Here is a 144179-nt window from a genome sequence, read left to right as displayed (position 1 = left end):
GGCCCGCCTAAAATCCACCAGGGATCGGGCCTTCTCAACAGCGGCACCTTACTGGTGGAACCAGCTGCCGGAGGAGGTGTGGGCCCTGCGGGACCTAGGGCAGTTCCGCAGGGCCTGCAAGACAGCCCTCTTCCGGCAGGCCTATAACACCTAACTGATACTTTGGATGGAACATCTTTGGATGGAACAAAATGCTCTTATAGACCGCTGGCTTTATTTTATCTTGTTTTATTAACTATGCTTTTATTGTATCTGTAAATGTTTTAAATGGAATTGTATGAATCATTATGTTGTGAGCCGCCCTGAGACACTTCGGTGAGAAGGGCGGGATATAAGTTCATTAAATAAATAAATAAATAAATAAATAAATAAATGGATCAATTCCCCATTATTCCCTATGGGAATCGCTCTCCATAGGGAATAATAGCCCAGTAGACATTTCCTTTCCCCACCTCGCCGCTTTCTGATGACACTAAAGCGGGGGTGGGGGAGGGCCTCCAAACCTGGGGATTGGCAACCCTCTCTCTTTCACACACTCACACACTTACTGGGTCAGGTGCTGCTCCCTCTCTCACACACACACACACAGTTGCTCTGAAGCGAAAGCAAAACAAGTGTTGTTGACCCTTCCCATGAAGTACTTCCTGCTCAACTTTAAAGGCACAGAGACATGCACACATTTTGAAACGGATCTCTTTACAGGTTTCTAAACCTGCCTAAGACCTAGAACTGCATGGTGGCTGAAGGGGCAGGCTTCCTCCACCGGCCAGCTGGCTGGGGGTGGGGGGAAGCCTGTAAAACCTGGGGATCCCCTGCTGGGACCTGGGGATTGGGAAGCCTATGATGGAACCTCTCCATCTGTTTACAAGATACAGTATCAGCCTCCCTATTACTCACTCCCAGCACATGCTTAGCCAGTAAGAGTATATTAAAACAAAAGCATTGCAGTGTAAAGGCCCTTACCAGCATAATAAACCTAGGAGACATGGAGGTGAAAGTGATGCTGTAACACCCTCTACCCTAACTAGGGCAATAGCTAATCCATCCCCCATGCACATTCAACTTGTTGTGCTGACATGGGCATCTGTGATGTGTCCTGTGCTTATGGGGACCCAGGGGCAACAGGCAGACCCCAGAGCCCCTAAGGCCACACACACTGCTGTGCAGCATGTAGGCTTGCCAATTCCTAGGTTCCAGCAGCAACTTCCCACTCCCAGTCAAATGGCTGGGGGGGGGGGAAGCTCCACCCCGACAGTCCACACCTCCCTTTCCACTTTAGAACTAGAGGAACCTTGGAAATGTTTGCTTTCTGGATGGTGTGTCTGTGCCTTTAAATCTAGGACCTAACCAAGCTGAATGGGGGTGGGGTGAGCCGGCAGAACAAGATGGTTGCTTCCAGTTAGCTATGAAGCTGAAGCAGTCAAGAGACCCTCCATTTGTTTCACAATCCTTTAGAAGTTATTTGCATAGTAAAAGATAGAACTTGCAACTTCAGCAACTCATGAGTAAATTGCTCCAGTGAGACCACACAAGTGTAGGATTGCAGGAATCGTGGATGGATCTATGCAGCGGAAGTTGGTATACTTGGTACCCAGCTCTGCAAAACACCCTACAGACTATAAATTGCAGAAAGTCTCAGAACAACCAGCAAATTCCACAGAACAATCAGCACAGTCAACAACCATCTTCCTTATCTTCAAACCCCTTCCAACCCTCCCAGCAATTAACACGGAACAATGGTCACATTCAACAGCCAGTTTCCTTATCACTACCCTTCCAGGAAGCCCCACCAAACAATGGGCACATCCACAAACCAATTGCCCTTTCATCACACCCCCTCCAGCCTAGAAATAGCAGCTCTCCAGCAGCCCTGGCCCCACTCAATGCACAGCAGCCAAGAAGGTCTGAGCGCCTGCTCCGGCTGCAACGCCACTGAGGATGTTCTCCACAGCTGAGAATGAAACGTCTGGAAGGAAAACTTTCTCCAGTAGAACACGGCACTTGATCCCGAAAGATTCTACAAACCCTAATGATGTTACCAGCCGTGAAAAACGGAAATCTTTGAAAATACAAGAGTTTGGGGAGTTAGCGGGACTTTACATAAATAAAGAAAAATCTAAAATTTTGTGTAAGAATATGCAGATAAATAGACAACAAGAATTACAAAGACTAACGGGCTGTGAAGTTACCTCTAAGGTAAAGTAACTAGGGGTAGAAATAACAATGAAAAATATTGATTTGTTTAAGAATAATTATGACAAGTTATGGCGTAGAATAGAGGAAGATGTGCTAAAATGGAACAAGTTCAATGTCATTGCTGGGCAGAATAGCTGCAATAAAAATGAATATTCTACCAAGGATAATGTATCTGTTTCAAACTATTCCCATTGTGAAAGATGCTAAACAGTTCGATAAATGGCGAAGGAAAATTTCAGAATTTGTGTGGGCTGGGAAGAAACCAAGGATTAAAATGAAAATCTTGACAGATGCAAAAGAGAGAGGTGGATTCCAATTACCAGATTTGAAATTGTATCATGAAGCAGTTTGTTTAGTATGGATGAAAGAATGGATAATGTTGTTAAATAAAAAACTTTTAATGTTGGAAGGCCATGGAAAAAAAATTGGCTGGCATTCATACTTATACTATGGAAAAAAGAAGATGGATGGCCTTTTCTCTCACAATTATATAAGAAGTAATCTACTAAATGTATGGATAAAGTATAAGAAATATGGTGATGAGAGGAGACCTTTGTGGATAGTGCCAGCTGAAGTGATAAAGATAATGGCTAAAACAGCCAAAGAAAAATGGCTATCATACAATCAGCTACTAAAAATACAAAGTGGAAAAATAGAACTGAAAACTGCAGAAGAACTGAGTTACAAGTATGATTGGTTTCAAATGCAACAAATAAAAAGTTTGGTGGAGAATGATATCAAAACTGAAGGAATAAGGAAGGAGCAAACAGAAATGGAAAGAGTTCTGCTTGGAGATAATGAGAAATTAATTTCAAAAGTATACAAATTACTTTTACAATGGTCTACAGAAGATGAAGTAGTGAAATCTCAGATGATAAAATGGGCAATTAATGTAAATAAATAAGTAAAGATGGAATCTTGGGAATATTTGTGGGAAATTTCTATGAAACTCGCAACATGTCATAGTATTAAAGAAAACTGTTTTAAGATGATGTATAGATGGTATATGACTTCAAAAAAATTAGCAAAGATGAACAACAAGATGCCAGATAGGTGTTGGAAATGTAAAAAGCACAAAGGTTCTTTCTACCATATGTGGTGGACTTGTGAAAGGGCTAAAATGTTTTGGCAAATGATTTGGCAAGAGATTTCCAAGATTTTGGGATATGAATTCAATAAAGTGGCAGAGACTTTTCTGTTGGGATTACAAATGGAAAAATTTCCAAAAGAAGACAGAACTTTAATATGGTACTTGCTCTCAGCTGCTAGGACATTGTATGCGCAGCTGTGGAAGCAAGAAAAAATACCAGAGAAATGGGATTGGATTACAAAAGTTATGTCATGGAGTGAAATGGACAAATTAACAAGAAAATTAAGAGACTATGATTTGGAACTTTTTAAGTTGGAGTGGAAGAAATTCAGAAGATACGTAGAAAAAGAGTGGAAAATAAAAGGACATTGGACAATCTTTGATAATGATTAAGGTTTTAAAAATAAGAATATAACTGTTGGTTGTTGTTTTTTTCTTTAATAGTTAAGCGTACCTTTAATATTTGTTTCCTTTAAGTAAATAACACTGGCGGGGGTCAAGTAACAAGGGGAGGGGTGGGGGAAAAGTAAGATATGGGGTAGAAAGTTTTTTTTTCTTTTACTTTAAATTTTTATAAGTTGTAGATATAGTTTTGCTACCATATGTTACTAATAAAATTGTTTATTACCAAAAAAAAAAAAAAAAGAGAGAAGCGCCATTCTTAAGTTTCTACCCCCATCCCAGGCATCCTGATGCTGGGGTCAGTGTCACCTGCCTCTTCTTCCTTCCAGGGGAGGCAGACAAATAAGTGGGTTTTATACCAAATCAAGCCTGAACTCTCCCTAGAAGCTAAAATGACTAAACTGGGACTATCTTACTTGGTCACATTATGAGAAGACAAGAGTCACTGGAAAAGTCAATAATACTAATAAAAATTGAAAATAGTAGGAAAAGAGGAAGACTGATTGCCATGACTACTTAATATAACAGTTACTTAACTGAGATGGATTGACTTATTTAAGGAACCTAAAGGCAAGACATGGGAATGGCTGCTAATGATAAGGCATTTTGGAGAACATTAATTCATAGAGCCACTGTAAATCAGAATTGACTTGACATTCAACACATTTACAATATCCACAAATATTAAATGATAGAGACTAATTCCGCAGTAACAGTTGTTTTGCTTTCCCACCAGTTCCTGCACGGCCACATTTTGACCCTCAGCTCCCTCCAATCCTCAAACCCTCCACACACACACACTTCTTCATGATCTCTAAAAACAAGCCCAGAAAGGCGCAGATCAAAATGCAGCCATGCAGAAACTGGTGAGGAATCAATCCACTGAGCTGGGGAAAGTGGAAGCCTGAGGGCGGAGCAACTCCTGCTGCTACTGACTGCAGTATCCATCAGATTGTCAGTGACAAAGCTTGGGGAGCCCATTTAAGTAACTGTTATAAAATAGTCATGTCAATTGACAGCTAATAGGATTGTCAGCTACTCTAAAGGCTACCAAGTTTCATCTCTCTGTTTCTTGGCCTCTGAGCCAACCGATGATCTTCTGGCGAAGTGGGCCGCCCAAAAAATCATGCTGTGCCCGCACACGAGGATCCTCAGCCTCCTCTGACGAGCCACAGCGCCTGAAACGAAAAACACAGTTAAACACAGAACAACAAGAAACTCCCCTTAGGGAAACAACAATGGACGCATGTAGGTCCGATAAGCCACGGACCTCCATCGTCCAACACGGTGGATGGTGGGTCCCGGATAACCCATGGCCACAGCGGTTGATGTCACCCCAATCCTGAAGGAATGTGTCCCGAACTTGAATCCCCCCAAACCCAACTTATCCAGAGCTCGTGAGGTCACTGTCCAAAATTGGTATTTTGTGAGGGGGGACCCACCCTCATGACGGAAAAAGGGGCCCAGCACATCCCCCCGGACTTTGACATAAGTGGATAAGGCTTGAACCGGACGTAGCCCTTGCTCAGCACAAGGGCCAAGCTTAATTGTAGTGCCCTTCTGTTGCTGGTCCATTTTTGAACGGCGCACTTGAAGCAAGACATGCTTCCCCTTAAATGATACATCGCCTCTCTGCAAGGCGTTGTCACCCGGGTCGCTTCGCGACGCCTGCACTAGCTCGCTTACCCGCAGAGCTCCAAAAAAGGCTGTGAGTGCCGCTGCATGGAACAGAACGGCTTCATAATCAGAACTGCAAACCGTGGGCCAAACTCCACCCAGACCACGTAGGATAGAAGGGGAAATGGGCTGCTTCGGGTCCGCCCTCGACCTGTGCTCTCTGGACCAACCCTCGAGCATCTTTTTAACCCAAAAGTCATCCCCAGCGGCTGGAAATCCTTGCGCCTGACTAATGAACGCCAATGCCGCCAACTGGCCCCGGATGGACTTAACTGTCAAACCCCTCAATTTCTGCTGTACACAGAATTGCATTAAATGAGCAACCGGGATGGGCCAGGCCTCTCCCAGCCCCGCGGAGTTGCGAAATACCTTGAACTGTGTGGCTGCACGATCGTAAGCCCTCTGTGTACTTGGGGCCAAAGCTAAAAGGATTGCCCTACCGGCTTCAACCTGCCAAGCTGCGAAAGGTCGGGTGGCATCCGGAACGGGTGGGGATCGGCCTCCGGGTCCAACTGTCGAAATTGCTCCATCTGCTGGCAAGACAGGGCGTCCGCCACCCCGTTATTAACACCCAGCACATGTTTGGCTAAAAACAAAATATTTAAGCGGAGGCAACGTAAAACGAAAACTCTGACCAGCGCCATAACCTGTTTGGACTTAGAGGACAGTGAATTAATCATGTGCACCACTGACAGGTTGTCGCACCAAAAATGTACGACCTGGTTGGCCAACTGATCCCCCCATATGCAGACTGCCACAACAATCGGGAAAAATTCCAGGAAGGTTAAATTTCTGCAAATGCCGCTACCGTGCCAGTCCTGCGGCCATTGCTCCACACACCACTGCCTCCTGAAAAAGACGTCAAAACCGGTGGACCCTGCGGCGTCCGAGGAAATTTGAAGGTCCTCTTCGACCTTCATATCCTCCCTCCAAAAGGAAACTCCATTAAATACCTCCAGGAAATTTTCCCAAACTTCCAAATCACTACGCATACTCTCAGTTATGCGTGCTCTGTGGTGAGGTAAGCGGAGATTTACCATGGCATCGCAGAGTCGCCGTAGGAACGCCCTGCCAGGAGCAACTACCCGGCAGGCAAAGTTTAAATACCCAACAAGTTGCTGTAACTCACCTTCAACGCGGCTAACCTTGTCCTGAGCTGCTGTACCTTCTCCTCAGGCAACCGGGAGGCCTGCTGCACGGTGTCCAGCTCGATGCCTAAGAATGTAATGCAGGTTGCAGGGCCCTCCATCTTCTCATGGGCCAATGGTACCCCAAGCTCGTCGGTCAGCCTAATAAAAAGGTCTAGCAGCCAGGTGCAACGCCCCGAGCCAGGCGTGCCCCCAAACAAGAATTTGTCCAAGTAATGAATGACCTCGGTGCGGCCCGACCTGGCGGGGCCTTGAAAGGACCCAACACTCTCCCTTCAGTGCACTTGCTCCATTCCCAAAATGGAAGGCAAGTTGGATGCCCTGGACGGGGCCCTCGGCCCCATATACGGGATCCGAAAACCAAATGCAAATCCCTCCAACAAATAAACTCTGTCGGCAACCCTAGGGTAATTCTCGAGCAACTGCTCAAGGACCCTCAGCCGAATGGGGCTGGGACCCTTTACCCATAGGTTGCGAACTACCGCCTCCTCCGGGGCGCTTGGGCCCACCTTTTGGCTTTGCTTTACTGCATGCCGAAAAGGCGTGGGGGCCACTGCATAGCGGGCATTCATGCCTAAATTTGCATGACTTTCTGGAACATGCTCCTTGTGAGGTAAATTCCCAACATAACAGCCGGGGTTGAACCGGCTGACCTGCCGTAGAGCGGGCTGTTGGGATACCTGTCTGCCTATGTACCAAATGCCCGCTATCCGCCCTATCCCCCAGATTGGGTTTAGCCGGGGCCATCAGTTGTAACAACAACTGTTAGTTTATTTGATCCCACGGTAACAAAGGCTTAATCGCCGCCCTCATGCGGAAAGTCTCATCGTACTGTAACCAGGCCGCACCCGTGAAGTCAGTGTAGGCCCTGTATATTATGTCACAGTACTGAAACAAGGGCGCAGCCCTATTTGGCTGCACCCTCGTGATAACCCCTGCATATATAAGGAAACCTGGGAGCCAGTTGGCCCAGGTACTATCCACCCTTCGCCGCCTCAACTTCTCCTTCTCCTTTTAGTCTAATTCCTCCTTACTCTTCTTCTCAAGCTCTCTATACAGGAGGCTGAAGACGTCCACGTATTCCCCCCTAAGGATCTTCTTTCTGGTAGCGGGAGTGAGGTGGTCCCCCAGGGGCATCGCCGGGTCTCCAAATGGAATTGACAACAAGGGAACAGACCCATATGGGTTATGTGGATAACCCCAAGGGTAACAACTCATGGCAGGCCAACCAAAGGGTTGGGCCACTGGCATTTGGCCACCCCAAGGGAGGACCCCTGTTGTTGCCACAGCTGCTGCAGGCCCATGGGCTGCAGTCGCCCCTCCCATAGCTGGGGACACCTGGCCCCACCCAGTCTGCATGCAATGAGGCCGGCCCATCGGTAAACTACTCGACGCCCAAGATGGTCCTTGTTGGGCCGGGGGCGGCCACTGCCCACCTTCCCCAGGCATGAGTGTCTGACCTGACTCCCCAGGATACTGTGCTGCCCTTGGGCCCCAAACCCCCCATGGCCATTCATTATGTCGGGGGGGGGGGAAATGACGCCCTACCTTCCTCCGACGCCAGTGTCACCGCAACCGCCACAGGCTGGGCTGTCTGCTGCAGGTCTTCTACCACATCCTGCTCACCGCCCTCCTCATTCGACACCGCTTCTTTGGCCGCACTGACATCCTGACCAAGGTCATTCCTCGGCCTAGAGGCCATGTTTTCCTGCAAAAAAGACAGCCTAGACAGCAGCTCCGTTTCAAAAGTGAGCGTCCCTGACCACCCGGTGGTGCTGTGGCGCCCTGGCCAGGCCACCTGTGAACTGGACGCCCCTTGCTCCCTTTCCATGACACATACCCTGTCCAAAATTGCCTGCCTAATCACTGTGCAATCAAGTTCGTCCCCTGGGGGGTCCTGACTCCTCCGCTTTGGAGCAGCCTTAGCTGGCTGCTTACCCTTGGAAGGGCCCTGTCCTTTTTTCGGGCCCATGCCTCAAGTATCTACGACCCCTCAAAAATCACTCACAGCTTGAAGCCTGGTGGGAATGAGTGGCACCCTGCTAATAAGGGGGGAGGGGGGCGACTGGAGCGCAAAAGAAGGGGGGAGCCTAAAATGGCACAGGTCGAGCACAACTGAGAGAGTACACCCCTCTCTAGCCCTCACCCATAAAACTCTAAACCTCCTGACCCTCCTTTCCAGTCACCTCCTACAGTCTGTGAGCCCTCCCAAGATCCCCCAAATCCCACACTAAATAGCCTTACAAGGCTGTGTCCGAAAAACAAGGTAAAGACCTCAACGGGGAGGAGGGGGGGGGAGGCAGAGCCTACCCCCTCAATCCGCCCCCACAAACCGTCCAGCTGCCGCTGCGCAGACGCGAGGGCCGACGCCCGCACACGCTCGATTCGATTCGCCGCCTCCTCAAATAGCCCCCAAGCCGCAGAATAAAGCCGGCTGCCACGGAGCCAGCTGACGCTCGCCGCGCTCGGAGCAGCTTCCCGGCCGAGTGACGCAGTCCCAACGATCGGGGCAGCAATGTGCCTCCAATCACAGCCAACAACTCCCCAGGACTGCGTGGGGAGAGGCGGAGCTGAGGCTACTTATAGCCTCAGCCCCCGCCCGCACCGAGTTCCCGGATGCCCGGGAAGCAAGCCTCTTATCCTGTCGGGGCTGCAAAAGGCGGAGCCGGACTTTTGCAATAATATGTTCAATACAGAAGAATAGTAATGGAAAAATTCAGAAAGTTCAGAAAATTAATACAAAGGAATATCTAACTCTGTGTGACTCCAGAAGGCTTCCTTAAAACTTCGGCCATACGTAGAACAGCCAGCCTCCGGGTGTGGCTGGAGCAGGGCTGCTGCTGAAGCTCAGGTGCGCTGGACCTGCTTTTAGGTAAGTCCCACCAGCTATAAGCTGCTGACTTTTAACAGTCTTTACTGGATGGCTTAAGGCTGGATAGGGTCTTTACAAAATTCTAAAGTCAATGGTTTCCCTGCAACTGTCTGTGCTTTCCAGTGATCTTCAGCTCACTTTAAATGAGACCAATAGATCCATGCTGCTACTCCTTGGACCTTGATGGCTGTAGGAGAACTTAAAAGGACAATAAAGGGGCCCTTCCACTTAGGCTATAAGGTCTTTTCCCTCCAGCTTTTAACCCACACACTGTCTCCTGGCTGGTTATTTATTTATTTATTTATTTATTTATTAATTACATTTGATTTATATCCCGCCCTCTCCGCAAGCGGACTCAGGGCGGCTCACAGTATCTACACAATTAAACAAATAAAATATAAGCATGTACAGGAGAATAAATTTGATATGGCAGAGTCTCAGACACATATCTTTTCACATCTTTTACAGCTTTGCCCAAGGCTTGCAATTCCTCACAAGTTATGAGGCTCCCCAACTGTGAGAGGTCTCCGAACTCCTTGGTCTATAGGGGGTGGTCTTCCCATCACCTCTTAGCAATCATGTTCCAATTACATTAATGTATTTGTGGATTGAAGGAGCAATCTTGGTTTTAAACAATTTATTGGTAGCATATGGTTACAAAGCTTTTCTATTTCTTAATTTTTTTTTCTTTTTTCACATTAACCCATATGACATTTCCATCCCCCCTCCCTCCAATGTTGACTTCCCCGAGGTTATAAGTTCAAATCCATACTAAAGGCACTTCTGACTGCACAAAGTTCCATATATATATTCTTACAACTAAAAAATTGTCCAATATTTCTTTACTTTCCAAGTTTTCTCCATATATCCTTTAAATTTTCTCCACTCCCTTTTGAATATCTCTAGATCATAGTCTCTTAGTGTTCTGGTTAATTTGTCCATTTCACACCACGATAAAACTTTCATGGTCCATTCCCATTTCTCTGGTATTTTTTCTTGCTTCCAAAGCTGCGCGTACAAAGTCCTAGCAGCTGATAACAGGTACCAAATTAAAGTCCTGTCTTCTTTTGGGTATTTTTCTAATTGTAATCCAAGTAAAAACGTCTCTGCAATTTTCTTAAAATCATAGCCCAGAATTTTGGTGATTTCTTGTTGTATCATCTTCCAGAATTCTTTCGCTTTTTCACATGTCCACCACATATGGAAGAAAGAACCTTCATGTTTTTTACATTTCCAACATCTATCCGACATTTTCTTACTTATCTTAGCCAATTTTTTCGGAGTCATATACCACCTATACATCATTTTAAAACAGTTCTCCTTAATGCTTTGACAAGTTGATATCTTCATTGAGTTCTTCCAGAGGTGCTCCCATGTTTCCATTTGTATTTCTCTATTCACATTAATTGCCCATTTGACCATTTGAGACTTTACTACTTCTTCTTCTGTAGACCATTTCAATAATAACTTATATACTTTTGATATCAATTTTTCATTGTCACCTAACAGGACCCTTTCCAGTTCTGTTTGTTCTCGTCTAATTCCCTCTGATTTTATGTCATTTTCCATCAAACTTTTAATTTGTTGCATTTGAAACCAGTCGTAATTGTTATTTAACTCTTCTGAGGTTTTTAATTCAATTTTGTCTCCTTGAATCTTAAGCAGTTGGTTGTATGACATTTCTCTTTTTTCTTCAGAATCAGCTGTTATTTTTATTACTTCTGCTGGCACTATCCATAGTGGTTTTCTCTCATCCCCATATTTCTTGTATTTTATCCAAGTATTTAGTAATGTATTTCTGACATAGTGGTGAGAGAAAAAACCATCCATTTTATTCTTCCCATAGTACATGTATGCATGCCAGCCGAATCTGTTTCCGTGAGCTTCTAACCACAAAGGTTTTTTGTCTAACAGCATTATCCAATCTTTTATCCATGTCAAACAAACTGCATCGTGATATAATCTTAGATCGGGAAGTTGAAAACCTCCTCTCTCTTTGGCATCCGTTAGGATCTTCATCTTTATCCTTGGTTTCTTTCCGGCCCAAATGAAATCAGAAATTTTCCTTTGCCATTTGTTGAATTGTTTTGCTTCTTTTACAATCGGGATGGTTTGAAACAAATACATTATCCTTGGCAAAATATTCATTTTGATTGCAGCTATCCTGCCCAGTAAGGACAAGTTGAGTTTATTCCATTTCATCAAATCTTTGTCCATCTTACACCACAGTTTTTCATAATTGTTTTTGAATAAATCAATGTTCTTCGTTGTTATCTCTATTCCAAGGTACCTAACTTTGGTTGTGACTTCACAACCTGTCACCTTTTGTAGTTCTTTTGTTTTATTTGGTTGCATGTTTTTACAGAGGAATTTCGATTTCTCCTTATTTATGTATAATCCTGCTAGTTCTCCGTACTCTTTTATCTTAGCTAACAGCAGTGGTGACACTTGAACCGGATTCTCCATTATGAACACTATATCGTCTGCAAAAGCTTTGTATTTATAAGAGAATCTTCTAATTTTTAGACCTTCTATTTTTTCATCTTTTTGAATTTGTTGTAACAGAATTTCAAGAGTCATTATAAACAACAATGGTGATAGCGGGCATCCTTGCCTTGTTCCTTTACTCACTTTCAATTCTTTGGTAAGGTCTGCATTTATACACAATTTTGCATGCTGATCTGTATATATTGCTCTTGTCATTTTTATAAATTGTTCTCCTAAATTAATTTTTTCCATTACCGCAAACATAAAGTCCCAATTTAAGTTGTCAAAGGCTTTCTCTGCGTCAACAAAAAATAAGGCCACTTCTTTTTCCGGGTGCTTTTCATAGTATTCCACGACATTAATAACAGCTCTTACATTGTCCCTTATTTGTCTTTTAGGAAGAAATCCCGCTTGGTCTTTGTTTATAAAGTTGGTCAGGTATTGTTTCAGTCGCTCTGCTAAGATTCTTGTATAAATCTTATAGTCATTATTCAACAATGAGATTGGTCTATAATTTTTCACGTTTGTGCTATCTTTATCTTCCTTAGGAATCAAAGAGATTACAGCTTCCCTCCAGGTCTTTGGGATTTTCCCTTCTTCTCTTATCATGTTTAACAACTTCAACAGTTTGGGTGTTAATTCATCCTTAAGAGATTTGTAAAATTTTGATGTAAATCCATCTGGCCCTGGAGCTTTACCCTCTTGCATTGCTTTTATTGCTGCTTCTATTTCAATTTTCTCTATTGGGTCATTTAATATCTTTTTCATATATTCCGTCAAAGGTGCCACCTGGATGTTTCGTAGATACTCTTCCACTTTTTCTTTACTTACGTTCACACCCTTGAATAAATTTGCATAGTATTTAAAGAATTCTCTTTTAATTCCTTCTTGATCCACTACTGTTTTCCCATTTGCCATGATTTTATTTATAGTCTTATTTTCTTTCTTTCTTTTTAATTGCCAGGCCAGGTATTTACCAGGTTTGTTTGCACTTTCAAACGATTTCTGTTTCAAATTTTTTAAATTCCATTCTAATTCTTTATTCAGCAAATGTTTAACTTGGGATTGTAATATCGTAATTTCTTTTATTAATTTTTTCTTCCCTGGTCTTTTTTTTAAGTCCTTTTCTTTTTTATTTATTTCATTTTGCAGTGCTGACAGCCTTTCTTCTCTTGCTCTTTTGTCTTTATTATTCAATGTAATTAATATACCCCTCATTACTGCTTTATAAGTGTCCCATACTGTTTGATACTCCATATCATCCGTTTCATTTATTTGGAAGAATGCTGCAGTCTCCTTTTCTAAAAATGACACAGTGTCTTTATTTTGTAGTAAATCCTCATTAATTCTCCATCTTCTTGATTTTCTTTGCAATTTTGTGGACCAGCATATTGGATTATGGTCCGCCCAAACCTTTGGAAGAATCTCAGTTTTTTTTGTTATGAGGCCCAAGCCTTGGGAACCCCACAACATGTCAATTCTGGAAAAAGAATTATGCCTTGCTGAGAAAAATGTATAGTCTCTTACCTCAGGGTTGAACTTTCTCCAAATGTCTTCTAGATTTTCCTGTTTAATCAACTCAAAGAAAGAATTGGGCAGCTTCCCTTCTTTATCATTCTTCTTTGGACTTGATCTGTCAAGGTTATTTTGTATTGTCCCATTAAAATCGCCCATCATCAATACCTGGTCATAGGTCTCTTCGTCCATTTGTCGATTTATGTCTTTAAAGAATTTGTCTTTCGCTCCATTGGGTGCATAAAGTCCTAGTAGTAACGTTTTTTTCGCTTCTATCATCACCTCAACAGCAATATATCTTCCTTCTTTATCTTTAAAGATTAATTTTGGGTCAAGTTGTTCTTTAATGTAAAAAACCACCCCTCTTTTCTTTTGCTCTGCTAGTGAAAAAAACTCCAACCCCAAATTTCTATTCCACAAAAATTTACTGTCCTTGCGTTGTATATGAACTTCCTGTAAACAAATTATATTACATTTTTGCTTTTTAATCCAATGAAATGTTCTCCTTCTTTTCTGTGGTGAATTTAGTCCATTTATATTCCAAGATAGTAATTTGTACTCCATTATGATGTTGGTTCTTTATTTTCTTCAAAAAAGCTATGCATCTCTTGTTCGCATCTTATTGTAATCCTTTTGCCATTTTGTTCAAATCCAAGACCCTCTGGTATTATCCATCTATATCTTGTGCCCTCTGCACGCAACTGATCGGTTAGCTTCTTGTACTTTTTCCTATCGCTGATCACTTCTCTTGGTAGCTCTTTCATTATTTTAACTCTGCTCCCTTCTATTGCCCAGGCTTTTTGGTACCCTTTCCTCAAGATTTTCTCTGCCATCTCTTTTGATCTTAATCTTATGACGATGTCTCTTGGCAGGCCTTTATTTTTCGCATAAACTGAGTTGACTCTATAGGCACCCTCCAACATACTCTTAAATCTGTCAGGGTCTTCTTCTATGTACTCAGTGATGATATCCACCATATAGCCTTTTAAATCTGTCTCTTCTTTTTCAGGTATCCCTCTTAGACGCACTTGTGACTCCAGCAACTTACAGTCGTGTATTATGACCTTTTCTTGGATTTTTAGCAAGGCAGAGGCCTGTGTATCCACTTTCATCTCTACCTCTTTCACTTTATTTTGAGTCTCTTCCTTGAAACTCTCTATCTCCTTCCTAAGGTCTCCAACTTCTTTTTTAATATCTTTTTTTATTGCCAAATGCAATTTGTCCATAGCTTTTAACATTTTTGCCTCCAGAGCGTCAAATTGAGACTGCATCTTGTCAAATGATTGGGCCCTTGCACGTGTTATTCTTTCTATTGACATATAAAAAATCACCAAACCTTAAAAAAATCCCCACATAAAGTTTGGCATCCAATCCAATAGCTTAGAGCCAATTCTTTCAGATGAGACTAGTTTCGTTTTTCTCCCTTCTTCCTGAGCAAAGATATTGAATTTTAACAATTTTGACAGTTTTTCTCCCTTTTAAAATGGCAATCGTTATTTCTCTATGGTACAGTTCCAGCCTAGAGAGGTCTCTCTTCGTCTTTCTTGGTCTGAATCTTGGACTCAATTCCTTCCTAGTTCAAAGGTCGGATGTCACAGCTCTTGTTATCCTTATAGGCTCTGATTTATTGTCCAGCCCCTTTTAGTTTCACTTCCTGTCACAGCTTAGACTGATCTCGTGTCTAATCTCGCAGTTTTTTGAGCTGCATGAAGAAACCGCAACCACAAAAATCCAAAACAATATGTCTTTACTCCAGATATCTTTGAAGGCAATTATTTTTACGGCGTTCAATTTTCACTAGCTGAATTCTTCCTACTATGCCCCCACTCAGCTCAGTTCATTCAAGGTTCTGCAGTTTATGGACATATATACACGGCAACTCTCTTTTCTTTCTTCTGCGTCACCAGCCTCCGACTTCCAATTTTCACTCTTATCTTGAAGGTTTTTTTTTATTTTTTGCTGTTATTCACTTCCAAAGCCACAGAGCTCAGCTTAACAAGGTAAAAGTTTTTTTTTTTCCATTCAATTATGCTTTGCCTTCGTCTGTTGTTAATCCACTCAGTGTTTAAACTATATTCAAAGTCTCTCAGAGTGAAGATAAGAATGATAAGAGTACCTTTTAGATGTTCTCAACTCCCTCGGCTGTTATTTTCTTGCAATTAAAATCAGTCCTTCTAGAGTGCTTGGATTCCGACAGCCTTAAGTGACCGAAGTCACTTTAGAGTCACTGCAGATGATGGTTGACAAATTCCATTGCCGGACATCAAGAAATGAAGGAGTCAGCTTCCTGACTCTTCCAGTTAGATATCAACAGCATTAAAGGAAGATAAGTCGTCTTGGATTAACCCTTGCCTAGGGTTAATGAGCATAGACCTTATCAGGGGTCTTTAATACCCTGAACAGTGACAATAAAATCCCCCTCTGTTAGGGAGCTGCAGACTGTCTTCCAGCCAAACAGGAAGTCCACACACACACACCGATTGAAGGAGCAATCTTAACAGGCACCACAGATCGTGCAGCTCTAGTATCTATAAGGAATGGAATCTCCTGACCCCCAATATCAACTGTGACCAAGGGCTCCGCGGGGCCAGGACCATCGGTGCCCAGTCTGTCCTAGGCATCCCATCCTTCCAGACCAGCCAGGCCATACATAGGCTTTTCTTCATTCCTCCAATATCTGCAGCTCTGGACCTGGCCTCTTCCTCTGCCTCTTCCTCTGACTCCTCTGGCCTCTAAACTCCAGTCCTGTCATCTGTCTAGGAGCGCTTTGGATCTCTTGTGTGCAGAGGGGGGGGTTGATTCGGGCATGAGTCTCTAGTGCCCAAATTCTTTACAGTACACACACTGGTTTGGGTCTAAAGTAGCCATTGCAGATCTTTGATTTCCACCATTTTTATTCCTTGCTCCCAACAGCCCTTCTGCCTCTCTTAGATGGCTGCCCAGCCAAAGCCGCTGCTAACAGATCAGACTTCTTTTTTATCTTTCTTTCTGCCTCCCACTTCTGGTCTACATCCCAATTGGCATAAACTTTCTGGGAACTCTCTAGCAGTTGGGATAAATTAATGCCAGCAAAGCCATCTTGCTTCTGGAGCTTTTTTTGCAGATGTCAGCACAGGCATGAGTGACAAAAGCTGTATTCTGCAGCCTCAGGATCTAATGGAGTATACATTTGAAATGCTTGCATCAAGCACTCAGCAAAAGCTTCAGGGCTCTCATCTGCTTTCTGGAGAACTTCACTGACTTTGGACATATTAATCAGCTTCTTGCCTGCCTCTTTCATCCCCTCTAAGATTGCTTGCCTGTATTCTGGTAGACGCTCTTTGGACTCGCGGCCATCGGGGGTCCCAATTTGGGTCTGTTGCAGGAAAACGGGCCTTTATCCACTCTTCTCTATCTGCAGTTTCTGGGGGGACTTTTCCTTCTACATGTTAGGGGAGGGACGGTGGCTCAGTGGTAGAGCATCTGCTTGGGAAGCAGAAGGTCCCAGGTTCAATCCCCGGCATCTCCAAAAAAGGATCCAGGCAAATAGGTGTGAAAAACCTCAGCTTGAGACCCTGGAGAGCCGCTGCCAGTCTGAGAAGACAATACTGACTTTGATGGACCAAGGGTCTGATTCAGTAGAAGGCAGCTTCATATGTTCATATGTTTTTGGGCATGATGCAGGATGCGGCTTCTCTCCTCTGTTATAAAGAGGGCCAGTAAAAGCTGTTGACAGTCTGCATAGGTAGGCTGATGTGTAGCCATGATACTGGTTAGCAGATTTGTCATTGGGGCAGGATTGTCAGAAAATGCAACAGTATGGGTTTTCCAGTTTACTAGATCACTTAAAGTGAAAGGCACATACATATATCGGGTCTCAATGCCAGGGCCAGGCTGTTGAGGAATGTGAACTTCCCAAAGGGGAGCTAGCAGTAAGCCCTCTGTGCCAGATATAAAACCCGGAAAAGATGTGGGGGAGGCCATGGAGGAGCTGGAAGTTTGCTGAGTGCTGGGAGAGAGTTCAGTGTTGGAGGAAAGCTCTAGGGGCGAATTAAAACATGCAACTAACCTCTGGCTATTAGACACAGGTGTGGAGTAACAGGGGGCTGTTGCATGAAACGATCGTTCAGAAAACAGCTGCTGGATTGGATTTAAAGTTCACAGGAATCTTGTTCACCCTTTCACAGCCCCGGCTCCCTCATTCACCTCTGCTTCCTGGTTCTCCTCATCAAAGGATTCTGGAGCACCTTTAACTGGCTGTACTTGGCTCTTGCCATCAGCCTTGCCTTCCACTGCCCCATCGCCTCCTCCAGCTGGCAGAATTGGGAGAGGTGGGTATGCTGGGACATATGGCAGGGGACTGGCCAAAGGGTCTTTGGGTCCGGCATCTAACACTGGGGGCTTTTCCTTCTTTGCAGGAAAAGTTGTTTTTATTAACACATCCCAGTGCAAAGCCATAACTTGACTTGCAGCTTTATCAGTGGCCCTCTGATCCCACTTTTTTTTCATCCTCTGCAACTTTTCTGGCCACCAGTAAGACTTTTGCACCATTGCTGTCCAACTGTTGATGTAGGGAAACTTACTTTCGTGACTCGGGGACTGTACTACACTTTTATAAACTTGATGAACCAAGCCTTGGTCAAAGCTACCCTCAGGTGGCCATTCTACATGTAAGGCCACCCAGTCTTCCTGATATAACGCTTTCAGAGTTTTGGGCTTGATTCCATAATCATCACAAAAATGTCCCTTAAAGTTCTGACACATGTATTCTAATGGAGTTTTTGACTGATTTCCACCCATGGCACCAGGTGTTTAGACAAGACACTTCTTGGGAGAACAGAAAACAGCAGCTGCCAGTAAGGGGTCTGGACAGCCAGGGAGCCCTGGGGGTTTTCACTATCTCTCTCTCATGACCCAGTGAGGTCGCCCTACTGGGAAATGCACAACAGAGAATCTGCTTTTGCTTAGAGGCTGCACCTCCTCTTATTCACACACACACCACAGAAATCCTCCCAGATCCTAGCCTCTGTGCTTCAGCGCCAGAGCAGAACCTACTGGACAGGGCTTAATGGGTGATCAGACCCTTCTTCTCTCCTAAGGAGAGGTAATTCCAGATTCCCAGACAGCTCATACTCACAATCCTGAAGATCTTCCGATTCCCTGCACATGTCGGTTCAACCAGGTGCAGGATCTTGGTTGGCAGACCAGGCACCTTCCCCCACTGGGGCAGAGAGAGCTGGATTCGATCAAAAATGTGACCGTGGCACCTAGTCTGATCTTCCTGCTGTGAGGGTGGAAGGCGGACATTTATGCAGCCACTCCAGTTTGGTGTAGTGGTTAAGTGTGCGGACTCTTATCTGGGAGAACCGGGTTTGATTCCACACTCCTCCACTTGCACCTGCTAGCATGGCCTTGGGTCAGCCATAGCTCTGGCAGAGGTTGTCCTTGAAAGGGCAGCTGCTGTGAGAGCCCTCTCCAGCCCCACCCACCTCACAGGGTGACTGTTGTGGGGGAGAAAGGTAAAGGAGATTGTGAGCTGCTCTGAGACTCTTCGGAGTGGAGGGCAGGATATAAATCCAATATCTTCTATCTTCTTCTACTTCTTCCAAGGGGAAGGAAATATCCTACCCCATTATTTTCCCGGCCAATGTACCAGGTAAATGTAGCAGAAAAATAATGAGGTTCACACAGAATTTCTGGTATGAAGCGAGGTATTTTATTCTGGTACCAGAGAAGATCCAAGTTCAGGCAGCATGGCCCAACAGAACTGAGATGCCTCCCCTTGTATACACAGAGTTTTCTGGCAAGCAAGCTTATCTGATTTCAAAGATGCCTCCTTCACAGAATTCTCCACAGTAACATTCCATGACATCATTCCCTTACTTATCTATTTCAGCAAGGCACCTCCAGCTTTAAGAACACATCTGCTCAGGCAGGAGTTAGTGCTCCAACAGATAATTACATCAGACATTTTAGTTTTAGAGGCAAAGCATGCTCTTATTCATTATATTCATTATTATAGGAGTATTAATTAATTATTCAGAGGTTCCGCCTTCATTTGTCCTAGGTCAGCTTAAGAAATGTTTCTGACTGCCCTTAGAGTTAGAGAACTTTACAATATCTTTACTTTTACTTCAGGGCTTTTTTTGTAGCAGGAATTCCTTTGCATATTAGGCCATACACCCTGATGTAGCCAATCCTCCAAGAGCTTACAGGGCTCTTAGTACAGGACCTGCTTTAAACTCCAGGAGTATTGACTACATCAGGGTTGTGTGGCCTAATAGGCAAAGGAGTTCCTGCTACAAAAAGAAAAGAAACACCCTGTTTTACTGTATAAGTCTTCCTTCTTCTTTCACATAAAACTACATATATATATATATATATATATATATATATATATATATATATATATATATATATATATATATATAAAATTTGGAAGCAAATATATAGCAAATATCTATATAGCAAATATACAGCAAATATCAAGAACAAATATTTATTTAAGAAGTTGGCCATAGTCTTTATTCTACTAAAGCAATGTTAATACAGTGGAGTCTTGTGAGTAAAAGTTCTACTTTGTGAGCTACTGGCATTAAAGTTGTAAGTTACTGCATACATTAGTTTGCTGTGGGGCCATTATTCATGAGCTAAGATAAAAATGCGTAAACTGAAGGCTAAAAAACTGTGAGCTAGTTCACACCAACTCATCTTAGAGGGAACGCTGGATGGGAATAAGGTTTTATTATGAAAACTATAATTCAAGAAGCATTTTAAGGTAGATGCTGAGCTGATATAATTTAGTATACCTTCCGGTGATGTCAGGAATGTGTGGTATTTGAGTTATGCAAATGTTGTGCTAATGAGCTCCAGCACCTCTTTTTCTACTAAATGACCCATGCTGCAATACATGCCATTGTCAAGATTCCCCCAGGCCTCAGGAATGGCTTTGGAAGAGAATAAATGAGACACAGAGGGAAGGAGGGAGGGGAAATCTTGCAAACTGTCTAATTGAATGTGGAGGAGATCCATCCCAATTTAAATGAAATCAAAGTTTAAGACAATGAAAATATGAAAATTGCAGTTGGAGTCAAATACTAAAAAAGACAAAACATACAAAAAAACAAGAGCTAAACATACATGCAGATAATCTACCAAAGGCTTTATGGGCCTGAAAATATTTTTTTCTTCACCTGGTGCCTAAAAGATATTAACATTAGTGCTAGTCAAACACCCCTTAGCAGAGTGTCCCGGAGCTGTGATAGTACACTGAAGTCAGCTGAATCAGAATGAAGCCTCTGAACAAGGTCTAAGGACTTATCTATGCAATACAATGTTCATGAGATCAGACTGAGATTCCTGACATGACTTACAAATATATGTTCATAGAGGGACTCACCTTTAAAAAAAACTCCACTGAGTGACAATCAACCTGCAATTGAGGACATGTGAAGCCTGAAGAAGTAGCAAACAGGCAAACTTTAAGCTGCACAGAAGGGGAACCTGAAGTGCCCCCTTTACAGTGCTTGGACCCTCCATGAGAGGCAGTTTGTTTTGTAAAGGTGAATCCCTAATGCATGTATAGTTGTGAGTAATGTTGAGGCATCCCTGCCACAACTCATATACGTTGTAATGTATAGGTAGGCCCTAAGAGGATGAACAGGTTGATATAGAATCGAATGATCTTTTACTGTGAAAGCCTAAGAAAACTTTCCTGGGAGTAAGCCCTTTTGATAGGCATCATAGGATTCTAAGCAGTTTCTAGCATACCTGAAGAGAGGAAGATGAATAGAGAAGACAGAAAATATTTTTACTGTTGCTAAATTCATACTGCTATTGGTACAACATGGCAACTGCAACTCCAGTTGGGAGAGAAGAGATGAAATGGTGAAGAAAGTTTTCCAGTTAAAATTAGCATCCAAAATGAAGGTCTTTCATGTTGTGCTGTTCACATTGGACCAGAGGCAAGCATGATGAGCTGCCAACACTTGTATTCTAAACCAAAGAATTACAGACTTCTGTGGTATCAGAAAAGACAGGTGGCAAAGAAGTTATGATATCAAAAATAGAGCTACAGGTTGAGTTATGAACATATTTTTGTTATGATGTGATTGATTCTCAGTTATATTCCTCTTAGGATCCTGAAATAGTCTGAAAATGGATAGTAGCATACAGTACAGATTGTTCAGAGCTGGATCAAGACAGAGAACAGGATAAGGGAAAACGAGAGTAGAGAACTGTCTCAAAGCCGCTTAGCACATTGGAATCCTTTTTTGCCCCCCCAAGTCGGAATAAAGAGGCAGAAACAATTAGATTGGTAAAAACTATGGGCCACTTTATTAAAATAACACAGCAATGGCAAGGGCAACCGAACTGCGGCCAGGTCAGAGCCAGGGGTCACCTCAGACCGCTCCCCTGCCTTTTCCAGCGGGCGAGAGACCCAGCCCCCCAGCCGAAGCTGTGTGTCACAGCTCCCGTCAGGCAGGCCCAGCAGGGAGGGCCCAGACACGAGTCTCAGCAAAAGGCACCCATCCAATCGAGTCTCCAGGACAGTCTGCATTCACACACCTCGGGCCACACCCAAAGGTTGATCCTGCCAGACCCCTAACTCCCCAAAAGGGGGAGGCTAACCGGTCCTCCCCAGGCTGCATGGTGCCATAATCCCTGTAAAATCTGCCCTTAAAAGTGACCAATCTATACAAAGGCACCAACCCGAAGCCAATTCCTCAATCCACTGATATGCTATGCAGGGTAGGCAAAACACACCCCCCAGTCACCAGCCAAACAGCCGGGGAGTAAAAAATTCCTACACGGCCCCTTCACAAAAGAGGCGACCAGTGATTGTCTACATAACAAACAGGGTGGGTGGGAGGGTCGAGCACTAGACGAGGACTGCCGAAAGGGAAGAAGAGGCTTCAGAGCAAGCGCTGAAGCCCCGCCCCCTCCAGACGCACCTAAAAGTGCACCGAAGCATCCGCTCTCCCTCTGGGGGGGGGGGAATCTACCCGGCAGCCATGCCGCAATGCGACGGGCTGCCGGAGGCTCCATGGCCCCCCCAAGTCAGAATAAAGAGGCAGACACAATTAGATTGGTAAAAACTATGGGCCACTTTATTAAAATAACACAGCAATGGCAAGGGCAACCGAACTGCGGCCAGGTCAGGGCCAGGGATCTCCTAAGACTGCTCCCCTGCTTTTTCCAGCGGGCGAGAGACCCAGCCCCCCAGCCGGAGCTGTGTGTCACAGCTCCCGTCAGGCAGGCCCAGCAGGGAGGCTTGCACTGGAGGGCCCAGACACCAGACGCGAGTCTCAGCGAAAGGCACCCATCCAATTGAGTCTCCAGGACAGTCTGCATTCACACACCTCGGGCCACACCCAAAGGCTGATCCTGCCAGACCCCTAACTCCCCAAAAGGGGGAGGCTAACCTGTCCTCCCCAGGCCGCATGGTGCCATAAACCCCGTAAAACCTGCCACAACTAAGGCCAAGTCTCTACTTAGGGCTTAGCACCCACCGAAAGGCCCAATGCCAACACAAGCCCTTGCCGCAGATCCCTCAGGAAAAGCATATTACCCTTTTCCGAGAGATGCACTCCATCCCCTCTGTAGAGGTCGGGACATTCATTAGAAATATCTGGATGGGGCAAATAGTGGTCCAAACCACCCTCCAAAACCTTGCGAATCTTCTTATTCGCTCTGTAACAAGCCCTCTCTATCCCAGCTGGATTCCAAGCACTGCGCCACACCAAGCGTGGAATCATGGCCGACCAAACCATCATGGTACCAGGCCATCTCTTCCTTATGTACTTGAAATCATCTCGGGCTTGCAAGATCAAAGCCTTGCCTTTAATCAACCCGAGATCATTCCCTCCCAGGTGAACAATTAATACCTGCGGAAAAGGGCCAACAAGCCCATGAAACAAAAGGGGGAGCAAGCCAGGCCACTGAAGACCCCGGCGTCCCCGCCATGCCACCATAACATATTTGCTGAGCCCCAGCTGAGAGCCAACAGCAGTTCTCTGAGTTTGATGTGCCGCCCAAAACACAACAGCATCTAAAAAGAGAAACAAACAAGTTATAAAACCAAAACCTTTACCCACCCCAGCTCCCTCTAACACAACTAAGAGTGGAGCAAAGGGCGAACATAACGTTTAAAAGCCTGAGACTGCCAACAACCAAGTCGCTGGATGGACGATGAAGAGTAACCCAAGGCCATGGCCGTAGAGGCCGCTCCAATTCTAAAAGAGTGAGTACCAAACCTCACTCCAGACAACCCCAATAAAGCTAAGGCCCTAGACTGCCCAAAACTGATGTTTTGTCAGAGGGCTGCCTCCAAAATGATAAAACAACAACCCTTCGCAGCCTCCCCGCACGGCCAAATAATCAGCCAATGCAGAAACTGGGCAAACCTGCGCCTCAGAACATGGACCCAACTCCACCATGGTCCCAATACCGAGTTGATCCATCTTGGATTGGCGGATGGTAAGAGCCGCCTTACCCCCCTTAAACCTAATATCCCTTAGTGACAAGGCCCTACCGGAAACATCATTCCTGGAGCTTGCCACCAATTCACTAATCCCCAGTGCCCCAAAGAAAGCCACCAAAGAGGCTGCGTGAAACAAAACAGCCTCAAAATGAGACGCACAGACTGCGTTCCACACCCCCTTCAAACTCCTCTCAGGAGACATAGGGGTCCTAGTATCAGGCTTAGGCCCAAACACTCTGGACCACCCTTCCAGCATCTTTCGAATATGAAAACCTGCTGTTTCCTCTTTATGCCCTAACGCTTTGCTAATGAATGCCAGCGCAGACATGTGTCCCCTAATTGATTGCACGGCCAGTCCCTTACCTCTTAAGGAAACACAATAATGGAGCAACTGCTCCACCGGGAGGGACCAAACAATGCGATACCCTACCTCAGCCCTAAAGTCTTCAAACTGCCGTACAGCACGTTCGTAAGACTTCCTGGTGCTAGGTGCGATGGCTAGGCCTATCGCTCTGCAGGCCTCGGCTCTCCAATCAGCCATAGCTCCTGGGGCATTGGCACCGCCTCCAGATCGGCATCCGGGGCCAGCTGACCAAACCTTTCCATCTGTTTATGAGAGAGAGTGTTAGCCACCCCGTTATTCACCCCAGGAACATGCTTGGCCAAAAACAAAATGTTAAGCCACAGGCGACACAGAGTGAAGGCCCTCACCAACCTCATAACCCACTGCGATTTGGATGAAAGGGAATTAATAACATGAACAACAGCCATGTTGTTGCACCAAAAATGAACAGTGAGATTGACCATATCACTTCCCCACAGCCAAACCACAACCAAAATAGGAAAAAATTCCAAAAACGTGAGATCCCAGCTCAAACCGGCCTGGACCCATGACTCCGGCCCCACCTCCATGCACCAATGTCCACGGAAGTAGACCCCGAAACCTAATGACCCAGCAGCATCAGACATGACCTGAAGCTCCACTTCAAGCCTCATGTCCTCTCTCCAAAAAGAAATCCCATTGAAGGATTCCAAAAATTCTTGTTATACCCGCAGATCCTCCCTCATGCTGCTAGTAACCCTGGTCCTGTGTTGGGGCAGGCGAAGGCCCGCCATTGCGTCACAGAACCTACAAAGAAAAGCCCTACCTGGGGCAACCACTTTGCAGGCAAAGTTAAGATGCCCCACCAACTGCTGCAGCTTAAGAAGCATAACCTTCTTCTTGAGGAGGAAAGAACCAATCCTTTCCTTCAAATCCACCAGCTTCTGGCAACGTATCCAGCTCGATCCCTAAAAACACAAGGCACTGAGCAGGGCCTTCGGTTTTCTCCTCAGCCAATGGCACACCTAACTCAGCGGCCAACTCAATAAAGCTGGACAGCAACTGAGCGCAGCGTCCAGAACCAGCAGGGCCCACAAATAGGTAGTCACCCAAATAATGAACAACATCCTGCAAACCCACTTTCTCACGCACAGCCCATTCAAGAAAAGTGTTGAAACGCTCGAAAGCCACGCACGATACAGAGCAGCCCATCGGCAATGCCCTGTCCATGTAAAATTGCGCTGTAAAAGAGAAACCCAAAAGCTGAAAATCATCCGGGTGGACAGGGAGAAGACAAAATGCAGATTTGATATCGCATTTAGCCAACTCAGCCCCCTGACCACAGCATCCAACGACGCCCACGGCCTGATCAAATGTGGTGTACCTAACAGAGCATAGCTCCTCAGGTATACCATCATTAACAGAGGAACCCCTGGGGTAAGAAAGGTGGTGAATCAAACAAAATTCACCAGGCGCCTTCTATGGCACCACCCCTAATGGGGAAACCCTAAGATTAACCACCGGAGGACTAGCAAATGGGCCCAAAATCCTGCCCTCCACCAGTTCCTTGGCAATCTTAGCCTCGACTATGTGTTCTAAACCCCTAACTGAACTGAGGTTCCAAGACCAAGTTGGTACCCGAGAACCCTGAAAAGGGATTTTAAAACCCAACATAAAACCGTTCAACAAGTATAAACCGTCCTCCCTACGTGGGTACCTTCGAAGCCATCGCTCAAGAGGTCCCACTTTTATCAGGCTGGGGCCCTTTTCCAGTTTGGGAAGGACCCCCCCCCCCAGTCTTTTCTGACCCTTGTGTGGCCGAACTCTCGGACAGCTGTTAAACAAGTGTGGGCCAGCACACAAGAGGCATTCGTGCTTGAACTGGCAAGCTTTACGACTGCACGCCCCCTGTGACCCAAACTCTCAGCAAAGCAAGCGGGGTTGAACCGCCTGCCCTGCAGAACTGCGGGAGGATGATGATGCACTGGAAGGAGAAGAGGAACTCCTAGTTACTAGGTGACCACTGTCAGATCGGTCCCCCAGATTGGGCTGCGCAGGTGATATCACCTGCAGCCACAACTGTTGGTGAATCTGATTCCAAGGGAGTGAAGGGTACAAAGCAGCCCTCATCCTGAACTCCTGGTCGTATTGAATCCAGGCCGGGCCACTAAACATCGTATACCCTTTGTATATGATGTCCATGTATTGTATCAATGCTGCAGCCCGCCAAAGCTGCGCACGTGCTATCACTCCCGCATATATAAAAAATCCTGGAAGCCAATTGGCCCAAGTCCGATCGACCTTCCTCTTATTAAGCTTCTCCTTCTCCTTATCATCCAGTTCCTCTTTATCCTTCTTTTCCAATTCCCTAAATAAGAGGGAGAATATGTCAACATATTCCCCTTTTAGGATTTTGTCTCTTGTGGCAGGCAACAGGTGATCGCCTAGAGATAAGGCGACCTCTCCAAAAGGCATAGTGCCAAAGGGGATCGCCCCATAAAGAGATGGAAAACCCCATCTGCCCAACAGAGCTGCACCTGCCCCCTGCTGCCCCGCCCCAGGCCAATTTCCAAATGGCCCAAACTGACCCTGCAGCCATATCCAATTGTTCTGCTGACCTAAGCCCAAGTTTGAGGGAGCCCCTGAACTACCCAATGTAACACCGGCCCCATTAGGAACGGCAGACCCCCAAGCCCCCCAGGGCCACACAGGCCCAGTGTAAGGCAACAAACCGTCCCCCGACTTACCAGGAGGTAGACCAGGCACCAACTCTGACCCGGCACCAACCACTCCGGATGACGGGCCCGCTCCAACATCCGAGCCAACAAGCCCTACAGCTCCTCCCATAGAAGACGCAATGGACCTGCCCTCCAAAATAGGCAAACGGGTCAATATATCTGCCTGCAAGGCCCGTATAGGAACCTGCCCCTTCTTTGGCATCTGAGAAGGTGGAAACCCAGATGCCTGCTCCAAAGCCTGCAGCCTCTGAAAAATGACTGCATTCACATCATTCTTCCAGAAGCCATACGGGCCCTGCGGGATCTGTCTGCGTTCCGCAGGGCCTGTAAGACCGAGTTGTTCAAGCAGGCCTTCGATGCTTGACAAAAAGATGGCTGCCACCGGACATCACATAGAATGCCGGCGATCACTGTTTGGAAATTTAATGCCGCCTTTAATGTATGGATTCGGCACTATATAATGGTTTTAAAAATTGTAATATGTTTTTAAATACTGAAAAATGTAAATTATGGTTTTATATGTTTTATTGTTTTAATCGTGTGTATATGATGTTGTGAGCTGCTCTGAGTCCGCTTGCAGAGAGGGCGGGATATAATAAATAAATAAATAAATAAATAAATAAATAAATAAATAAATAAATAAATAAATAAATAAATCCTCCCCTTCCTCATCAGAAGATGAGGGGGGCGGAGGACGCTTCTGGGGCGGCTTAGGAACCTTATGTGCGGGCTGCTTCCCTTTTGATTTTCTACTGCCCTTATGCCCTGACATGCTCGCCGTTAATTATGGCATGAGTCAAAATTAAAGGGGGGTTAATTAAGAATGGACTGTGTTATAGCAGCTCACCATTCCATGCAAAGGGGGAATACACAAAACCTACAAAACCCTTCAAGTATCTTACTGGAAAAAAGGGGCCAAAAATTACTCCTAAAATGGCTCCTGCCACCCAAATCTTAAAATGGCCACTGCCTCACCAAATCCCAAAATGGCTGCCAAGAAGAAGGGACAAGGGGGAAGAACCCAACAAAAATGGCCGCCAAGCACCAGAACAAGAACAGCCACTCTAGTGCATATAAAATGGCTGAACCACTCCACCCACTAGCACCACCTCAGTCCCACTTAAAATGGCTGTCAAGACCACAATAATGAAGCCCCCACAACCCGCCAAAAGGTCAAAGGCACTGGGAAAAATGCTGCCTCTTGAAGACCAGGCTAGCTCCCACAGGCCCTATGACCCACCACCGCAATCCACCCCTTGTCAAGCACCCTCCCTGGGCTGAAGCTCAAGCCAGCAGCCCTTATACCCCAGTGCCCCAAGGGGAAGAATTAAATGGAAGAGCAAGCCTAAAAATTGATCCCACGATGCCTCAAACCGACGCTATGATCCTCAACGAAAGCGACCTCTCCCAGGCCTAATCCTCCCCAGCACAAGCCCAGAGCATGAAAGCACGCTGTGTTCAGCACGAGCACTATATGAGGACTGCCGAAAGGGGAGTGGAGGCTTCAGAACAAGCACTGAAGCCCCGCCCCCTCCAGACATGCTTAAAAGCGCGCTGAAGCGTCTGCTCTCCCTCCAGGGGGGGGGGGTAAAATCTCCCTGACAGCCATCCCACGATGCGGTGGGCTGCCAGAGGCTCTGATGTGGCAGTCAGCAGTTGTAGAAGCAGTTGCGACGCTCCAAGCAGCCATATGTTACCTGCAGAAGAATCTCTCTCTCAGCTGGATCTCCCCATCCTATCTGGAGAATTACAGAACTCAGCGGGGCCATACACAGTGATCTCTTTGCTGGAGAAAAGCTTGGTATAAAAGTGAAAATGAAATGCTTTTAAAGCTCTGACAACTTGAGAGTTCTAGTACATATCTCCTTTTATATGAACCGCAGTGCAGTGGCTTTTATTTGAGCTATCATCATTAAATAAAAATAATTATGAACAGAAAGACAGACAGCTGAAATTAGGATGGTTACATATTTTGATCTTTAGAAAGAACTCATGCCAAATATTCAGTATGGAATATTCAATGGATATTTGGACACAAGTTTTTGAGGAAGATGTACATATGCCTGCATATATAGACAGACAGCACACACATTTATCTTACTGTGAAACTTATACCAAACACCATGTTTCCACCAAGTTTATTATTGGCTCAAAACAAATATTTCAGTCTCTGAAATTACCTGCTTGAGCTGAATACTCTTGAACACCTCATATGGCCCATTGAGGATTTCTTCCTATGCTGTTGGTGGTATTCATCATATCAGTGCATACTTAAATATGAGCTGGTGCAAACTACAGTTAGCAAGTGGCACATGAAAATATGTAAAGCATTTGTGATCCATTTTAGAATACTTCATGAACTTGAACCTGCTTGACATCCATAGTCAGGCAGCCAAAATGAAGAAGCCTGAAATACTAGAGAACCAGGCCATGAGACCCACCCTCCATTATCTAGCAAGATCAAGGCAGCTAAGGAAAGCACTTTTTTGTACACTATTTGCGTGTGCATATGCACATGAATTTGAATGTTGGATGGTATGATGATGATGATGATGATAGCCACAGGACTCAAACTGATTATGATGATAGTTATAGAAAATGAGTATGAAAAGACATATATAAATTGTATGTTGCAATATAACTCAGAACTGCTTTCAAAAATAATATTTTATGAGTGTTCAAGGGCTCTGCTCTCAATTTGCATTCTGAGAGGAGGAGTATTGCATATCACAGGTCAGCAATAGTTTTGGAGTAATAGATGTAAAAGAAACTTCAATAAGTAATAGATGGAAAATATTTTGTGATGTTATTCTCCTTTGTTGATTCTGTTCTTTGTCATTTTTAAAGTAATGTAGTGAACAAGATGACATTGCACAATATCAACTGCAACCTATCAGACCGTAACTATATTCTGTTGAACTGAATATTGTAATTGGTTTTTTTATTATTATGCTGCTGTGATTTTATTATGTATGCTGTACTCCGCCCTGAGCCCCTACAGGGGAATGGGTGGAATATAAGAAGAAGAAATGCAGATTTATACCCTGCCCTTCTCTCTGAATCAGAGACTCAGAGTGGCTTACAATCTCCCATATCTTGTCCCCCCACAACAGACATGTGGGTAGGGCTGATGTGGGTAGGGCTGAGAGGGCTCTCACAGCAGCTGCCCTTTCAAGGACAACCTCTGCCAGAGCTATGGCTGACCCAAGGCCATTCCAGCAGGTGCAAGTGAAGGAGTGGGGAATCAAACCTGGTTCTCCCAGATAAGAGTCCATGCACTTAACCACTACACCAAACTGGTAAATAAACAAAAAAAAACCTATATAACATTTCTGAATGAAAATAAAGCCAAGGATGTGTGAGAGAACAACAATGGTCAGTAAATATGTAAATATTTGGTGAATTAAAGCAACCAGTTTACTATGTCAGAAACAGTGGAAGCCCCCTACTTCTTTGGGTTGTAAAGATTACCATGGTTGGCTCTGGGATACTATTCTTAAAACTATTAGTCAGCTTATAGCTGCTCTATTTATAACTAGTTCTACTTCTTTCTCTATGTGTTGCTGTAATAGTTTCTCACTTCATTCCAGTTCCCTATTTGCAAAAGGAAATGGCTGGATGGGAAGTTAAAATGTCTCAACTTAGTGGTGGTAATGGAAGGTGCCATCATGATGATCCCATAGGGTTTCCAAGAAAAGAATAATTCAGATGTGATTTTAAGAATGGGCAGGAATCAAACTATGAAGTAAAATTCACTGTGAATTTTGCCCTGTCCGTGGTTCCTGAACAGAAGTTTGTGATGGGTTCGTTGTCATGAACTTTCATGAACTTTTAGAGCAGTTCATGCAGCTCATGGGTGGAGCAGAAAGTGGGAGTTTAAAGGAACTTTGAGTTCCTTGACACTCCTGCTTTCTGTTCCCAGCTAAAACTGCAAAAACAACTGAGAGGTGGGGAGCCTCCCTGAAGCACAGCTGTCTTAGGCTGTCTTGTGCAGTTTCTTTAAACTTTAAAGGACTGCAAAAGAGAGAGAGCTGTGCAGAAGAGAACATAAGAGAAGCCATGTTGGATCAGGACAATGGCCAAAAAATTATATATACACACACACTGCGGCTAATAGCCACTGATGGACCTCTGCTCCATATTTTCATCTAACCCCCTCTTGAAGCTGTCTATGTTTGTAGCTGCCACCTCCTGTGGCAGTGAATTCCACATGTTAATCACCCTTTGGGTGAAGAAGTACCTTCTTTTATCCGTTCTAACCTGACTGCTCAGCAATTTCATCGAATGCCCACAAGTTATTGTATTGTGAGAAAGGAAGAAAAGTACTTCTTTCTCTACTTTCTCCATCCCATGCATTATCTTGTAAACCTCTATCATGTCACCCCGCAGTCGACATTTCTCCAAGCTAAAGATCCCCAAGTGTTTTAACCTTTCTTCATAGGGAAAGTGTTCCAACCCTTTAATCATTCTAGTTGCCCTTTTCTGGACTTTTTCCAATGCTATAATATCCTTTTTGAGGTGCAGTGACCAGAATTGCATACAGTATTCCAAATGAGACCACACCATTGATTTATACAGGGGCATTATGATATTGGCTGATTTGTTTTCAATTCCCTTCCTAATAATTCTCAGCATGGCGTTGGCCTTTTTTATTGCAATCACACACTGTCTTGACATTTTCAGTGAGCTATCTACCACAACCCCAAGATATCTCTCTTGGTCAATCTCTGCCAGTTCACACCCCATCAACTTGTATTTGTAGCTGGGATTCTTGGCCCCAATGTGCATTACTTTGCACTTGGCCACATTGAACCTCATCTGCCACGTTGACGCCCACTCACCCAGCCTCAACAGATCCCTTTGGAGTGCCTCACAATCCTCTCTGGTTCTCACCACCCTGAACAATTTAGTGTCTTCTGCAAACTTGGCCACTTCACTGCTCACTCCCAACTCCAAATTATTTATGAACAAGTTAAAGAGCATGGGACCCAGTACTGAGCCCTGCGGCACCCCACTGCTTACCGTCCTCCACTGCGAAGACTGCCCATTTATACTCACTCTCTGCTTCCTATTAATTAGCCAGTTTTTGATCCACAAAAGGACCTGTCCTTTTACTCCATGACTCTCGAGCTTTCTAAGGAGCCCTTGATGAGGAATTTTATTAAAAGCTTTCTGGAAGTCAAGGTAAACAATATCTATTGGGTCTCCTTTTTCCACATGGCACCTCCCCCATCATGCAGCTGTTTTTCAAGCTGTCTTTTGCAGTTCCTTTAAACTTTTGCAGTTCCTATAAACTTCTGCAGGGACTTCAGAAGACAGCCTGAGACAGCTGTGTGGCCTGGAGTGCCTTCCCACCACACAGCTGTTTTTCTTCCTGTCTTCTTCAGTCCCTTTAAACTTTAAAGGGACTGCAGAAGACAGCTGGAGAGAGCTAGAAATTATTATTATTTTAAACTGTCAGCGAACTATGCTAATAGAAAAATACAGTTAACTGTACAGAAGACATGATTTTATGGATTGAAAATGGAACATGAATTACACTTGAGATTACTAAAGATGCTTTCACGAGCATAGAAGGTCCTCAGAGTTAACTAATGGACTCTTAATATGGCATTGATGAGGCTTTCCTACAAGGTGATATGACAGCTGATAAAAATGGAAGATATAAAAGTAATGAAAAACATATTTACTAAATAAATCATCAGCACCGCTGGATACTTTATTCCTATACACTAAGGACCCAACAAGACACAACAGCAGCCACAGGTCCAACCCATGCCTGCCAATGCCATTTTAAGAGGATTTGATTGTTTTAAAAATGTTGCAAGAGCTCAAGAGCCCAATCCTGATCATGCCCACAGCATGGTGGTTCTAAGAGTTCTTGTTGCCTTTGACTGGGAAGGGGGGGGGGAGATCTTCAGGGGGCATCTCTATACCCTTGCAGCAATTTTTAAAAGAGAAAATCTTTCCCAAAAATGTCATTGGTGATCAAGAGATCTGAGGAGGGGTTCCAGTTCTGGTGTCGATCCTCAGTCGCTCCTCAGCTCACCAGCTATTTTATTGTTTTTAAACCCTTATTTTTTAAGCTTATTTATTATTTTAAGATTAATGAAGCCTCCAAAAGCCTGCTGCATCGCAGTGTGGCTGAGGAGGTAATTTTGCCCCCCCTTGGAGGGAGAGCGGATCTGTCAGCGCGCTTTTGAGTGCGTTTGGAGTGGGCGGGGCTTCAGATCTGTTACTGAAGCCCCGTCTGACGCCGCGGCAGTCTTCCCGGCGTTTTTGGCTTGTGCGGAGCGTGCTTGCACGCTCTGGGCGGTTGGAAGCTGCTTCGGGGCCGGGAGGCTTGAGCGCGGTGTTTCCTGCTGTGATCGTCGTGGGACTTTCCAGTTTGACAGCTTTAGCGGTGTCTGGCTGGGTTCTTATTAATCGGGCTCCCCTAATAGCCTCTTGGCGGTTGGGGGTGCCTTTTGGGCAGTTGGTGGCTGCTGTTTATAGGCTTCTGGCTGCAGGGGTTTTTCTACCCCCCCTCCTTTCCCATTCGCCACCTAGGGAGACATTTGGGGTCTTTTCTTGAAGGTGGGGAGGTCCTGTGGGGCTGTTGGTCCAGGGCCGGGGGGTTGGCTGGGCTGGTCGGCCATTTTGCTGGGAGCCATTTCTTCACCAGTGGGAGGTTGTTCTTTTCTCCTTTCTGGTGCGGGCAGCCATTTTGGATCCTTTTTTCCCTTGTTCTTGCCTGGGCCTTTTAGGTGGGTGAGGCGGCGGCCATTTTAAAGGGTTGTGGTAAAGGTTTGAGGAGTGGCGGCCATTTTAGGGACAGGTATCGGCCTGTTCGCCCTTCACCCCCCCCCCTTTTTGATTTTGCGACTGGCCGCTGCCTTGAGGTGCGCATTTCCTTTTTGTGCTTAAGTGTTCTGTGCTCTTCTATACAGCATGTCGGGCTGTAAGGGTTCTGGTAAGCCCAAGGGGAAGCAGCCTGCCCCTAGGGCCCCTAAGCCGCCACCAAAGCGTCCACCGCCACCCTCATCTTCGGATGAGGACGGCGATGACGATGTTAATGCAGTCATTTTTCAGTGACTGCAGGCATTAGAGCGGGCATCGGGACTTCCTCCTTCTCAGATGCCCAATAAGGGGCGGGTTTCTAAGAGGATGTTACAGGCTGATATACTGACCCATTTGTCTCTTCTCGAGGGTAGATTAACAGCGGCTGCTGGTGGTGCTGTAGGGCTTGGTGGCCTTGATGTCGGTGCTGGCCCATCGTCCGGTGCCGGTGGTGCTGGGTCTGCTTTGGTGCCCGCGGTGCCCTCCGGTAAGTCTGGAAATGGCTCCTTGCCTCACATGGGGCCTGCATGGCCGTGGGGGGTCTGGGGGTCTGCCGGCACTGGGGGGGTGGGCTCTCCGCTAGGGGCCGCTTCAGCTATGGGCTTAGAGCAGCCAGGTAACTGGATTGGGCCTCAGGGTCAGTGGGGCATGTTGGGTCATTGGTCTGGGGCTGGGCAGCAGGGGCCAGGAGGGACTTGGCCGGGCGCCTGGGGTTTTCCTTCCTCTTATGGGACGGTGCCATTCAGTGCCATGCCTTCGGGTGAGGTCGCCTTACCCTTGGGCAATCACTTGCTGCCTGCCACTAAAGAGAAAATCTTAAAGGGAGAATATGTGGACGTATTCTCCCTTTTATACAGAGAGCTGGAGAAAAAGGACAAAGAGGAACTAGACGACAAGGATAAGGAGAAGCTTAGGAAAAGGAAGGTCGACCGGACCTGGGCCAATTGGCTTCCTGGGTTTCTGATATATGCGGGAGTGATTGCACGGGCTCAGCCCTGGCGGGCTGCCGCTCTGATACAATATTTGGACATCATATACAAGGGGTATATGATGTTCAGTGGCCCTGCCTGGAGCCAGTACGACCAGGAGTTCAGGATGAGGGCCGCATTGTACCCTTCACTCCCATGGGATCGGATCCACCAGCAGTTGTGGCTGCAGGTGATGTCACCGGCGCAACCCAATTTGGGGGATCGATCCGACAGCGGTCACCTTGTCTCCAAGGGTTCCGCTTCTCTTTCTGGTGCGTCCTCTTCCTCCCGCAGTGTTGTGGGGCAGGCGGTTCAACCCCGCCTGCTCTGCTGGGAGTTTGGGTCCCAGGGGGCTTGCAGTCGAAAAGACTGCCACTTCAAGCATGAATGCCCCTTGTGTGCCGGCCCTCACTCCTTCAACACCTGCCCCAAAGTCTGATCCCGCAAGGGTCAGAGAAAATCAGGGGAGGGGTTCTTTGCCTGGAAAAGGGTCCCAGCCCGATAAGGGTGGGGCCTCTTAGTGATTGGCTTCATAGATACCCACGTAGGGAGGATAGTTGTTATCTTTTGAATGGTTTCACGTTAGGTTTTAGGATTCCTTTTCAAGGTCCTCGGGTACCAACTAGGTCCAGGAACCTTAGTTCAGTTGCGGGTTTGGAACATATAGTTAAGGAAACAATTGCTAAGGAGTTGGCTGCTGGCAGGATTTTGGGCCCATTTGCTAGCCCTCCGGTGGTTAATTTTAGGGTTTCCCCATTAGGGGTTGTGCCAAAGAAAGCACCTGGTGAATTTCGTTTGATTCACCACCTTTCTTATCCTAGGGGTTCATCTGTCAATGATGGCATACCTGAGGAGCTTTGCTCCATTAGGTATACCTCATTTGATCAGGCCGTGGGCGTCGTGTGACGCTGTGGGCAGGGGGCTGAGATGGCAAAATGCGATATCAAGTCGGCATTTTGCCTTCTCCCTGTCCACCCCGATGATTTTGAGCTGTTGGGCTTTTCGTTTGCAGGGCAATTTTACATGGACAGGGCGTTGCCTATGGGTTGCTCTGTTTCATGTGCTGCTTTTGAGTGCTTCGGCACCTTTTTGGAATGGGCTGTGCGCGAAAAAGTGGGTTTGCAGGAGGTCGTTCATTACCTGGACGACTACCTGCCGGCTCTGGTCATTGCGCTCAGTTGTTAGCCGGCTTTGTTGAGTTGGCTGCTGAGTTGGGCATGCCATTGGCCGAGGAAAAAACTGAGGGCCCGGCCCAACGCCTTGTTTTTCTGGGGATTGAGCTAGATACTTTGGAGCAGTCATCTAGGATTCCCGAGCTGAAGCTGCTGGATTTGAAGGAAAGGATTCATTCCTTTCTGGGAAGGAAGAAGGTCACGTTGCTTGAACTACAGCAGCTGGTGGGGCACCTTAACTTTGCTTGCAAAGTGGTCGCCCCAGGTAGGCCTTTTCTGCACAGGTTTTGTGATGCTATGGTGGGCCTTCACTTGCCTCAGCACAGGACTAGGGTTACTAGCAGCATGAGGGAGGACCTGCTGATGTGGCAGGAGTTTTTGGAATCCTTTAATGGGATTTCTTTTTGGAGGGAGGACATGAGGCTTAAAGCTGAGCTTCAGGTCATGTCTGATGCTGCTGGGTCATTAGGGTTTGGTGTCTACTTCCGTGGACATTGGTGCATGGAAGAGTGGCCGGAGTCGTGGGTGCGGGCCGGTTTGGGCAGGGATCTCACGTTTTTTGGAATTTTTTCCTATTTTAGTTGCGGTTTGGCTGTGGGGAAAGGATATGGTCAATTGCACTGTTCATTTTTGGTGTGATAACATGGCGGTTGTCCATGTTATTAAATCCCTCACATCCAAATCGCAGTGGGTTATGAGGTTGGTAAGGGCCTTCACTCTGCGCTGCCTGCGGCTTAACATTTTGTTTTTGGCCAAGCATGTTCCTGGGGTGAATAACGGGGTGGCTGACGCTCTCTCTCGTAAACAGATGGAGAGGTTTCGTCAGCTGGCCCCAGACGCCGATCTGGATGCGGCGCCAATGCCCCAGGAGCTATGGCTGATTGGAGAGCCGAGGCCTGCAGAGCGATAGGCTTAGCCATTGCACCCAGCACCAGGAGGTCTTATGAGCGTGCCGTGCGGCAGTTTGAGGACTTTAGGGCTGAGGTAGGGTATCGTGTTGTTTGGCCCCTCCCAGTGGAGCATTTGCTCCATTACTGTGTTGCTTTGAGAGGTAAGGGATTGGCCGTGCGATCCATTCGGGGACGCATGTCGGCGTTGGCCTTCGCTAGTAAGGCTTTGGGGTTCAAGGAGGAAACAGCAGATTTTCGTATTCGAAAGATGCTGGAGGGGTGATCCAGGGAGGCTGGGCCTATGCATGATACTAGGGCCCCATTGTCTCCAGAGATCCTTAAGGGTCTCAAAGGGGTTTGGAGCGCAGTGTGCGCTTCTCATTTTGAAGCAGTTTTGTTCCACGCAGCCTCCTTAGTGGCCTTTTTCGGGGCTCTAAGGGTTAGTGAGCTGGTGGCAAGCTCCAAGAGTGATGTTTCTGGTAGGGCGTTGTTGTTGAGGGATGTTATGTTGCTGGGGGGTAAGGTGGTCCTTACTGTCCGGCGATCAAAAACTGACCAAGAAGGCACGGGGACGGTGCTGGAGTTGGGTCTGTGTTCAGAAGTGGAGCTTTGCCCAGTTGCCGCATTGGCCGCTTACTTGGCAGTGCGGGGAGGCTGCAAGGGATTGCTGTTTTGTCATTCAGGAGGCAGTCCCCTGACAAAGCATCAATTTTGGGCTGTGACGTCAAAGGCTTTAGCCCTGCTAGGTTTGACTGGAATGAGGTTTGGTACCCATTCCTTTAGAATTGGGGCAGCTTCCAAGGCTGCTGCCTTGGGTTATTCAGCTTCGGCCATTCAACGCCTGGGCCGTTGGCGTTCTCAGGCTTACAAAAGCTATATTCGCCCTTTGCTCCGCTAATGAGTTTTGGTGAGGAGCTGGGGGTACTTTGAGGTCTTGGTTGTATAACTTGTGTGTTTCTTCTTTTTAGATGCTGTGGTCCCTGGCCGGAGGAGCAGAGTTCTCATCTGCGGGCACAGTTATGTGTTTTGGGCGGCACATCAAGCTCGGAGAACTGCTGTTGGCTCTCAGATGGGGCTCAGCAAACATGTCACGATTGAGTGGAGGGGGCGCCGTGGTCTTCAGTGGCCTGGCTTGCTTCCCCTTTTGTTTCACGGGTCTGGGGCCCCTCCTCCGCAGGTATTGATTATTCACCTGGGAGGAAATGATCTCGGGCTGATTAAAGGCAAGGCGTTGATCTTGCAGGCCAGGGACGATTTCAGGTACATAAGGAACAGATGGCCTGGTACCATTATAGTATGGTCGGCCATGATTCCACGCTTGGTGTGGCGCAGTGCCTGGAATCCAGCAGGGTTGGAAAGGGCCCATTACCGAGCGAATAGAGAGATTCGCAAGGTTTTAGAGGGTGGTTTGGGCCACTATTTGCTCCATCCGGACATTTCTAAGGAATGTCCTGACCTCTACAGAGGGGATGGCGTGCACCTCTCGGAAAAGGGTAATATGCTTTTCCTGAGAGATTTGCGGCAAGGGCTTTTGTTGGTTTTGGGTCTTTCTGTGGGTGCTAAGCCCTAAGTAGAGACTTGGCCTTAGTTGTGGCAGGTTCTACGGGGTTTATGGCACCAGGCGGCCTGGGGAGGACCGGATAGCCTCCCCCTTTTGGGGAGTTAAGGGTCTGTCAGGATCTACCGTTGGTGTGGCCCGAGGTATGTGAATGCAGACTGTCCTGGAGACTCGATTGGATGGGTGCCTTTCGCTGAGATTTGCGTCTGGTGTTTGGGCCCTCCGGTTTGAGCCTCCCTGCTGGGCCTGCCTGACGGGAGCTGTGGCTCACAGCTCCGGCCGGGGGGCCGGGTCTCTCGCCTGCTGAAAAAGGCAGGGGAGTGGTCTGAGGAGACCCGTGGCCCTGACTTGGCCGCAGCTCGGTTGCCCTTGCCGTTGTTGGTTAATTTTAAATAAAAGTGGCCCATAGTTTCACCAATCCAATTGTGTCCATCTCTTTATTCCGACTTGGGGGGGCAACTACTTAGGAGTTCTGGCTGAGTAGAGTAGAGTGAAGTTGGAATCTGAATTTTCTTTCACGACTGACAACTTGAAGCAGAGATAAGGTTCCCTCCTACCCCAGCTTTGCTAATGAATAAGAATTTGCTGCTGCTACAGCAAAGTGTTTGATTGCTGACCTTGCTCGCTTTTTTCTGGAGGAAAAAAAGACTTTCACGGCTGGTTACATTTTGCAGCTGGTCTTTGAGCTCCCTAAAGTTTGGGGGCTTATTAACTTTAACAATAAAAACATCTACATGTGGGAGAGAGGAAGAGGACTGTGCCACACCCTCTTCCAAACAACTGAAGATTAACATTTTCTATTAATGTCAGATTCCTACCTGCAACCGGTTTGCAGTGTTGGGAAATTTAGCAGACCCCTTGGAAATTGCTGCTGAATTATATGTATCACTCCCTGAGCGGAAAGCTGAAGCTGGGAATTCTGCTATGGGTGAGAGCCAGCCAGACCATCTTAAAGGTACCGAGAATGTGGGTGTTGGGGCTGGGCTCTCTGAGATTTTACAACTGTCTGCTAGAACTATTGATCACCTTTGTAAAATGATCCATACGCTGCACCATAAAATGGAATCTATGAGCAGCATCCTAACAAATATGTCTGATAGGAAGACTGAAGTTCTTAAAGACGAAAAGACAAAGGTGCTTATACAGCAGTCTCCTCTTCTTCCGGAGGACATTTCTACCAGAGATAAGGAGCTAATAACTACACCTGGTTCACAATGGCTAGTGCTGTTACCTACCAAGGTTAATTTGACTCTCTGTAAATGGAAGCATCCCCCCCTGGAACTAAAAAAATGCTAGTAAAAAAGCACTTAAGGGCCTTATTGGGTAACCAGTTAAAGACATTTAACTTAAAAGACCTAGAACTGTTGCCCAGAGTGCATCAGACACAAGGAGTTATACTATGCTTCAGTACTTCAGGAATCCCCTCAATCCTTCTTAGAAACAAAGGGCACTTGATGTCCAAAAGGATTTTTCCAACCCGTGTTTACATGAACACTGTTTTGGCTCCTCTCTGCCCGGAAGTGAAATATGAAGAAGAAAGTCACCAGCTCAGATCACGCATGAGTCCTAAGAAGAACATAAGGGCGGCAATTAGTGGTGTCAACCAGAAAGACTCTGCTGTTTGCCAAGTCTTCAGAAATAATAAATCTGTGCCGTACTTATCAGATCTGCTATCAGATGTGACTCCAGTGGAAGCGGGTATCCAAGATGCATTTGTGGAACTCCCCAAGAGAGAACAGCAATGGATCATAGACAGATTAGAGCTATTGAAAACCCAGTTGCTCAAGTGCAGATCAGAGCAGAACTCACGTGCTAATTTTGCAGATGTTGCGCTGCATAAGAGCATGGAGGGCAGACTGTGCTATCCCTACTGCAGTCCTTTCTAACCAGGAGCCAGATGGAGGGCTGCTTAAGGGGTTGGCAATGCAACAAGTCTGCAACAGAACTGCGACCCGGCCCTGCAGGACAGTTCTCAGATTGGAGTGAATGACAATTGTACACTCACTACTGAGCCCAGCTCAACTTTGATCTCACTGTTCCCTCGTATGGAAGCACAAGTTAAATCCCCATGTTGTGACACTGGAACCTACCCATCTTCCCATGGTATTGATTATACATCACTATCCTCAATAGAGCCCCAAATCATCTCCAATTCTGATTATTTATTACATCTACCCTCAGAGGCTCCTCTTCCAATAATATTCAAAAACGGCAGTGTATTTCTTGACCAGGGGAGAGTTCTGGATAAGATATTGGAGTCCAACTGATTATGCAAAGGTGCCCAAGAACCAGTCCTAAAGATTTTATCCTGGAATATTGCAGGTTGGAAGAAAAAGATGGCTAGCATAGATTTTCGGACTTTCCTCAAACAATTTGATATTATATTATGCCAGGAAACTTGGGCTCAGAGTGAAATAAATTTGAAGGTTATAAATCCTATTCCACACCAGCAATTAAGCTTAAATAAATGGGTTGCTGTAGAGCAGGCCTGTGTTGTTTAATTTCTTACCAGATTTAAGCAGAAACTACATTTCTGCCCCCTTGCTCTTCACTGGCCCAGGCACTTTTGCTTAAACTATCAGCCCTAACATTAACAATGGTTAATATATATTTACCCCCTTGTCTAAACAGAGGAGACCTTTCAGCACAATGGAACAGTTTTAGCACGTATACTGAGAACCTGGAGCAGGAGTACCCCTCTGCCGAATTTATAATTATGGGTGATTTTAATGCTAGAATACGTAAAGATAATTATGTGTTATGTAAATCCTTGGGTCCTGACCTGCACGACTCCCTCCCCAAATTCCTGATTTTTCCAAGGAACTCTAAAGACCCCTATGTTAAACCAGCGGGAGTATTCCTGGCAATCTTTTTTATAACCTCTAACAGATCTATATTAAATGGGTCTATGCAACATGACTTAGTTGTAAAACAATTTTATTGGTAACATATGGTAATAAATCTATATCTTACATGTTTTAAAAAAGCTTCTTTTATCTACCCCATATATTACTTTCTACCCACCCCTCCACCCGTTACTTGACCGCCGCTGGTGTTATTTATTTAAAATGCAAATATTTAAAGGTACCCTTAACTATTAAAACAAAATATATATATATTCTTCTTCTTTTAAAACATAATCATTATCAAAGATTGTCCAATGTCCTTTTATTTTCCACTTTTTCTACATATCTTCTAAAATTTTTCCGTTCCATCTGAAAAGCTTCTAAATCATTGTCTCTTAATATTCTTGTTAACTTGTCATAACTTTTATAATCCAATCCCATTTCTCTGGTATTTTTTCTTGCTTCCACAACTGCGCATACAATGTCCTAGCGGCTGAGAGCAAGTACCAAATTAAAGCTCTATCTTCTTTTGGAAATTGTTCCATTTTTAGTCCCAACAGAAAAGTCTCTGCAACTTTGTTAAACTCATATCCCAAGGTCTTAGAAATCTCTTGCTGAATCATCTGCCAAAACATTTTAGCACTTTCACAAGTCCACCACATATGGTAGAAAGAACCTTCATGCTTTTTACATTTCCAACATCTGTCTGGCATCTTGTTATTCATCTTTGCTAATTTTTTTAGGAGTCATATACCATCTATACATCATCTTAAAACAGTTTTCTTTAATACTTTGACATGTTGAAAGTTTCATAGAGTTCTTCCACAAATATTCCCAAGTTTCCATCTGTATTTCTTTATTTACATTAATTGCCCATTTAATCATTTGCAATTTCACTACTTCATCTTCTGTAGACCATTGTAGAAGTAATTTATATATTTTTGAAATTAATTTATCATTGTCTCTGTGGAGAAACGCCATTTTAGTCAATGTTGGTGCTTCATTGGGAGGGAAAACATGAAACTCCTAAGCAGGCTTGGGCCTAGCCTTCCCCTCACTCCCCCCTCCCTTCCAGAGCCAAACCAACAACTCTAGGGGGAAAGCCTCCTAGAGAGGCAGGAAGTTCTTTTGTTCTTGGCATGTGTTAGGCAGGAAGAGAAACGAGTTCTCAGCGGCAGCTCGAAGGAAGAGGTTGCCAGTGTGGGGGCTCCTGCCTGTGCATGCGGCCTAGTCAGGAAAATGAGGCCTCCAGGCAGTAAGACCAAGTAAGTCATCCCAAAAGGCAGGGTGTGTTTAGATCAGGGACAGTAGGATGCGTTTATAACACATTTTCTTTGTCATGCTGTTTGCTGTGCGGGTGCTGTGCTGTGCTTACATGCAACTGTTTTTGTTTTGTTCTTCTTTTATTTTCTTTTTCTCTTTTAATTAAATATTTTTACTGTTTTAAACGCTGGCAGTCCATCTCTGTACCACATAGAAACCCAACCGCCTTAGACCACGCTGTTTTATAAAGGGGGCCCCAGGCAAGGGGGAAGGCATGCAGTTGGATAAGGTGCCAATCCTCCAGGGGTTCCCCAAAGAAGTGTTGAGGTCTCTGTGATACCCAAGTACAGGGTGGCAGAGGACTTTGAGGCCCGGCCTCATAGCTGGAGAGGGGGATTGGGAGTCCTGTTCCTCTCAATCTGAACCCCTAGACTGAGCAGGTGGTGGCAGCGAGCCCAAGGGGCAGGAGGAGAAATAGCTCCCTCCAGGAGTTGGCGACTCAAGAGGGAGCTGACGAGACCGGGTCTGAAGGCAGAATTGGGCCGGTTCCGTCACAGTCTCCAAGCAGAACTTTTTCCAATTCTGTTTGCTCTTTCCTTATTGCTTCAGTTTTAATATCATTCTCCACCAAGCTCTTTATTTGTTGCATTTGAAACCAATCATATTTATAATTCAACTCTTCAGCAGTTTTCAGTTCTAGTTTGCCACTTTGTATTTTTAATAGTTGATTATATGACAACCACTTTTCTTTGCCTATCTCAGCCGTTATTTTTATTACTTCACCTGGTACTATCCATAACGGTCTTCTCTCATCTCCATATTTCTTGTATTTAATCCATGTATTTAGCAAATTATTTCTTATATAATGGTGAGAGAAAAAACCATCCATCTTCTTTTTTCCATAATACAAATATGCGTGCCAGCCAAATTTATTTCCGTGACCTTCCAACACTAAAAGTTTTTTGTTTAACAAAGTTATCCATTCTTTCATCCACACTAAACAAACTGCTTCCTGATATAATTTTAAATTCGGCAGTTGAAACCCACCTCTTTCTTTTGCACTACTTGTGTTGATCCTGTGCTACTGTGCTTAGATTGTTCTGTGTATACTTACTGGTGTATACTGTTATCTACTGTAGTGTAAACTGATTATTGTGTATGACCTTGGCCTGGCAACAACTCTGAATATTGGATATTGCCCTGGTAAATATATTCCACTGTTGAATATAGTTGTCTCTCTTGTCTATTAATTCCTGTGTTCCCTGTCCCTCTTCTTCAGTGTTTTCTGCTGCGTGTAAATTCTCTAACATTGGTTATGGGCCCAGAGCTCCCAGTGTTCCCAGTGGTGGTGCTGTTCTGAAGACAGAGGAGGTGACACAGTGTTTTGGAAGAGACAGAGGCAGACTGCCAAGTTGCCCAGGTGTCCAGTGATAAGTAGCAGAGATGGAAGTGGCAAATGTTGTTTCTTTTCTGGGCTCAGCATTACTAAGCTGAATGGGACTAACTATGCCACGTGGTCCCAGAAGGTCAGTCTGTTATTAAAGAACCAAGAGCTGTGGGAGGTGGTGGCTGCTCCTTTAAGTGGGCTGGAGGAAGGGGCTGAAGACAGAAAAGCTGTAGACCTTTTGCGTAAAAAGGATGTTAAGGCTTTGTCTTTAATAGGTCTTTCTCTAGATGACTCCCAGCTGGTGCATATAGCAGGACTGGAGACGGCTAATGGCTGTTGGAATGCATTGAAGCAAATTTACGTCCGAGGCATGGCCGGCTCTCAGATACGTCTGGTGAGAAAACTCCTGCATACCAGTTTGGCAGCTGGTGCAGATATGTTATCTCATATAGAGTTTGTTCATAGAATGCTTCTAGAACTAAGAGAGCACAACCAAATGTTTTCTGAATCACAGGAGGTGTGCATACTTTTAAGTTCCCTAGATGCATCATATGACGCCATGATAACAAGCCTGGAGGGTTTGCCTGACACAGTGTTGACAATGAATGTCGTGACAGGAAGGCTTCTTGATGAGTATAGCAAATGACAATGCAATTCCTCTCTACATGCAGAGAAAAAGCCTGTCTGGAAGCCAGAGAGGGGCAGTGGATTTACTGTTAAGGAAGATCCTGACTGTCAATCTGGTAATGTCATGGCTGTACGTAAAAAATGTTTCCGGTGTGGGTCAAATAAACATTTGTTTAGGAACTGTCAAGTCCAGAAAGGGAAGGAGAGACGGTCTGAAAAAAGTTCAGCTGCTGATAAAAGTGGCAGTGTGCATTTCATTGCTACTGGTAAGTCCACTAACCAAACTCATTCTTTCTTAATAGACAGCGGTGTGTCGGAGAACCTCGATAGAGAGAGGAGTTTGTTTACTTCTTACATATCTGTTGATAACCAGTCTGTTATTTTGGCAGATGGCGTTAGATCAGCTGTTATTGGCAGAGGAAAAGTGTTCCTGCCAAGCCTAAAGAAGGAGCTGCTTATGGGTTTCGTTCCTTCGCTTAAGATGAATCTGCTGTCTGTGTCTGCTCTGTGCAGGGAAGGTTTCAAACTGCAATTTGACACCTCGTGCTGTGAGCTGAAGACCAGAGACGGTGTGTGTGTGTAAAAGCCATGCTGAAGGAAGATTTATACCTCTTGAAAACCAAGGTACAAACGTGTAATAACGTCTGTGTTAATAAACCAGTGCATGATAATTGCTGTCATCTTTTACACAGGAAGTTAGGTCACGCTGGTTTTCCTGCTCTAAAGAAGACTGTGGAACAGGCAGAAGGCATTAGTCTTAAACCATGCAAGGAATTTCTTGACTGTGAAATCTGCAAATTAGTTAAGTCTATGAGGGCTCCTGTTTGTGTTCCATGTAAATTCAGTAGTAAAAAACCTCTTGATCTAGTGTTCATGGATCTGATAGGGCCCTTTAAGCAGTCTGTAGGAGGGGCCACTACTCCAGGTATGGTTTTGTTTACCCGTTAAAAGCTAAAAAAGAAACCTTTCAAAATGTGCAGAATTGGCTAAGGTTTGTCAGGAGAAAAACTGGAAATGTGCCTGCTTGCCTTTTATCTGACAGAGGCTCAGAGTTTGTTAACAGACAATTTCAGAGTTTATTTGCAGAGCTTGGAATAGAGCACCGATTGACTGCTCCATACAGACCAACCCACAATGCCTTTTGTGAAAGAAGGGGCCATACATTGCAAGACATGTGACAGTGTATGTTACGTGATGCTGATATGCCCTGGAGATTTTGGGCAGAGGCTATGTGCTGTGCCAATTATAACCTGAACAGAGTTTGGTGTTCCTCTATTGGCAAAATACCAGCAAGCCTATGGCATGACAAGGTAACTAATCTGGCAAATTTGCATGTATTTGGCGTTACAGCTTTTGTTCATATTCCTCAACAGCTCAGACGTAAAGGCCAGCTGAAGGCTAGACGTATGAGGTTTCTCAGATATGAGAGAAATGGGAGCTGTTATTGTTTTGGCACGTTAGACAGCTGTGAGGTGGTGATTAGTGCTTCAGCCATGTTTCTGGAGAGATCTGAAGGTTGGAATCGTTGCACACAATCGCCAGCATTCTGTCCTGAGGGTGACCAAGGAGTCTGGTTACAAGTCAGCTTGATCCCCAGCAACCCAGAGGAGGGAGAGGCGGCTGAGTTAACCCCTGCTGTACCTGACGAGGAGATGCCTGACGAGGAGGAGATGGATATGAAGCCTACAAGTGAGGAATTATCCAGGAGGAATGTGGCAACTGATGAGCCTGCATTGAGGAGATCTACACATGAAAGAAGAGCTGCTGATTGATTTAGTCCTGTGATGTCTGCTATATATGAGCCAGAGAAATATACTGACATTTTCTCTTTTGTCCAAGGAAGAGCAGTGTAACTGGAAGGCTGCTATGGAGATGAACTTTCTTCCCTGAAACGTTTAAATGTTTATGTTGAGACTGATACTGTTCCTGCTGGTGTAAAACCCATAGGCACTAGATGGGTATACAAGGTGAAAACAAACCAGTCTGGGGGAAAAAAGTATAAGGCGAGGCTTGTAGCACAAGGCTGCAGACAGACTAATGAGACTTACGACGAAGTATTCGCTCCTACATTAAAAAGCAGTTCACTCCTAACTGCCTTAACTGTTAACTGCCTTAACTGGCAGCTAGAGAAAAACTCCATTTTACCCATTTGGATGTCTGTGTGGCATACCTAAATGCTAATTTGGAGCACCAAATTTATTTAAAGAGACCAGAAGGTATTCCTAGTACTGGAAAGGAATACTGGTTGCTTAATAAGAGCTTGTATGGTCTAAAGCAAAGTGGTCATCAATGGTCTAAATGCCTAGTGGGTACACTTAAACAGCTAGGATTTACCCAGAGCATTGCTGATCCATGTGTGCTCACCAAGGGAAGTGGTGAAACAAGATGTATTGTTCTTACTTTTGTAGCTGATTTGGGGATTCTAACCAAGACAAAGAAACAAACAGATGATATTGAACATATGAACATATGAAGCTGCCTTATACTGAATCAGACCTTTGGTCCATCAAAGTCAGTATTGTCTTCTCAGACTGGCAGCGGCTCTCCAGGGTCTCAAGCTGAGGTTTTTCACACCTATTTGCCTGGACCCTTTTTTGGAGATGCCAGGGATTGAACCTGGGACCTTCTGCTTCCCAAGCAGATGATCTACCACTGAGCCACTGTCCCTATTGTTTCAGCCCTAAGTAAGAAGTTTAAACTGAGAAATCTTGGTACTGTACAAACCTATGTGGGTGTAGATATAGCAAAAACTACACAAGGTTTTAAACTGTCACAAAAACCTAAAATCATAGATTTGTTGAACAAGTACAAGATGCCTGATTGCAAAACTGTTTCAACCCCTATGGTGATTGGCTTTTTTTAAATGATGTTACTGATAGCCCACCATGTAATGTTGAAATTTACAGGTTGTTAATTGGTAGTCTGAGCTATATCAGTAATTGGACATGGCCAGACATATCAGTAGCCTGTAATCTGTTGGCTAGAACTACCCAGAACCCTAAGCAGAATCACTGGATTGCTGCTAAGAGAGTTTTGAGATATTTAAAAAACACTGCTGACTGGTGTCTTTATATCGAACCGAAGGGGGAGCTAGCACTGAAAGTATATACAGATGCAAATTTTGCAAGTGATTGTGAAACCAGAAAGTCAACAACAGGTCTTTCCATTTATTTGGGAGAAGTGTTAGTATGCTGGAGGACACAAAAGCAGCGTGTGGTTGCACTGTCCACAGCTGAGGCAGAGTTTTGTGCGCTTTCTACTGCATGTACTGAAGTAGAATGGTTTAGGCAGCTACTAAAGGACCTGCAAATAGAGGCAGAGAAACCTGTTGAAATTCTGGAAGACAATCAAGCTGTGATTGAGATTGCAAAAGCAGAAGGAGTAAAGACAAGGAATAGGTACACTGACATATGGTACCAAAATGTCAGATCATGTATCATAGAAGGGTTGATAAACATAAAGTATTGCGATACTGGCCACAATACAGCAGATATGTTTACTAAACCCCAGACTATGGAAAAGCATAATGAGCATTGTAAAAGGCTCGGATTGAGAAATGAGCAGAGCTATTGAGAAACGAACAGAACTATTAAGAAGATAATGTTGGAAATCAGTCCTAAAATGGCTGACTGACTCCATCTTAGTAATAGTAATGTTGTTTCTGCAAATGTCATTCTGAGTCATGCTGCATCATGGCCCAGCTGTTTCTTGTTACTGAGGTAAGGTGGAATGACCTCACCTGTAATTAGGCTTTGTGCTGACTCACAGAGCTGATGCAACCTCTGGTGAGATTGCATGATTGATGTGTGTATTTAGGGAAGCTCAGTGAGCTTGCTCTTCCTGCCTGTAAGGATTGTGTGTATCGTGTTACATACCGTCTGGGTGGCAGCGAACACTGCTTGTGTTGATCCTGTGCTACTTTGCTTGGATTGTTCTGTGTATACTTACTGGTGTATACCGTTATCTACTATAGTGTGAACTGATTACTGTGTATGACCTTGGCCTGGCAACGACTCTGAATATTGGATACTGCCCTGGTAAATATATTCCACTGTTGAATATAGTTGTCTCTCTTGTCTATTAATTCCTGTGTTCCCTGTCCCTCTTCTTCAGTGTTTAATGCTGTGTGCAAATTCTCTAACAATTACTGCAAACATAAAGTCCCAATTTAAATTATCAAATGCTTTCTCTGCATCTGCAAAAAATAATGCTACTTTTTTTTTCTGGATGTCTTTCATAATATTCTACAATATTTACAACAGTTCTAATATTGTCTCTTATTTGTCTTTTGGGAAGAAACCCTGCTTGATCTTCTTTTATAAAGTTTATCAAATGTTGATTAAGCCATTCTGCCAAGATTCTTGTAAATATTTTATAGTCATTATTTAATAGCGAAATTGGTCTACAATTTTTTACATTCGTGACATCTCTATCTTCCTTAGGTATCAACGAAATAATAGCTTCTTTCCATGTGTTTGGTACTTTCCCTTTTATTCTTATTGTATCCATCAACTTCTGCAGTTTTGGTATTAACTCATCTTTAAAAGTTTTAAAATATTTAGCTGTATATCCATCAGGACCAGGTGCTTTTCCATTCTTCATTGCTTTAATTGCTGCTTCAATTTCTATTTTTTTCTATTGGATCATTCAAAACTTTTAGCATATTTCAGTTAAGGGCTCTATTTTTATCTTTTGTAAATACTCATCCATCTTCTCTTTCTTTATTTTAACACCTTTAAACAATTTGGCATAGTACTTAAAAATTCTCTTTTTATTTCCTCTTGAGTAAACACTTCTCTTCCGTCTACCACAATTCTGTTAATAATTCTATTTTCTCTCTTTTTCTTCAATTGCCAAGCCAAATACTTTCCCGGTTTATTTGCTCTCTCAAAGGATTTCTGCTGAAGTCTTTTCAAACTCCATTCCACTTCTTTATTTAACAAATGTCTCAATTGAGTTTTTGATATTGTAATTTCCCTTAAAATTTTCTTTTACCCTGGCCTTTTTCTCAACTCCCCTTCCTTTTTCTTTAATTCATTTTGAATGTCCAACAACTGTTTTTCTTTTACTCTCTTATCTTTATTATTCAAAGTAATCAACATTTCTCTCATTCCTGCTTTATAGGCATGCCAGACCATCTGTAATTCAATATCCTCTTTGTCATTCACTTGGAAAAAAAGCTTTAGTTTCATTTTCTAGGTATGTCACTGTTTCTTTATTCTGTAGCAAATCTTCATTCAATCTCCATCTTCTCACCTTCTTGGACAATTTTGTAATCCACATTATTGGGTTATGATCAGCACCAATTTTAGGTAAAATCTCTATTTTTCTTGTTATAAGACCTAAATCTTTAGTTCCCCACAACATGTCAATTCTAGAAAAAGTTTTGTGTCTTGCAGAAAAGAAAGTATAGCCCCAAACATCAGGGTTAAATTTCCTCCATATATCTTCCAGATTTTCTTGTTTAACCAGTTCAAAAAAAGACTTTGGCAATTTCCCTTCTTTACTATTTTTTCCCTCCCACCTGTCCAATGAGTTCTTAACTGTTCCATTAAAATCTCCCATTATCTACTTTGGTCATAGGTCAATACATCAAGCTGTTGTATAATGTCTTTTAAAAAAGCATCCTTTGCACCATTAGGCGCATACAATCTCAATAACAACGGGTTTTTTCCATTTAATATTGTCTCTACTGCTACAAATCTTCCATCTTTATCTTTAAACACTATTTTTGGCTCCAATTCTTGTTTAATATAAAAAACCACTCCCCTTTTCTTCTGTTCAGCCAATGAAAAAAATTCCACTCCCAATTGTTTGTTCCATAAAAATTTATAATCCTTTTGTTTGATATGCACTTCTTGCAAACAAATTATATATTATAGTTTTGTTTCTTAATCCAATGAAATGTTGCCCTTCTTTTTTGTGGAGAATTTAGTCTATTTACATTCCAAAACAATAATTTGTAATCCATCATGGTGCAAATTCTTTATTTTCTTCAAAAAATCTATGCATATCCTGTGCATTTGTAATTGTGATTCTTTTCCCCTGGAGTTCAAAGCTCAAGCCTTCAGGTATTATCCATCTAAACCTCATTCCATTATCTCTCAATTTTTCTGTCAACTTTTTATATGTTCTTCTATGATTTATCACTTGCCTTGGCAGCTCCTTCATGTTTCTCACTCTACTGCCTCCCACTATCAATGTCTTTTCAAAGTTTTTACTCATAATCCTTCCCACCATTTCCTTTGTCATATATCTTATGACAACATCTCTTGGTAAGTTATTTTTCTTGGCATAAAGTGAGTTCACTCTGTACATGTAGTCATACATGTTTTTAGTCTCTTCAGGGTCTTCCTCTAAAAATTCTGCAATTATTTTGTTATATATTCTTTTATATCACCATCCTCCTTCTCAGGTACTCCTCTCAGACGTATCTGAGTCTCCATCAATTTGCAGTCATGGATTGTCACTTTTTCTTGCATTTTCTACAAGGTGGAATCATATACTTTCATTCTGCTTTCTACCTCCTGCACTTTCTTAGATGTTTCCTCATTTTCCTTTCTGAGATCTTCCATATCTTTTTTAATCTCTGCAATAATTTCTTTTTTTGATTCATTTATCATCTCTCTCACCCCTTTCATTATTCTGGCCTCCATTGCCTCTAATTGGTCCTGCATTTTTTCCAATGAAGTAGCCCTTGTATGGGGCTGCTTGTGTTCAGACATTTAAAAAATAGCGAAAATTTGGACCTCACCAATTTCTAATTCGACTATCAGATTCAAAAGAGTAGGCCTTGCCCTTTATAACAAGCCCAATTTCGCCATCCTCGGAGCTCCCAAAGTCAAGATATTTATTTTTAAAGTTTTAAATCTTCAAAAATGGGGGTTGCAACTTTTTACCGCTCCTTACATTTTTTTCCCCTTTTAAAAACATCCGAGGTCTACATAAATAATATGACCAATAGTATTTATCTTCTTACCCTCTTCTCAGTTAGCTCCAATAATTTTTAATGTCCCGAATTCTTTAAAAACATTGTTTTTTATTTTGACCTCCCAGCAATGGCCGCCGATGTTTCTCAATGGTAGTAAATTCCTAGAGTAGGTTTTCCTTCCGCTACTTCCTGCTTTTGTTGCCATGAAGTCTCATTCACACTGGTAAGGAGATCTCATGATACTTGACGTACTTCCTGTCTTGCTTGAATGTGCTGCAGGTCTGTGACGATGGTGCTCTTTTTTCAAAACCACAAATAGAGTAAACAATAAATTCCTTTCCACTTTTTAGCACTTTTTAGCACTTTTACATTTATAAAGTCCAATTTCACCTCTTCCTCCCCTCTTCTTCCAGACTTTCTAGATTTTCCTTTCCCACCTTTTAAATTTATTCCATTACACTGTAAATAGTTCCGAAATGAAAGATAGTAATTTGTACCTTCTCTTCCAATTATCCAAGTTTCCAGTGGTCTTGCAAAGCTTTAGATGTTTAGCAGTGTCCAAGAAGGTTAGGATCCTGTCAAGCTTATGTCAAATAAATGACTCTGAAAACTTCTGCAGATGATGAAAATGCAACTCTTCCCAGAGACCCCTCAAAGGACGCCCCCCCCCCCCCGGTCTCCCTTTTAGCCAAGGTAAATCTCCTCAAAGTTTCCTGTGCATATCTTGGACTAATCTCTGACTGAGAAAAGTAGGCAGTAGGCATTAAATTGCCTTCCACTACCCTGAACAGAAGTTCCAGCCTGCTCTCATTATGAGAAGCAGCTCAGCTCGACATTTTCCTCCCCTGGAAGTCCTCTATGCCACATGACTTGTTGGGGAGTGCACATTTAGTTCCAGATTAGGCAATAGTGTTGTTGATTACGTTATCGTTTCTCCCAATCTGAGAAAACTTATTGTGGACTTTTTAGTGGGTGAGAGCTTGGACAGTCACCATTTTCCATTGATTATCTTACTAAAATTTGAGACTGTTAGCCATTCATCTCTGGTTCCTGTCGATATGCCTGCCCCTCCAAGAGTCAGATGGACAGAGACAGTTTGAGATAGCATTAACCTGTTGCTCCAAACAAGTAAATTAATGGGATTAAATCAACAACTGGCCAAAGCTGCAAACCCTTCTGAGGCTCTTCAAATTTATAGCAATATAACTTCTGCTATAATTAACTTTTATAAACAGTAGTCGACTGCTAAATCCAGTTCTCTTGTTCAGAAGACAGACTCATGGTATGATAAGGAATGCCAAAAACTGAAACACCAACTGTGTGCAGTATATCACACTTATCATAACAGCCTTGCTGCTAATATCCCCTTGAGCTACTTCAAACTGAAAAATAAGCTTAAAGATACAGTGGCTCATAAGAAAGGACAATTATCTATTAAGAACTGTGATTTACTTATTAGTGCCTCTGCTGCCTCTAACAGCAAGCTTTTCTGGTCATTAGTTCCTGGTGCTTCTGATGTGAAGAGCCACTGTTCTAGACATTCCATTCCTGCCGAGGTCTGGATAGACCACTTCCATCATTTTTTGACCCTCTGACCATTGTATCAAACCATTGTATCAGCAAGAACAAATCCCCCCTGATCTATCTGAATGGCCACCTGTTAGTCCTAATGAGATTAATAGATCATTTGAAGGCAGGGAAGGCCCCAGGCCCAGATGGACTCCCACCAGAATTATTTACGAACAATTATGATTGGTGGGCTTCCCCTCTGGTGATTCTCTTCACAGTGATCAATAAAACAGGGACCATGCCTGAATCATGGACAAATTCCATAGTTGTCCCAATTTATAAGAAGCACCCACAAGCACCAGAGAACTATCGCCCAATTAGTCTGCTTGACATAGCAGGCAAATTATATGCGAGACACCTCTTGGGAAAACTCACTTCATGGATGAAAGAGCAAAATCTCCCAAGTGGGGAACAGATCAGATTTTGTCTTGGCAAGTCTACAATGGACCACTGTATAATTCTTAACCATCTGATAGAGAAATACAGTGGTAGAGGGAGAAGAAGGCTGCTTGTGGCCTTCCTTGATTTAAAAGGGGCATTCGACCCCATTCAAACGGATCTTCTCTGGAACAAATTGGACATCATGGGTCTGGATAAATGCCTACATTTTCTTATTCATAAAATGTATTCCGTTAATAGCTGTCAAGTGCGATATAATGACCGAGGTGCATTAACTTCAAAGAGCCTTAAGGGCATAGTGATCCGACCATGGCACTGCTCTAGCAGTAATATCGTTCACTAAAACTCCCGTTGCGAAGACCAGGTTTAACATGTGCCCCGCCTGATGAGTGGGCATTGTAACAACTTGGGAGAGTCCCAGTGTTGCCATGGATGACACCAGGTCCATCGCCTGACTGGAGGCCGCGTCATCGGCATGAACATTGAAGTCACCCAAGACCAATAGCCTTGGGTACTCCAATGCCCAGCCTGCCGCGGCCTCCATCAGGGATGATAAGGTGCCGGCCGGTGCGTTAGGCCAGATCGCCAACCCGTCCCCAACGTCCCACATCAGGCCGACATATTCAATACCCCTTATCTCCGGGGCCGGGAGAGCCCTAAAGGAGTAAGCCTCTCGTATGAGTAGTGCCACTCCTCCCCCCCGTCCACTAGTCCGGGACTGGTGAAAGACCGAGTATCCCGGGGGGGCCATTTGAGAGAGAGCTACGGTCTCCCCATCGCACACCCAGGTCTCGGTCACGCATGCCAGGTCCGCCTCCTGTTCCAATAAGAAATCCCGGAGGACAGCGGTCTTGTTATTAATGGACCATAGTGACCATTGTTTTGCCATAGTGACAGTTCCCCCCTTACAAAGTATCAATTTTGGACAGTGACAGATAGAGCATTGGCAAAATTGGGGTTGGGGGGACTAAATTTGGGGCACATTCATTTCAAATTGGAGCCACATCCATGGCGGCACCAATGGGCTATACCCCCTCGGCTATCCAGAGTATGAGTCGGTGGTGATCAGCTGCTTTAAGTCATATGTACGCCCGCTGAGGTTTCAGTGATGGGCTTGGATTCATGTTCAACAGTTATGTTGCCTGTGGGCAAGTTTTGTTCTGGGTTGTGACTGTTTTCTGTTTTTCAGGTGCTGTGGCTCGTAAGAAGAGGCATCGGATCCTCATCTGCAGGCCAGGAGATTGCCAGTTGGTACCCAGCTGGGTCTCAGCGAGTGGGATGAGGTGGAGTGGCTGGGTCACCATGGCCTGAGCTGACCTCGGATCATGCACTGTTGTTCCATGGGAGGAAGGCGCCTCCTCTGCACATCCTGGTCATCCACCTTGGTGGGAATGACCTTGAACTCATGAAAGGGAAGGCCCTTTCTGTGCAGGTGCAGGCAGATCTCCAGGCCATTAAACGTAGGTGGCCGGGGGTTACCTTGGTTTGGTTAGCAATACTGCCACACAGGGTCTGATGGGCAGCGCTGTACCCTGTTGGGATAGAGTGGGCCAGGTGCAAGGCCAACCAGGCCCTGAAGGTCATGGAGGGGGGTTTAGGCATATTCCTTCCCCATCCGACCATACGGGTCGAGAATGCCGACCTGTATAGGCCGGACACAGTTCATTTATCTGAGTTGGGTTAACAGGGCCTTTTTAGAGGATCTCTGGCAAGGGCTGTGGTCGGCTCTGGGCTGTCCAGTTGGCGCTAATGCCTAAGCAGAGGCTTGGCATTGACGATGGCAGGAGGAGGAATGGGATACAATTTAGCTGATGAGCTCCTACAGCCCAGCACTATTTTGGTGCAAGTGGTCTGTATGAACAGCAGATGGGCTTCACGGCTCAATGCTGGGAATGCAGTTCACAACGAAGCCTTACCTGGGCTATCTTTCCAGACAGATTGATGTTGGCCTAGGTGAGGGTGGTGATTTGGGCCTGGCTAGCCCAGCACCAGCCATAACAGCTTGGGCTCGTGCTGGGGGCTAGGTGGCTTGTCTGTCCCAGGACAAGGAGGGGTCATGGGGCTGATCTCAGAGCTTGTCCTTTTTAGGCCCACGGCCCTTGCCATACTAGTTTAATCAGTTATGTTAATAAAGCGGCCCAGTTTACCCAACTTACCGTGTCAGCCTCTTTATTCCGACTGGGGGGGGGCAACCATCAGGGAGCAAAAGACTAGCTCCCCTTCTTGATGCTTGACTGGTTTTTATAGTTGAAACTCCATGTAAATTTGCTATGCTGTACTTTTTATTTTTATGCCAATAATGGTATTTGGAATTTGATCATTGGTGATTACAGGTTGAACTTGTGACCGCTGACAAATCTAGTTTGGCCCTGAATGAATCTGTCACGCTGATTAGTACTACTCATTAAGAATTACCCTCTCTCTCTTCCTAGAAATATTTTGAAAAATCTCTTTATATCCATCAGATTGTCCTTTAGAGGATACTATACATTTTATCACCATCATAATTATCAGTTTTTGTTGAAATTATTTGTCCTCCCATGGTGATAGCTGAGTATATTTTAGTAGTTTAAAGATTAACACTCTGCAAAGAATAAGTAAAATTATTTGTTGTCCTGACCTTCAACTCAATTCACTGATGTGAAACAGATTCCAGTGCATACAAGGAGCTCCATCTCCCCACTACAAGGGCTTTCCCATTAATTTCAGCAAAGGAAACAGGCTTGTGTGCAGTCTTCTGAGCATATGGACTTAAATGAATGAGGCAATCACATGTACATGGACTGATGTGTTTACAGGGCATTTGCTTATCACAGAAGAAGATGTAAATTACTAATCTGTCAGACCTATTGAGTTATGGCATACTGTGAGGAAGGAAAGTATTCTTTTTCTTTAATGGTTGCAATTTGTGCTTATCTAAAAGCATAATTTTAAGCAGCATATCTGAAATTCAAGGCATGGAATGTTTCCATTATGCATAGCCATTCCCCTCCACTTGCCCTATATCCAAAGGTCTTTTCTTTGGAAGATGCCCAGAAGCATGCATTTAGATTAGTTTATTAACAACATTGTTAATCAGGTATCGTTTCAAGACACTTTGTTGATCAGCAATTCTTTTATTTTAAATTAACAAGGCTTTGAAAAGAAGTTGAACTGCATTTGAAACTTATGATGCATTTTGTTAGTCAAATCAATTCATTCAGCTGTAGAAAAATATATCTTGGTTCATCAAGATTTTACAGCATTATGAGAGTTATAAAATAAATCTGGCAATTTTTTTCTCCTTCTTTTGTTGGTTTACTATCAGATTTTATATTAATTTTAAAGAATAAATATGCAAATACATTGGACTGTGTGGAATCTTGTTTATTAAGGGATGATGAGCTCAATTTAGTAGTCTCTGAGCATTAAGAGATCTTATTGACTTTGTTAGATAAACAAAACAACATCAAATTAATTAGATGTTACCAAGATGCTGATTCTTTTAAGAAGCTGCTGGTGAGGAAGATAGTGTAAATACAAATGGAAATTTTTAAAAGGGAAAATTATTACCATGACAACAAAATAAAGGATAGTTCTAGTTTCTTTAGAGGTGGGGCTTCAGCCATCATTTCATTACAACATTTCATTCTAGATATGAAACCAAGGTACCTTTTGAAATACAAGACTGTTAAATGACTAATGCAAATGTGTGGAAAGTGGCTGTTACTTGGTTATGCCTCAAGTAATGGATACATGCACATGAAGTGTGTGATGGATTTAGTGGGATAAACTATAAGTTGTTTTTTTAAAAACTTTGTGAGGACATAGAATATTAAATTAAATTCCAAATGTTCTTTGTGGTAGTGTGTTATTTTATTTTTGGAAAAGTGATGACTAACACTGCAGGATCTAATACAGTTCCTCGGGTCATGTAAGGCAGAGATGTTCCACCAGGCCTATGGCTGAGGACAGTAATGGTTATGGTTTCCACCTTGCCTGGCTTTTCCTTTCCTTTTCTCTTCTCCACCCCTCCCCCCATGGGGTAGTGATAAAATGCCATCTGGAATTGTTATTCCATTATTGTTTTAATTTTTTAACTTGATTTGAGTATGTCTATTGAAACTTGTTCACCGCCTGAGCCTTGTTTTCAAGGGAGGGCAGTCTATAAACAAAATTTATAAATAAATAAAATAAATAAATGAAGCACCATCAAGTCACAGTGAACTTATGACAACCCCATGCAGTTTTCAAGGCAATAGATATTCAGAGGTGGTTTTGGCATTGCCTTCCTCTGCGACCCTGCTTAGCTTCTGAGATCTGATAAAACTGAACTAGCCTAGGCCATCCAGATCAAGGAAGGATGTAAATCAGGGGTAGCCAATGGTAGCTTTCCAGATTTTTTTGCCTACAACTCCCATCAGCCCCAGCCAGCATACAAATAATACCAATGTTTAAAAGTACATTTCTAGCTTCCTCAAGCATGATGCAAAAATGTATTTCGCCTCTCCTTACCCTTGGTAATTAGTATGTAATAATCTTTTCTGCTCCTGAGAACCAAGATAGAGGCCAGAGGTAATGAAAATAAGAATGTTATGTATTTCCTGTGAGGAGAAAACAGTGATTTTGGTATTATGGATTAAAGTTTATATATTTGTAACAGCATGTGAGACCTAGACTGGAAAAACTATACAATATATTGTTTCAGAAAGAGAGAAAGACAGAGACAGAAATTGTCAATCTACTATGTGAGAAAATTAACTCTACCTGAAGAGTGGCAATTAAACTGTTCCTTTGTACTCATCCAGTTTCCTTTCCATCTCCCTCTCTGACTGATTTGAGGGATATGATTGGCTGTTTCTGGTATTTTCAATGCACAAACAGTGTTAAAGGGGATTGGCAGATTTAGGTGGGGGGAGGATGGCTCAAGTCTTGTCTATGTAGTTCTCATTCAGAAGTTATTCTGCTGACAGCCTCAGGTTTGAATGATAAGGTGAATTTTAGTAGACAATGGAAATATCCATGAGAAAAATTATGGAGAGATTCTGGCACACTGCAGAATGTTGTTACCAATATGCAGCTCAGAAATTCACAGTGCACCTTTATTGCCATCAGAAAAGCAATAGTGACTGCTCCCATACATCAGACTTCTGTTGTATCCTCTCACTTGTCAGCTGAGCTGCACACCTGGAGCTCTGTGTCATGAGCTGTGAGGAGGGGGAGCTGGAAGGATTAACAGTCCAGGAAGAATCAACAGCTGGTCCATCAGTCACTCTCCCCACATTCCAAGAACCCACTCCGGCTGTTGACAATCAGTGTCCTCCAAGCTGTCCCTCTCCCATCTCAAGAATGCACAGCCATCTTCGAAAAACTCTGGCAGAATGCAGACACGCAGCACCCCAATGCTTCCGATCTCTTAGCCCTGAGTTCTAGGAGAATTACGGCCATCCAGGGAGCAGGCTGATTGAAGCTCCCATATAACTCACACCCAGGACTTGGCAACAAGTCAATTCCCTGGCTTGCATCCATGCTCCTTCCTGATTCCAGTTCCTGACCGGTTTGAATTCCTTGACACCCTGACCCTTTGACTTTGGACACTGACTTCTGCTTCTAGTTTGTGATTTTGCTGTGGTGACACAGCTTCTTATTGACTTCCTGAACTTTGATTGCTGCCCGGCTTTAGTCTCCCTCCTGCCTGTGCCCTGAGAACATGACACTCTGCATTATATAGCAGATCAGGAAGAAGCATGGATAAAAATATTTGAGCAGGGAAAACAACAGGTGGGAGCAATGACTACTTTTTTTTGGTTGGTGATCATTAAAAATATAACACAAATTCATAGGTTAAGTCATATCCACCCTTTTTAGAGCAACCGATTCCATTATGAACTATTTTATATCTCCCACAACATTACTCACATTCACAGCATATCTTTGTTTCCTTAGTCAAGGGTGATTTACATAATGTTTGTTTGTTCTTAAAATAAATGTGTGCTACCCATTCTGATACTGTTGTACATAGTAATTATGATGGTTTAAATATTAAATTGCTACCTATTCCTTCTTAAATTTGCTGTGGAATTTTACATTTATGAAATCAACAGTGCAATCTTGATACTGGGGAGGGGTGGTCAAGGACCCACCTAGCCACTACATAGTTACACTGGCATATCCTGGAGTCACACCAGTGTAGCACTCTAAAATGATCTTGGCTGACACCTCTGCTATACTGTAGCCACCACTGCAGGACCACTGGTGCACCTGCTATGGAAAGCATGGGGAAAAGTTCTCAGGGGTGGAGCAGGGGTTAGCTGACTTTCTAGGCTGAACTAGTGATGTGGTTTGTGTCAATGATCCTGAGACACTATTCCAATAAAACCCACGGTGTAGCACTAGGCTGCCACTGTGCAGGGAGAAAATATACCCACCCCAAACAGGTACCATGTTCCTGAAGTCCACAGAAAAACAGGAGGCCAGTGAGCAGCTTGATCCACACTCAGACACCATCTCCTGCCACAAACTCTGTCTCCTGTCCTGAATGTAGCACACAATGCCAGCTCAATGAAGGCATTATAAACCCCAGGATGGGCTCCTCTGACCTAGATGCTAAGTTGTGTAGCATGGGACTACATTGCTTGGTATTGTGATGGCAGGACATCATCTTGCATCATGGTGGCAGCTTACACTCATAGAGAGAGAAAAGGAGCACCATACAGAGGTTCCTCTTTGCTGATGGAATGGGAATATAGGCCACTGTGGAACTGTCTTTCCCAAAGGAGACATATCTGAACCTTTCTTGAAGCCATGCTGATTGGGACTGGACATGGCAGCAGGTCACAGCTGTATGCAAGGACCCCCTGAGGCATGGTGGCTGTGGTGTCTCCATAACTTGGGCTTCATGTCCATGGTTTAGGGGGGCTGGGCTCATCCACCAGAGGCAGCAGAAATGACTGATGGGTAGCTATGTTGTGAAGTATGGCAGACTGAACAGCTTGTTGACACCCAGAGCTCCATAGCCCTGAGGCCCCCTGTATGGTGCAGGAATTGCAAGCATATTTTCATTGGCCAACCATTTACCTGATGACCATACAAGGCTAATAGCTGTCTGGTTGTAGGTTACACACAGACCACCATGTCATCTCTGACATAGAATGAGCATGCATAGATAGGTGTAGAGGATAGTCACATTCTCCTCTGGGTTGGAAGGACTAGTGGTCAGTTTACCTTTGTTGCCTGCTTATACACATGAGATAAATGAAGAATGGGAATGTTGTTTTTGTATAGGAGTAGTTAGGTGCAATGCTTATAGGCATAAAATGATATAAAATGTATGTTTTATAATTAACCTTACTTGCCGCTTACATGATCCAAAACTAGACTTATGGTCAGTGTTGCTAAGGATCAGCAGACAGAAAAACAGGAAGTTCTTTGGAATTAGACAGTTAAAACAGGAAAAGCTAGTTGAAATCAGAATGGTGGTTTTGCTAAAAATGTGTATTGCAAAGCTTTGCTGAAACAGCTGGGCTAAGGGGGATGATATACCAAATAAGGGAATAAGGAAATAAGGGGCTGGGGGCATCTCAATTAAGGGAATGCGAAATGTAAACAAAGGCAGGACTTCCTGTGGCCTGCTTAGCTGTCACTGATAAACTGAGTTATGCTAACATGCTAATGAGTTATGCTAACAAGCTCTGCCACCTATTTTTCTACAAAATGACCCCTGCTTATACACATCACTCAGCACTGTCCCCTCCTGCTGGCATCCACCCAGCAACAAACCTCCAACCAGGCTTCCAACAGCCAGTTCAGGCCAGATGCCATGAAGACCTGTGCACTGCCTTGGAACTTAGTCATAAGTAAATGAAGATCCCCTTGTTGTATCCTCAGACAAGATAAAATGTCCATGAACGTAAAACAAATGGTTTTATCACAGCTCTATAAAAACAAAACACTGTTATAGCAGCTGCAAGATGAGATCTGGAAAACAAGTGCTCCACATGGAGAGTAATCAGCCCAATTAAGGGTAAGCCCTCACAACACAAACTACAGCAAGTCACAAGGGCCAATACATTACACCCTGGTTGTCACAGCTGGCCTGTACATTCAGGTTGTAGAAGTGGTGGCAATTGCAGTACACCTGTGGATATAATGAGAACTGTTGGTGCCCTGCATGGCACTGTAAATGTTTGAGAATACTCTATACATGGCAACCCCTGCACAGATACAGAGCAGCTCAGCCTCTTCTGTAGGAAAGTGAATGTCTTTGTTTAGATACTGCAGTAGGATATCCATGAAGGTGTGGAGACACAGGCTTGCTGAGATTTGGGACACATCCAGAAACTTGACCATGATGGATTAGGACACCTCCATCAAACTTGGCCTGCAGACAGCCATATTCCAACCACGAGCTCCATGGATTTGAGCCAGGAGGAGATGGAGGCAACAATGGCTTGTCCCTTTCCATTGCAGTGGTTTCCGGGATCAATAGCAATGGAGTTGAGGTGCAGTTGGCAAGGAGGTGTTTGTGTGCTTCCATTTGTGTGCTGAGCAAGTTCCCCTTACTGACATGATGCTTGCCATCATCTCTCCCCAAGTTCCATTGTCCTGAATTTGTTTTTTTTTGCCAAGATAGAAAATGCATTAAAAAATTCACAAAATTTCGCAAGTTACCAGTAGACATCAGTCTATTGAAACATAATCATAGTGAATGCAAACAATAAATAGAATTGGTGGTCACAATTCAAACATAAGTAGTGAAAATATATATAACAGTTCTAAACACAGCCTTCAATAGTAATCATAAATCCAACAAGAGACTCCTCTGTACTCCTTCATATAATAGCCCAAAAGACCTCCAAAAGTCCGAAGAGAAGGCAGAGGATGTCCCAGAGAAATTTCTACATCCTTCCCAGGTGTACAAGATGTTTCAAAACAATTCTTCCTCAGTTACACAGCTAAAAAATGGAACTACAATAAAACAATTGATAGAAAGAGACCAAAGAGAGATTCAAAATACATATATTCCAGTACATCTATGAGAATATCACATCATACAATCACATATTACACTCACTCCAGCTTCCACACTACTCTAGGCACAGCTCATGTCTCCAATGCAATCTTAGGGTTCTCAAAAATCACAAACCTCTTGCTGTTAATAAGTGCTTAATTCACAAGCTACTAAAATGGCTATCTAGATCTTTAAGTTGAAAACTCAAGACCGATTCATCTCAACTGGTGTTGAAGTGTTTAATTCAAAAATGAATTTTGCCTCTCCCTGCAATAAAATTTGACTAATATTCCATCTGTTATTTCTTCTGCTGAATGCCTTGCCTGCTGGTCTTAACCCCTAAAGGGAAAGCACCTAATTGTGACCTGAAAACTCTAGACTCTGTTTCATCTCAACTGGTATTGAGATGTTAAGTTGTTTAATTCCAAAATGAATTTTGCCTCTTTCTACAATATATGCTTTATAAAAATCCTTATTCCTTCTGCTAACTGTCCTACTTGCTGATCTTGATCCTTAAAGGGAAAACACCAAAATATAAGCTGAAGACTCTGGTTCATCCCAGCTGGTGTTATAGTGTTTAATTCATGAATGAATTTTGCCTCTTTTTGTCATAAGATTTGATTAACATTCTGTCTATTGTGTGCTTTATTCTTATATACATACATGCATCTAGGGAAAGGGGTAGAGAGGGTTACATCGGTTTAATAAAAATCTCACTGATTTCAGTGGATTTAGAAGAATGTAACTTGTATGACATTGTCAACTCTTATATCAGATTGTTAAGACTTAGTCAGGGCAGTAAACCTGACAAACATTGATGCAGTTTATTATTGGACTGGTACTTGCAGCAGTACAGAATGTTCAGCTGTTTCTTTACATGTTGTTGGTTGGGGGAAAATCAAAAGCATATGAATTGATGCTGGGCAGCAGCCAGCAGGTTTTCTGTACAATTGCCTTTGAGAAAGGACAGCCTAAGTAAGCAATAAGAACCATGAGCTTCCTTAAGAAGCAATCTTAAAGGTTCACAACCACCTTTACCTTGTTCCAGTGCAGCTTCTCAGAATGGTAGGGATTAAAATTGTCCCTGGAAACAGAAATAATATTCAAAAAGACTGTTCATAGAAAGTATCATTTTTTTAAAAAAATGCATCATTACTGGGTCAAGCTCAACAAATTTGTGAATTGATTAGTTTTTGTTTACTAAAAAGAAAATCATATTAGTGATCACACATGAACCAAAGTAGTTGGAAACTCTGAAGTGATCTGAACCAGTTATAATCATTGTTTAAATTTATCTCAAGTACAGCAACACTCCTTTGAACATTTGTATCTAAAATTACAGCGCACATTTAATTTAAGAAAGGAATATTATATCTTGTGAATGTTTATGTTGTGTTATGCCAAGTGCAGTATAATGCATCTTAAATCCACAACAGTGCAAATTTGCTGCTGGTTCAGCAAATGTCTATTGATATATATGGCTTTGTCAGAAGGCAATAAAGTAAAGCATTTATTCATCTCACTAACAGAATGCAAATTCCATTTATTTCAAATGCAATTCTAAGACATACTGCTTCAGTTTTTCTATGAACACTGTTGCCCATTATGATTCAGTGAACAAAGTTTTTTTTGGGGGGGGGGCGGCATTTTGGCAGTTTGAAAGCCTAACATTAGAATGGTAGCTAAGTCACATGGACTTTCTGCAAACTGCTGAATTTAAGAATCGCTGACAATTTCCCTCCTCTTTATTTTGTCTACATGCAGCACTGAAATCCTCTCTCTCTCTCTCTGCACTAGGGACCCTGCCATTTTTCTCCTTTCTGATCCCCCTTTCAAGTCAATACCAGCAGGGAGCTAAACCTTGCACAACTTTTCTTAAAAAAAACCCCATTCTTTTTTTTTTAATTCAATGATCCAAGACTAGTGATAGTCTCATATTGCTTGATTTAGGCTGCTTGTAAAAAAATTAAAATTTAAAAATGAAGGGAAATAGATCTTGTATACTGACGAAGGAGGGGAAATAGCAGAAGGTGCAAAGTAGGATGAACAACATCAATGTTGCTGGACAGTGACTTTTGAGGGGTGGCAAAAGGAGAGGGAGGAAATTTGAGGGAATCTGTATACCTTTAACTTGGAAGTGAAAGAAGAGGGGGAAACTGGCACAAAAGCACTCTCAGAAAACCTGAAGAAACAGCAACCAGAAAGTGCTGAAGGGAGGAAAAGCATAGAATCATAGAGTTGGAAGGGACCTTCAGGGTCATCTAGTCCAACCTCCTGTGCAATTCAGGAAATTCACAAATACATTCCCCCACACACCCAGTGACCCCTGCTCCATGCACAGAAGATGGCAAAATTAAAGCAGAACAACAAAGAAAATGTGGACGTGCATAGTGAAAATGACAATATAAGCAGGTGTGACATCCTTACACAGTCACACGACATTTCTACTTTGGCACACCAAGGGCCTGTTCAGATGCACAGTTTAATCAGTTGTCGCTGTTGTTTCCTACTGGATTAAAAGTGGCTGATCAGACAGCAACATCTGCTACCCGGTAGTCAATCGTTGTCACCCCCCCACCCAATCCTTCTCCAAAAAGGATTATTTTGTTACCTGCTCCTTTGTGGTTCTTTTTGAGTTGTTCGATTTCACCTTGTAGTTTTCTCTGTCTGGATAGTTCTGCTGCAATATTAACCAACTTCCGGACATCTGTAGGCTGTCCCAGAGCAAAAGGAGCCTCAGACATCCAGTTTACAGTTGCCAATTTTTTTTACTACTTAGTGATATGCGCATAACCACATAATGTTTTCTGACCTATGAGCATGCCTATTTTCCTCATTGCCTATATCATTGGCTATCCTCCCCCACAGTGATTCATATCTGGGCCACTGATTATACTCTAACCTGCACTATGAGTCTGCCCGCCTTTGTTATACAGTACTGAGTTAAATTTATCTCAAGTACAGCAACACTCCTTTGAACATTTGTATCTAAAATTTTAATTGCATTTCATTGATTTTATTGTATTTGACTGGTTTTATCTGGATGTAATCTGCCCTGAGTCTGCTTGGGAAAGGGCAGAATATAAATTTGCCAAAAGAAATAAATAATAAATAATAGTGGGAGAAGCAAAAAAAAAAAAGAGAGAGAGAACTGCATGGTGCTGTCGTGTGGACGGCAGAAGACGGTTTCACCGCGGAGTGATTTGAATTACAATATGGCAGTCTGATCAATAATATCCGGAACAAAGATATTTGAAACAGAACTGGGTCAGTTTAACATGGACTCAACATGCTGTGTGAATAGAGCCCAATAGTGCATATCACTGAGGTTTTGCCTAGGCTTGAAATTCAGAACTATATTGAACAATGGAAGAACTGGCAGCCCAGGGTACTTCTCAGTCCTTTGATACAGAGTCTTCTGTTTAAATATGGTGGGATCAATTTGACCCCATTTACATTTTTGTGGGGGTTTGATGTTTTCAAAGAAGGGGATTTTTGACCCCAATTCCAACTTTGACTGTACTTTGTCCTGCATTTCTGAAGGAAGTTATTCTTGAGGTCTGATTTTTTTTTCTTAGAAGCTAATGCCATGACTGAGAGAGCTCCCAGGTTTCCATGACCTTTTGCTGTAATGAGGGGTCACTTTGACCCCTATGCCAAGGTAATATAGTCAGGGTTTTCTTTGCCTTGGGAGGTTTAAACTCTATATCAGACATAAAAATTGAGACCCGAGCTGAATTCGGCGCACCAGCCATGTATTTTGACTTGTTAGGGAATCCTTAATTTTCCTCACCCCCAACCCCAGATAGGCAGGAAAAGAAAAAAAAACCCAGAATATTTACTAAGCCCCCTGATGGTTACTTATGAGTGACTGCTTGTCTGCAATTGGCTTTAATAGGTGACAGGCTGTATAAACTGGCTCACACACAATAGATATTTTATCTATTTATATAGTTCTTATTGTAAAAAAAAAAGATTTGTTTTTAAAAGTTATACACAATTCAATTGATTACTTCTTTAACATACAGAATGCAATCAACTCAATCCTCTACCTTGTCTATACAAGGCCACATTATTATTTGTGTTAGTCCAACATTCATGGGCATGCTGGATTGTGGCTATTCCATATAAGATCATTCTTTTGGCTAAGAAAAATTTCTTCTTGCAGTTGCAATAGGAGATTTAGAACAGGGGTGTCAAACATGCATCCTGGGGGCTGAATCAGGCTCTTATCAGGTCTCCGAACAACTGGCTCTTGTCTGCTTCCTTCTCTCTTGCTTCCTTCTGCATCTCAACTTGTTTTGCAAGCAGAGCCAGCATGTCCATAAGGCAAGATTCGGCAGTTGCCTTGGGTGCTGGCTCTTGGAGGGGCACGTTGTTTCTGGGTGTGCAGGGGCTGAAGAACTCTCCCAGCCCCTGTGTGCCCAGAAACAATGCAGCACCTTTCAGTCCTGGGCTTTGGACTTACTTCCCGGGAAACATGCTGGGATCTTGCCAGGGGTGGGGGTGGGCTGCTTTCTCCTTTGCCCACCAATTTGGAGGTACTGCTGAAACCCCATAGGATTTACTCACAAGGAAGCCTGCTTAGAAATCAGGGCCTTTTCCTCTCCCCCCCCCAAAAAAAAATGTCTGGGCATTCCTTGCTCGCCTCACTTGCTTTACACCCGCATGGTGGCATCCCACGGAATCACATGCTTTGCGAAGGAAGGGCACCACCTTGTGCAATCACTAGCAGGGCAGTGAAGGAGTCCCTTGTCTGCTGCTGCAAAAGCCGCAGCAGCTGCTGGGCAACAGGAATGGACAACAGAGAATGGAAAGCAAGTGGGTGGGTGGGGGGAGCAAAGCTACTCTGGGGCAAGACTTGCCTCAACAACTTGCCTTGACATCACTGTCCAAATAAGGAACTTTAAAATAACCCTTGTCTGCCATGTCTCTGCAGAACACCCCCCCCCACCCCCAAAGCCAGTGTAGGTCAGGCTTCCTCCATCAGCCGAGGCATGGGACAGGGAAGGCTCTGAGGTCAAGGGCATGGAGGCTCAGTAGGTGAAGCAGCATGGTGGTTGGGTCCCTCTCCCCAGTTGTCAGCTGGAAAGGGGGAGGGGAGGAGGAAATGGCAGCCCCTTTTCCCTCCCCAGGACTGAAAGGCGCCATGTTGTTCTGGGTGTGCAGGGGCTGGGAGAGTTCTTCTGGCCCCTGCACATCCAGAAACAATGGCACATCATGATGTCTGATGTCATCATGGCCCAGGCATGCGTGCACAATGTGCATGCACAAAGAAATTACAGGAGGGAGTGGGAATGGGCGCACATCAGGATTCTGCCACGGGTGGCAGAACCCCACACACCAGCCCTGTTTGCAAGGCTTACCCAATTGCACAGGAGCTTCAGAGCAAAACCTCAATTTTCTCCATTGGTTGAGGCTCCTCCCCCTCCTGATCCTTTGGGGAGGGAGGGAAAGAGTCAGAGCTTCCTTTGCCCAGTTCCCTGGATCCCATGGAAGAAATACAAAGAAAGCACTTTTAAGACCAACAAGTGCTAATGTTTTCAGCATGTTTTATTTTAAGCTTTGTTTAAAAAAACCCCAAAAAGCCACGTTATTTGTGCTTGTTTGTGTCCTTTAAAAAGTTTATCATTCTTTATTTGACTGCAATATACAAAGAAGGTTTATGACTTTCTACCTCAATCAAATTGTGAGAGCCACCAGGAAAGGAAAGATAACATTTTTTTTTTTTAGAATTAATTTTAGCCTATATATTTTGAGGGGTTTTTTTCTGTTTAAGGTGTGTGTGTGTGTATACACCATTCTGCTAGCAGAGTTGAAATCTCTTTTCCCCCTATAAATATGTATGGTAATTTTTGCTACTTTCAGCAGGTTCATAACAAGTTCTGAATCAGTTAGCTCCACAATATCATCCAAATATTTCAAGAAACATATAATGGGTTTGATGGAATATTTACGCTAGTCATTTCTTCAATATTTCTCCAAACCAATCTCCAGAATTATTTACTCTTAACACAGTTCTAAAAGATACATGGAAAATCAGCTTTAGAATTCCACATCTCCAAAATGATCAGTATTAAAGTTATAAAAGCAATTCAACCAATCACCTGTCAAGTAATGTTGATAGGGGCTTTTCTATTTCCCCTCCTCTAGCCTTGATAAACACAGAAATTTCAAGATTTTTTTTCTAAATCTATTTCTATCTCTCTTCCAAACTAGAGATGCTCCAATCTGAGTTCCAGTTCTTTTGAAAAATTCTCTGTATATTATCAAATGAAATCAACAGATAACAAGCTGGAGGCCTATGAGAAATAACAAGCAGGATAAATGATTCAGAAATTCCTCCCTCCCCTCCGTGATACTATAAGTTTTAAGGGCTTGAAAATGACAGTTTCTTCATTTGATGCTCTGTGACTGAATCTCAGGGAGCTAAGGGTTCGCCCCCTCACATGTTCATTCTCCCCTTCTTATCCTTTAAATAGAATAGTTGCTATTTCCTCCCCCCACCTTATAAACCACAATTTGGGTGGAGCAACATGCCCTTTTCTCTGCCACTATGGAGTTGACTTGCCATAGGAGCTTGGGATTCCATACCAATATCGCATTGTGCAGAAATTCCAATTTTTTGTGACTTTTTTTCCCTAAGAAGTGGTGAGGGGGGGAGGGAGAAGAGAAATCATATGAATGGAACCTTTGTTTAGTTGGACATTTGTATATTAGAAAGATGAAAGATTAACTAGTTCAAAAATAGATGACTGTACCAAAAATCTTTCTGAAATATTATATCTGTGATTGACCATTGGCTTGAGTGAGGTCATTTAATATTGCAATTGTCAGATGTTGATCATGAATGGGTGAACAAGACTCAAGTAAGTCTCAGAATCAGTCTCAGAATCATCATTTGACCCAGAGGAAAACAAGTTCATAATCAATGTTCTTTGTGCCCCCCACCCCACTGATTCAAACAGTTCCATTATTTTCTCAAAGGTTAGTGGCAATTAACACATTGTACCAAAATGATGTCCTTTATAGATCAATGTAAAATTGTAGCAAACTCATTCACAATTTGTAAGAGCAAGTGCCAGTTCTAATGTTGAAAAGATACAGCAAAAAATAGCCACAAACCTGACCTGTATTTCCATCTGCCCTTTAATATCATAATCTGCAATCCTTTGTATTGGCATTATTATATCATTTGTCTAACAATATTTTTATTTCTGTCTGGGATATTTATATATACATACAGCTCTATGCAGAGCTGCAAATGTTCAGCTTGACTGAACCAGGTCATTCTCCCCCATTGCCTCCACAGAAACAGATTTGTTCCTTGCAATGTATTATAAAATGGAGATAATCTGGTTTCAGAATCTGTGTTTCTTTGCCCTGAAGATGATTATTTTGAGCACAATCACATAGGTGTATATGCACACATGCACATGCACACACACAAAGAATTGACTGTCAAGGTATTAAAAACAGTAATGTTCTATACGGAGATATGTTATCATTATAAGCCATCAAACCAACGTATTGGAAGGTGGTAATATTAGTTTATGACCTAATTAAACAAAAACATTTTATCAAAAAGAAATGATGCTATGGACCTCATAAAATGGTCAGGAGAATTGATCTGGCTTGGCTTGGTTCCTACAAACAGAGGCCATCATTACAAAAAAAGACCACTATTCTTGATAGATTATCAATGCCATCCTAGGTAGAATTGGAGCTTTCTAATTTCTTTGAAGTCAATCAATTTAAAAGGATATTAGTCTGTTTAGGACTGCAGTGATAATCTCTGGAAGCATAAGAACCAACAAGATGGTTTCACTTCCTGATTTCTTCTCATAGTAAGGAGCTGTCACTGACATATGGGTTGTTCCTTCAAATATCTCAGACTCTGGCTGAAGATATGAATAAACTTGACTAAGAACATAGGCATTGTTTGTGCAATTTCTTTTTTCCACTAACTGTTGAAAATCAAGAGATTCCATTATCTTCATTCTGGTTGTTTTGTTCTTAGCACTTGTTACAGTACAAAGAATGCCTTACTGGATATATTTATAATCAATAATTCTCCACACTGTTCAATTCTTATTCAATGTTCAATTCTTATTCAATGCTGACATTGTTATCTTTACCAGCCTGTGTATTATTGAAGTGTGTGTATGATTCACCAGGCTGAATGATAATCATGAAAATTTACCATTTGGAACCATGAACCTGGAATGAGTTTAACTTACCAGTCAACCATAAACCAAGATTATTTTACATTTTATCCTCTCCTTTATCTTGCAACTTATTATGCTTTACATATCAAGAAGGATAACTACTGATAAATACTTGTCTTTGTTGATAATCTATCCCCCCCCCCCCTCAAAAAACAACAACAACCCAATTATCTGTGGGAACTATTGCAAAAACTATCTTGTTCACCTTCTCTCTAAAACCCTTGTTCATGTTTATGGCTTTCTGAAATGAATCTCTGTGAATCCTTGAACAAGGTGTTCCATCAGAGTTTTTTTTTTTTTCTTGTGTGTGTCGGGGACTCCATGCTTTCTTCTGGGTAAGGAACAGCCAAAGACACAACAGCAAGCAAAGCAACCAGTGGTCAAAAACCTCTCAAAGCAGACAGAGCCAATAAGCCCAAAGAACTAATGAAGAACTAGGAATTCCAGTGGACACACAGAAATATGCAGCAAGTGTAACACAAAAAATGTACAATTTGAGAATCCAAGCCAATAGCAGGGAATCTTCCAAACAAAACCAAATAGGAGATGTTGCAACCCAAACAAATCTAAAATCAGAGAATCTAGGCCAATTTACAAGCTGAGAATCAAAAGTACTGTTAAAACAGACAGAGCCCCTACCACCTGTGAGGTAGGTGGGGCTGAGAGGGCTCTGAGAGAACTGTGGCTTGCACAAGGTCACTCAGCAACTGCATGTGGAGAAGTGGGCAATCAAACCTAATTCTCCCAGATTAGAGTCCATGCTCTTAACCACTACACCAAATTGGGTCCATCAGTCATACAGATTGATGAGCTGATGTCCCATTCCTAATTCATGGACAGATCCTGTTTGCCCCCCCACACACACACAGTTGGAAGAAAGAGATGGACACAAGTGCTGGGTTTAACTAATGGGCCACTTTATTAATTTTAACAGTATAGCAGCAAGGGCAAACCAACTTGTGGTGTTAGGAAGGTCGGGGTAAACAACCCCTTTCTTGCCAAATCACAGGCGAGACCCCCTGCCCTAGGAAAGAGCCATCATAGAATGGCTCGGACCCAGCCAGAAAAGCAAAGAGAATCATCCTAGAATTCCCTCTCCAGAGCCGTACAACCCAAGGAGAGGATTGAACTAAGCTTATTCCTCAAGGCAGTCTGCTTTCCCCACACAGAGCCATATAACTCTTGAGTTGTACTCATAAGATGCCTATTCCCCAAAAGGGGGGTTTTGCTGAGGCTCACCAATCCGCATTTCATGCCCACCAAACTTCTGGCAACTTGAAAAGTGACCACCTATTTAACAGCACCACCCAATCCAATTTCCCAAACTACAGTCACAGTGCAAGGTAGACAGAAACACCTCCTCATATGAGCCAATGAAGAAGAGCTGAAAAATTCCTACCTGCCCCCCAAACGGGTGACCAGCCTAAGGCCTGCACTATTAATCGGGCGAAGACTGATGCTGCCGACGGGGCTGGTTGGGAATGCCAGCCCTGCCCCCTGGTTCAAAACCCCAGATGTGTTATAGCTGCATGATAGCACCTCTTCCTCCTTCCGGGAGGACAAAGACATCACCCAGGCCGAGCGGCTGCAGACCCCCGGTCAAGGGATCCGAATAGTGTCTGTGGATAGCCAAATTTAGTTACTTGAAACACTGTTATTATCTTTGAATGGGGCAGGGAGTGAGCTCACTCACATTTGACTTTTATCAAGGATGGTGGTAATTAGGGATGGACATGGACTACTAGACCATGCACCTGTTTTTTCTATGAACTGGGGCCTGGTTCATGGTCTGTGAGCCCAGTCCATGTCATCCCACTGACATGGAACTCAAATGACCCTCCCAGGAGGCAGGGCCAGCGTGTGGGAGTAGGTGAGGTAGGCAGCCACCTAGGCTGCTACCTTGACACAGAGGTGAGCGGCAGAGGCAGGCACCCCCTCCCCATCCCTGCTTGTACCAACCCTGATACTCCATGTTGTTCTTCACTCCAATTGCTTGGAGAGAAGAAAGAAGGATGCAGCCCTTGTCCAACTCCCTCTGAAGTGAGAGAGGCTGAGTGGGGGGGGGGTGCCCTTCTTTCTTCGATCTGATTGCTCAGAGTGAAGAAAGAAGAATGCAGCCTCTGCCCAACCCCCTCTGAAATGGGAGAGGGCTGGGCAAGGGGTGGACTGAGCATTTTGTAAAGCTATGTGACATGTGAGTGAAGTCCGAGCAGTGACTTCACCCATCCAGAAGTGACTTCATCCACCTCTCATCTTCACTTGCACACTGCAGAGCTTTGCACAAAGCTTTGCACAAAGGTCATTTAAATTTAAATAGCTTTTGTAAAGCTGCACAGCACACAAGCAAAGGCAACTTCACCAACCCAGGAAGGAGAGACTATTGAAGCCACCCTTGTCCTTGTGCTGCAGCTTTTGCCGCCTGCTGCCCACCCACCCTTCTCAGAATATTAGAGCTAAACAGGTATTGTGGGGGGAAGGGGATTCTTATTGGCATTGAGAAAAGAGCCTTTTTTTGTCTTATCTGTTTAACTGGGCCTAGTCTTCAACTATTTAGGCTGTAACTAGCTTGGCAGGGAAAGGGTGAGTTGCTCATGAAAGGTTGTGATGGAAGGCATGTCCTGAAAAAACCATCACTAGCTTTATGGTGGGATGGGGCTTAGAAAACAGTGCTTTTGGTGCTGAGCAACATTTTATAAGATGTTATAGTGGCTTTACAGGCCGTTAGGGAAGGGAGCTGTGGCTGGTCACTTCTTAGCACATTAATAGTGAGTAAGGATAAACAAAACACAGCCGTGGCTAGGCTGCCTAGTGCAGCTCACCCTCAATTCATGATTAGCATAGTTAATTGATGTCGTAGATTAACTAATTTTAATAAACTGGTTTAAACATACAGTATAGTCTTGTGTCTTTATTTGGGGTACTGGGGCAATGAAATGTGTTGGTATCTGTCCTAAATTCTCATCAATAAAATCCTAGGAAGAAAATAGCAGGATTACTTCCAAAAAGTGATTTTAAAGTTCTAAAGTGGTAGTTTCACTCTATTCATTCTCTTTCTCCTCTCTCTTATTGTGTTTTTAACATTTCTGTGCTATTTATAGTTCTCAGAAGGTGAAGATATGTAAATGTTAAAGCGCCATTTGTTCTTGGGCACAATCAGATGCAGTGAAACTCTGAAATATCACAAGATGTGTTCTTGTGAGATTTCCATTCTCATGCTGTCAAAACAAAGGGCTAAATAGGCAGGTCTCTTGCTGTCTTTTTGCAAACTTGATGAAAGAAAGACTGTTTGATTGAAGGAGGCTTATCTAGAAGAACGCCTTGAACAGAAAAGGTACAGAGAGTATTTTCTATAGACATTATTTTAAGCTTTGGAAGACGAGATTATATATATTTGTAAATTATTTCAATCAAATGAAACAAAAATTAGAGTTTTTTCCTCAAATGAAATCTATCTAATCAAGCATCCCATTGTACTTCTTTCTTCATGGGTATATTTCTGTTGGACTTTAAGTGTTGACAGAAATCTTCCTCAGTAAGATTTTGAACTTTGGTTGTGTCTCCCTGTTACCTCTTCCCCCATGTGGTCTCATTCCCAAATGATTTCCCCAGACATATTTTCAATATCTCCTAATACTGCCCTTCCCTGGGATGTTCTTGTTTTGTAACCCAGACGTCTTGCAGTGATGCCATGCAGTGTTGTAAACACAATGGGTGTTTTCGCACTTACCTTTTACTGGCGCGACGACCCTCCTCACGCCGGCGGATCTGCAGTGATTTCGCACTAGAAGCGCCGGCGCAGCCCATTGCGCCGGCTACTTCCGTCGCTAAGCCAGCGCAAATGGAAACCGCCAAGAAGCAGGGAAAACGTTTGCGCTGGCTTAGCGACGGAAGTAGCCGGCGCAATGGGCTGCGCCGGCGCTTCTAGTGCGAAATCACTGCAGATCCGCCGGCGTGAGGAGGGGTCGTCGCGCCAGTAAAACGTAAGTGCGAAAACACCCAATGTGAGCCAAGTTCAGGGTTGTTAATTCTCTGGTTCTCTCTGGATCCCTCAGATCATAAGTCATCTTAATTTGTTCACCAGGCAGTTATAAACTTGTGACTTTATGTGACCATAGTCCCCTAAATTTATGCAGTATGGGTTTTGGTAGAAGACCAGAGCTATTTTCATATGAACAGGGTTTTCTATGGTGGTCATGTTGCTAGAGCAATTGTTGTACAATTCACACTTGCCACAGAGATTCCACATAGCAGAGGATAATCAACCTTGCTAGTCCTTTCACAACAGATATGAATTGCTCCCCCTGCAGCTGCTGTCATATCACTATCATGATTCTCTTCTCTTCCCATCTTTTGTTTTGTTTTTGGTATGTGCATAGTGCAGTGCTCAAGAACAGTGCAATGCCACACTTAACCCCCCCCCCATGTTAATTAATTAATGCTTACTTATTAAAACACTAGGAGTAAGGCCCGTTGTGAAGAAACATACAACGGGCTCTAGAAGGAGGTTCTGGGCAAGTGCCTGCCACCTTTGCTGCCTTCCCACCCAGCTAAGTGAAGGCATTGATTCCCATCACCACCACAAGGGGAGATAATCTCTGCCATTTAGAGAGCAGTTGTAAATCTGAGTGATCTTCACTGGCTCCTCAGAAGGAAATGGCATTGTATCTGTCTGAGGTCCTATCCCTTCTCAAACCCCACCCTATTCAGGCCCCACCCCTAACCTGGAGCTGGCAATCCTATCTCCTTTCCTTTATCTGCCCCTCTGACTTCAGCTTTCCATTGCCATCCCCCACCCTGCAGCTTCTACATAGGAAAATGACAGTCTTTCTTCACAGTGGGGGGGGGGGCAAAGCAGTCTGCATCATTCTCTCCCCCCATGTGATCCGAACAACAACCCTGTGAGGCAGGTTAGGCTGGAAGTCTATTATGGGCACAAAATCACCCAGTCAGCTTTCACAGCAAGAACCTAGGTCTGGCAGATCCCACTCTGAAGCCCTAACCCATATGTCCTCCTCAAACTCTAACAAAGAATCTCCAGGAATTTCCCACCAACTTGGAAAGGTACCACTAAAGACTTCCAGGTGAGTGACCCCCCCCCCCCCGCAGGCTTGCTGTCTTCCCACCACCCAAGTGAAGGCATTCACTTCCCCCCACCTCAAGGAGACCTGATCTCTGCCATCTATTTGGATATCAGTTGTAATTCTGAGAGATCTCCAGCCCGCACATGGAGATTGGCAACAATGGCTTCCCAGTAGGAAAAGCCTTTTCCTCAGAGGCCTGTAGTGATCCCTTAGGAATTTTCCACCAATCTGGAAAGGTACCACTAAAGGCCTCTGGGCGAGTGCCCCCCCCCCCAGCCTTGCTATCTTCCCACCCAAGTGAAGGCATTCACTCCCCCCCCTACCTCAAAGGGAGCTGATCTCTGACGTCTATCTGGAGAGAGCTCTCCAGCCTCACCTAGAGATTGACAACACTGATTCCCATGAGGAAAGGCCTTTCCCTCAGAGGCCTGTAGTGATCCTTTAGGAATTTCCCACCAACTTTTAAAGGTACCACCAAAGGCCTCTGGGTGAGTGTCCGCCCCCCCCCCCCCCCAGACTTTCTATCTTCCCACCCACCCAAGTGAAGGCATTAATTCCCCCCCACACACACACCCACACCCCTCAAGGGGAGCTGATCTCTGCCATCTGGAAGTAACTAATCTGAAGTTGCCAACCCTGCAGCCTCTAAGGCAAAGGACAGTCTTTCTTCACAGTGTGTGTGTGGAGGGGGGACCAAAGCAGCTGGCCTCATTCTCATTTCTCTCCTCCCTTTGATCTGAACAACAACCCTGTGATGCTTCCCTATCCCCTCATTGGGGCAAGGCTGAGGGGAGGAGGGAGAGAGGGAGTGAAAGACAGTAATGGTGGGACAGCCATGCCTTCTGAGGCGGAGCCAGGCTCTCTGGCTATTGCAGTGGCCTTCAGAGGTTGTGCATGCTGGGAGGCCATCTGTGTGGGCTGTTGATAGGGCCTTTTGTGAGGCCACAGGAGCTCTGCAGTCCTTTCTGAAGCCAGTTGACAGAGAAGAGCTAAGAGATGTGGCTGTCTCTGATGTAAGACTGCTTCTGTCAGTTTGTTCTACATTCCTGGGCCTGAGTAGGTGGGGCAGGGGAGTCAGCCAATGGGATGCCAGAGACATTAACTGACATGTGATGGGCCAATTGTTTGTTCTCAAAATATCAGTGAATGGCCTTCCTCGGTTAGGCCATGGCAATAAGAAAATTATTACTATAGATTCATATCTTATCTTCCCTCTTGGCTCAAAGCTGCTTTCAATAATTTACCTATCACAGTTCAATAATAACATAATACATGAATTTCTTGATAATTTTTATTTATATACACTACTTATAGTACACCAGTCTCTCTGAGACTCCCGGCAAGTTACAGAGTATAAGATCAATGCAGTCAATACTCAGACACATGTAATAAGCAATGTAAAAACACTGGGATTAGAGAAATCTGAAACAAAACCAATGTATGAGATGTTGTATTAACTCAGAAAATAGTATTGCATAAGCGTAAAACAATGACATGAGAGTGGGAAAAATACATACAAACAATAAACAAATAATAAATATATAGTGTGCATATTAATATAATCCACAGTCCCATTCTCATTACTTTAAAGTGCCTTCCTGAACAATTTTGTAATCCTTATAGTAGGAAGGCACTGGGTGAAAAGACTAATTGGTCCTTTCCTGTTTGGTTAAAGGCACCTAAGAAACTGCATATGTTAAAAAATGTTGCTAATCTAAACAGATCACCAGCTAAAAACATCGCTGAGGTCTACATAAACATATATGAATTGTATGATATTTACTTACTTACTTTTCACATTTTAACCTTGCCTTTCATTGTGGTTCAAGGCAGCTTACAATAACAGTTTTAAAAACTTTCCAACATTTTTTTTTAAAAAAATGGTTATTTAGTAGTTATTTAATTCTGAGAATTTAAATTGTGAAGATTGTCCCCTGTTGACTACCTATTGTATATGTGATCTAAAATGTGTATGGGTAATGGTGTTCTTGCCTGGCTCATGGTAGAAGGGGTCCGTTGTAGCTTACTGGGCCGGGCATGGTTCAATCCCCTGGGGATCCGGGTGACGGGTATCCACCAGACCCCCACTAGTATGGACTTCCAGCACATCTGCGGAGAGTTCCCATCCGTTTTTGATGGAACTCTAGGGACATATACAGGACCTCCCATGGCATTGCAACTTAACCCAAATGTGCAGCCCATATGGCTGAAGGCTTATGCTGAAGGCCTTTGCCCTGAAGCCCAAAATCAAGGAGGGACTAGACCACCTCATAGCACAAGGGGTCATAGAGTCAGTCACCAATGCATGATGGGAGACTCCTATTGTCACCCCAGTGAAGCCCAATGGAAGCATCCGCATCTGCACATACTACAAATGCACTATCAATAGGGTGCTTCAGGACCATGCCTACTCAGTCCCTGTGGTCAGCCATGTCCTGGCTTCCCTGGTGGGTGCCAAAATTTTTGGCAAACTAGACCTGACTCAAGCATACCAGCAACTCCCCATGGATGCCACCACGACTGAGGCCCAAACCATAGTGTTAAGTGCCTCTGAGTCAAACACATCTGAGTCAAGCACCTCCAGTTCGGGGTCAGCATGGTCCCAGGGATCTTTCAGAACTTAATGGTCTCTCTTTTAAAAGGAATCCCTGGGCTCTAGCCATTCTTCGACTATGTGCTGATAGCCGCAGCAATGGAGGAAAAATTGGCCTTTCACCTCTACGCAGTGCTTCAGCAATTCAGTGCGATGGGACTTAAGGTAAAGAGGGAGAAGTGTATTCTGGGAGTCCCAACAATTGACTTCCTGGGCTACCCAATGGACGCTAGCAGAATCCACCTGGCACAGGACAAGATTAAGGCCATCTGCAACACCCCCACTAACAAGTCAAAGCTGCAGGCATTCCTTGGCCTCTTGAACTTTTATCATGCCTTTCTCCCCCACAAGGTGGCAGTACCAGAGCCTCTACATAGGCTCCTGGACAAAAGGGCTCCATGGGTTTGGGGTCACCAGCAAGCCACTGCTTTTCAGGTAGTAAAGGATATCTTAACTTCGAATAGCTTGCTGGCACACTTCGACAAACAGCTGCCTATCATTTTGGCTTGCGACGCATCCCCCTATGGGTTGGGTGCAGTCCTGGCTCATGTGCCAGTTGGCTGCGAGCTCCCAATAGCCTACTATTCAAAGACATTGCAGAAACCGGAGTGCAACTATTTGCAGATTGATAAGGAGGGTCTGGGTTTTGGCGCCTTGAGCTTGGTGGTGGTCCGTGAAGCTCATCTCCAGTGGCCCCCCAAATCGGATGGTAAGAGGGGTGCCACAGCTGTGGCACTTCCAGGGGGACCCAGGAGTGGTCTCCTGATGGCAAGGGGCTTTACAGGAGCCGGGGAAACGGTGGCAGCCGGTCCCTGTCTATCCTGTCTGCTCTGATGCTCCACCGCCACAGTCACCATGATGGCAACAAAAGGTGAATGTCCAACTGCTTTCTTCTTTAAATAAGTTTCCAATGCAATGTTCTTCTACCTTAATAACTGAAATTCTACCATGCATGTAAGTCTACTTTTTAATACTACTAATGGATTTTCTACCATAACACTAACTGTGACTGTTCAAAAAAAGGGAAGAGGAAGATATCCTCCCCTCCCCTAGCAAGGGAGGCGTCAAAAAGACAAAGAACAAATTTAAGAATTTTCAATAATTTGAACTGGACTGAACATAGATATTCGAATTGATTTGGTTTAAAATTAAACAAGCTATAATGATAACATCACCTTATTACAATACAATCTGAATAAAAGTTGAATATTCCTTTAAGAGAAATGCATTTGATGCTTGATCAGGACTGAAATGATTATAATGGGAATGTAGTAGAAAAGCACACAGCTAGAGGAGATTTGGAAGGACAGATTTACCGGGAATTTGAGCTACTTTTTAACTTTGATTATCAAACTGAGTTATACTGTGGAGGAGATGGCATTGCAAACTGAAGCGGTTGATAAAAAAGATGTTATGGCTACCATATTCTCCTTAAAGCAGGAAATTGGTCTGAAAGCAGAGTTGATACAAAAGTGGGTGGAAACTTAATTTCCACCCACTTTTGGGTTGATACAAAAGTGGGTGGAAACTTAATTTTGAAATACAGCGAAATTTTATTTTGAAATACAGTGACATGAGCAGAGTGGTAAAGAGATTCCAGTGATGTCTATTGAGTTGGGAAAAGTGGATAAAGATCCGTTGGGAAATGTGCTGAAAGAAATCAAAAGGGAGACAACATAAGCAGTTACAAAGAAGAGGTGGAAATCAAGATTGATTAAAATTTCTACAGGAGGAAGTGACAGCGTATGGGCCTTATACAGGAGGAAGTGACAGCGTATGGGCCTTATAGTTTTCAGTAGAACGGATGAAGGTGCCAAGGGGAGAAGAGGCAGATTTCATTAAGAAAATCAAGCCTTAGAAGGCTTTTAAGAAGAAGAGATTATAAACTTTTTTTGTGAATCCAGTTAACATTGAATTAATAAAAGGGAACTGACATGTGCTTTTGAAATAGCAAGCGAAATCTTTAGAATCTAGATGTTTCTCATTTATCAAGGATTTCAGGTTTTCATGGCTGGTAACATCATTAGGGTTTGTAGAATCTTTCGGGCTCAAGTGCCGTGTTCTACTGGAGAAAGTTTTTCTTCCAGACGTTTCGTTCTCGGCTGAGGATGTTCTCCGCAACCGAGAACGAAACGTCTGGAAGAAAAACTTTCTCCAGTAGAACACGGCACTTGAGCCCAAAAGATTCTACAAACCCTAATGTTTCTCATTTGTTTGTTACTTTAATCTATGGATCCTATATATTTTTAAAGCTAAATAGAGCAATTTAATAGAGAGTGGACTATAGAGATTGTATGATTTTTTCCCTTAGGCAAAATAAACAAGTATGGGAAATGAGGCTGTTACTGCTTATCAAACCTGTCTCTTAGAGTAATATGAAAGTAGGAGATATAGTCTCCAAAAGCTTTTAAAGAATTTCAAACATTCAACCGAGATAAACAATTGATTTGGGTAAATTTATAACAAGGAAGACAACACAGGTATTTTATAATTTTAAAGATCTGCTCCTAATTTTTTTTCTTTAACTTTAAAATCTGTTTATATTGATATAGACAAAGTATTCTGTTCTTTTTTTTTCTTCTTTCTTCTCTGCTGAAGCAACTAAGTTAGTATTAAGGGTAAAGAATCCATATTCATCTTTTCTACTTATGCTTATTTTTAACATTGTTAAAATTAATCAGTTAGTTCTGTTTTGTGGTTGGTTTCTTTGCTTTTCTCGTTTGTATGCACCAAAGATGAATAGCTTAGATTTATATCATAAGTAATAGAATAGTAATGATATAATAAGACTGTAGAACTTAATGGTTATATTGGGTTAAAACTTGGAGGTAGAAGGAATTTGGTATTTTGTTTTGTGGTAGAAATGTAACTGATATATGTGCTGCTTCTTTTTGTCTTTTGTCTTTATATTTTGTCCCTCCCCTCTTTATTTTTTGCTTCTGTATCCCTGCATTACTCTTTCTCTTTATACCTAAACTTAACAAAAGTTTGAAAAGACAAAAGAGGGTCTGGCCATAGTGGTGGGGGTAAAAAAATTCCATGATAACCTCTACAGCTGATCCTTCACCATCCTTACAGAACATAAACCCTTGCTTGGCCTATTTGCCCCCAACCGCTAAATGCCAGATGTTGTCGCCAAAGGTCTTGTGGTGGTCCATCTTCCTTGTGGGGTACCAATACACCCCCCAGTACCACCCAGAGAAGGCGATGGGCCATGCAGATGCCCTAAGCCATCTGCCGCTGCCACTGGGAGACCTGGATCCTGCTCCAGCACACCAGATCCTGCTTCTAGAGTCTCTCCTAAACCGCCCAGTACACGCAAAGGACATTGCTCACTTTTCTGCCAAGGTCAAGATCCTCTTACGAGTTTTGCACTGGATGTGGAGGGGATGGCCCACCAGCTGGGTGGGCCCAGAGTTTACTGCATATGCATCCCGCCAGGACAAACTTTCGGTACACAAGGGGTGTTTGTTGTAGAGAAGTAGGGTAGGGGTGCCCCGGTTTTTGTGGCAGCAAGTCCTCACCGTGCTGCATGAAACCCACCTAGGGATAGTGCGAATGAAGGTGCTCGACCACAGCTATGTTTGGTGGCCCAGGATCAATGATGCGGTCAAGTCCTGGGTCACCAGATGTCAACCCTGCCAGGAGACCTGACCGGCACCTCTCTGCATGCTAGCTCAGCATTGGGAGTCCACATGCAGCCCCTGGTCCCACCTACATTTGGACTATACGAGGACATTCCAGGGATAAACTTTCTTTCTAATAGTGGACTCCCACTCAAATGACTGGAGGTGGTCCCGGTGGTGTCTACCTCCTCCCAGGCCATCAGCAGCAGCCTCTGCTGGGTCTTTTCAACACACGGCCAGCTGGACACTTTGGTCTCAGACAATGGAATGGCATTTACTTCGGGAGATTTCCAAGACTTTTGTGCCCAGAACTTAATTAGGCAGATCCACCTGGCCACAAACAGTCAAGCTGAAAGGATGGTGTGGAAAACTAAGGAATTGCTCTGCTGCATCATCCAAGGGGACTAGGAGTCCTGCCTTGCACAGTTCTTATTGGATCAGCATGCAATCCCCTCCACCGCCACCAGCTGCAACCCAGTGGAGCTCTTAATGGGCCGGCGGCTGTCCACTTTACTGGACTATTTGAACCCTGACTGGGAAATGGACCTTTAAAATTAAAAGGCATGGAGATACCAACTAATAGCTGTTGGTGGGCCAGCTTCCTCTCCCCCCCCCCCCACTTCTCTATCTCTCCAAAACTGAAACACTTTCAAAATGCTGGAAGATAAATTTTCATTACTCCCAAGGCAGTCCCCTGTGCAAGCACCAGTCATTTCTGACTCTGGGGTGACATTGCATCACGATGTTTTCATGGCAGACTTTTTACAGGGTGGTTTGCCATTGCCTTCCCCAGTCATCTACACTTTCTCCCCAGCAAGCTGGGTACTTATTTTACCGACCTTGGAAGGCTGAGTCAACCTTGAGCCGGCTACCTGAACCCAGCTTCTGCCAGGATCAAACTCAGGTCATGAGTAGAGAGCTTGGACTGCAATACTGCAACTTTACCACTCTGCATCACAGTTCAGTCAAAATCTACCCTCCTGGTGTTCTGTTCATACTGTTTCAAAAATGTAATCATAACAAGTTAATCTATACCAGGGGTGGCCAACAGTAGCTCTCCAGATGTTTTTGCCTACAACTCCCATCAGCCCCAGCCATTGGCCATGCTGGCTGGGGCTTATGGGAGTTATAGGCAAAAAACATCTGGAGAGCTACTGTTGACTACCCCTGATCTATACCCATCTCATGAAAGATTTTCTTCTTTCAATTTGCTGCTGCTTGACAAAGGCTGCATTCACACAGCATTGGATATTGCACTGTAATATCATTCATCTCCTGGATTGTCTTTTCCACACAAGAAAATGCAGTTGCAAAGGATTTCTATAGCACAACAGTAGATTAATATCCAGGAATGTGTGAATGTTACAAATGTCATAACTTCAAGGTTACCATAAAACGAAGGGATGATCTCAATGTTAAGTATACATTTTAAAGGTTGGAATGAAGAATATCACACTGCTTTTCAACTGACAGCTAGTCATGTCCCCCCCCCAAAAAAAAATGAAAAAAAAACCTTGCAAACTGCTATGTGCCTTTACAGCACATCCATTGGCAGCTGGTGTAATTGTGACAACATTTTTTTTTCACTCTGCATGGCAGCAAATTGAAAGTCAGAAGCAGATATTAAAATAAATGAAAATTGTTCTTAAGGGTTGTTGGGGAAGTGTGAATAGGAAACATAGTCAGACAGGCTAAAAAAGAGATAAGCAGCAGCTGGAGAAAGCATGTGTTATATGAAACAGATGTATAACCAAGTATGTGAGGGACCAGCTAAAGATATTTTTACTGTTTAGAAACCCCCAAGTCCAAGCTAAGTATGACATCAAATGGCAAACACTGATATATGATGACAGATTTTTATTATTTCTGTGGTAGAATCAGATCAAGGATACCTGGAGGCTACACTGATGTTGCTGATTCTATAAACATTTCAATCTTCAGATGTAACAATAAAATAAGAGATCAAGCATTAATAAAACACATGCTTTTAAAAACCCTGTTACTATAACTAATGCAAATTGAAAAAAAATTACAATGTTTATATCTGCAAACATTCATTTTTCACCCTTGTTCTTGTACTTGGCTGTCTGACATAGAATCCAAGAAAGTTAGAGGGAGGGAGAAAAGAGTATTTCAGAAGATTTGTGATAATGGCCTTAACCAGTCAGTTGAGTTGCCCACAGATTTTTATATCAAAAAGGATTTTGCTGTTGAGTTAGCCCTTCTGAAGTGGTGTTCAACCCAACCATGTTGTTGGGTCACAGATTGGGAAGGAGGCAGGAGTGACTTTGCTTACATTCTTTACACTTGCTGTGGCTTCTGTTTGCTTGCATTTCTGTTCTCTTTCATGGTGTACTTGCTAGACATAAAGCAAATGTTTTGCTTGCATACATTGACAGATTGGAAGGCAGCACTGCAGTACCGGATGAATATAGGAAAATATCATGGCCCCAACAGTCCAGTGATCTATCTGCTGCTCATCATACATGAGCAAACTTTTTGCTAGCTTGTATTGGCATGTAAGACTAGTAATGGAAAGAGAGATAGACACTTGGTCAAGCATGGTGAGATTCAAGTCATCAATGATGAAAATGGAGCTGAGATCTCTTGATATCTTTACCATTTCTTAAAAACACCTACAGAAGGAACAAAGTGTGTGTGTGTGTGGGGGGTAACCTTTTCCCCTTGTGTTCTTAAGTGAAGACACAAATTGCTGTCTCCAGATGCTCTCAGCTTTGACAAGCAGAAAGGACAAGCAAAACCTTTAAGTGCAAAGAAAGCCAATGTGTGAAGTTGGATATATGTGAAATTGGGTATCCCCCCCCCCCTCAGGCTTGCTAATTTCCTGTATCAGAATCTAGCTGATGGAAGGGGAGGGGGACACTGAAGCATAATGAATGCATGAGAGGCCATGGTGCAATGTGGTACCTTTTACCAGTTCTGGTTGGTTTGCCATCTATGGGCATTTTTTTAAAGCATGATTTCACCACAGTGATCCATGCTCTGGTCACATTCAAGTTAGATCATTGTAATGTGTTCTACATGGTACTGTCTTTGAAAATGGATCAGAAACTTCAACTGGTTTAATTGCAGTGGCCACATTACTGTCATGAGTTGGTTGTGGAGATTATATCACTCCTGTGCTGAAAGATCTACACTGATTACCCAATGGTTTCTGGGCACAATTCAAAGTCTTGGTGTTTACATTTAAGGCCCTAAATAACTTTGGGTCAAGGTACCTGAAGGACCATCTCCTTCCATACTATTCAGCTTCTCAGTTAAAATCTGCTACTCAAGCCTTGCTCTTCATGTCCTTGACTTCAGAGTTTAGGAAGGTGATGAATAAAACAGGGCATTTTATGTGGTGGCACTTCACCTTTGGAACACCTTCCTTACTGAGGTTCATCTGACAACTACTGTACATCCTTTTAGCACCAGGCTAAAATGCATTTTTTTTATTCAGACTCCTAATTAGGCACTTTATCAGCTTTTTAATGGTCTTCCATTTTCTGGATAGTTCCTATGCTGCTTATGTCTAATGGGTTTTTAATGGCTTGTTTTTTATTCTGTGGTTTTAATTGTAAAATGCCTCAAAGAGGCAGCAGAGAAGTCATAAATAATTACTGAATAAACTCCCCATCACTTATAGGCTCCACTGTTGTTTAAAAACAGACACCCTTCCATTTCAGTCCTTAACTCATAAATCAGTTTTAGTCATTAACTCATCAATAAGCTAGGAACAGGAACACATATAAGACAGGAAATGAAATGGCATAACAGTGACGAAGAAAACAACTGCATTTTAGAAGACAAAATGGAATGGAAAATGAAAATGTAGCTGCTTTTTGACAGCACTATTGAAATCTTCTGTGATGAAGAAAGTTGATGACATCTTGCATTATGTAGCTTCCTGTTCAGGAGACTTCTTTTCATGCTCAGCATAGCTTGGAATATCTATGTACCTTTTGGAACTGAATCTCCTAAGTGAGACAGCTCAGATCATGTCCAGTTGAAAAGATGTTTTTTTTGCAACTGTCTTTTCATCTCTTCTTTCAGGATGAACTTACTGGACCAAAAAAAAAAAAATGAAGTGAAATCAATGCAAGTCTCTGAACCAAATCAATGTAAGTTTTAGTGACTTGCACCCTTCAAGGATATAAGGCAGTGTTGCTCAATTAAAAACATCAAAGGTCTCTGAGAAACCAAACTAAGAAAAAGAAAGTTCTTTTTTTCCCTGGTGCATCCTGCTATCACTAGTCAACGGGATTTTCCCATGTGGCTCCATATTGGTGCAAACTTCTGCAAGTAATATTTTTTCGTTTGCAACTTTTGTTATGCAAGATCTAGAACATAGGGAGTCATTAGTGCACACTTACAACTCTCTATGACATTTTTATTCTTTTTTAAGAGGTTCAAGGAAGTATATATGGTTTTCCTTTCCTTCATTTTTTCACTCTCTGAGGAATAATATGCTGAGAGATACAATCTAATCAAAATCACCTAATGAGCATTATGCTAGCTATGAATTTGCATCTACATCACCCAAATCATAGTCCAAGACTCTAACCCTATCATCACACTGTCTGTCATTGGAACTGTGCCTATGGGAATGGAGGGAGGCACTAATGTAGTCTAGTCCCTTGTGGCAGGATTAAAGCAGGCAATACATTAGAAAAGATTTAAGATTGGATCCTATGTATATTCTACTGGTGGAAACATGTCTTACCTGTTTTGGTGAAAGCATATTTTACCTGTATTTTCTTTCCATAGCAGCCTGTGTGACCCCTGAAAGACATTGTCAGAACTAACAGGACCTTCACAAGTTAAAGACCACAGATGTCAAAGGCTACATTGAGGGGGGGAATTGGAGAAGAGCACCTCTCCTCATTCTTCCTTCACTTCAGTCTAGTGCTGGACCTTGAAAAGTGGGAGAAGAACAGTATCTGCACAGAAGAAAGGGACATTAGAATGGAGAAAAGGGACATTAGAAAGGTTTAATCTCTAACCTAGCCTCCCGGCCTCACTGGCCTGTTTCCACTTGGTGGGGGATGGGTAGCCAGAAAATCAGCATTGTGCCAATGGGATGATATCTTTTTCAGCAGTATACATGGAACTGATATTGCATAACCAATGTGACATCACATCAACAATACGACATCAGAAATTCCTTCCAATCCCACTCTTGCCTCTCCCACTGGTTTCCAACCCTAGCCTAGCTAACTGAAGACCTTCAGCCTGTCAAGCCCAGGATGAAGGTTTCAGTGCCATGGTCTAAGGACAGATGGATCACCCTCTTGAAAGGAGAAGTCTGCTTGCGTTAGGAACTACAGTAGCTTGAAATTGTGAGGTCAACCATTCCACAAATTGTCAGGACACTAAAGAAATACATTGACAGCTGAAAATGGATTTGTATGGGAACTTGTTTAAGAACAATGTATGGAAGTGTTCAATATGCCACTTGTCTCAGATCCCAGCACCCCCTGGACAAATCAAAATGACCCACCATTGCCAGAATAAAGGATTTTTTTCATTCTCTTTTTAAAATTAAACTTTAAAAAAAGATATACAAGTGCAGTCAAATATTCACAAAATCTTATCCCTTTAATTTCTCCCTTCCCCCTCCCAGACAAAACCTATAACAGCACATCTAATGAAGGATTTTGTTGTTGTTGGGGGTAAGGAATTAGAACCAAATCTCAGCAAATGTTTAAATACAATGTATAATATGTGTGAGTGCACATATTTGTTTTGCAAGGCAGCAGGCAATGGAACAAAATAAAAAATCATAGGTTTGATTCATGCAAGGAGAAGTGAAATCCAAACAGATTTTTGGGCTGAAGCAGCAATATGAAATTATCCCTGCTTCATGCAACATTCGACTGCTAAATTTCAATGCATATAACCCAATCCCTCTCTCAAATCTTGCTTCAAAATCAGTGAAGTTTGCAAATATATCACATTCTTTCTCCCCATCTCTGCTTATGCTATTTGTGGTGATGATTTACTACCACAGGCACTATATATATATATATATATATATATATATATATATATATATATATATATATATATATATATATATATATATATATATATATATATATATGTATTCATTGTACATCCCAAACGTGTCTGTAGTGGACTAAAGATGGATTCTTTCATTTGTCTCTTTAGATCGTTTACGCTCATATGGACAATACAGAAGGAAAGCACTTACTCCTGAGTAGTTCCCATGAAAGCAGGAGTGCATGCTCTGCCGCAAAAGAATATATTATCCAGTAATAATTAAAGCCTTTATAACTAAGGTTTGTGTCAATCTAGCTAACTGAAGGCCTTTTCTGTGGAATTATATTCTGGATTTTCTTCTTCTTGGCTATATGATTTTGTTATCTTTTTGTTTATACATAGGCACAGATTGTATTAACCTTGGATTAACCCTTTCTTTTTCAAACGCTTTGTGACTGATGGAGCTGATGAAAGAGACATCAAGCACTGATCCTCTGCATAAAATGGAAGATCCAAAGCATTGTGTTGCATTTATTGCTGAAGTTCTTCTTATTCTGTTTTCTCAGATTTCCAGAGTGTACATTTTATAAAAAATTCCAGGAAGGCAGGTGAATGTTGCTTCCTCCTAAGTGAGATACTATTATGAGATTGGACTTCTCTAATGTAGTATCTGCTCCCCCCCCCCCCAATAATGCCTTGTTCTGTTGCCTTCTGTTGTTTTTCCTATGTGTATGTTGTTTAGAACCCTAAAGTTCCTTAGAGATCTATCAGGAGTTCTTTGATGAGAAAGTAAGAAAGAGATCAATATTTTTTTGCCACTTGTCCACCACTACTGACCTCCTGCAAAATGTTCATCTACGAGGAAACTTTTGTAATGCTGTAGAGTGGGATTGCATGGGAGGACACTGAGGCTGATCAGTGCCGGAGACTGCTGTGTGAATTGATTTTGTGTTTTAGGAAAGTAGGTTCCTGAACCAGCAAAATTTCTTAATTGCTGCCACTGCCATTTTTTTAAAAAAATGTTCTCTATAGGACAGACTATTTCTGCAGGCTGACTAGGGCCAACCAGAACAAAGGAAGCAGGGGTTTCCACTGCCTCTTTGACTCTTGCTCATTGCAAATGTTGGTACAAATTGACCTTCTTTCCCATGCCAGTCACCTCAAGGCCAAGCAACAGTTTTAGGGTTACCCTCAAAGTGGCTGAGTTTTCTTTCACACTGCCCAGGTTGGGGTTGGGGTGGTGGTGGTAGTGGTGGTAGTGTCTGTATAGTTTGGTGGTGGTAGTGTCTGTATAGTTTGCTATATAGATCTATTTTTTTGCTTATGAGGCCATATCAAAGGTTAGGAAGGATTTATAATTTGGTTAGATCATCAAACACCCTAAGGCATGACTAGTCCAGACATTGGGAGTTGACCTCTTCAAGTGCCTATGGAGAGAACTATCTTCATAATTAGTGTTTACTATCTTCATTTGAACCCACATATTGCTCAACATAGGGAACATGGTGAAATCATAGGTTTGATGTGCCATCAAGAAAAACAAGGTGTCAAGCCTGTCTTGGAGTCAGAATGAGTCCACCTAAATACTGTCATGCCTGCTGGGAAACTCTTCAGGTTCACTGTGAGCTCATTGAAGAAGAGCAAAAAATGGAAAGAAGTGTTTTCCCACAAAGCAAACCACTGTGAAGTGCAGTAAAATAACAATATTTGACCTGTTCTACCCACACGTCTCTTCAAAACAAGCAGACATTGTATCAACATTAAGCCCTAACTCAAATTCATGGGTAATATTAAAAAAAAAATTACCAGTCACAAAAATTTAACATTAGATTTGAATGGTAAAATGGGGTTTCCCCAACCTCTCTCAAATAAATGAGGTAACAGACAGAATGTATTCCTTAAAGACTCCTTAAAGCTACTGCTTTCCTGGGTATGCATCACAGGATTTGCTGTAGTGTGTACTTTCCTATGCAGCATATGGTTGAGGACAAACAGCCTGAGTCATTTCTGGTAAATATCTTGATGGCAGGTGCTGATATGGTTCAAAACAAGCAGCAAGACTTCCCCAAAGGTTTGCATGTATTCCCTGGCATCAGGGAATAATTTTACTGTATGGGAACAAGCAAATTAGGTTTGAGAACTACTAGGGTGGCCAGACCGTCCCGGTCTCCCGGGACATTCCCGGATCTGGCCACCCAATCCCGGATCCCGGGCTGCCTATACCGGGACCATTAAAGGTCCCGGTTTAGGCAGCCCAGGAGCCGGTGGGCCGCGGGCGCGGGCGGGGAAGGCGGGGAGTGAGGGAGGGAGCGTCCCTGCGCCTGCGCAGGGCCCCTGCGCACGCGCAGGGATGCTCCCACCCTCACTCCCCGCCTTCCCCGCCCGCGCGCGGGGCCCGGCGGCAGTGGTGGAGGCCTCTCCGTGGCCTCCGCTGGTCACTGGAAGCCCTCCAGAGACTCTGGAGGGCCTCCAGCGACCAGCGGAGGCCGCGGAGAGGCCGCGGGGCACCCGGCGCTGGTCCCGGAAGGCCTTCCAGAGCCTCTGGAAGGCCTTCGGGGACCAGCGCCGGCCAGCGAAGGCTTCCCCGCGGCCTCCGCTGGTCCCTGGAGGCCCTCCAGAGTCTCTGGAGGGCCTCCAGGGACCAGCGGAGGCCGCGGGGAAGCCGCGGGGCACCCGGCGCTGGTCCCGGAAGGCCTTCCAGAGCCTCTGGAAGGCCTTCGGGGACCAGCGCCGGCCAGCGAAGGCTTCCCCGCGGCCTCCGCTGGTCCCTGGAGGCCCTCCAGAGTCTCTGGAGGGCCTCCAGGGACCAGCGGAGGCCGCGGGGAGGCCGCGGGGCACCCGGCGCTGGTCCCGGAAGGCCTTCCAGAGGCTCTGGAAGGCCTTCGGGGACCAGCGCCGGCCAGCGAAGGCTTCCCCGCGGCCTCCGCTGGTCCCTGGAGGCCCTCCAGAGTCTCTGGAGGGCCTCCAGGGACCAGCGGAGGCCGCGGGGGAAGCCGCGGGGCACCCGGCGCTGGTCCCGGAAGGCCTTCCAGAGGCTCTGGAAGGCCTTCCGGGACCAGCGCCGGCCAGCGAAGGCTTCCCCGCGGCCTCCGCTGGTCCCTGGAGGCCCTCCAGAGTCTCTGGAGGGCCTCCAGGGACCAGCGGAGGCCGCGGGGAAGCCGCGGGGCACCCGGCGCTGGTCCCGGAAGGCCTTCCAGAGCCTCTGGAAGGCCTTCGGGGACCAGCGCCGGCCAGCGAAGGCTTCCCCGCGGCCTCCGCTGGTCCCTGGAGGCCCTCCAGAGTCTCTGGAGGGCCTCCAGGGACCAGCGGAGGCCGCGGGGAAGCCGCGGAGCAGCCGGCGCTGGTCCCTGGAGGCCTCCAGAGGCCAGCGCCGGTATCGGAGAGGCCCGGCGCTGGTCCCTGGAGGCCTCCAGAGGCCAGCCCCGGCAGCTCCCTCCCTCCCTCGCCGCGAGGCCGCCGCCGGAGGACTCCCCGCCGCCGCCGCCCGCTGGATCCGCCGTCCTGGATTAAGGTAAGGGGGCCGAAAGCGGGGGGGGCGGGGGGCGGCCTTCCTTTCTTCCCTCCCTCCTCCCTTCCTTCCTTCCTTCCTTCCTTCCTTCCTTCCTTCCTTCCTTCCTTCCTTCCTTCCTTCCCTCACTCCCTTCCCTTCCTTCCTTCCTTCCCTCCCTCCCTCCCTCCCTCCCTCCCTCCCTCCTCCCTTTCTTCCTTTCTTCCTTCCTTCCCTCACTCCCTTCCCTTCCTTCCTTCCCTCCCTCCTCCCTCCCTTCCTTTCTTCCTTCCTTCCCTCCCTCCCTTGCCTTCCTTCCTTCCCTCCCTCCTCCCTTCCTTCCTTTCTTCCTTCCTTCCTTCCCTCCCTCCCCCCTTCCTTCCTTCCTTCCCTCCCTCCCCCTTCCTTCCTTCCTTCCCTCCCTCCCTCCCCCTTCCTTCCTTCCTTCCCTCCTTCCTTCCCTCCTTCCTTCCTTCCTTCCTTCCTTCCTTCCTTCCTTCCTTCCTTCCTTCCTTCCTTCCTTCCTTCCTTCCTTCCTTCCCTCCCTTCCTTCCTTCCTTCCTTCCTCCCTCCCTTCCCTCCCTCCCTTCCTTCCTTCCTTCCCTCCCTCCCTTCTTCCTTTCTTCCCTTCTTCCCTTCCTCCCTTTCTCCCTTCCTTCCTTCCTTCCCTCCCTCCCTCCTTATGTTGTTATGTGATGCAGAGTGTTGGACTGGATGGGCCACTGGCCTGATCCAACAGGGCTTCTCTTATGTTCTTATGTGACGCAGAGTGTTGGACTGGATGGGCCACTGGCCTGATCCAACAGGGCTTCTCTTATGTTCTTATGTGATGCAGAGTGTTGGACTGGATGGGCCACTGGCCTGATCCAACAGGGCTTCTCTTATGTTCTTATGTGACGCAGAGTGTTGGACTGGATGGGCCACTGGCCTGATCCAACAGGGCTTCTCTTATGTTCTTATGTGACGCAGAGTGTTGGACTGGATGGGCCACTGGCCTGATCCAACAGGGCTTCTCTTATGTTGTTATGTGATGCAGAGTGTTGGACTGGATGGGCCACTGGCCTGATCCAACAGGGCTTCTCTTATGTTGTTATGTGACGCAGAGTGTTGGACTGGATGGGCCACTGGCCTGATCCAACAGGGCTTCTCTTATGTTGTTATGTGATGCAGAGTGTTGGACTGGATGGGCCACTGGCCTGATCCAACAGGGCTTCTCTTATGTTGTTATGTGATGCAGAGTGTTGGACTGGATGGGCCACTGGCCTGATCCAACAGGGCTTCTCTTATGTTGTTATGTGATGCAGAGTGTTGGACTGGATGGGCCACTGGCCTGATCCAACAGGGCTTCTCTTATGTTATTATGTGACGCAGAGTGTTGGACTGGAGGGGCCACTGGCCTGATCCAACAGGGCTTCTCTTATGTGACAATACTGACTTTGGTGGACCCAAGCACTGATTCAGTGTAAGGGAGCTTTGCGTTTGTGTCTTCTAGTGCAATTTTGTTCTCAGATCCTGTATTTACTTCATCAGTATATGGGATAAGGCACTTTCTCAACTGTGCTGCATAATGCAGCCTATTTATTTTGTCCTGTTGGCTCTGTTGGCTCTATCTGCGCCACCTTCATCACTTTCGGGGTGTGGATCCCCCAGTGGAGTGGTCTCCCGACTCCCTCCGCCGGCTGTTTCTGATAGCCCTGCGCCCCCTCTTTCATTTGATATGTGTCCCGTGCGGGTGCCACCCTCCCGCCGGGAGATGCCGCAAAATGAGCCCCCTTGAGGCTTATGGCGGCAGGGCTCGGGGGAAGCGAGCTAGACTGCTGTTCTTTTGAGGGGTTATAGAGTGTTTCGAGCCCGTCCCTGTGGCATCGGTCCCATCATTGTGGGGCCCAGGGGGCCGGCGCAGCGGCACGCTGAAGCAGCCTGTCGGTCACTTCCAGGTTCCTGTCCTGCATCTTGACCGGTGTTATTAGTGACAGGCTGCTTCGGCGTGCCGCTGCGCCGGCCCCCTTGGTCCCACAACGATGGGACCGATGCCACAGGGACGGGCTCGAAACACTCTATAACCCCTCAAAAGAACAGCAGTCTAGCTCGCTTCCCCCGAGCCCTGCCGCCATAAGCCTCAAGGGGGCTCATTTTGCGGCATCTCCCGGCGGGAGGGTGGCACCCGCACGGGACACATATCAAATGAAAGAGGGGGCGCAGGGCTATCAGAAACAGTCAGCGGAGGGAGTCGGGAGACCACCCCACTGGGGGATCCACACCCCGAAAGTGATGAAGGTGGCGCAGATAGAGCCAACAGAGCCAACAGGACAAAATAAATAGGCTGCATTATGCAGCACAGTTGAGAAAGTGCCTTATCCCATATACTGATGAAGTATATACAGGATTTGAGAACAAAATTGTTTCCGGCGGTGATATTTGGGGGATTTTTGGGGACGTCACAGGAAGTGCTGTGAAGTCACTTCCTGTTTCCGGCAGGTGACGCGGGGGAAATGATGTCACAGGAAGTGATGCCACTTCCTGTTTCCGGTGGTGGCATGACATCACCGGAAGTGACGTCACCGGAAGTGACGTCACTTCCTGTTTCCGGCGGCGCGCGCGCACCCCCCCCCCCCCAGTGTCCCTGGCTGGCCTTCAGACATTATGGTCACCCTAAGAACTACAGAGAGCTTTCTGGCATCCATGCTATTTCTGAGTTTAATGACTAGAGAGAATCCAGTGTGTGGCCTTCTAGACTGGCCAATCTTCAGTTTATTCCACATTTTTATTTTGTTGCTATAGCTACCAAAAGATGTAATATAAAGAACCCCTAGGAATCATTTGCCTGTCATAAAAAGTTTTATCACCACCCAAAAATATTGTCAACAGGATACGAAGGATGATGTAGACAGAAGAAAATAATATCTTTAAAAAGCTGACATTGTTTCTGATAATTGTTGAGTTATACTGTGCCTTCAAAGTTTTGGTAATGATTCTTGATTAGCTTTGGGATTTACCAGTAAATCATGTCTTTTAAAAATGAGTTAATATATTTTGACAAATATATTTAACTGATCAGTGAAGGGTGATTCCAGTGGGTTGTTCAGTTAGTTCCTAAAATCAGTAGGAATGAATATCCAGGTGCAATGTGAGAGACGGATAGCTTTATCTATAAACACACCCCTACACCCCTAGAGCAATATATAAATAATTAATCCCCATTGAGAGTCACATATGTTTCTTCAACATGCCACCTTTGGCTTTTCTGAGCTCTGTTTTTATTTATTTTATTATTTTATTTATTATTGCAAACCCCCTTTGCCCCCCCAGTCGGAATGAAGAGGCTGACACAGTGTGTTGGATAAAAAACCCGGGCCGCTTTATTGAAACATAACTTGAACGAATAAGGACGGCAAGAGGTATGGCCTACAAGAACAAGCCCTGGGGTCAAAACACAGGCCCCGTCTTGTCCTAGAAGGTGCTCCCCTGAAAAGACTGTAGCCAATACCTCATCCTGCCACCGCCACCGCCAATGCCAAGCCTCTGCTTAGGCATTAGCGCCCCACCGGACGGCCCAGAGCCGACCACAACCCCTGCCGTAGCTCGTTCAATAAAGGCCCGGGTACCCAGTTCAGATGACTGAAAAGAAACCCATCCGACCTATACAGGTCAGCATTCTCGACCCGTATGGCCGGGTGGGGAAGAAATATGGCCAACCCCCCTTTTCCATGGCTTTTTGCAAGGCCCGGTTCCTGAAGTCTGGCACGTTGAATCCCCCCAGGATATAGGGCAGACCACCAGACCCTATTGGCACAAAATGCCACCCAAACCAGGATGACTCCTGGCTATCTTTGCATAATGGCCCGCAGATCCACCTGCACCTGCAAAGAAAAAAGGGGGGGCCTTCCCCTTCATACAACCCAGGTCATTACCCCCCATATGGAGGACCAGGATGTGCGGAGGAGGCACCCTCCTCCCATGAAGCAACAGAGGCACGATCCCTGGGCAGCGTATGCCACGGTGACCCAGCCACTCAATCGTTGCCTACTCGCTGGGACCCGGCTGGGTGCCCGCTGGCGATCTCCTGGCACGGTGGGCCGCCCAAAACCATGCTGTGCCCGCAGATGAGAATTCGCCCTCACTCACTACGAGCCCCAGCACCTGAAAAACAGAAAAAACAGTCAAAACCAGAAAAAATCTTGCCCGTGGGCCGCCCATTGCACACGTGCCCCCACGCACTCAATGAAAGACCAACGTGCAAACAAAACCTATAGGCTGCTGACCGCCACCGTGTAGTTCGACGTATGGCGGGGGGGTGGGGTGTCCCCAATGGTGCCGCCGAAGATGCGGCTCTAATTCAAAACAAATTTGTTCCAAATTTACACACCCCATCGCCGTAATGACACAACGGGCCAACATCCTCCCCCCTGAGGAGTGAATACTGCTCCAAGCCTTGATTGGGCACCACTCCGCCACTACACATTAACCAGTCATAATGGCCGAGCCCCTCTGCTGCTACACCGATTTTAACCTCTGTACAGTCGGCCTCACCTATCACCCCACAAATTTAACCTTCCTGACATACAACACCCCGTCAGAACTGTCCGTCTTCAACTACACTACCTACTCGCTGAACCGAAGTGCGCCTAAAACACAAGGCAACCAAAGAGGCCGCATGAAAAGAGCAGCCACAAAGGAAGACGAGCTTACCTCGGGCCAGATCCTATGATCCCTTAAGCACTAAGGGGGGGGGAGGGGGGCTATTGGTTAATGGGCGACTGCCCTGGGCCCCGCTCTCTTGCCCCGCCCCACAACCGCTTCCTACGTCTAAAATTGCCGGGGCCCTCTGAGAGGCCCAACGCTTTATTAATAAAAGCCAGAGAAGCCAATTGGCCTTTAATTGACTTAATACCTCACCCCCTGTCCTTCTGATAGATACAAATTGGACAATGCATACCCTGAGGCCGGCCAGGTGTCCAGGAGCCCTGCAGCCCTCCTAACAACCCAGAACTGCAACTCCGCCCCTTAATATGCTTTTCGGTACTTGGTGCCCATACTAGTCAGATTGCCGTACCGGTTTCTGCCTCCTGAACTGCCAAAGTTCTGGTGGCATTTGCGCTGGCTGCAGGTCTGCTACCAGAGCGAGCTGGCCAGACGCTCAATCTTTTGACGAGATAGAGCGTCCGCCGCCCCACTGCTCACCCCCGGAACATGCTTTGCCAGAAACAAACGGAGGCATCACAAAATAAATGACTACACCAAGTCCGTCACCTCCGGTGACCTGGATTACCAGGAGTTGATAACTTGCACCATGAGCATGTTATAACACCAAAATGGACTGTATGGATGGCCAGCTGCTCACCCAAAAGCCAAACAGCTACTACAATAGGAAAAAACTCCAAAAAGGTAAAAGCGCGGCGCATCCAACTGCAAACCAAGCTGAGCTATTGCTCCGCGCATAATGCCCCTAAAATATACTCCGCCACTTCCGAAGATATCTGGAGCTCAGCTTCCAACTTAAGTCATTCCTCAAAGAGGAGATTCCATTGAAGGATTCCACAAATTCCCCCCTTATCTCTAGCTCCATCCGCATGCCTGCGGTCCCTCGTACTCTAGGTGAGTGAACCGCGGAGCCCCATGGCATCACATAGGTGCTGCAAGAAGGCCCTCCCAGAGCCACAACTTTGCATGCACTCTGTCTTTTCGTAGGCCCATGGAACCCGAAGCTCCCGCGCCAGGTCCTCAAATGACCGCAACAACTGGCGCCTTGCCCTGAACAGGTAGGGCCAATGAGAGGTAGGCATCCAGGTAGTGAACAGTAACTCTCAACCCAGACAGATCCGAAGTGCCCACTCCATGAAGGAACTAACCGCTCACAAGTGTCACTGGACACTGAGCATCCCCTGGATAGGGCCCTATTAATGTAATACTTCCTTTGAAGGCGAGACCCAGAAGATCGAAATCTTCTGGGTGCGCGGTCAAAAGGCGAAACACTGACTTAATGTCGCATTTTGCCATTGCAGCCCCACACCACAACCCAGAACCACTGTGACCGATTGGTCAACGAAGTGTACCTGACCGAACAGAGACCTCCAAAATGGAATCATCCACTGCTCCACCCCGGGGCGAGCCAAATGGTGTATCAGGTGCCATTTCCTTGGCGCTTCATTATACCCGCCCCCTAGGGGGATACCCATAAAGTGCGTACTGGCTGAGGACCCTGCCCTCTGCACACTCCTTAGTTATTTTAGCCCTAACCGCGTGCTCAACCCCCCCTTACCAAACAAAGGTTAGGAGACATACAGGGGACCCAAAGTCCCCGATACGGGATCCTAGACCCCTGGGTAAAACCGTCATCAAATAGCCCCTATCAACCATCAGGGGGTAATTGCACAACAACCGTCTAATTACCCTCAGCCCTATTAGGCTGGTTCCCCTTTTTCCCGGTGGCTACAGATTACTTTCACCCCCGAGGTGTCCTGACCCGGCCCATGTTTTGGATTTTCCGCAAGCTGAGGGATGTGTGCCACCCCCATAGCGGGAGCTCATATTTAAATCTTTTATGCCTTCCAGGAACACATGCCCTTAATTGTAAATTCCCACCTAGCGGCCGGGGCTGACCCGCCTGGCCCACTGCGGCACCCACGCAAATCTGTAGTTTATGCACCATGTGCCTGCCATTGGCCCTATCACCTGAATTGGGCTTTGCCGGGGACCTCGACTACAGCCAAAGCTGATGCTTAATCAGGCCCCAAGGGAGCCCTGGGTTGACCGCAGACCTGATCCTAGAGGCCCAATCGTATTGCAACCACGTCACTCCGGTGAAGTCAAAATATAAGTGGTGCCTATGTCACTGCATCGAACAGGGCTGCAGGCCATACAGGCCGTACGCTAGCTATTACACCAACATAGAACAGGAAACGTGGCAGCCAATTGGACCAAGTCCTATCACCTTTCCCCGCCTCAGCTTCTCTTTTTCCTTGTCAACTAGGTCCACCTTTGACCTTCTTTCCACCCCTCCAAAGAGGGGCTGAACACATCACGTATTCACCCCACAAAGTCTTATCCCAGGTAGCCACTGCAAAGTGGTCCCCCAAGAGCAATGCCGTATCAACATATGGGAAGGCATCAAAATCTGCAAAGGAACATCGATCTGGAACAATGGGCCTCTTTTTGGAGACTGAATTATAAGAATATCAAACCTATTAACTTTAGAGAAAATGTCTTTAAAATATTTCATAGATGGTATATCACCCCCCTGCAACTATCTAAAATTAGTCAGTCTATTTCACCTAAATGCTGGAAATGCGGCCGTGCAACGGTTTCTTTTTTCCACATCTGGTGGAACTGTAAGGTCGCTAAAAACTTTTGGATAAAAGTATATGGACTTTTAAAGGCAATATTGTTAATAGACATACAATTTAAACCGGAACTGATGTTGTTGGCATTTGTTAGAAAAAAAGTACCCACTGAAGATATACATATGACGATATATACTCTTACCTCTGCAAGAATAGTTTTTGCCAAATGTTGGCGACAAAGGTTTTGTCCTGAAGTAAATGAGGTGGTTGATAAAATCCTGAACGCAGCTGAAATGGATGTACTTTCGAACATGTTAAAAGGAGAGCCCAAACATGAGGCCAGTAAGAAATGGGATAAATTTTATAAATGGTATAATAATAATAATAATAATAATAATAATAATAATAATAATAATAATAATAATAATAATAATAATAATAATAATAATAATAATAATAATAATAATAATAATAATAATAATATTTTATTTTTATATCCCGCCCTCCCCGCCAGGCGGGCTCAGGGCGGCTAACAGACATGGGAGTCCCATGATTCACATTAAACAGTATAACAGACATGGGAGTCCCATGATTCACATAAAACATAACAGTTTAAATATCAATATCAATTACAAATAAATTAATTAAAATAGATAAAACATATAAAAATAGGTGCTAAAATGATGTAATCCTGATGTACATAAGATGGCTAAGCGTCTGTTCGTTAGTTAATCAGGTTCTGTCTCAAATGCCAACTGAAAAAGAAATGTTTTGCAAGCCCTGCGGAATTGGTTCAGGTCCCGCAGGGCTCGCACCATCTCTGGAAGGTCGTTCCACCAACGGGGGGCTATCACCGAGAAGGCCTGCTCCCTAGTGGCCTTCAACCTAACTTCTCTTGGCCCAGGGATTGTTAATAAATTCTGGGAACCAGACCTCAGTGCTCTCCGGGGTACATATGGGGAGAGGCGGTCCTTTAGGTAGGCAGGTCCTCGACCATATAGGGCTTTAAAGGTAATAACCAGCACCTTATAGCGAACACGGTAGACAACCGGCAGCCAATGCAGATTGCGCAGCCCAGGCCGTGCAGGCTCCCACCGTGGTAGTCCCTCCAACAGCCTGGCCGCCGCGTTCTGGACTACCTGGAGTCTCCGTGTTCGGTACAAGGGCAGCCCCATGTAGAGGGCATTGCAGTAGTCTAACCTCGAAGTGACCGTTGCGTGGATCACAGTTGCTAAGTCGACGCGCTCCAGGAAGGGAGCCAACTGCCTCGCCCTCTTAAGAGGCCCTCTTATGAGGAAAAATGGCACAAATCTGGGCAGAAATATTTAGAGTTATAGAAATGGTTTGTTTTATACTATTAGTTAATGATATCTATATACAATAATTATAGAATTAACTCTTGTAATTTTATATTTTTTCCAGTGAAATATTGCCTGTTCTGATTCAAACCACAGATGATCCTCCTTAAGGATAAATGACATGTTAATAACTATATATGTTTCTTATACGTGTTGAACGCTTTTCTGCATGTTAATATTCTGTTTTTGGACTTAATAAATAATTTAAACTCAAAAAAAAAAAAAAAAGGCATGGGAAGGCATGAAAGGGGACGGCCCCATAATAACTCAGAAGGTAATTCCATGCAACCGCTGATCACCCGGCCGCTCTCCCTGCTGTAACCACTAGTGTTGCCCCTGCAATGGCAGCTCGCTTGGCCCTGCTTGAGAAGCAGAGGCGCCTTGCGATGATGTCTTAGCAACTGTCAGTGTAGGGAACTGCGTGGCGGATCCAACAAAACTGTGGCCTTGAGGCGATGCATAAACACACCTCAGGCCCATGAAGGTCCCCCGTTATCACCGTTCTCGCCGCATGTCCGCATCCCCGGCTCCGCCCAGCGACGCCAGAAGACGAGCCAGAACCTCCCTTTCAAAAGTTAGCTGGAATGCCGCCTGTTGCCCTGCAACACCCTTCCCATGTGGGAGCACCTGCCGCTCCCCTCTGCCGCTCCTAATCATACCTCTGGCCCCTAATGGCCTGACAAAGCTGGGCTTCCATGCTTGGAGAAGAAGAAGGCACCTCGCTCGACTGCTCTTGCCTTCAGGCCTGAAGGGTGCATTCTCCTCTAAGCCCAGGTTCCTTTGCAAGGGAAGCAGAGCTTGGAGGAGAATGCCTGTGAGTGTGTTCTCAGAAGTGCTCAAAAACTGTCCTAAGAAGGGCAGTCTCAGATTGCTTCCGAGAGCACGGGAGCGGCTCACCCAGAGCCCTCCCTGCACTCCCCTGCTGTGCCACTGTGCCTTCCCTCCCCATGGTTGAGATGCAGTGGTGTGACAGGCACAGGGGGTGTGGGTGCAGGTGCTGGCCTGAGGGGCCGAGGTCCAAGCGCCGGGCCTGGGCTTGCCACAAACTGACATCACCTGCCTGTGCATTAGCCAGCGTTATTTGTGGCAAGTCCAGGCCCAGTGGGGCTGGGCACATTCTTCTCCTCCAAGCTCAGTTTCCCTTGCAAGAGAAGCCAAGCTTGGAGGAGAAGAAGGTGCCCTGCTCTACTGCTCTCGCCTTCAGGTGAGAGCAGCCAGGCAGGGCTGGGTGCATGCTTCTTCTTTGAACTTGGCTTCCCTTGCAAGGGAAGCCAAGCTCAGAGAAGAAGAATGTACCGCTCATCTGTTCTTGCTTTCAAGGTGAGAATAACTGGGTGGGATGCATTCTCCAGGTAGGGCACATTCTCCATCCTCTGTGACCCGGGAAGCCAAGAGTGGCAGGGGGAGGGGACACCTAGCGGTGCCCCGTAGGTGAGGTGGCACCCCAGGCTGCCGCCTACCTCACCTACCCCCACATGCTAGTCATGGGAAAGCCAGGTCCCTCTGCAGTCCATCAAATATACAAATAACTTAGCAAAATTATTATTTAATTATACTTGATAAAATCTCACCACAAATTGTTGCATGTGACTATGACATATTTTAATCCTAAAGTAACAATATAAAATATGAGTAATACCTGTTCATTTTCATAAATGGAGGTGGATGGTTATCCACAATTATAAATATCTATGGTGCTTTACATGGTATTTTTCCATGTGGACTTCTTTCTGTGTGGGCTTTTTTCCATATGGGCTTTTTCCCGTGTTAACTTATTTCCATGTGGGCTTTTTTCATGGTACCATGGCTAACATGACTCACTGTAGAACCCTAACAGCTACCCCTTCTCTGGAGGCTCAGCCCAAAAGGGTGACCACATGGTGATGATAAATATACCAGGGTGGGAACCCAAACCTGTTTCCTTGTTCCCCTTGCTTGATGCCAGGTGCCACCCCACAATCATCTCCCACAATCAAGCCCAGCTTTATGTTTGTGTGGAAGTGTCATAAGACATGGCCTCCTGGCACCATGTCCCCTGTCATACAAATGAAAAAGATTCTGGGAAAGTTTCCTGGGTGAACTGCTAGGGAAGGAATATTTTCAGCCCCACACTGGGCGGTTAGCTCATTGTTGTGCCTGGAACCCCTCCCCTCCAGCAGAGGGCAGAATTCATCACTGACTCTGTAGTGACCCTGGACTTCTTTAATGGACTTCCATCCAAATACTACCAAGGTTGACTCTGCTTAGCTTCTGAGATTTGACAAGACTGGGAGTAGTAAAGAGTGATACTTTTTATTGTTATGCTGTTCTTATTGGGATTTTTGTTGCTTTTAAAATTGCGTCTATGGGGTTTTACTTGAAAACCACATCGGAAGTGTTATATATAATTATATGAAACTATAGTAGTTAACATTCATCTCTGATGGAGCTCTGATAACAGGTGCAGGAGAAAAATGATAAAGGTCTGTTACCAATATGCTGTGTGGTTTTCCAAGAAGCATCTGGCTAGGCAATGCAAGAAAGAGGATGCTGAAGTGGATGAAGCCTTAGTTTGATTTAGCTCTTTTTATATTCTTACGGCTTTTAAAAATATTCTTATGATCTTAAATGACTGTACTACTAGCATTGTAGCTTACAAGCACAGCAATATTCATTTGATTGAACATACTTGAGATAAAGGAAAGTAATCTTGGCAAATTTACTGCCAATGACAGTATCAAAACTGAAGATCAACTTATAAAACAGTACAGATAGTGGCAGAAGGAATGTGACATCATACAAATTCTGAAAGGAATTACCTGAAACACTAGTGGCTTGAATTTGACATGGGCTCCTGCTGAGATAATTGAATTGAACTTTCTGGGTGTATACTTCAAGGGCAAAGTGCCAGACTATAGTGCATCCAAATAATTCAAGTTTGTGATATAATTACTTGTACTTCCTCACAGGTTATTGTAAAATAAACCAATCCCTTTGAATGATATTGGGATCGGTTTTTCAACAACAGTGATACAGTAATTTATGTATGGTGGCACACTGCTTCAATTTATTTACTGCTGCTTTAATTTCATTAACACACTTGATAAGAGGGACTGAGCTCAATATCTCTCTTTTTATGTATAAATAACCCCCTGGGTGACATATGGTGTGAAACCCAATTACTGTACATAGTAAAATGACACCACAAATAAAAAGAAATTTCCTAATTCATTTATGCTTGGAGATGAGCACTTAATCAAAATAAATCTGGTATGGAATCACTAACCACCTCCTAAGCATTGCTTACAGAATCATTAAAAGTATATTATTATTATTAAGATCAGCATAACCAACTTGCCTCAGGTGTGCAGCCCATGATCTGTTTGGTTCCACTTCATGGAGACAGAAACTGCATGCTTACAGAGAAAATCCATGGGATGTCAACCAAATCAGAGGGTTTATTTATTTGTTTATTAGGTTTATGAATTGCCCACTCCCTGCTATTGCAGGGCTCTGGGTGATATACAACACAGTAAAACATTTAAAAACTTTAAAATGAATACTAAAAATTCTACAGCAATCTAAACAGTCAGGTAGTGAAGACAACAATTACAGTTCAATCTCTAATTTCAGACTGTGACCACCTCATGGTTGTGTGGGGGGGGGCTCTACAGGGAGAGGCGAATAGGAGCATAGAGCTGGGTTTTCAGAGACTATCCAAAGTTGTAACTGAATTCTTTGTGAATCAATCTCTTTAGAGCATGCTGATGAAGCTTTCATTTCATAAAACCTAGTTTCTTTTAGTTTCTCGTGGAAAAGGGAAAAAAACTGGAGGTTCTCATAGGCGGCTTTTGAAACAGAAATGATGAAGAGAAATTTAGATGTGGTGTGCGTGCAAAATATATATTTGAAACCCTTTTGACACTCATTTCTATTTTCAGGTCATTCTCCTTCCTCGTTCTGTAATGGAGCAAGTACTAGTTGTAGGCTGAATACAGATGGCTTATTTGGACCAACATAGGAACTCCCCACACCCAGATTTAAATTGAGTATTCAAATGTGCACATCTGGGTCCCACCTCACTTCCACATTTATGTTATCCTCCAGCACCTCTCTGCCACCTTAAATCTCTGAAGCGCTTCCCTGTTGCCTTTTCTGGCTGTCTGAATGACCAGGGAGCACCAGGGAAGTATCTCCTGTGTGCTTGAGTGGTCTGACCACTCCTCTGTAGTACACACAGCCCATCCCTCTTCTGACATCGGGGCACATGCTGTCTGACCACCCTGCGGTGCCTCGGACTGTGCCAGCTTTTTTCTGAGCCAGGAGACTGCCACCCCAAGCCTAAGAGTTTGCATATACTTATAAATAGCTTTATAAAGTTACTAGCATGTCAGAGAGAAAAAGGGTGACATAATTTGGAGATATGCAGTCTACAGTTCTACTGACACTTGACCAATGTTGATGCAGCTGCACTGGCAGAAAGATCAGAAATAGATGGTACTGGAGGTATGCCAAGGAATGAGCAGGACATAGTTTTCACCCTAAATCTCCTCAGCCCAATTCCTGCTTCTGACATAGCTGTAACATTATGTTGATGAAAATCAAGCATCATTATTATGTATTAAACACCTGCCATTTTGTCTTACTTTCCATTTGCCATTGGTAATCAGGCAATAGGTACAAATACGTTGATTAGACTACTGTAAGTTCAGCAACTTGTAATGATACAAGACCCAAACAAGATACTTGGCAGTTACAGAGAAGGACATGTAGCTGCATAGTGGTCACTTCAATAGTCATCTCGAAGCCTCTATAGACATTAGGCAATATACTGTGAATGGGGTCTATCCTTTCCTTTGCCAGTTGTAGGGTTGCCCAGACAGAGCTAAACATATGCAATGGTAGCAAAGATAAATGATTCAAACTCCTCAGTCTTGTTTTCCTACAGGAACACTTTCCCCCAGGGCATTATTGGAGAGACTACAGGAATTATGTGTTGTTAGTGTTGCTCTCTTTTATTTATTTATTTATTTATTCGGGATTTGTATCCCGCCCTTCCCAGGAGTGTCTATGTCTCTTTTATATTGCAGTTGTTATGCTCCCAGGTCCTTGGGTGGTTTTTTTCCCCCCCATTTCTTTCCTCTTCTGAGAAAATGTAGGATACTGACTAGCCTGGCACATGTTACACACTAATACTATGGGGTTTAAAACTGAGATGTAAGTCTCTGGGCAACCCAACACTTACTTAGGAAAGGCACAAACAGGCATAAGAAAAGGCCTGCATGGTTAACAAACAAAGTAATGGAAGCTGTAAAAGGTAAGAAGGACTCCTTTAAGCGGTGGAAAACCAGTCCAAGTGAGATTAGTAAAAGGGAACACAGGCTGTGGCAAATCAAATGCAAGACTGTGATCAGGCAGGCGAAAAGGGACTATGAGGAGCATATTGCAAAAAACATAAAGACCAACAATAAAAATTTCTTCAAATATATTAGAAATAGGAAACAAGCCAGGGAGGCAGTGGGGCCCTTGGATGACCATGGGGTAAAAGGATTACTGAAGGAGCATAGGGAAATGGCTGAGAAGCTGAATGCATTTTTTGCCTCCGTCTTCACCGTGGAAGATGAGAACTTTTTGCCTGCCCCAGAACCACTAAATTTGGAAGGGGTGTTGAAAGACCTGAGTCAGATTGAGGTGACAAAAGAGGAGGTCCTACAACTGATAGACGAATTAAAAACTAATAAGTCACCGGGTCCGGATGGCATACATCCGAGAGTTCTGAAAGAACTCAAAGTTGAACTTGTGGATCTTCTAAAAAAAATCGGTAATCTTTCATTGAAATCTGCCTCCATTCCTGAGGACTGGAAGGTAGCAAATGTCACCCCCATCTTTAAAAAGGGTTCCAGAGGAGATCCAAGAAATTACAGGCCAGTCAGTCTGACTTCAATACCAGGAAAGTTGGTAGAAAACATTATCAAGGACAGAATGAGTAGGCACACTGATGAACACAGGTTATTGAGGAAGACTCAGCATGGGTTCTGTAAGGGAAGATCTTGCCTCACTAACCTGTTACATTTCCTTGAGGGGGTGAACAAACATGTGGACAAAGGAGACCCGATAGATGTTGTTTACCTTGACTTCCAGAAAGCTTTTGATAAAGTTCCTCATCAAAGGCTCCTTAGAAAGCTTGAGAGTCACGGAGTGAAAGGACAGGTCCTCTTGTGGATCAAAAACTGGCTGAGTAATAGGAAGCAGAGAGTGAGTATAAATGGGCAGTCTTCGCAGTGGAGGACAGTAAGCAGTGGGGTGCCGCAGGGCTCGGTACTGGGTCCCATGCTCTTTAACTTGTTCATAAATGATTTAGAGTTGGGAGTGAGCAGTGAAGTGGCCAAGTTTGCGAATGACACTAAATTGTTCAGGGTGGTGAGAACCAGAGAGGATTGTGAGGAACTCCAAAGGGATCAGTTGAGGCTGAATGAGTGGGCGTCAACATGGCAGATGAGGTTCAATGTGGCCAAGTGCAAAGTAATGCACATTGGGGCCAAGAATCCCAGCTACAAATACAAGTTGATGGGGTGTGAACTGGCAGAGACTGACCAAGAGAGAGATCTTGGGGTCGTGGTAGATAACTCACTGAAAATGTCAAGACAGTGTGCATTTGCAATAAAAAAGGCCAACGCCGTGCTGGGAATTATTAGAAAGGGAACGGAGCCTCCTTGAGCCCGCTGCATCGCAGCGTGGCTAGAGGGGGAATTTTGCCCCCCCTGGAGGGAGAGCAGACTTTTTCGGCGCGCTTTTGAGCGCGTCTCTAGGGGGTGGGGCTTCAGCGCTATTGCTGAAGCCCCGTCTGACGCCTGCAGTCCTCTCGGCGTTCTCGGAAGGGCTGGGAGCGTGTTTGCACTCTCCTAGTGTTTGAGGGCTGTGCAGGCCGGGAGGCTGGGGATCGGCGCGGGATCGGCGGAGCTGAGCGGAGCGCGTCGCTGGAGAATTGTGCTTTAAAGTTTGACTGTGTGCCCAGGCCTTAGTACCAGTGATCCCTGATTATTTCTATTTCCTTTGCAGGGGCCCTAGTAGCAGTGATCCCAAAGTATTTTTATTCATTGGGCTTCCCTGGGGTATTTTTGGATCCAGGGGGGTTATAGGGTGCCCTTTGGGCTTAGGGAGGCTTCCTTTGCAGGGGTCCTAGTAGCAGTGATCCCAAAGTATTTTATTCATTGGGCTTCCCTGGGGTATTTTTGGATCCAGGGGGGTTATAGGGTGCCCTTTGGGCTGAGGGAGGCTTCCTTTGTAGGGGACCTAGTAGCAGCGCCTTCTATAAATAGCAGTCCAGTTTTGGACCCCCTCCCCCTTCATTCTGTCAGGGGATTAGGTGGCCATTTGGCCAAGACAGTGGTGAGCAGCCGGGCTCGGTGGCCGTTTTGAGAGGCGGCTATTGGTCAACAGGTCCGAGGGTGCGTGTAATTGTACTTTACCCTGGGGCTTGGCAGTCATTTTAGCCTTGCTGCTTCTTCCCCGTTCCTGGTGCTTTGGGTGGCCATTGTTGAGTTGCTGTACTTTTCCCTGGTGCTTGGCAGCCATTTTGGCTTTGCTTCTTCTTCCCCATACCCTGTGCTTCGGGCGGCCATTTTTTGAGTGCTGTACTTTTCCCTGGTGTTTGGCGGCCATTTTGGCCTTGCTTCTTCTTCCAAACACCCTTGCTCTTGGGGCGGCCATTTTACGAGGTGTTGAGGCGGTGGCCATTTTAGAGTTCACTGGTGTGGTGGCCGTTTTGAAGGCTGTTTTTTCCCACCTTTATTCCTTTGTTTGCCTCAGGCTTGGTTAAGCTAATTAAAGAAATTCTGCTTTGTGCTGCGCTCTTCAGTGAGCATGTCGGGTCGCAAAGGCAGTGGAAAGTCAAAAGGGAAACAGCCTGCCCCTAAGCCTCCATCTAAGCCTCCGCCCCCCCTTCGTCGGATGAGGAAGGGGACGATGAAGTTAATGCAGCCATTTTTCAGAGGCTGCAGGCACTTGAGCAGGCATCGGGGTTTCCACCTTCTCAGTTGCCCAAGAAGGGGCGGTTGTCTAAGCGTGCTTTGCAGGCAGATATATTGACCCACTTATCTCTTTTGGAGGGCAGATCTGCTGCGGTTGCTGCTGGAGGAGCTGTGGGGCCCGCTGGCTCTAATGTTGGAGCGGGCCTGTTGTCCGGTGCGGGCGGTACCGGATCAGCTTTGGTGCCTGCTTTACCTTCTGGTAAGTCGGGGGATGGCTCTTTGCCCCATTTTGGGCCTGTATGGCCTTGGGGGGCCTGGGGGTCTGCCGGTCCTAGTGAGGCGGGTGCTCCGTTAGGCGGTGCTGGGGCTCCTTCTGCTCTAGGTTTAGAGCAGCAGAGCAACTGGACGTGGCCACAGGGTCAGTTCGGTCCGTTTGGTAATTGGCCCGGGGTGGGGCAGCAGGGGCCAGCAGCGACTTGGCCTGGAGGCTGGGGTTGCCAATCTCCGTATGAGGCAGTCTCCTTTAGTGCTATGCCTTTTGGGGAAGTGGCTTTGCCGCTGGGTGATCACCTGCTGCCTGCCATGAGAGAGAAAATCTTAAAAAGGGAATACGTAGACGTATTCTCCCTTTTATTTAGGGAATTGGAGAAAAAGGACAAGGAAGAGCTGGATGATAAAGAGAAGGAGAAGCTGAGGAAGAGGAAGGTTGATCGGACCTGGGCCAATTGGCTTCCTGGGTTTTTCATGTATGCGGGAGTGATAGCATGTGCGCAGCCCTGGCGGGCCGCCACGTTGATTCAGTATATGGACATCATATACAAGGGGTATACGATGTTCAGTGGCCCGGCCTGAATCCAATATGACCAGGAGTTCAGGATGAGGGCTGCTTTGTACCCTTCACTCCCTTGGGATCGGATTCACCAGCAGTTGTGGCTGCAGGTGATGTCACCTGCTCGGCCCAATTTGGGGGACCGATCTGACAGTGGTCACCTTGTAACCAAGGATTCCTCTTCTCCTTCCAGTTCTTCAGTTTCCTCCCGCAGCGCTGCGGGGCAGGCGGTTCAGCACCGCTTGCTCTGCTGGGAGTTTGGGGCCCAGGGGGCGTGCAGTCATAAAGCTTGCCAGTTCAAGCACGAATGCCCCCTGTGCGCCAGCCCACACTCTTTCAACAACTGCCTGAGAGTCTGGCCGCGCAAGGGTCAGAAAGGATCAGAGGGGGGGCCTTCTCAATCTGGAGAAAGGCCTCAGCCCGAGGAGGGTGGGTCCTCTTGAGGAATGGCTTCGCAGGTACCCACGTAAGGGGGACAGTTTATATTTGTTAAGAGTTTTAGTTTCAGGTAGGGATGTTCAGTTATCATGGGGTAATGTAGCTTTGAGGTTGCAAAAGGTTGTTATGCCATTTTGAGGGTAGCCCTCTGGCAAGACATCAACTTTGGGTTTATTTGGAGTGAGGTTTTGTATCCATTTCTTAGAATTGGCGCGGCCTCTACGGCTGCTGCCCTGGGTTATCCTACTTCGTCCATTCAGCCTTGGCCGTTGGTGGTCTCAGGCTTACAAAAGTGCTATTCGCCCCTTTGCTCCGCTGGTAGTTGTTATTAGGAGTGGGGGGGTAGTTTAAGTTTGGGTTTTATAACTTGTATGTTTTTCCTTTTAGATGCTGTTGTTCCTGGACGGAGGAGCAGAGTTCTCATCTGTGGGCAGTCAAGCTCGGAGAACTGCTGTTGGCTCTCAGGTGGGGCTCAGCAAATACGTTACGGTTGAATGGCGGGGGCGGAGGGGTCTTCAGTGGCCTGGCTTGCTCCCCCCCTTTTTTTCTTATTTCATGGGTGTTTGGGCCCTCCTCCGCAGGTATTAATTGTTCACCTGGGAGGGAATGATCTCGAGCTGGTTAAAGGCAAGGCTTTGATCTTGCAGGCCTGAGACGATTTCAAGTACATAAGGAACAGATGGCCTGGTACCATTATAGTTTGGTCGGCCATGATTCCGCGCTTGGTGTAGCGCAGTGCTTGGAATCCAGCTGGATTAGAAAGGGCTCGTTATAGAGCTAATATGGAGATTCACAAGGTTTGGGAGGGTGGTTTGGGCCACTATTTGCCCCATCCGGATATTTCTAAGGAATGTCCCGACCTCTACAGAGGGGATGGTGTGCATCTCTCGGAAAAGGATAATATGCTTTTCCTGAGGGATTTACGGCAAGGGCTTGTGTTGGCTTTGGGCCTTTCTGTGGGTGCTAAGCCCTAAGTAGAGACTTGGCCTTAGTTGTGGCAGGTTTTACGGGGTTTATGGCACCATGCGGCCTGGGGAGGACCGGTTAGCCTCCCCCTTTTGGGGAGTTAGGGGTCTGGCAGGATCAACCTTGGGTGTGGCCCGAGGTATGTGGATGCAGACTGTCCTGGAGACTCGATTGGATGGGTGCCTTTCGCTGAGACTCACGTCTGGTGTTCGGGCCCTCCGGTACGAGCTTCCCTGCTTGGCCTGCCTAACGGGAGCTGTGGCTCACAGCTCCGGCTGGGGGGCCGGGTCTCTTGCCTGCTGAAAAAGGCAGGGGAGCAGTCTGAGGAGACCCCTGGCCCTGACCTGGCTGCAGTTCGGTTGCCCTTGCCGTTGCTGGTTATTTTAATAAAAGTGGCCCATAGTTTCACCAATCTAATTGTGTCTGTCTCTTTATTCCGACTTGGGGGGCAACGGAGCCTCCTTGAGCCCGCTGCATCGCAGCATGGCTAGAGGGGAAATTTTGCCCCCCCTGGAGGGAGAGCGGACTTCTTCGGCACGCTTTTGAGCACGTCTCTGGGGGGTGGGGCTTCAGCGCTATTGCTGAAGCCCCGTCTGACGCCTGCAGTCCTCTCGGCGTTCTCGGCCCACCCACCCGCCCTGTTTGTTATGCAGGCAATTGCTGGTCGCTTCCGTTTGGAGGGGCTGGGTAGGAATTTTTGGACTCCCCGGCTATTTGGCACGTGAATGGGGGGTGCTTTTTGCCTACCCTGCATAGCATGTCAGTGGATTGAGGAATTGGCTTTGGGTCGGTGCCTTGGTAGAGTTTGGTCACTTTTTATGGCAGGTTTTACGGGGTTTATGGCACCATGCGGCCTGGGGAGGACCGGTTAGCCTCCCCCTTTTGGGGAGTTAAGGGTCTGGCAGGATCAACCTTTGGTGTGGCCCGAGGTATGTGAATGCAGACTGCCCTGGAGACTCGATTGGATGGGTGCCTTTGGCTGAGACTCACGTCTGGTGTTTGGGCCCTCCGGTGCGAGCCTCCCTGCTGGGCCTGCCTAACGGGAGCTGTGGCTCACAGCTCCGGCTGGGGGGCCGGGTCTCTCACCCACTGAAAATGGCACGGGAGCGGTCTGAGGAGACCCCTGGTTCTGACCTGGCCGCAGTTCAGTTGCCCTTGCCGTTGCTGGTTATTTTAATAAAAGTGGCCCATAGTTTCACCAATCTAATTGTGTCCGTCTCTTTATTCCAACTTGGGGGGCAATTGAAAACAAATCAGCCAGTATCATAATGCCCCTGTATAAATCGATGGTGCAGTCTCATTTGGAGTACTGTGTGCAGTTCTGGTTGCCGCACCTCAAAAAGGATATTATAGCATTGGAGAAAGTCCAGAAAAGGGCAACTAGAATGATTAAAGGGCTGGAACGCTTTCCCTATGAAGAAAGGTTGAAACGCTTGGGACTCTAGCTTGGAGAAACGTTGACTGAGGGGTGACATGATAGAGGTTTACAAGATAATGCATGGGATGGAGAAAGTAGAGAAAGAAGTACTTTTATCCCTTTCTCACAATACAAGAACTTGTGGGCATTCGATGAAATTGCTGAGCAGACAGGTTAAAACGGATAAAAGGAAGTACTTCTTCACCCAAAGGGTGATTAACATGTGGAATTCACTGCCACAGGAGGTGGTGGCGGCCACAAGCATAGCCACCTTCAAGTGGGGTTTAGATAAAAATATGGAGCAGAGGTCCATCAGTGGCTGTTAGCCACAGTGTGTGTGTGTTTGTGTGTGTGTGTGTGTGTGTGTATATATATATATATATATATATATATATATATATATATATATATATATATATATATATATATAATTTTTTTTGGCCACTGTGTGACTCAGAGTGTTGGACTGGATGGGCCATTGGCCTGATCTAACATGGCTTCTCTTATGTTCTTACTTACAACATAGTTCTTCCAACATGCCTTACTTAGCCGCCCTTAGCCCACTTTGGTATATATAAATAAATTAAAATAAATAAATTAAAATAAATAAATATATTAAAATAAATAAATATATAAATAAATTAAAATAAATAAATAAATAAATAAATAATAAAATTTTGACCTGGAGCTGGCAGCTCTATCACAGTGTCACTAGCATGAGGAAAACTCACATTCCTTTTGTTGATGCACTGATGAATCCAAGCTAGTCGCATCTAGGTCTCCTGTAGGGTGTCACAGGGGTTAGTTCTGGGCCTGGTATTATTTAATACTTTTTTAAAATAAATGATCTAGATGAGTCGGGTGTAGATGACACCAAACTAGGAGGATTAGCAAACACACCAGAAGACAGAATTCAATGAGATCTGAACAAACTGGAAAAGTGGACAGATGTGAATAAGACACAATTCAACAAGGATAAATGCAAAGTTCTACATATGGGTAACAAAAATTAGATGCATAAATACTGAATGAGGGACACATTTCTGCACAGCAGTGTGTGTGAACAAGATTTTAGTGTATGGGAGCCCTGTAAGATAAATATGAACAGTCAATCTGATACAGTCGCAAAAAGGTTAATGTAGTCTTGGGATGTATCAAAAGAGGTATAACATCAACATCTCAAGATATCATAGTCCTGCTGTACACTGCATTGATCATTCTGCACCTAGAGTATTATGTGCAGTTATGGAGGCCTCACTTCAAAAAGGATGTAGACAGAACAGAGCAGATACAAAAGAGAGTGACAAAAATGATTAGGGGCCTGGAGACCAAGGCCTACAAGGAAAGGCTGAGGGACTTGGGAATGTTCAGTCTGGAGAAGAGAAGGCTGAGGGGGAACAAAATTGTTGTATTTGAAAATATTTGAAAGGATGTCACTTAGAGAAGGGCGGGGAGCTGTTCCTGTTGACAGCAGAGGATAGGACTCACAATCAGATTTAAATTATAAGCAGAAAGATATCTGCTGGATATTAGGACTTATTTTTACAGTAAGGCTGATTTCGCACTCACCTTACGCCACTCTCAGGGTCCGTCTTCTCAGTGCGGTGTCCTCTCGATTTCCCACTATTTGCATTGGAGCTGCAGCAAACATTGCAGTTTTGCGCAGCAAATGGAAACTGGTTTTTAGTGATTTCCGTTTGCTGCGTGAAAACTGCTATGTTTGCTGCAGCCCAGACACAAATAGTGGGAAATCGGGAGGATGTCGAGCTGAGAAGATGGACATGAGAGCAGCGTAAGTTGAGTGCAAAAGAGTAGTTCAGCAGTGGAATCAGCTGCCCAGGGAAGTGGTGAGCTCCCCCTCACCAGCAGTATTCAAGCAGCAGCTGGATGACCACTTGTCAGGGATGCTTTAGGCAGATCTTGCATTGAGAAAGGGGTTGGACCAGATGGCCTGTATAGCCCTTCCAGCACTATGATTCTAAGCCGGTGCTAAGATTTAGACAATGTGTGCTAGTCACAAGGAGATAATTTCATAAACTTATATATAGTTCCCAAATAAACACATTCCCCTTTCACAAGTAAGTATGGCCATTTACCAACCCTGGGGACACTGTCAAGTGAAAATAAGGAAAGTCAACTGCAGTAATGTTGTTGATATACAAGTTGATGACACAACAAGATGTATAACAAAGCTTCAGGGGGGAAAGTTAAATAAAACTCAAAGGTCATAATTCCCCATGGCAACCCCCCTTAGGAAATCTAAAGACATAGTTTTTGAAAACTGGAAAAATGAGCATCAGCAGCACATAGTGAAATAAAATATTTCCACCTGTTATTTCATTTAAATAGGTAAGAATGGGATGCAAACAATGAGCAGCTGGAGTTCCATAAGTGAACTGAAGATAGTTGAGGGATAGGGCGCAATCAGCCCTTGTGCTTTTCCTGCAGGAGACCTGCCTTCAGATCCAATCTATCATGTTTCATCTTGCATCTGATACTGCCCTGGCAGATGCCTACAGAATTCTTCTGGACTGGCCAGGTTCTGCTCTGACTTTGTTCTCAGGCCTCACACAGGGCACCAGGATATTTACATCAAAAATTGGCAGTCCTTCTACTCCTAGAAAACATTGACTCATCAATTACCCCAGCAACCTCCTAGTTTTACTAAACCTTGCCAGACAACTTGCTTAGACTGAAAGACTTATCCTCTTGCAGATACACCCCAATAACACTGAAGTGATAGTAATGAATTCTAAGTTTGCTGAAGATGCTACTACAAACATTTCTGTGGGTAAATATACTGTCTTTGACAGCTGTGGTCACTTGTGTGAGCCGAGCCTTGTATCTTCTTGCATCACTGACTTGAACAGCTGCCAAACAGCTTTGCTACTGTGCAGTTGCTGTGCTGGTGGAGTTTCATTTTGTTCTGCTTCACAGGTTCTTTTTTTGTCTGTGCAACATCAATTTTCCCCAAGGGGCATAGGTGGATGGATCACTAGTTGACTAATCACTAGTCTTTATATATATATATATATATATATATATATATATATATATATATATATATATATATATATATATATATATATATATATATATATAAAAATCTTTTTAAAAATGTAAATGGTTGGCTGCTAAGTGGCTGCCAACAATGACAGGGAGGTGTAGGGATGTGAGGGGAACTAGTACTCCCATTGGGCTCAGCAGGAATTTATTTGCATATTAGGCCACACCTCCTGACACCTAGCCAGCCGGAACTGCATTCCTGTGCGTTCTTGCTCAAAAGAAGCCCTGGGGAGCACACACATATGAGTTACTTTAATTAGTAAATATATGGCCAAACAGGCTGGAGCTATTCACAAACAGCCTTAATGCTCACTGAAAAATCAGCAAGCAGAACATGAGCCAAGATTGTGGGTCCCTAGTGACTTTAAATTTCATGACTTTTGAACTTAATAGCTACACCACTACTTTATAAGAAATTAATAGTGGAAGCATTTGACAGTTGAACTTACTATATTCAGTTGGGTCAGTCACCACATGTATTTCGTCTGGCCCTAAACAACTAAAAACTCTGCCAAACATGTTTGTGCAAAACTATGCATGTGTGAAAATGTTACTGAGCCAAATGATCAGCAGCTATTAATGTTGCTAAAAGCTTCTAAAACAAACAACTTTAAGGTTTCTTTTTTTAAAAAAAAACCCTCAGTATCTATTTATGGCAGATTTATATGATTTGGGACTGACTTTACCAAACAATTGTCTAACTACTGAAACTGCAGCACAGTAAAATGGAGTAGAACTCTACTGGGTTTGCATGAAAAGCTGATCTTTCTGTATTGCACTGTTAGAAAGGAATACACTGAAGGAGGCTGCTGAGCAGCCATGAATGTGTTAACAAAGAGATGAACACTGTCAAAAAGTGTTGCCTAATTGCAACAGGTGAGTGAAACTGGCAGGTGTTTGAGCACCTAGTTATATTATTAATATTCTACAGTGTACTAATTGGCAACTTGAATTATTACCTTGAGCTCTGAGATCATAATTTTTTTTTGGATTTAGAAAATTGCCAAACATTGCTAATGAGATATTAACCTCTATTCAGCATAGTTCTGGGGTCAGCCTAAACTGGCGAGTCCTGACAAGACTTACGGTGTTGTCAACAACACAGAAACAGCAGAGGCAGGCCCCAGGACACAGGTGGACAATGATAGCACACCATCAGGCTCCATGAACATCAGGTCTTCTGAGGGGTCACCCCCAGAAGGTGGTGCCTCAACAACCCGGGATCCAGATGAGATGTTGCAGGCAGCATTGCTGCCCCAGTCCCCAGAGCTACTTGAGCACTGACACAAGAGCACTTGGTTGGAACTCCTCAAAAGAAGGTGGAGCACACACCAAGCCACCCAAGGGCATCTGGGTCTGACAGCTCAGGAGGATCTCCTGGGACTAATGATGCAAGCTGATACCTAACTCACAAGCTCAACAAACTCAGCAGTGAGCCTAGCATAAAAGGGAAAGTGGCAGACAAGTCTACCATGGAAGCAACATGTCACATTACCGCAAATGCTGTGATCATTGCACCAGACTGTGTTCTCTCCTGAGACTCCTGAACTGCCTGACTCCAGACAATAATCCTTGGACCAGCTCAAGATCATGACTTTTGGACCTGTGCTTGAATGACCTTCAGCTTTTTGGACAGACTCCTCAAACTCTGATTGAACCCTCTGGAATAAGATGTTCATCCACACTGCCTGGGTTGGTGTTTCTACTTGGCTTCACTGGCACACACACACCTCACCTGGTTTCACCTTGAATCAAGACACATAGCATCATTTCTGGGCCAGAAAGTGGCCTCTTGTACTTAACTGACATGCTCCTAGCAATTGGCCACTAGAATTAATGATGATTACTTAATGCTATCTAATTATTTAATCATGTTTAATAATGCATACACTACTCTCTTAAATAGTTAATTCCATGTTGAAGAAATAGACCTAGTGGAACTTGTTTAATGTTTATCTAATATATTCCATAGTATTTAATAATCATGCCTAGCATTGTTAACCAAATGGCAGGCCTTGGAACTTAATATAAAATACTTTACATTCCCTAATCTATTCTATTAAAGCATTCAACAGAATGGGAAAATTGACTTATTTTTCAGACGGGCAAATTTTCTAGTTTATATCCATTTGAAACTGCAGAGTTTTATTATTTTAGTTATTTGAATAAATCAGCCTATCTGTAGAAGCCTTTACAACTTGTTTAACGAAATTCAGAACAATGGTTCCTTTAAATCTGTCCATCAGCGTCCATCACATGAAGCTGCAATATACTGAATCAAACCATTGGTCCATAAAGGTCAGTATTGTCTAGTCAAAAGCTCTCTAGAGTCTCAAGCAGAGATTTTTCATATCGCTTATGTAATATCATGTTGAATTCTTAGTCAAAGAAAATTATGATAGACCCTTATCACAAAAGTACTTAGGACTAGGTTTCATAACCATTTGATGCATGAAATCAAACAGAAATTGGGGTTTTAATTCTTGCACATGTCGAATCTATTTTCCGAAAATATATTGAAATAAATTCTCACCACAACTGAACATTTTTGAAAAAATTAAAAAACCACAATATATTAAATTTTGTTGCTGTTCAGTCGCACAGTCGAACCTGACTCTTTGCAAACCCATGGACCAAGTCACGCCAGGGCCTCCTGTCTTCCACCATCTTCCGAAGTCTGCTCAAATTTGTGTTAGTTACATCAGTAATGCTGTCCAGCCATCTCATCGTTTGCCGTCCCCTTCTTCTTTTGCCTTCTTTCTTTCCCAGCATCAGGATCTTCTCCAGTGAGTTCTCCCTTCTCATTTAATGGCTAAAGTATTTGAGCTTCAGCTTCAGCATCTGACCTTACAGGGAACAGTCTGGGTTGATTTCCCTTAGGACTGACTGATTGGATCTTCTTGCAGTCCAAGGGACTCTCAAGAGTCTTCTCCAGAACCACAGCTCAAAAGCATCTGTTCTTCTGCACTCGGCCTTTCTTATGGTCCAGCTCTCACAGCCATACATTACTACTGGAAATACCATCGCTTTCACTATACGGATTTTTGTTGGCAGGATGATGTCTCTACTATTTATTACACTGCCCAGGTTTGCCATAGCTGTCCTTCCAAGGAAAAAACGTCTTTTAATTTCATGGCTATAGTCACCATCTGCAGTGATCTTGGATCCCAGAAATATGAAGTCTGTCACTACTTCCATGTCTTTCCCTTCTATTTGCCAAGCCGTGATCAGGTCGGCTGCCATGATCTTAGTTTTTTGATGTTGATTTTCAAGCCTACTTTTGTGCTCTTCTCTTTCACCCTCAACAAGAGGTTCTTTAGGTCCTCCTCACTTTCTGCCATTAGAGTGGTGTCATCTGCATATCTGAGGTTGTTGATGCTTTTCCCGGCAATCTTAATTCTGGTTTGTGCTTCATCCAGGCCAGCATTCCACATGATGTACTCTGCATATAAATTAAATAAGCAGGGTGACAATATACATCCTTCTCGAACTCCTTTTCCTATTCTAAACCAATGAGTAGTTCCAGATCCTATTCTGACAGTTGCTTCTTGACCCTTATACAGGTTTCTCAGGAGAAATGTGAGGTGGGCTGGTACTCCCATCTCTTTAAGGACTTGCCACAGTTTGTTGTGATCCAAACAATCAAAGGCTTTAGCATAATCAATGAAGCAGAAATAGACTTTTTCTGGTACTCCCATGCTTTCTTCATAATCCAGCAAATGTTGGCAATTTGATCTCAAGTTCCTTGAGCTCTCCAAAACCCAGCTTGAATTTCTATTAGTTCCCGATCTACATACTGCTGAAGCCTAGTTTGTAGGATCTTTAATAGGACCTTGCTGGCATGTGAAATAAGTGCAATGGTGCAATAGTTTGAACATTCCTTGGCATTACCCTTCTTTGGAATTGGAATATAAACTGACCTTTTCCAATCCTGTGGCCAGTATTGTGTTTTCCAGATTTGTTGACATAATGTGTGCATCACTTTAACAGCATCATCTTTTAGGACTTTGAATAGCTCAACTGGGATATAGTCATCTCCGCTCGCTTTGTTGTTTGCAATGCTTTCTAAGGCCCATTTGACTTCTCCCTTCTGGATGTCCGGCTCAAGGTCAGCGATTTCACCATCATGGCTGTCAAGGACATTGAGATCCTTCTTGTATTATTCTTCTGTATATTTTTACCACCTCTTCCTGATCTCTTCTGCTTCTGTTAGGTCCCTACCGTTTTTGTCCTTTATCATGGCCATCTTTGCATGAAATGTTCCCTTGATTTCTCCAATTTTCTTGAAGAGATCTCTTGTTCTTCCCATTCTATTATTTTCCTCTATTGCTTTGCATTGTTCCTTCAGGAAGGCCTCCTTGTCTCTCCTTACTGTTCTCTAAAAATCTGCATTCAGTTGGGTGAATTTTCCCTTTTCACCTTTGCCTTTCTCTTTCCTTCTTTCCTCAGCAATTTGTAAAGCCTCATCAGACAGCCACTTTGCTTTCTTGCATTTCTTTTTCTTTGGAGTGGTGCTGATTGCTGCCTTCTGTACAATGCCACGAACCTCCGTCCATAGTTCTTCAGGCACTCTGTCTATCAACTCTAGTTCCTTAAACCTATTCTTCACCTCCACTGTATATTCATAAGGGATGTAATCAAGGTCAAACCTGTGTAGTCTAATGGCTTCCCCAGTTTTCTTCAGTTTAAGCCTGAATTTTGCAATGAGCAGCTCATAATCTGAACTGTAGTCAGCTCCAGGTCTTGTTTTTGCTGACTGTAAGGAACTTCTCCATCTTCAACTGCAGAGAATATAATCAGTCTGATTCCTGTGTTGCCCAGCATGTGATGTCCATGTGTAGAGTCACCTTTTAGGTTGTTGGAAGAGAGTGTTCGCTATGACCAGCTTGTTCTCTTGACAAAACTCTATTAGTTTTTGCCAGGCTTCATTTTGTTCTCCAAGGCCAAACTTGTCACTGAACCACACAAGCCCTCTTGCCACATCAAGGCAGCAATCCATGAGAGAGAATGTATTAAGTAGTAAACATAAAGTGTACCGTTCCTAAAATGAAATCAATGTTGACATGAATTGGTGGCTCCTTAACTGAGCTCAAAATGTCCTGAACAGAACTAGTCAGTTTGGATTCCCCTTTCTCCCAGCTGTGTGTGTGTGTGTGGGGGGGGGTGATTGCCTGTATTATATTGTGGGTTTAAAGCATTGAGGAGTCGAGGTAACAGTAATAACAGCTCTTTATTAGAGGCAGCATGGTAATGGCTGCTCCCAACAAGACTGAGAAAGGGCCATTCCTGAAAGTTCCGGAACACTGTATGTCACATGTGTGGAAGGACGGGACACCTCGCATGTGTGTGTGGAGTGGGTGTGCCTGTCAGCCGTTAGCTATTTCAGCATTTGGAAGTGGGGAGAATCAAAACTGACTAGTGAAATGGTTTGAGGTCATTTCAGCCTAACAGTGGGGATGCACCCATCAGCTGTTAGGCCAAAATGGCTGGCAAACATTTCACTAGTCCATTTTTGCTTCCCTTTGCTTGGAAGTGGGGAGAAGCAAAACTGTCTGGTGAAATGACTTGTGACCATTTAAACCTAACAACAGGGTGGGTACGCCCATCAGGCTGAAATGGTTGACAACCATTTAAATGTAACAGGTCACCTATGAACCCATACTGTTCAGCTGTTAGGTTTAAATAGCCTGAGCAGTCAGAAAGAACTGGACAAAAGTCTAGTAAATGTTTGAGGAAGGTCCCTTCCCTGAACATCACTTCAGGGACTCTGAACTGGGCCAAGTTTATGCCTAATTTTGGCTCGTGAACACTTTTGTGTTCAATGTACTTTTGAATACTTATTGTTGTGGAGAGAAACAACGGAGGCAAGGTGTGCCTTTTATATCCCTTCATGTGGACCTTCTGGGTATCTGGATAGCCACCACACTAAGTATGTATCATGTCTATCCCTAATTGTCAACATGCAAAGTTGCACACTGTTTGTAGAAACATGACATGAAGACTTGAATTCTCACAAAAGCAGAATTTAGAATGGATACCAAATTTTGATAATTTCAAGTTCCTTTTAAACAAACAAACCTGTAGCTTGTATATACCTGAACACTTGTATGGATGGAATGTTTTCCACTCATGAAACATGACTGTCTTACCTTACCTGCTACAACCCCAAATGCCCCCTGAAATGTGTATTGGGGGTATTTGGGGCTTCAAAGGAATGGAGGAAAGCAAGTCATGCTCTATGGCCAGAAGACCTTTCTCTCTAAGCAAAAGGACCAGTGAATCCAAACCTTTATGGCATTATTGCAGATCTCAAAATATGTGGATGTTGCCAGTTGAAACCTAAAATACAGAAGGGTAACTTTGTAAATTTTACAGTTGCCAAGAGTTTGTGGCTTCAATTCCATGAGTATGTCTATATGCATGCATATGACTAGAGAATATAAAATAAATTATGCAAAATAAGCTAATTTATATGCAAGTCTACATAATTTGTATGAATAAAGAGTCCATGATGATTTTTGATTGTTTCTATGTTCTTTGTCATTCAATGCATAATTAGCTTACGGAATTCACTGCCATACAAAATATACTGATGTTCACTATTTAGGTGGTTTAAAAAGGGAAATAATAAATAAATGTTACATCCACTAATGGTAATTAAAACAAACTTTTGTGTTCAATGTACCTTTGAATACTTATTGTTGTGGAGAGCAACAACAGAGGCAAGGTGTGCCTTTTATATCCCTTCATGTGGACCTTCTGGGTATCTGGATAGTCACCACAATAAGTATGTATCAGTGTGCTCCACAAGAAACCCTTTCCCCATTTTCTTCTATTACACACTTGCTCACTGTGTGCATTTGTGTGTATCCCTCTATATTATTTTTCTTCTCTAAATAAAAGTTTTAAAAATATTTGGGGGAAAATAGAATTTCTCTTTTACTTTGCACTTCTTAGACCTTCTGTTCCATTTCTTACCCATTGGCATTTCCCCACAGAGACCATTTCCTTTTCTTTCTAGTTATATTTCATCATGCCTATTGTTTGAAAATTATAACTCTTGAAGATTGTCACATTTATCACAGCATGTAAAGTAGGATACCCATAATTTGCTGCTCCTTGAGGAGGGTTTCCACTTAGGGTTTTTTTCTTTAATTAAAATGAGAGATAAAAGGGGTATATATAATCAATGACAATTTCTTTTATGTGTCTTGACTTTTAGACAGTTCTCTTTTCCTCCACTTGAATAAAACTGACAATTGGCATAAAGGAGAATGACATACAATGTACAGAATTCAATTTAAAACTAAAGGGGTTTCTTAAAATGCCCTTGAAACAGTTTTTACACAAATGTAGTACATTTCCTGAGATAAACTGGGATACATCTACATGTCATTTCCTGCAGATCCTCAGCAGCTCTACCAGTTAGATACAGATAAGAAAAATACCTTGAGCAAAAAAGTCTTGAACTAATTGCTACTGCAATCTGTAAAATATATTCTATTGCATCCAACTAAGAATTTAATATAAGTACTGTTTTTCAATTCATGTAATTTCTGTGAATTCTGGAGGTTATCAAACTGACAGCTTCACTTGAAGCAGACAAAATGAGCCAGACAGAACTTTCAGATCTCTGTTAGAACAGTGGTTTATTATATGACTGCATGGTCCAAACCTGCGCACTGCTCCTCTGATGACACTGAGAAACAGTTTGGTGTAGTGGTTAAGTGTGCAGACTCTTATCTGGGAGCACCAGGTTTGATTCCCCACTCCTCCACTTGCAGCTGCTGGAATGGCCTTAGGTTAGTCATACTAGCTCTCGCAGAGCTGTCCTTGAAAGTGCAGCTTCTGTGAGAGCTCTCTCAGCCCCACCTACCTCAAAGGGTGTCTGTTGTGGGGAAGGAAGGTAAAGGAGATTGTAAGCCGCTCTGAGACGAAGAGTGAAGGGTGGGGTATAAATCCTATATCTTCATCTTCTTCTTCTTGGTGACATAAATGTTTTGATAGTGGAGCTTGCCTCAAGCCAACCTGAATAGTGCTATGCTTCTTTTCCTCTGGCCTTCTTTCTTGGCCTGTATCCTCTGTGAATCCCATTATTTTTCCTTGACTGTCTACTGGCAGAGGTCTCAATGTCTGGCCTGTGGGTCAAAACCGGCTCACCCAGGGCTTTAATCAGGCCTTCGGGGCTCTTTTCTCCCTCCCCTATCCTGTCCTCACCCTTTGAAGCTAGGAGGTTGCTGAAGTTCCCAGCTCCTTCTGCCTTGTCTTTGCTGGCTGCAGCAGGAAACAAAGCTGCAAAGAAAATGTGGACTGGATTTTGCATGAACTTTTCTGCACCTAGATAGTCTATCTGGGCCCAGAGACTTTAATGGAGATATAATACCTTTTCACAGAGGATACAGGCCAAGAAAGAAGGCCAGAGGAAAATAATACCTTTTGTGCTCAAGGTATTTTTCTTATCTGTATCTAACTGGAAGAGCTGCTGAGGATCTGCAGGAAATGACATGTAGATGTATTCCATTCTATGTTTTCCTGCAACTTTGTCTATGCTACAGTGTTACTATGGCCAGCTGAAGCTGTTGCATCACGGAGTTGTGTCCTTGCAAATAAAGGGTTTGTAGAATCTTTCGGGATCAAGTGCTGTGTTCTACTGGAGAAAGTTTTCCTTCCAGACGTTTCGTTCTCAGCTGCGGAGAACATCCTCAGTGGCGTTGCAGCCGGAGCAGGCGCTCAGACCTTCTTGGCTGCTGTGCATTGAGTGAGCCAAGAAGGTCTGAGCGCCTGCTCCGGCTGCAACGCCACTGAGGATGTTCTCCGCAGCTGAGAACGAAACGTCTGGAAGGAAAACTTTCTCCAGTAGAACACGGCACTTGATCCCGAAAGATTCTACAAACCCTAATGATGTTACCAGCCGTGAAAACCTGAAATCTTTGATAAAATAAAGGGTTGATGCTCTGAGCCAACTTGTCTCTGCTGAATGGAACTGAGAACTGGTGTCTAGTGAGTACTCTAACCGGGGAACCCACAGCCAAAGGGGGATATTACACTGGAGAGCCAGTGTAATGGGTGGGTGGGTGGAGTTGGGAGTGGGTGGAAAAAGCTGCAATGCCCAGCCATTTCATGTTTTCCTAGGCTCAGAGCATTTTATATTTTTAGTTTCTGATGTGATCCTTGTGCTTTTTTTGTTTTATTTTAAAAAGTGCATTGACAAACCCCACTATTCCCCCCCCCACCTTTCCATTTTAAACAAAACATCAGTTTTAAGCTTGTTTGTATTTTAAGTTAAAAAAAATCTTTAATTGTGTCTGTCTGTGTCCTTTATAAAATTTATATCTCCACTACCTGGCATTACATTTTATGACATATTGGTCAGGCCCCACAAAGCCCATTTATGTCAGATTTGGCCCTCATAACAAAAGAGTTTGACACCCCTGGCCTACTGGTAGTCACTGCAGTCTAATCTAATAGAAGAAAGCATATAAATAGCTGTATAGTAGGAAAGAAAGGGCAATGTCAGGGAGGGTGTTCATGAGACCTGTGCATTGGCCCTGCATCACTCAACTATGAAAACACCAGGATGGTACAGGAATGCACTGGACTAGGCAGATTCCCTTATCCCACTATCTGATTGACTGCTATGTGACCTGGAGATCCCATCTTCCAGCAGTATATGTTTATTACCCCCCCCCCGCCCCATTTTGGATTGTCTCATCATACGGTTTTCATAGTATGAGATTATCATAAGTGGTTTAGCATGTCTTCATTCTGCACAGTATTAACTGGAGTTAGCTGAAGTGTCACTTCCATTGTCTAGGACAGATCCTCTAGCAATGTCACCTTCTACTAATGCTGCTGCCCAGTAACTAGTCTTAGAGGATTCCTCCACTCTAGGCTTGCCCGTCCCCTGGTCCTGGCGAGGGATCCCCTAGTTTTGTAGAATCCTCCCTGCCCCCAACATCCACCATGTGCCTTTAAATCTTGGCAGGCTTGGAAGAAGCTAGAGAACTGCTTGTGCTTTGGAAGGTGTGTGTGCCTCTAAATCTCAGAAGGAGAAAAACTAGATGGGGGCAGGGTGAGCAGGCAAAGCCATATGGCTCTTCTCAGTGAGTGTGTGAAGCTGTGGGAAAGTAAGAGAGCCAACTCCCTCCATTTGTTTTGCATTCATTTCAGAAGCCATTTGCATAGTAAAATGGATAGTAAAGAGTAAACTAGAACCTGATTATGGGATGGAGAAAAACTCCACCCCCTAGACTGTTTTGTTCCTTACTTTAATTTTCCTGTGTTAGTCTGAAGAAGTTGGTTGAAATACAGCAAACTGTTACATTCAACAACTCTGTGAGTAAATTGCCCCAGTTAGATCACAAAAGCGTGGGCTTGCAAACTATGTTTATTTTGGCTGTTCTGTGTGTGTGTGTGTCCCTTAATAAAACCATGGCAGGGACTTGTGGGAAATGAAGACTGTGTTCAGTTAGATCACAAAAGCGTGGGCTTGCAAACTATGTTTATTTGGCTGTTCTGTGTGTGTGTGTGTGTGTGTTCCTTAATAAAACCATGGCAAGGGACTTGTGGGGGTATGGCAGATTTCATTTTCATTTCATGGATGTGCAACTGCTGGGAAAGCCTTTGAAGGTAAAGAAGAGGTTAAGGAAATGAAGACTGTGTTCAGGGGAACTGCACTGCTGTATTTTATTTAGGGAATGGGAAATAAATTTAGGGAATGGAAAAGTCTCTTGGATTTGCCCCCAAAGTCTCCAGGCTCCACCTCCAAAGTCCCAGGTGTTTCCTGAGTTGGACTTGGCAACCCTACTTCAGCCTTGCCATTGGAACTATCTGTTCTCTTCTGCTGATGTAGTCTGGTGTCTCAGCTGTGATCATTCTGTCTTGAGTGATTCAGCTAGGAATTCAGCCTCTTGGCACAGTCTAAACTCCTTGTGGTATTGCTCTCAGCTTTGCTGACACACACCAACCCCCTTACCACATTAAGGTGTGTATCCAAAACAGGAATGTGATGTTAGGAAGTGTTGTAGAATAAAACAGAGGTACATAATAAGCAGTATAGTCTTATATTAAGAAGTGTTAGCAGTGTAGTGAAGGATTGCTAAATTCAAGTGTTAGGATTTTTAACAAAGATTACCAAGATTTTAAGAGTTTTTGTAAACTGAAGAGTCCAGTAACAGAGAAACTATTGCATTAATGTTATGATTCTTCTTGTATGACATAGAGTGCGGTCACACGTCACATTAAAAGCGGATGTATAGCGCTCAAATTTGAACCGCTGAATATTGATTCGATGCAGGGCCAATCAGACGAGCATCCAAGAATGCGACTCATCCTGTTGTTGAGCGATCAGACATCCAATACTATCACGCTCTTTTCTTGGAGCACGTGTGATCAGATGGTGACTCCTGGGAGGGGGGGGGTCCATTGAACATGCGTCCAACTGTTTGGAGGTGGAAAATCAAACATTGCTTCAGAGGCGGGGGGGGAGGGGAAAAAGTTTTCAGAATTAACGTTGCTGATTCAAACCAGGGAACTGCCAGGAACTACTTTCCTAGAAATTGGCAGTGACAATGATATCTGGAAATCTTCCACACTGAAAAAAAAGATTTTTTTTCCTGTTCTGAATAGTGGGATAACATCCCACCCCCCTCCAAACAGAGAAGAAGCAGAAGCGTCACCTCAGATTCCCGGATGATCTGGCAATGCGCATGTCTACTGTGGCTTTTTTTTTAAAAAAAAAAAGGTGGGAGGGACAGTAAACATTCAAAGGGGCAGTATTGCGCATGAGCTGTCCAAACAGGAAGAAACCGATTGTGTGCCGCTTCTGTGAAAAAGGACTTTCTGCGCTATCAAATTAATGCGGTATTGATTTGCAGCAAGCCGGGATGACCCCAGATGACGCTCAATTGCCAGATGTGAATGTCTGGACAAACATATTTAATCTGTCAGTGAGACGGAGCTGTGTCGCCACTAATGGTACATCTGAACGCATCCATAGACTCTATTAATAAAGTAGATAATTGGTAGTTGTGTCCAGATCTTTCCCAAGTCAGTTTCCTTTTTCACTATATGGCTGAAAAAATACCCTGAACATTTATGTCTTAGGAGAGACGTATTATTTAACACCACTGGTATTCTTGACCATGCTTCCCATGTTCCCTTATACTTGTCACTAGATTGATCAAACCACTTTGCTGATTCCTGCTTTCCATGACTGATCCTGATGGCTCTTTTTCTATGGACATGAGAATCATGGGAGCCTTCCTGTCTGCTACTCTCTGATCCTTGTACCTGACAGCTATTTTTTATATCATTCTTGGAGCTGCACAAGCCACCACTTCCTGACACTATTTTAAAAATTTAATTTGTGTTGCTTTAATGTGATCTGTATCCTAAACAGTGTACCATGGCCGAATTATAGCAATGCTGTGTCTGAATAGATGGCAATTATCTCTGAACCCATATGGAAACATAAGAAGGAGATACAATAAACCCCTAAATTATTTCATTGAGCAGAAAATGTTCTTTTAAGCAAGCCTGGTCTCTTAGACTCCGTTGGTAACATATAACTAAGACATAGGTTCTGATAGCATAATTATATACAATTAAATATAATCTCACATCATTTGATACATAATTTTGATTTCCTTTAGTGAAGAATAAAATATCATACTTGATGTACATTTGCATCAGAATGAAGAAAAGGTGAAAAGAGATTGTTGTGTGTCCTCTCCCCCTCCCGATCCTATGGAGGTAATATTCTTAGCCTTTCCAAGGACTTCTATCCACTGCAAGGATTAGCTGACCCCATGTCACCAAACTAGGGATGGAAAGATGAAACAAGGAAGACCAGTTCATAAGGGGGATGATAAAGATCTCAAGTTCTGTTTGTCCTGAGCTTTCAGGAGCAGCCTACAAATTCTCACATACTGTGAACTTTGAACTGGCTTTGAACATCTGCACTCTATTCTGAGAAATAAATTTACTTCCAAAATGTCAATCTCTTCATCCTTCCTGTAAAAGCTTCAAGAAATACTCTCTGAGGGTATTGCTCATGCCAGTTTCTAGAAATGATTGTCTCCAGCTACCTTTTGTCCATGACATTTTAGAAGTAAGTTTATTTCTTTTGCAGTTCCTTCCTGTATTGGTCAGTTAAATTTTTTTTCTGGGTCTACTTAGAAGTAAATCCCATTAAGTTCAATGGAATTATTTGTTGGTAAATGTGACTGGGGAAGGCAATGGCATACCTCCACATAAAAAGTCTGCCATGAAAATGTTGTGATACAACATCACCCCAGAGTCAGAAATGACTGCTGCTTGAGAGATGGAAGGGAAATTAGAATTGTGGCTGGCTTCCGGTTTCTGGTTGGCTGCTACAAGATGCCTTTTGGAGACTCTCCAACAATTTAAGGTTTTATAACCTTTTATCTTCTCCTGATAAGTCCTTTTGATATAAATTTCAATCCGGATTGGCTATTTACATTCTTTTCTGGGCACTCAGTCAAGACCACAGAAGATAAAACATGTATAATTGAATTTTTCTACTGCGTGCCTATCAGTCTCTAATCCTCATTATACCTCCTTCTGCATAGAGTGTTTTGCCTTGTTACAACTTGCCAACAATAATATGAATACTGGCTTGTGCCTATAAAACAAACTGGACTTGACTGGGAAGAAAGGAAAGCCTCTACTTAACTTTCTCCTTGCCTCTTACCTTGAAGGTACTGCCAGCACTTGTGAAGGCGTTGTAACTTGCTGTGCTAATTAAGCAAATAGCAGACAGTTGTGCTGGGTGAACTGCTTTAAATCAGGCAATGTCTGGCAGTGTCCAGCAGTGGTAACACACAAAGTGTAAATTTATGAAGAGAGTGTTAAGATGTGCTAACTTATGAAAGGAGAACTTTGAACTTCTGGACTGTAATTAACCTGAAAGTTAGACCAAAATGGGGGCCTTAAAGAGACCACGTAGTGGTAAAGAGGAGGAGATAAACACACCAGCTTGCAAACAGACCAAAATGAATGAATTCTTTTCCTTGAAAGACAAGCTTGCTTACAATGTATCAGTGTCAAATCGCTTTGCAACATTAGTTGTTTTGGAAGGGGAAGAGTCAGGGTCCCAGCATGATATAGCTGGAAGTCAGAGCAGAAGAAGGTGTAACCATACATCTACTGAGACAAATGGAATGAATGATGACCTGACAGCTAACTTCATTGAACTGATGGCCCATACTGTGACTTCCATATATATTTCTCTGACTCTCATGAATGATCATCTTGAAAGTCTGACTAGGGCCATCTTACAACTCAGGGAGAAAGTCCAGTCAAACCCCAAATCAGACAATCTAAATATGCTCATTCCTGTATGGTCAGGAAGAGGCAGCATGGGAAGGAGAGCCCCCTCCCTAGATATGAGCCTCCCACAATATCTCAAGAACAACATTTAGTAGTACAACCTAATAAGATTGCCATGATGGTTTGTAGTTCCCCAGGAAAAATTCTTCGATGGGACTCTAAATATAGAATGGTGGATTCTCTTAGCCATCTTTTGAAAATCCAGAAAATGAACATTGATTTGGAGGAGGTAGAGAATATCACCAACACTACTCAAGTTTAGAGAGTGGTACTTACATTTAAAAGTTCAAGGATACCCTGCAGGGTATTCATGCACAGAAACGATTTAAGACACCATGGGATTTTTCCTACCCGTGTATTTATTAACACAATTATAAATCAGAATACCAAATGATCACATGCAAGAAGAGAAGGATAGTCAAGACCTAATGATGGAAACTGATGGTTGGCCTCAGGAGCCTGGGATGAAAGTGGATCTTACTCCAGCAGTAGAGCTAGAGAGGCACTGTGAAGAAGACGACAATGACTGGCTGGAGAATACAGTAGAAATAAAATTGCTACACAACTTTGCAACTCTTCCATCAGACGATTGGATGCTTATAATCTCCAGATTAGGAAAATTATATGACAAACTATCAGGTGTTAAAATCGTATCCTCCAGGAAGGAAATGGCAGAAGACCAGCTGTTTCTGCTCCAACTCAGCAGCCAGAGAATTTGGAGCCAAGAATTGGAACCAATTCCACCCTGAGGAAGGATATTGACAACAGAAGCCATGTTACCAACTCAGAAGACCATAAAGAAATTACCCCTCCTCTACCAGTTACTCTTTTCCTAATGCAGCAACAAATGGAATCAGAGATGATTACTGGAGCTAATTCTACCAACAAAATTCATGATGCAATTTCAGGGAGCCATAAGGAAATTACCTGTGAGATGCACACAACCCAACAACTCCCTAAGCAGAATGGATGTGTTTTCCAAGATTCCCATAAGACTGGAAATCATTGATTTGGACTTAGACTGACTAAAACTAGGTCAGGGTAAGAATAGACCCCCTCATTGCCTAATCACTATAACATCATGGAATATAATGGGCTGGGCTTCAAGAATAAAGGAACAGAATGCAACACATTTCATGAGGAAATTTGATGCTATAATGCTGCAGGAAACATGGTGCACATACTCTTTGGTCTTAGAGGGATACGACATATATGAGATTCAGGCTGAACCCTCAGTGCATGGCAGAACAAAGGGGGGGAACTAGGTATTTTGATTTCTACTACTTTGAAAGCTAAGATTATTCAACTTCCTTCCCTTGACTCAATAGCGATGGCCTGCCTTCTGAAATTTAAGGAAGCAGTCTGTTTAGTAATAAATGTTTATATTTCTCCTTGTAAAACTAAAGCTCAAATAGAACAGGTATGGAAAGATTTGGAAAACTATATCCAGCAATTGATTAGAATAAAGCCCACTGCTTATGTACTGGTAGGAGGGGATTTCAATGCTAGACTAGGTAAAAATGATATGATTTTATTTAATAGATATGATACCTGCCCTCCAAGCTCAGAAACACACTATTTACCATATAACAGACTATCTAAAGATCTAAGAAGTAATTTCGCTGGCTTTATGCTTGCGCGCGTGGCTAATGTCCTGAATTTGGGTATTCTAAATGGTTCTCATATAAATGACCATCCCGGGGAATACACCTATTGGTCTGGGACAAAGCTAAATGTGATTGATTATATGTTAATTTCAGAGAATTTAGCTCAATTTGTTGATTCATTCAAGGTTGCCACATATTGTGGAGGGGACCATATGCCCCTCACATTAGCCATGTCAATCGCCTGCATACATCCGACTGCTGCTTGAACAGGGGACTACCTTTACCTTTTAAAATGTGATTTAGGCTTGAAATAATTCAGATACACATTTCTACTCCAAAGTCAACATAAGCTAACTCTACCACTGTAAGCCAAATTGCCCTCAAAAAGAGGTTGGGGAATTTAAAAGATGAGCAACTATGGCTCAGCGGGATACAGAACCAAGGTATACAGGAGATGACCTCCAGAAATTCCCTCTTAAATAATGAGGAGACTATTTAAGTAAAATAATTGGATTTTATTAGAAAAATAGAACACACATACAAGGCAATAAAATCATACAACACTCACACAGACCTAAGAAAATAGACATGAAATCAATAGGGGTAACATAGGGATAAAACACAGATAAGGGGATACTATACCTATTGTTGTCTTCATCTGAAGCCCCATAGCGACAAATAGGGAATGGGGTAGCGAGGCACGGCCGGTGTTTCCTGCTATTGGTGACCCAAAACTGATCAGGTTTAGGGGGTGTATCAGACAGCAGAGTAGGGTAACTGTCTGAAGCACACCAAAGGAAAGGTGTGCTTGACCTTTTAAGGACTACCTGGCACCCTCAGGGGGAGCAGGTCAGATAACCTGTGACACAGGGTCAGGTGGGATGTGATGCAGGGTCACATGGGGTATGACATGTGGAAAGTGGGATGCTCCAGGATGACATTTGGAAAGTGATTAAGGATGAAGGGATTAACATTCCTAGATAAGGTTATCTAAAAGGGTCAATATGGAGCCAAATTATTATCCTAAAATGACATCCAACAAACACCATGGTGATGGTCTCCTCTTCTGGAACGTCTATTGTCTTTAATACTTCTGGTGTTACACAGTTCTTTGTTTAATGTCTGGTTTAGGATGTCTGGTAGGATGCAGTTTACAGTGAACTTGATGGGTTTATGCAAAGTCTGAGGTACACCCTGTGCACGTGGATCTCCCGCTTCATTCCTATGGCTTCCCAAAGGGATAGGAGGGTGACAGCTGCTGTTGTTAGCCTGGGCAATGGCTTCCGTTGTATCAGGAGGCTGGAGCAGCTATGCTGAAACTGTGAAGCTGGACAGCTCAAGACTTGTGCGCTTTCCGTCTGTGCCATAGCTGGGATTGGAATGCAATGTCAGCTGGGAGTCCGTCTAGCCAGGATGGTATCCAAGCTCTGTGCTGGCTGCTTGGATGATAGAACCCCTGGAAACAGTTGGCATAAGCCACGCAAGGCCTATGCCTGATGCAGATGTTTGAGAGTTCTGCGTGCTTAAAGCAACCTGCCTGCTAAGCCAGAGATCACAATATCCATTTATGGAACTGGAGGGGGCCTTTGCTCACACCACATGAACTACTTTCTCCACTCTGCACCAAAAATGGATTGCAATTTTATTCCCTCATTTAAACAAACTACAGCTGTTAAATTTAATATATTTATCCATAACTGCTTTTAAAAACTGTATAGTCTTATTCAGGGCTTTTTTAAAAAAGCAGGAACTCCTTTGCATATTAGGCCACACACCCTTGATGTAGCCAATCTTTCAAGAGCTTACAAGGCTCTTAGTAAAGGATCTACTGTAAACTGCAGGATTGGCTGAATCAGGGGTGTGTGGCCTAATATGCAAAAGAATTCCTGCTACAAAAAATTCCCTGGAATTTACTATCCACAATGTATGTACCACAAACAAAACAATGAAAAAAATGTTCAAATCTGAAATCATGAACATAAAACAAATTACCGTAACATAAAACTGTAATAGCAAATATCAATATAATATTTCATGGAAGTCACAGAAAAGACCTCTGTCAGCAACAATTAAGTTTATATATCTGGTTTCCAGAAGTCTAACAAGAGAGAGAAGTTTTCACGAATCAGTGATAATCACCTACTACTGTACAATGATACAGCCTGGCAAGCATCTTTGAGGACTAATTCCACAATATAGGTATTGTAGAATCAGAGAGGTATAAGATGCTGTGAAGAACCGGTCAAGGTCAGCTTGGGAGGGTGACCACTATAAGTTTTTCCCTGTCACCTTCCTTCTCTCCCTCAGGCACATGTACAGAAGTCCTGTCAGAACTATAATGACTAGGCACCAGATGGTTTTAAATTCCAAAACAAAAAGAATATTTATTGGTTCACAAAAGGTAAGAGAGAGAGATAAAATAATATTAATTAGTTGTATTAAAAACAAATCAGTTGGCAGGCAGGTGGTTGGGAGAATAATTACTAATCACAGACATTTGTCAGGCTAAGAAACTAATAAAATTGTAAACTGGCAGAAGATATTTAAACACTTTGAACAGGCAGGCTTAATAAATATACAAGAACTTTGGATATGCAGACAGTGCCTATTGGGCACTAGAAATGCTTTGCAGAGATCATGGTCTCGCCCTATGCTCTGGCTTCTCAAATCATAAAAATAATAAACTGACATTTCCCCCCGGCACAAGTGATCGAATTCCCACCAGTTGCAATGCGGCAGCATTTTGACATGGGGCTCCATCCGATTTCCTGTGTGGCATCATAATCTTTAAAAGACAGCATCACAGAACTGCATGGGGAACTGGATTCATATTTCTTTAGAAGAGAGAAGAAACAGGACTTGCGACCCACTGCCCCCCTCCACCACACCTCCTCCTTCCTCCCTTCCCCACCAGGTCTATATCAATGCCCAGGAATGGGCAGTCAGGCACTGCACTCCTGGGGTATTTAAAGGAGCCCCCCACCGATCAGGTGAAGTGGGGAGGAGGAGGCAGCCACTCTTTCAGCACTTGCTGCACCTTCCTACTGCTGCTGGCCTGCTTCCTCAACCCAGCACTGACAGTGAGCGCGCCAGAGGGCCAGCATAGGAGCCGGAACCCTCCGCCTTGGTTTTACCTGCTGATCAGCTGATCAATGGGGGGGCAACTTTAAATAGCCCAGGAGTGTGGCACTTGACCGCCTATTCCTGGGCATTGAAATAAACCTGGTGCGGAAGGGAGGGAGAAAGATGCTGAGGAGCAGGCAAACTAGGCATTTGCTGAGGGGGGCGGGGAGGCTGAATTCGGTGTCTCCATCTGGCTGGTCCTGAAAAGAATATCTGTATTAGGTGAAAGGTCTTTAATCAAATTCTCAATAAAACAAAGAAAAGACTCTGGATAGATTTTCTATTTATCAACCGGTTCATGGCAGGGAAGGAGCTTGGCCACTCTCTTTTCTGGGATTTCTGGGGAGATGGGAACCTTGCTATCCTGCTGTTCCTGGCCCCACCTTTCCAACATCCTTCTAACCTTGAAGTCATAAAAGGCCAAGGCCAATAGGTGGTCTGCTGTGGTGCCTATTGTGTAACTCTCTGTGTGCAGCTGAATGCAATAGTGCATTAAGTGCTCCACTGAAAATGGCAAATGTCTGTCTACCCTAAGGGCCTTAAAAGAACTGCAGGCTTTGGTATAGCTACACCTAGCCCCTGGGGTCTAAGAACTTTCAATGGCTGGTCAAGCCTCACCCCCAAGGCTCCAAAGTGCCACTGGCATCTATTCTGAGAATTCCTGTGCCAGAGGGTCCAGAAGCCAGAAACATTCCATGTGTGGATGAGACCGCACATCAGCAACACCATGCTCAAAATCTTACAGCAAAGACTATTACCATATATGCCAGATATTCAATCTGGATTTAGAAAAGGAAGAGGCAGTAGAGATGATACTGCAAATTTACTAGAACATGCAAGCGAATTTCAGAAGAAAATCAGATTATGTTTCATAAATTACAGTAAAGCTTTTGTCTGTATCATGAAGAGCTATGGTTGGCTTTAAATAAAATATGTGTGCCACACCATTTGATTGCTTTGAGGAGCAACCTATCCTCTGAACAAGAGGCCTCTGTGAGGACAAAATATGGAGAAAAAATGGTTTCCAATTGGCAAAGGTGTCAGCCGAGACTGGGTCGAATTATGTCTTCATGGACCCCTCCCACCATAATAAAATAAATATTTAAAAATATTTTTCATCCAACTTTATTGTGGTAAAACAATTTTATTAGTAACATATGGTAATAAATCTATATCTATATCTTACATCTTTAAAAATTTCTTTTATCTACCCCATATATTACTTTCCACCCACCCCTCCCCCCGTTACTTGACCCCAGCCAGTGTTATTTACTTAAAAAAAACAAATATTAAAGGTACCCTTAACTATTAAAACCAAAAAATTATATTCTTCTTTTTAAAACTTAATTGTTATCAAAAATTGTCCTTTTATTTTCCACTCTTTTTCTATATATCTTCTAAACTTTTCCCACTCCGTCTTAAAAACTTCTAAGTCATAGTCTCTTAATATTCTTGTTAATTTGTCCATTTCACTCCATGTCATAACTTTTATAATCCAATCCCATTTCTCTGGTATTTTTTCTTGCTTCCACAACTGCGCATACAATGTCCTAGCAGCTGAAAGCAAGTACCAGATTAAAGTTCTATCTTCTTTTGGAAATTTTTCCATTTGTAATCCCAATAAGAAAGTCTCTGCAACTTTCATTACTTCATATCCCAATATCCTAGAAATTTCTTGTTGAATCATTTGCCAATACTGTTTTGCTCTTTCACAAGTCCACCACATATGGTAGAAAGAACCTTCATGCTTTTTACATTTCCAACATCTGTCTGGCATCTTGTTATTCATCTTTGCTAATTTTTTTAGGAGTCATATACCATCTATACATCATCTTAAAACAGTTTTCTTTAATACTTTAACATGTTGAAAGTTTCATAGAGTTCTTCCACAAATATTCCCAAGTTTCCATCTGTATTTCTTTATTTACATTAATTGCCCATTTGATCATTTGAGATTTCACTACTTCATCTTCTGCAGTCCATTGTTGAAGTAATTTATATACTTTTGAAATTAATTTATCATTGTCTCCAAGCAGAACTTTTTCCATTTCTGTTTGCTCTTTCTTTATTCCTTCAGTTTTAATATCATTCTCCACCAAGCTCTTTATTTGTTGCATTTGGAACCAATCATATTTATGATTCAACTCTTCAGCAGTTTTCAGTTCTATTTTGCCACTTTGTATTTTTAATAATTGATTATATGACAACCACTTTTCTTCGCCTATCTCAGCCGTTATTTTTATTACTTCAGCTGGCACTATTCATAATGGTCTTCTCTCATCTCCATATTTCTTGTATTTCATCCATGTATTTAGTAAATTACTTCTTATATAATGGTGAGAGAAGAAACCGTCCATCTTCTTTTTTCCATAATACAAATACGCGTGCTAGCCAAATTTATTTCCATGACCTTCCAGCTCCAAAAGTTTTTTATTTAACAACGTCATCCATTCTTTCATCCACACTAAACAAACTGCTTCATGATATAATTTTAAATCTGGTAGTTGAAATCCACCTCTCTTATTTGCATCAGTCAAAATTTTCATTTTAATCCTTGGTTTCTTCCCAGCCCACACAAATTCTGAGATTTTCTTTTGCCATTTATCAAATTGTTTGCCATCCTTCACAATAGGAATAGTTTGAAACAAATACATTATTCTTGGTAAGATATTCATTTTAATTACAGCTATTCTACCCATCAATGACAACTTAAGCTTGTTCCATTTTAGCATGTCTTCATCCATTTTACGGCATAACTTCTCATAGTTATTTTTAAACAAGTCAATATTTTTCATTGTAATCTCTACCCCTAGGTACTTTACCTTAGAAGTGACTTTGCAGTCCGTTAGTCTCTGTAGTTCTTGTTGCTTATTCATCTGCATATTTTTACACAGAATTTTTTATTTTTCTCTATTAATACAAAGTCCCGCCGACTCCCCATATTCTTGTATTTTGGCTAACAACAAAGGTGTAACTTGTATGGGGTTTTCATTTATAAACATTATATCATCAGCAAAAGCTCTGTATTTGTAAGTAAATCCTTTTATTCTTAGACCTTCTATCTCTTTTTCCTCTTGGATCTGCATCAATAATATTTCAAGAGTGATTATAAACAACAATGGTGAAAGCGGACAGCCTTGTCTGGTACCTTTGCTGACTTTCATACCTTCTGTAAGGTCTGCATTTATACACAACCTTGCACTTTGTTCAGAGTATATTGCTTTTATCATTCTTATAAAACTTTCTCCCAGCTCCATTTTTTCCATTACTGCAAACATAAAGTCCCAATTTAAATTGTCAAATGCTTTCTCTGCATCTTCAAAGAACAATGCTACTTTTTTTTTCTGGATGTCTTTCATAATATTCTACAATATTTACAACAGTTCTAATATTGTTTCTTATTTGTCTTTTGGGAAGAAATCCTGCTTGATCTTCCTTTATAAAGTTTATCAAATGTTGTTTAAGCCGTTCTGCCAAGATTCTTGTAAATATTTTATAGTCATTACTTAATAGCGAAATTGGTGTATAATTTTTTACATTCGTGACATCTCTATCTTCCTTGGGTATCAATGAAATAACAGCTTCTTTCCATGTGTTTGGTATATTCCCTCTTATTCTTATCATGTTCATCAACTTCTGCAGTTTTGGTATTAGTTCATCTTTAAAAGTTTTAAAATATTTAGCTGTATATCCATCTGGTACAGGTGCTTTTCCATTTTCCATTGTATTAATTGCTGCTTCAACCTCTTTATTTTCAATAGGATCATTCAAAATTTTTCTTATATTTTCAGTTAAGGGCTCTATTTTTATCTTTTGTAAATACTCATCCATCTTCTCTTTTCTTATTTTAACACCTTTAAACAATTTGGCATAATACCTAAAAATTCTCTTTTTATTCCCTCTTGAGTAACCACTTCTTTTCCATCTACCACAATTCTGTTAATTATTTTTTTCTCTCTTTTTCTTCAATTGCCAAGCCAAATACTTTCCCGGTTTATTTGCTCCTTCAAAGGATTTCTGCTGAAGTCTTTTCAAACTCCATTCCACTTCTTTATTTAATAAATGTCTCAATTGAGTTTGTAATATTGTAATTTCCCTTAAAATTTTCTTTTTCCCTGGCCTTTTTCTCAACTCCCCTTCCTTTTTCTTTATTTCATTTTGAATGTCCAACAACTGCTTTTCTTTCATTCTCTTATCTTTATTATTCAAAGTAATCAACATTACAGTTTTGTTTCTTAATCCAATGAAATGTTGCCCTTCTTTTTTGTGGTGAATTTAGTCCATTAACATTCCAAGACAACAATTTGTAATCCATCATGGTGCAAATTCTTTATTTTCTTCAAAAAATCTACGCAGCTCCTGAGCATTTGTAATTGTGATTCTCTTCCCCTGGAGTTCAAAGCTCAAACCTTCAGGTATTATCCATCTAAACCTCATTCCATTATCTCTCAATTTTTCTGTCAACTTTTTATATGTTCTTCTGTCATTTATAACTTGCCTTGGCAGCTCCTTCATGATTCTCACTTTATTGCCTCTCATTATCAATGTCTTTTCAAAGTTTTTACTCATAATCCTTCCCACCATTTCCTTTGTCATATATCTTATGACAACATCTCTTGGTAAGTTATTTTTCTTGGCATAAAGTGAGTTCACTCTATACATGTAGTCATACATGTTTTTAGTCTCTTCAGGGTCTTCATCTAAAAATTCTGCAATTATTTTTATTATATATTCTTTTAAATCACCATCCTCAGGTACTCCTCTCAGACGTATCTGGGTCTCCATCAATTTGCAGTCATGGATTGTCACTTTTTCTTGCATTTTCAACAAGGTGGAATCATATACTTTCATTTTGCCTTCTACCTCCTGCACTTTCTTAGATGTTTCCTCAGTCTCCTTTCTGAGATCTTCCATGTCTTTTTAAATCTCTACAATAATTTCTTTTTTTGATTCATCTATCATCTCTCTCACCCCTTTCATCATTCTGGCCTCCATTGCCTCTAATTGGTCCTGCATTTTTTCTGATGAAGTAGCCCTTGTACGGGGCTGCTTGTGTTCAGACATTTAGAAACACCAAAAATTTTAATCTCACAAATTTCAAATTTAACTATCAGATTCAAAAGATTAGAGTTTGCTTTTTATAACAAGCCTAATTTTGCCATCCTTGGAGCTTCCTAGACCAAGATATTAATTTTTAAAACTTTTAAACCCTTTTTTAAAAAACGAAATTTTGGACCCCACCATTTTCCAATTCAACTATCAGGTTCAAAAGAGTAGGACTTGCCCTTTATAACAAGCCCAATTTTGCCATCCTCGGAGCTTCCAAAGTCAAGATATTTATTTTTAAAGTTTTTAAATCTTCCAAAATGGTGGTCACAACTTTTTACTGCTCATTGCAATTTTTTTCCCTTTTAAAAACTTCCGAGGACCACACCAATAATATAACCAATAGTATTTATCTTCTTACCCTCTTCTCAATTAATTCCAACAATTTTTAATGTCCCGAATTCTTTAAAAAAATTATTTTTATTTTGGCCTCCCAGCAATGGTCGCTGATGTTTCTCAATGGTATATATTCCTAGAGTAGGTTTTCTTTCCACTACTTCCTGCTTTTGTTGCCACGAAGTCTCATTCACACTGGTAAGGAGATCTCACGATACTTGACGTATTTCCTGTCTTGCTCAGATGTACTGCAGGTCTGTGCCAATATGACGATTTTGCTTTTTCTTCCAAAACCACAAGTAGACTAAACAATACATTCCTTTCCACTTTTTAACAGTTTTTAACACTGTCCTTTATATTTATAAAGTCCAAATTTCACCTCTTCCTCCCCTCTTCTTCCAAGCTCTCTAAATTTTCCTTTCCCACCTTTAAATTTGCATCTTTAAGCTGTAAACAGTTCCAGAATGAAAGATAGTTATCTGTACCTTTTCTTCCAATTATCCAAGTTTCCACTGGTCTTGCAAAGCTTTAGATGTTTAGCAATGTCCAAGAAGGTTAGGATCCTGCCGAGCTTATGTCAAATAAATGACTCTGAAAAACTTCTGCAGATGATGAAAATGCAACTCTTCCCGGATACCCCTCAAAGAAGCCTCCCCCCCCAGGACTTCTTTTAAGCCAAGGTAAATCTCCTCAAAGTTTCCTGTGCATATCTTGGACTAATCTCTGACTGAGAAAAGTAGGCAGTAGGCATTAATTTGCCTTCCACTACCCCGAACAGAAGTTCCAGCCTGCTCCCGTTGTGAGAAGCAGCTCAGCTCAACATTTTCCTCCCCCGGAAGTCCATTTTTCATCCAACTTTAAATACTTCAGCTTTTTTTCCTATTGTAGGCAAAATGGAATAAATTTTTGTGGGTCCTAACATTTTATTTTTTTTCTGATATGAGGAAAAAATATTTTTTTCTTTGACCATAAAAGTTTGGTTTTTTCTTCTGATTCTAAGAGAAATTAAAACATTGTCATGGGCTCCTAAAAGTATCATGGGCCCTAGGCACTGTGCCTACTATGCCTAATGGATAAGTTGACCCTGAGACAAGGGCTGAAGTCATACCGCAAGTTTGGTGCAATCTAGTCACATCTCTAATTACATCATTTTATCTTGAAATTTTGATCACACATCCCATCCTGAACTGGCTTCACTGCACATTCATCCTAAGGTCTATCATTTAGACTGTTGTGGCATCTTTTTTTTTTTTTTTGGTCTTTCACCCATGTGCTTAAGCATGTATCTGAAGCTCCAGCTCATTTTTGACAGCTCCACAATCCCTCTGCCAAGTACTCCAGCCCCTCTCAGCCTCCTTGCTTGGAATATATGGGGGAGGAGGTTAAACTGCAAATTTACATGAGAGTACTCCCATTGACTTTAGTACCATTGTGTCAATCATGGGATGCTCTCCAACAGCAGCTTTGATGAAGAAACGGGAGAGAGGGGCTTGTGGGGTGTCACTCCCCACAATGATCCTAAGGGACCATACACATCTGGGCCATTTGCTTTTTGAGATCTTACCGTCAGGTAGACGATATAGAGTGTTGAAGGCTAGGACAAACAGATTTAAGGACAGTTTCTATCCAAGTGCTGTGGTTAGGTTAAATGCAGGGTTATGAAGGATTATCTGTTTTAGATGTATTTAATGGTTTAAATGGTTTTAATGGTTTTATGAATGTTTAATGGTTTTATGAATGTTTATTTAATGGTTTAAATGGTTTTAATGGTTTTATGAATGTTTATCCGTTTTAGATGTATTTAAATGGTTTTAATGGTTTAAATGGTTTAATGGTTTTAGATGTATTTAAATGGTTTATGAATATGTGTGTTTGATGTGTTGGTATGTTTGTGGAAGAGCACCTCATTTCGTTGCTCTCTTTTTGTTGAGAACAATGACAATAAATTCATCTATCTATCTATCTATCTATCTATCTATCTATCTATCTATCTATCTATCTATCTATCTATCTATCATCTATCTATCTATCTATCTATCTATCTATCTATCTATCTATCTATCTATCTATCTATCTATCTATCTATCTCAAAAACAAGTCCCCCAGGGACTCCTGATCCAGAATGTCTACTAGGCCATGGTGCTAGACAATGCTATGGCATTATATGCTTATGCAAACATTGCTACCTGATCCAAAAGGGGAAAAAAGGAGGCAGAAATGGAAGGGGTTCAGACTTCCCAAATGGTTTGACTTCACAAAAGGGGAACTCAGACAGTCGGAAATGTGGGATAAAAGTGCTGGCATCCATAAAGACCAGACTTTCCCTGGTGTCCATTAGCTCTATTTTGCAGATGGGGCAGAGCAGGCTGGCAACAACTGGGGCATGGAAGACAGATGTCTCTGTCTGATCATGCTCTTTAAATCTGCAAGGGTACCACAACAATATCGGATCAAACTGCTTGTGTGACTGCAGCCAAGGATGCATTTATTTCTCCATCTCTTCAATCTATATCCAGAACATATAAGGAAAGCTGGATTAGATTTAGATGAAGGTAAAAACTGGTAGAAGGAACATTAATAATTTGAGATATGCAGATGACACCACATTATTGGCAGAAAAGAGTGAAGACTTGAAACAACTCCTGATGAAGGTTAAAAACAGAAAGTGCCAAAGCAGGATTACAGCTGCTGTACATTAAGAGTCCTGATATTATTTTGGCAGCCAGGATGGTCAAGGGTCCTGATCACATGTAGGGGCCTTCACAGATCCTAGAATCTCATCAATATCCATCACAGAAACTGGGTAAAAATGGTTCATTAATAGACCAGGCATTTCTTCTAACTTATGTTATAATCAGTATCCCACTCAGAACACATTTGTGATATTCTACCAGCAGAAAGCTTGTGGCCAGCATGATTCCTCACTTTCTCTGAACCCTAGGGCTAGTGTTTTAAGAAATGTAGTCAGCAACTGGAGGAGGAAATTTCCATTCCATTCACAAAGTTCTACTCAAAATACCTTGCATCTGACCCAATTCCCCCCCTCTTTTTAGTGTGTGTCAACAGCACATATTGTTTTAAAAATTGGTATGTGTATAAATGCCATGAAAGTGGCATAAAACAGTACAAATGCAGCAAGAAAATGCGCCTGACTGAAACGGATGAAAACAACTACACACCGAATTGGAAAATAAAATAGCCATGTGGGTTCATCCCAGAGTATTAGTAAAAATAAGGATATAGTGGAGGTAGCCATTGAACTCCATCCATGTGGCTTAATAAGGCCATTTAAAAAGATTTTAATAAGTGGGGAAACTGATACTGAAGGAGGGTGTTTCTGTCATATACTGAAACTATGCTATTTAAGCCAAGTACACCCAGATTAACTTTGGTGGTTATGTACTTTAATTCCAGTCCATTTGCTCAATCATTTAGAAGTTATATGATAGTAGTTTATCTTTACCATTGTCTCATTACTATCTCTTATCAGCGTAAAGAGTAATACTTTTGAAAGGGGCTCATCTCAATTACAAAAGGGCTCATCTCATTTACTCATCTAATTTACAAAGAGTACAAAAAACACAACAGGATGAGCAAATGTTCCACATTTCATTTGTTTTATATTGATTTACATTTTGTCAGTGTGTTATGTTCTCTCTTTTGCTGTTGTTGGTTGTGTAGATTTGTTTGTACTGTGTGCTCCTCTCGTACAATACTTTTTCCTATACCATTTATATGCTATGTAGGATATATGTCATTTATTTTATTTTGTCATTTAGTTGCACCTGACCTATGGTGACCCTATGAAGTTTGCAAGGCAAGAGACATTTAGAGGAGGTTTGCCATTTCCTGTCTCTGCTTAGTGACCCTGATATTCTTTGGTGATTTCCCATCCAAATACCAGCAAGGACCAACTCTGCTTAGCTTCTGAAATCTGAAAAGATAAGGTTCGCCACCCTGTACTATCCAGGTTGGGATGTGTTATTCATACATGTGGTATATACAGAAGCATAATGTTGAAAAACATATACACTTTATGGGGAATGTTTGGTGAATGAAATGGAAATAAAGAATCTTCTATGTGATTTGTATGAGAAAGAAGCAAAACTGAAATAAGTCCCTTTGGATCAAAAGAAGAGGGATGAGCAATTCAAAACCAGCCCTACATTACCCCATAGATTTCCATCTCTTTTGTGCAACATATAGGCAATTTTAGAAATTTGCTGCAGGGTCATTGAGAACTAAGGAAACAAACAAAAAAGGTTAGTAGAGCAGAAAGCTTCTTGTGGACTTCATAAGGTCTATATATTTAGCAACTCACCATCGACTCAGTATATACATAAAGCTCAACTTGATAAATTCTTGGGAAAAAATCTGGAATGAAAGTAGTCTCCCTGCACACAAGCTTTTTAAAAACATTAGTTTTGTGGGGGTGGGGGGGAAATCTAAAAGTACCAGAACAACATTCTATAAATTCCTTGTAGTAAGTGAATGTACTATGCGTGACAACAATCCTAAAATAGCCAAGAAATAAGTTCAGGGGTTTTTTTTCCATGTTGTCTTGTGATATTGTTTGCTTTGGTGTACAAGAGGAAAATAGATTCATAAATAGATTCTTTGGTAGATTTACAAATGAATGCATTTTCATGCCAGTTTGTTGCAGCATTGATAATAGCTAATCTATCCAAACATTTGCTTACATAAACCAGAATCACTCCTAATTTCTTCAGATTCTGCATCATCCACTATAAATCTGCTTGCTGCGTTTTACAAGACTAAGGACAAAAATATGTGCACATGTCCATGCACACACAGGGAGAGTGGGGGGATGTATTTTAATCCCAGGTAATTATTCTTAGAAATGCACATTTTCAACCTTTTGGAGGGTCTCTTTTTTGATTGGATGGCTTCCTATTACTGTCCCCTCTGCAGGTGTGCGAGAGCAGCAGAATGGCAAAACAATCAAATCTAGAATACTGAAAAGGTTAAAGCTGCTCAGCAGTC

The sequence above is a fragment of the Heteronotia binoei genome, chromosome 21 (assembly GCF_032191835.1).
Source record: "Heteronotia binoei isolate CCM8104 ecotype False Entrance Well chromosome 21, APGP_CSIRO_Hbin_v1, whole genome shotgun sequence".
Classification (NCBI taxonomy): Eukaryota; Metazoa; Chordata; class Lepidosauria; order Squamata; family Gekkonidae; genus Heteronotia; species Heteronotia binoei.
The sequence above is the reverse complement of the archived record's forward strand: the minus strand, read 5'-3'. Positions refer to the sequence as shown.